This window comes from Salvelinus namaycush, chromosome 8 (genome assembly GCF_016432855.1).
Source record: "Salvelinus namaycush isolate Seneca chromosome 8, SaNama_1.0, whole genome shotgun sequence".
Lineage (NCBI taxonomy): Eukaryota > Metazoa > Chordata > Actinopteri > Salmoniformes > Salmonidae > Salvelinus > Salvelinus namaycush.
The window spans coordinates 43,899,765-44,025,215 of NC_052314.1; the positions used below are offsets into that span (position 1 = coordinate 43,899,765).

Consider the following 125,451-nt stretch of genomic DNA (forward strand, 5'->3'; position numbering starts at 1 on the left):
TACGACGAGGTGAATCTCTTTTAAGAAACCACACTATGGGCTTATAACTGTCAAGTCATACTGGTTTATGATTTGGTATATTTTAGACAACAATGTATGTTGCCATTCCATTTACACTAATACTTTTGGATTTCAATATCTGCCAGTTTGGGAGAAAAAAAAAAAAGTACCGTGGGAAACCTGGTAGCAGGTCTTCCTCGAAGGAGAGTGAAAAGAAGGCGGAACCAGTAAAACCAGAAGAGGAGGAGGAGGAGGATGACGACGAAGAGGAAGGAGACCTTTCAAAATACAAACTAGATGTGAGGACAAGGTCCCTGAGATTGGGAAATAAAATGCAACCTGTGCTCCGCATTAACGGAACAGGTTTGGGGACAATATGGCTCTTTTCCATAGCTTAACGTTCTTGTCCAATATAGGGTATGTAGCACAATGTGGAGAACCCACATTGCATCAGAAAGCTCGCCACACGAGTTGTTAATAGGCCATATTACAGTAAAATATTTTGCAACGTTGAAGGGAAAATTGCTTTTTATTGGTCACTTTCAGAGAGGACCTCAGTTACGAACAGGGATGGAAGTGTCCATAACCTTAAAGTTAAAAATATAATTTGTACCTAATTAGCACCACACCGCTATATTTTGAAACCGTAATTTCTGGTTCCCCAGGACGATGATGACGACGACGATGATGATGCGGATTTGTCAAAGTACGATCTGGATGCCAGTGGTGATGAGGGGGAGAAGGACAAGCCAGTCGCAATAAAGGATAGCACCCCGGGGTCTTCCCAATCCTCCTCGGGCTCCTCCAGCTCTCGGTCCAGGTCCAGGTAAAAGGGTACAGGTCAAGGGTAACTCCAGGCAAAATGTCAGTATCAGCTCAATATTCCTTATAACCTATTGATCCTCATGAATTATGTACTTTTGTGCTACTTTTTTTCTCCTGTTTTGTCTTAAGTGATTCAGTATGTGTGTGGGTTTATCACCTAATCGTAATGTGAAAAAGGGTACCTGTGTTTATTTGTACACTGAACAAAAATCTAAACGCAACAATTTCTAAGATTTCACTGAGTTACAGTTCATATAAGGAAATGTCCATTTAAATAAATTCATTATTCCAAATCTATGGATTTCACATGACTGGGAATACAGATACCTTTAATTAAAAAAATTTTTTTTTTAAAGAATAGGTTGGGCGTTGATCAGAAAACCAGTCAGCATCTAGTGTGACCACCATTTGCCTCATGCAGCGCGATACATCTCCTTCGCATAGAGTTGATCAGGCTGTTGATTGTGGCCTGTGGAATGTTGTCTCACTTCTCTTCAATGGCTGTGCGAAGTTGCTGGATATTGGTGGGAACTGAAACACGCTGTTGATCCAGAACATGCCAAACATGCTCAATGGGCCACATGTCTAGTGAGTATGCAGGCCATGGAAGAACTGGTATGTTTCCAGGAATTGTATACAGATCCTTGCGTCATGGGACTGTGTGTTATCATGCTGAAACATGGGGTGATGGCGGCGGATGAATGGCACGACAATGGGCTTCATGATCTCGTCACGGTATCTCTGTGCATTCAAATTGCCATTGATAAAATGCAATTGTTTGTTGTCCATATCTTATGTCTGCCCATACATGACCCCACCGCCACCATGGGGCATTCTGTTAACGACGTTGAAATCAGCAAACTGCTCAACCTACACCACGCCATACACACTGTTTGCCATCTGCCCGGTACAGTTGAAACTGGGATTCATCCGAGAAGAATACACTTCTCAAATGCATAGCCATCGAATGAGCATTTGCCCACTGAAGTTGGTTACGGCACCGAACTGCAGTCGGGTCAAGACCCTGGTGAGGATGACAAGATGAACTTCTCTGAGTTGGTTTCTGACAGTTTGTGCAGAAATTCTTCGTTATGCAAACTCTTTCTTCAGCCGTCGGCTGACTTGTCTCAGACAATCCCGCAGGTGAAGCCGGAAGTGGAGGTCCTGGGCTGGCCTGGTTATACGTGGTCTGCGGTTGAGGCCGGTTGAACGTACTGCCAAATTCTCTAAAATGGTAGAGAAATTAACAAATTATTTGGCAATAGCTCTGGTGGAAATTCCTGCGGTCAGCATGCCAATTGCACGCTCCCTCAACTTCTGTGGCATGTTGTGACACAACTGCACATTTTAGTGACCTTTTAATGTCCCCAGCACAAGGTGCACCTGTGTAAGATCATGCTGTTTTATTCAGTCTTGATATGCCACACCTGTCAGGTGGATGGACTATCTTGACAAAGGAGAAATGTTCACTAACAGGGATGTTAAAAAAATAAGTGTAAGAAAATTTTAAACTTTTTGTGTGTTTGGAACATTTCTGGAATATTTTTCAGCTCATGAAACATGGGACCAACACTACATGTTGCGTTTATATTTTTTATTAAGTATCTGTTTTTTGTCATTTGTTTCAACTAATGTTTTCAGATATGTTATTGATTTCTGTATTGCTGTCAATTGGTTACAAAGTGAAGGTTACTGCCTTGACTTAAGAGTGGACACAACAATGTAAGATGGCGTATGAGATCAAAATGCAGGGGGGGGGGGGGGGGACTGGGCATATTCACAAGTGTGCATCTTTTCATGGTTAATGCTTGCCAGTTTAATAGCTTGAATCAGATACTTTAAAAAAAAAAAGTTGAATCCCTTGTATTGTCAGTTTTAGATGTTTTTAAGTTGATTTGTCACATTGGTCCAAAGTAGCCAGTGATCATTGGTTTATGTTCACATTAAGGTGTGCAACATTGATCTCTTTTGCCATTGACGGACTGTTACACAATGTATGATAGATGTAACTTGTTTGTTTTCATCCATGTGCATGCCCCTTGTTTTTCACTCGTTAGAAAATATTGTTACATTTCTTGTTTTCTGTTTTTCAGATCCCAATCTAGAAGCTCATCCAGTTCCAGATCTCGCTCCAGTTCCCAAGAGCGAGGCCGGTCTCGCAGGTCCAACTCCAGGTGAATGAGGTGACATGCACTCCCCTTAGGAGAGAGTGTATGTGACTGGGCAGAATGTTCCAGAAACCATATTGCCCTATTTAAAGTGTAGAAGAGGCTGTGCATTGATGACCTCAAATCCTGCAGTTTCTCCATATACGGTTCCTTCCTTGGATGTCCCCAATTTAATTATGGAAAGTGTCACAACATAATGACAAGTTTGTCCCTGTTTCTTAATTTATTGTCATGTTAAATCAACTATTTCTATGTCCGTTGGTCTTTTTCATATCCATTTTAAGGCTGTGTCCGCTTTGTTTCACTTGCTGTGAATTCGGAAAGTATTCAGACCCCTTAACTTTTTCCACAGTTTGTTATGCTACAGCCTTATTCTAAAATGGATTAAATAGTTTTTTCCTCAATCTACACTCAATACCCCATAATGACACAGCAAAGGTTGTTAGAAAATGTACAAAAAATAAACTGAAATATCACATTTACATAAGTATACAGACCCTTTACTAAGTACTTTGTTGAAGCACCTTTTGGCAGCGATTACAGCCTAGAGTCTTCTTGGGTATGACGCTTGGCACACCTGTATTTGGGGAGGTTCTCCCATTCTTCTCTGCTGATCCTCTCAAGCTCTGTCAGGGTGGATGGGGAGTGTCGATGCACAGCTATTTTCAGGTCTCTCCAGAGATGTTAGTTCGGCTTCAAGTCCGGGTTCTGGCTGGACCATTCAAGGACATTGAGACTTGTCCCGAAGCCATTCCTGCGTTGTCTTGGCTGTGTGCTTAGGCTTGTTGTCCTGTTGGAAGGTTAACCTTCCAACACATCCTGATTGCTCTGGAGCAGGTTTTCATCAAGGATGTCTTTATTTGTATTTATTTTTCAATTATACACATTTAACCTTTAACTAGGCAAGTCAGTTAAGAACAAATTCTTATTTACAATGACGGCCTACACTGGCCAATTGTGCGCCGCCCTATGGGAATCACGGTCGGTTGTGTTACCCTGGTTTGAATCCAGGCTGTGTCTGAAGTGACGCCTCTAGCACTGAGATGCAGTGCCTTAGACCGCTGTGCCACTCGGGAGCTCTACTTTGCTTTGTTCATATTTCCCTCCATCCTGACTAGTCTCCCAGTCTCTGCTGCCACCACCATGCTTCACCGTCTTGGTGGTTCAAAACTTATTCCGTTTTAAGAATGATGGAGGCCACTGTGTTCTTGGGGCCCTTCAATGCGGCAGATTTCTTTTTTGTACCCTTCCCCAGATCTGTGCCTCGACACAATCCTGTCTCGGAACTCTACGGACAATTTCTTCGACATCATGGTTTGGTTTTTGCTTTGACATGCACTGTCAACTCTGGGACCTTATACAGACAGGTGTGTGTGCCTTTTCCAAATCATGTCCAATCAATTGAATTTACCACAGGTGGACTCCAGTCAAGTTGTAGAAACGTCTCAAGGATGATCAATGGAAACAGGATGCACCTGAGCTCAATTTAGTCTCATAGCAAAGAGTCTGAATACTTATGTAAATAAGGATATTTCTGTTTTATAAATTTGCAAACATAAAAAAAAACTGTTCGCTTTGTTGTTGTGGGTTATTGAGTATAGATTGATAATTTATTTAATCAATTTTAGAATAAGGATGTAACGTAACAAAATGTGGATAAAGTTAAGGGGTCTGAATACTTTCCATATGCACTGTACCTGGTTCATTATTGTTTTTGCCTCACTGATTGCTTGATTTATCTCTACAAAAGATCCAGCTCCAGGTCTGGAAAGGCCTCTTCTCCCAGGAAGAGGACTCGCTCGCCCTCCTCCTCGCCAGAGAGGGAAAAGAAGCGTAGTCGCTCCAGGTCCTCATCTGGAGAGAGGAAAAAAAGGCGCTCTAGATCACGATCGTCCGAAAGGTTTGGGTTTCTGTGGAATACCGCAAATGGTGTACTGAATATTAGCCTTGCCATCTACTACCCCTTTCACTACGCGAGTCAAGATTTTGATGTGACTTACTACAGTTACAGTACCTTATCTTAATGCTGTAATATCAGGTGCATGTGCTGAATTTAAGCCTTAGAGGGTCATGCCTGTCCACCCTACTCACCTCTCTGGTATTTTGTTTCGTTTCAGGCGCCGTGGCCAGTCCTCTGGATCTTCCCATTCTGGCTCAAGTTCAAAACAGAAATAAGTTTAAAGCAGCCCGTAAAATGGGAAAAATGAATCTTAATGCCAGTGAATGATGTTTAAAAAGAGAGAAAAAAGAAAAGAAACAGGACAGATCCGTTCATTATGCTGTTCATTTTACCAGAGCTTTGCAGTACACAACAAATATTTTCCTTAAAAAAGAAAATGGTGACATGTCTCTTTTTACCATTCATTACATGCTGCCTTTTTAGAGCTCACTAAGCTCCCTGTCTGTATCAAGTGTGTAACTTTAGGTGTTCAATAGGCTTATGGTGTCTGGTCCTTTTTTGTTGTTGAGAAACAGAATAATATTGTGAAGAGGCAACATCCAATTTTAATCCAAACTGCACAATATCATGGCAGGATACATTTTAATCCAGTCATTGTTAGGTTTTGAGAAATGAAAATAGCATAGAATGAACTTTCATTTTTTTACCAAGGATGTTTTACAGATGTTGGTCTTAACCCCTGATTTCCAGTGATTCAGGAACATTCTTGTGTGTGAAATTGTATAAGTGAGGCAAAAATGACCAACTCCGGTCTGTAAAACCATCATCTTGAAATATCTATTGTGTTCACCAATAAGCTTGCTAAACTAATTTGATGTACTGTTAAGTCTTTTCTATGTTTTGAGGTAAAGTGAAGGTAAGTATTTTTCTTTACTTTCTGATATTTCTTGTTTTAAATAAGTGCAAGGTATTCCAATGGTGTTTTAGGCTTAGGAAATAACCCTAAATGATTTGGCGCTGACAGTTGTTAGGCCACCAATGACAGTTGAGGTAAAACTAAGTATATCTTACAGTAATTTATGTTTAGGGCCTATAAAATCACTACTCAACTTTGGTAAGTGTGTATGTGAAACTCATAACAGGTTTTCATGAAATTACTTTTTCTATTGTGAAAGCTAAAATCTTTTTGCTTTGTTTCTCTGCTCTGTTGTATACTCAAACAGTTCATGATTACTGTGCAGTAAGGATTCATTTAAAAACATATATTTTTTCTCTTCAAAATGACAGTATCAATAGAATGTTAAGATCTCGATCTCTAAAAATAAACTGAAATGTAAGCAGCATGAATAAAATCCTGTCAATCATTGCTGTGCTATTTTTAAATGCAAAACTCACGAGGTGTTAATGTCAGGAGACCATTTTTAATTGACAGTGTGCCCGATCTATGCCTGTGTAAACGTAATACGGTGGGAAATGTATCTCTGGTTGGCGCAATAATCACCTACCACAGGTGACACTGAGCGTGCTATGTGATCCATGCCGATGCATCCTCGTGGGGAAAGTATGCAAATTATTGGAGCTTAAGACAACCGGGAACTCGTAAAAAATAGTTCAAATCACGACGTCAGTGATCTTCAGGTCGGAAAGGCAACGCTCTAGAAAGATGCCCGAGTTTCCGAGTTGGATGACTTCAAAAGTCTGAGATGTCCCGGTTTTGAACCCCAACTGTACAGGAATTTCAAATGCTACCTTCTACTGACCTTGAGGTCACTACTAAAATCAAAGCACATCATGTTACGGATTAATCCTATTTTATTGATGTTCAGTCTTGTCTTTAGGTGACACTTAAAATACTAGCAGACTAAATTGTGGAGCCCACTGTTAATTTTCAGACCAAGTAATATCGTCCAGGAGGCTATGTAGAAACGCACTTCAGGGTTAGGAATCTAGGTTTACAGGAAATGTGTTGAATATGGCGATTCTACTTTAAATCCAGGAAGCAGCCTTTCTACTTGCCATTCACCAGCTTTTCATTAATTATATCAAAATAGATTCGGTACTTACCGAAGAGTTTTGCTTAGCAACTATTGTCATTACTGCTGTTACGGCTGGGATGTACTTAGAAAAATTCTAAATAAAAAGTTCCATGCAACTGAAAAAATGCCTTGTCTGGAAAGAATATTGTTTTTGACCAAGTGCGTATGCGCCAAATCCATCTATTCCTCACCTACAATATTAAGAATTGAATTAGAATACACAAAATAAAGCTTATCTGGAAATATACAATCACTGTAAAAACGTACTCTGTATTGTCTACTTAACCTACTTGCATGAAATATTGCATTACGTGTAGCATGGATGAAACAACAGATTGATGTTGCGTTTATATACTGTTGTAGGTGATCAAATCAATTACCTTTCCTACTGCTAAATCAGCTGACCTGTGCGTGGCAGTAATGAGGGATTTTATTGGAGGTGCAGAAGCGGTGAGTTGGCAGAGCACATTTGGTCAAAAACAATACGTCTTTCCCGACAACACTTTTTTTGTTTGCATGCAACTTGTATTTATACCTGTTTTGGAAGTACGTAACGGCAGTAATGATAGTTGCTCAGTGAAACTCCGTTCTTTGATTAATACAGAACATATTTTGACATTAAGCTTGAAAAGCTGTTGAATGGCTCTTTCCTGGGCTTAAAGGAGAATTGCCATATTCAACATCTCCTCTAAACCCAGATTCGGGTTCATTTTCAGGGCAGAAAATGGCATTAAACTGCACTGTGAAGGATATAGGTTGCTTAATTTTCTTAAATGCAACAATTAGGCCTAGGCTTGCCCATGGCTCTGAAGTATGCTAGGTCAGTGATTTTCAACCATTAGACCAAGGGGCCTTGACCTTTAAAAAAAAAAAATATCAGCAGCAAGGCCAAAATGTCTCATTTAATGCAAGAACTGACTGGCATAGTGTAATTTCATATTTTGTGTGAACAATTGGCACACATTTTGCTGAGGTGTCCTGGACTATTTGAAAGCTTTTCAGATAAACCCGGAAGGGATCAGAACACTTAGTCCAGGTGAGATCAATCATGGGCCTATCAAAGCCGTTGATAGCCTATATTATATTTAAGGCATAGCTGCCTACTAGCATATGCAACAATTTTTTTTGTGTCTAATTTCAGCTGAAAAGTGAACATGAATTAAAATAATGTATTCAATGAAATGACCCTTGTCCAGCTGCCAAAATTGTCCTACTGGAGTCATAAGTGTTGAAAGATAGGCTCGCCTCTTGTGCTTTTATGCACAGTCGCTTTGCAGATAAGTCTTGGTGATGCCAGCAGTGTCAGGGAAGCTACTCTGAAAATATAGTTGAACTTCTTCCAGTGTGAAGTAATTGTTAATCTTAAACTACCCTTAAGAAAATAAAGATTATTAAGTGGCTCACTATCTAAATGACTGATAAATTATATCTAAATCTGAAATGTCATACTACCAATTGCAAGAGCAAATCCAATCACTCTGGAGTCAGTTAACCAAATGTGTAATTTAGCATAGTAGGCTCAAACTATATTTCAAGTGAGAATTGGGCAGGTCTGATGTTGAAAATGAAAATAATTCTTACCCACTTCACACATTTTCTTTTCGCAACAAAGGTAGTGCGTTTACAGTAGGCCTATTTACCTACACAACTACATAGACCAATTAATGTTAATCGTTTATTTACAAATTCTCTCCTAGTTTTGGTGCTGGTCCTGCGCTAAAGCAAGACGGATTGTGCAGTATGGCTGTATTCCATCCAAACAATCACTCCATCTGATTTGGCTGTGATTTAAGTTCAGTAGAACCTCCTCCACAGGACACTGCGTTAGACTATATTGTAAATCAAAACCTAAACAAAACGCGTGTCCCTGTCTTTTCCCCCCCAGTAATGATAGTTTCTTGACTCACGTTTAAATTGCCAGAACAATTTTTTTTAATAAATGTTTTCTTTTTTTCTTCTTCTGGGTAATTTGATATGCATCAATCTGTTCCTTTGTACGTAGGCATCGAATTGAGCGTATGCTGAGCAGGTTCACTGGTTTGCAAACCAAATGGATGGGTCTAGCTCATTGATTTGTAGATCTGACGCAGTTGCTACCTCAGATTATGAGCCCAGCTAGTGTTGCAAATGAGGTATGTAGTCCCCCAGATGGCCACGGGGAGGAGCAACAGCCAAAACCCATACAGTTTTTGGCTGAATAAACCCTAAACCTAACCCTAGGTAAAATCAAATCCAATTTTATTGGTCACATACACATTTAGCAAATGTTATTGCGGGTGTAGGAACACAAGCATTTCACTTAATCAAACAGTGCAGTAATATCTAACAATTCACAACAATACACACATCTAAAGTAAAAGAATGGAGGTAAGAAATGTATAAATATTAGGATGAGCAATGTCAGTGGCATTGACTAAAATAGGGTAGAATACAGTACATATGAAATTTACAAGGCATTATTATAAACATTATTAAAGTGACTAGTGTTCCATGTCTATGTATATAGGTCAGCAGCCTCTAAGGTGCAGGGTTGAGTAGTGGGGTGGTAGCTGGCTAGTGATTGCTATTTAACAGTCTAATGGCCTTGAGAGACTGATAAACCGCTTCTCTCGGTCCCAGCTTTGATACATCTGTACTGACCTCGCCTTCTGGATGGTAGCGGGGTGAACAGGCAGTGGCTCGGGTGGTTGAAGTCCTTGATGATTTTCTTGGCCTTCCTGTGACATCTGTTAGTGTCCTGGAAAGCAGGCAGTGTGCCCCCGGTGACGCGTTGGGTAGCCTGCACCACCCTCTGGAGAGCCCTGCTGTTGTGGGCTGTGCAGTTCCTGTACCAGGCGGTGATACAGCTCGACAGGATGCTCTCAATAGTGCATCTGTAAGAGTTTGTGAGGGTCTCAGGGGCCAAGCCAAATTTCTTCAGCCTTCTGAGGTTAAGAGACGCTGTTGCGCCTTCCCCCTACTGTCTGTGTGGGTGGACCATTTGAGATTGTTGGTGATGTGTATGCCGAGGAACTTGAAGCTTTTCACCTTCTCCACTGCCGTCCCATCGATGTGGATAGGGGTGTGCTCTCTCTGCTGTTTCCTGAAGTCCAAGATCAGCTCCTTCGTTTTGTTGACGTTGAGGAAGAGGTTATGTTCCTGGCACCACTCCGCCTGGGCCCTCACCTCCTTGTAGGCTGTCGTTGTCATTGTTGGTAATCAGTTCAGTCGAAAATCAACTGCTGTGTCGTCTGCAAACTTGAAGATTGAGTTGGAGGCATGCATGGCCACACAGTCATTGGTGAACAGGGAATACAGGAAGGGGCTGAGCATGCACCCTTGTGGGGCCCCTGTGTTGAGGATCAGCGAAGTGGTGTTTCCTACCGTCACCACCTGGGGGTGGCCCGTCAGGAAGTCCAGGACCCAGTTGCACAGGGCGGGCTTCAGACCCAGGGCCCTGAGCTTAATAATGTGCTTGGAGGCTGAGCTATAGTCAATTAACAGCATTCTTACATAGGTATTCCTCTTGTCCCGATGGGTAAGGGCAGTGCGATGGAGATTGCATCGTCTGTGGATCTATTGGGGCGGTATTCAAATTGAAGTGGATCTAGGGTGTCAGGTAAGGTACAGGTGATATGATCCTTAACTAGCCTCTCAAAGCACTTCATGATGACAGAAGTGAGTGCTACGGGGCGATAGTCATTTAGTTCAGTTACCTTTGCTTTCTTGAGTACAGGAACAATGCTGGACATTTTGAAGCAAGTGTGGACAGCAGACTGGGATAAGGAGAGATTGAATATGTTTGTAAACACACCAGCCAGCTGGTCTGCGCATGCTCTGAGGACGCGGCTAGGGATGCTGTCTGGGCCTTGAGAGGGTTAACAAGTTTAAATGTCTTACGTTGGCCACGGAGAACGAGAGCCCATAATCCCTGGGAGCAGGCCGCGTCGTGGCTGGTTTTCCCTTTGTAATCCGTGATTGTCTGTAGACTCTGCCACATACGTCTCGTGTCTGAGCCGTTGAATTCTGACTCCACTTTGTCTCTGTACTGACATTTTGCCTATTTGATTGCATTACGGAGGAAATAACTACACTGTTTGTATTCAACCATATTCCATATGTAATTAAACCATATAGTTTAATTGCAGACATTCAGCCAGTGACAAAAAGAAAGCTTTAGCGAATGCTGACAAAATTCAGAGAAAAGGTCTACGCCAACCCAGAACTGCTGGAAGAGTACAGAAGGAAGGAGAGAGAGGTTAGGGGTTGGAAAGGTTACAGCAAGAGTAATTATCATATAGTCTATAGCAGGGGTGTCAAACTCATTCCACGGAGGGCCTAGTGTCTGCAGGTTTTTGGTTTTTCCTTTCAATAAAGCCCTAGACAACCAGGTGTGGGGAGTTCCTAACTAATTAGTGATGTTAATTCATCAATCAAGTACAAGGGAGGAGCGAAAACCCGCAGACACTCGGCCCCCCGTGGAATGAGTTTGACACCTGTGCCCTACAGTGTTAGGAAGTCTACACATGTGCGTGCACACATTCACCACACTCACACAAACACAAGCAGTAAGCCATTTAGTTTATACTATAGGATGCCCACACACAGTCTGTAAGCCATTCAGTCTCTACTGTAGGATGCACGCACACACACACACACACACACAGTCAATAAGCCATTCAGTCTCTACTATAGGATGACATGTCCATAACAGTGACATTTTTTCCATGTTTTGAGACATGCTCATTTCATGTCATGCTTCCTTTCCATTTCCAGATATCAAAAATGAAAGCAAAATTGTAAAATCAAGAAAACTCAAGATCTGACAAAGAAGCAACATGAAGAGAAGAAAAAGTGTCGGGAAAACTCAAAGGTATTACAGGAGAAAGAAACAGCTAAAAGCTGTATTGGACATAACACCATCAAGCGAGGAAGATGATACACTTCAACATGTTCAAGAAGCAAACTGAAGAAGTTATTCGAAATCTTCAAGAAGACACAGCCTCCCCAAGAGAACAGCCATTCTCACCTCAGCAGGTAAATGTCCCTGCCATCAACGCAACTCCTAAAAGAAGAGCGACATCTCTACAGACACCAGGACCAATGAAGACATCTACCCCAAAGGAATCATCCAACAAGAGGAACAGAAGAAAGAAAACACTATCCAAATTGAGGTCAAAGTTGCGCTACACAGAAGAGAAGCTGCTGGAGAGGACCAAAGAGATGGTCAACCTAAAGAAAAGACTGAAAAGACTTGAGATGATGGCCTAGAGGAAGCACGTAATTGTCAACATGGAAGGCAGGGAGGTCCAGAAGAAAACTACAAAGAATGGTCATCAGAGAACAACAGCCAGAGAAGACTAATGGGCAAACTTGTTAGCCACTTCCTTCATCAAGATGAAGTCTCCACTGTAATAAATAGGAAATTATGAGAAATTTGGAAAAAGGGCCAGATATTCCCTAAGAGAGTCTTAACGGACGCAATGGCAAATCTTCATATATTTATGTCTGATAATCCAAGGCACAACCTTTCCAAGGCTCAATTCTTTAAAATTAAGCCATTTTGGATTGGCCAGCGAAGAGTCAGACAGAGAAACAGGTGCTTGCAAAACGCATGAAAACTTTGGCTTGAAGATAAAGCTGCTGCACCAGCTTGGGGTCATAGAAACATCATCCCCAAAGGACAGTGTACAGGCCAGTGTGTGTACTGACAATGACATGTGCTGTTCTAATGTTTTTGTATGTGTTGTTTTTATGTGTTCTCTGTTGTTAGCCTATGTATGTTATGTACTTTTGGCGCACTGCAAAATGAAATTGATTGAACTTGAATCCATGATTGTGCCAATATCTCATTTATTTTCTACATTAAATGTTATGTTTTTAACCATACCTCAGTCTTAGTATACTTATCATTACCGAAATCATCAACCTAATTTCCGAAACCTAAATCATTACCGCAACAGGTGTTCATTTAATGTTCATTTAATGAATGGAAAAATAGTAGTTTACTTTTAAATGCATGTGCATAATCTATACGTTACGTTCTTTCAGGCTTGCCACATCATTTTGAAAATATGTCAGGTTTCAATGAAATATCAAAAATATTCGGTTGTAGATTGCGGAAGGTGTTGTGGTAATGAGAGAAATCAGTCAAAATCAAATCAAATGTATTTATATAGCCCTTCTTACATCAGCTGATATCTCAAAGTGCTGTACAGAAACCCAGCCTAAAACCCCAAACAGCAAGCAATGCAGGTGTAGAAGCACGGTGGCTAGGAAAAACTCCCTAGAAAGGCCAAAACTTAGGAAGAAACCTAGAAAGGAACCAGGCTATGAGGGGTAACAGTCCTCTTCTGGCTGTGCCGGGTGGAGATTATAACAGAACATGGCCAATATATTAAAATGTTAATTTAAAGACCAGCATGGTCAAATAATAATAATCACAGTAGTTGTCGAGGGTGCAACAGGTCAGCATCTCAGGAGTAAATGTCAGTTGGCTTTTCATAGCCGATCATTGAGAGTACTCTACCGCTCCTGCTGTCTCCAGAGAGTTGAAAACAGCAGGTCTGGGACAGACTGGGGTGAAGGTTCGCCTTCCAACAGGACACCGACCCTAAGTACTGTTAAGGGAATTAAATAATTTCTCTATGTACTCATTAAAATCAATCTGTCTATTTCTAAGTATTTGTAAGATACTTATTAACATAAAATAGACAGGGTACAGTCTTATTAAAATTAGATAATAGTATTTATTCTTGGAGCACGCTCCCATTTAACCATGAACAACAGTTTATATACAAGATATGACGTCATTGGTTACAGAATAAATCTCCTCCACTTGACCAAGATAAAACAGGTTCAAAAGTTCATTCCAACTCCCCAGCGCACACACATGACACACAATATCATTTATTCTCCTGATGGCTCACTATAATTTATTACCACTTTAGCAGACAACTCAAGATAATGGAAGACCTAAAAAGTTACTCACTGCCTTATCTAAACATCTCAGGGCTAAGTTGGGTCAGTTCAACCATAGTTTAACGACCCTTTTTGCTTACTTTATAACCCACAGCACAAATCTCTAACTAAGTTGGAATGGTGTTTATTATGTTTTAATTTCTCCTTGTACATACTACATAATCCCTTCCTTATGAATTAACATTATTAATCGGATATAATAATAATAATACCGTGCAGAGTTCAATTAGTTATAGTTTTATCTAAATGTAGACATTGTTTTAGTCATTATTCATAAAATTCCTAACAAGTACACAGCCAAGACAACGCAGGAGTGGCTTCGGGACAAGTGTCTGAGTGGCCCAGCCAGAGCCAGGACTTGAACCCGATCGAACATCTCTGGAGAGACTTGGAAATGCTCCCTATCCAACCTGACGGAGCATGAGAGGATCTGCAGAGAAGATTGGGAGAAACTCCCCAAATACCAGTGGTGTAAAGTACTTAAGTAAAAATCCGTTTTAGTACTACTTAAGTCATTTGTTGGGATATCTACTTACTTTACTATTCATATTTTTGACGTTTACTTTTACTTCACTACATTCCTAAAGAAAACAATGCACTTTTAACTCCATACATTTTACCTGACATCCAAAAATACTTGTTACATTTTAAATGCTTGACAGGAAGAGGAACATGACAGGACAGGAACATGGTCAAATTCACACACTTCTCAAGACAACACATGGTTATCCCTTCTGCCTCTGATCTGGCGGACTCACGAAACACACAAGCATCTTTTGTAAATGATGTCTGAGTGTTGGAGTGTGCCCAGGGCTATCCCATAAAATTTTAAAACAAGAAAATGGTGCCGCCTGCTTCAATAAAGTACAGAGTAAAGTCTCTGAATACTTATGTAAATGTGATTTCTAAGTTTAAATTTTTTATCAATTTGCAAACCTGTTTTTGCTTTGTCATTGTGGGGTATTATGTATAGATTGAGGGGGGGGGGACGGACTATTTAATCATTTTAGAATAAGGCTTTAATGTGACAATGTGGAAAAAGTCAAGGGATCTGAATAATTTCTGAATTATGTTAGAAAAAGGGATTGCCGCTGTAGATTGTGTAAAATGTCATTGAGTACTGGTCAGTGTGAGTAAATGATTAGGCTATAGACAAGTGTGATGGTATTCATTGATTACAGTGGGTGAGGTTGTACTATCAGGTGGATGATTCTCATTAAACCAGTTTTCAAACATGTCTGTAGCAAATTGAGTTACAAAACCAACTATCATTCTGAAGAGTAAGATGTCTAGTTTTTGGCAAACTCTCTTACTAAACATTTCAAGCAGAATTTTTTCCAACATTTTTCACTTCAAATTCTCATTACTGAAATGCATCCAGATTAAAGTCCCGGGTCATTTTATACAATTTTACTTTAGAAAAACCTAACTTATTCGAATAAAATACGATTTAGCTGTAGTTTATCCATAAACAATTGTATACTAGTTCAAGTTGACATTAAATTATGATATTTATTACGTAAAAACAGTGTCTCATTACGTAACACTTTTTCAAACTCCAATCATTAAAAAAAAAAAAAAAGTTTTAGTCACCATGATGCATCACATAGAGGAGTAGTCTTTCAATAACCACAAGTAAATGTACACTGCTCAAAAAAATAAAGGGAACACTTAAACAACACAATGTAACTCCAAGTCAATCACACTTCTGTGAAATCAAACTGTCCACTTAGGAAGCAACACTGATTGACAATAAATTTCACATGCTGTTGTGCAAATGGAATAGACAAAAGGTGGAAATTATAGGCAATTAGCAAGACACCCCCAATAAAGGAGTGATTCTGCAGGTGGTGACCACAGACCACTTCTCAGTTCCTATGCTTCCTGGCTGATGTTTTGGTCACTTTTGAATGCTGGCGGTGCTCTCACTCTAGTGGTAGCATGAGACGGAGTCTACAACCCACACAAGTGGCTCAGGTAGTGCAGCTCATCCAGGATGGCACATCAATGCGAGCTGTGGCAAGAAGGTTTGCTGTGTCTGTCAGCGTAGTGTCCAGAGCATGGAGGCGCTACCAGGAGACATGCCAGTACATCAGGAGACGTGGAGGAGGCCGTAGGAGGGCAACAACCCAGCAGCAGGACCGCTACCTCCGCCTTTGTGCAAGGAGGAGCACTGCCAGAGCCCTGCAAAATGACCTCCAGCAGGCCACAAATGTGCATGTGTCTGCTCAAACGGTCAGAAACAGACTCCATGAGGGTGGTATGAGGGCCCGACGTCCACAGGTGGGGGTTGTGCTTACAGCCCAACACCGTGCAGGACGTTTGGCATTTGCCAGAGAACACCAAGATTGGCAAATTCGCCACTGGCGCCCTGTGCTCTTCACAGATGAAAGCAGGTTCACACTGAGCACATGAGCACATGTGACAGACGTGACAGAGTCTGGAGACGCCGTGGAGAACGTTCTGCTGCCTGCAACATCCTCCAGCATGACCGGTTTGGCGGTGGGTCAGTCATGGTGTGGGGTGGCATTTCTTTGTGGGGCCGCACAGCCCTCCGTGGGCTCGCCAGAGGTAGCCTGACTGCCATTAGGTACCGAGATGAGATCCTCAGACCCCTTGTGAGACCATATGCTGACACATGCACATTTGTGGCCTGCTGGAGGTTATTTTGCAGGGCTCTGGCAGTGCTCCTCCTTGCACAAAGGCGGAGGTAGCGGTCCTGCTGCTGGGTTGTTGCCCTCCTACGGCCTCCTCCACGTCTCCTGATGTACTGGCCTGTCTCCTGGTAGCGCCTCCATGCTCTGGACACTACGCTGACAGACACAGCAAACCTTCTTGCCACAGCTCGCATTGATGTGCCATCCTGGATGAGCTGCACTACCTGAGCCACTTGTGTGGGTTGTAGACTCCGTCTCATGCTACCACTAGAGTGAGAGCACCGCCAGCATTCAAAAGTGACCAAAACATCAGCCAGGAAGCATAGGAACTGAGAAGTGGTCTGTGGTCACCACCTGCAGAATCACTCCTTTATTGGGGGTGTCTTGCTAATTGCCTATAATTTCCACCTTTTGTCTATTCCATTTGCACAACAGCATGTGAAATTTATTGTCAATCAGTGTTGCTTCCTAAGTGGACAGTTTGATTTCACAGAAGTGTGATTGACTTGGAGTTACATTGTGTTGTTTAAGTGTTCCCTTTATTTTTTTGAGCAGTGTATTTGCCAATATGCCTTCAGAATGAGGTAATTATTCTCAAACAACCCCTTTACCCCACTTGGCCTTCTCATGAGAAGAAATTACTAAAAAGCTCAAATGTGAGTGGAAACAGTCAGAGAACCATTTCAGTGATGTGGTCAATTGTTTGCTAACACATAATGTCGGTCTTCTATTATTTGCAGATTGAGCTAAATCAGGTGGGAACATTCTAGCCAATGAGAGGGCAGATGCACGTGTGAACAACCACAACAATCCTTTTTATTCGGAATCCTATTGACGTCCCTACCCCATTTAACTTGACATTTTAAATGGTTCAGGTTAGGGTTAGGTAAGGATTACAGTTAGGGTTTAGGGCTTATGGTATGGAGGTCCCAAGGATCCTGGATAGCAATAACTTATATTTCCGATCAAATAAACCTCACGTAGAAAATAAGCCATTATATTTGACCTCCATGCAAAAACTCCTCTCTTGCTTAAAGAAAAAACACCACCTGCTGGAGAATTTTTTTTGTTGCGCCAAGTTATCCCTCTCAAAGCTCCTCACACTCAAGAGTATTTTTTTCAAAATCGAATGTGAACGACCGGTTCAAATCGATCTTATGTAGCAAAATTTGACCCAGAGACTCTTGACCATTTATTTTGGAACTGTTCTTATGTCAGAACATTTTAGAGTGAGTTAGTAGTTTCTTTTAAAATAAGATCTTCTATTAATGTTAATTTGAAAGACTGATTTATTTTGATCCAAATTATATGGACCCTGATTTAACTTTCATTGTTAATTTGTTTATTTTTCATGGCAGATTCTTTATCCATGAAATAAAGTGGGGGAAGAACAAATCCCTCTCCACATTGTTTAAGACATCATTTAAATATTATTTTGAAATGATCAGTAAGTGTAAAAACAATACTTTCCATAAAACTTTGACAAATTGAAAACATATCTTGATATGTAATACCCCTGTTAGGTGTATGCACTTTTGTTTGTATATTTCTGTTTTTGTATTTATTTTGTTCATATTTTTTAAAGCACTCAAGCACCCAAGGTAACTTTCTAGCTACTCTAGACACAAATGAGAGAACAGCTCACTGAACATTACTTGACCCAGCAGAGCTGGTTAGGCTGTTATTTTCTCCAGAGTGTTTGTGACTGCAACTTTGCTGTCAGATTGTCCGTCTGTAAATTCAGAGTGTTTTGCTCTCGGAGCATTCAGAGCGCACACTGGACGCTCTGGCTAATGAGTAGGGTTGATCCAAACGTTTTAACCGTTTTAACCTCAGTCAAGCACCCAAGCTAACTTGCTAACATTGGCTAGCTTGCTAGTTACTTCCAGACACATGATGAGAGAACACCCCACTCTGACCATTTTACTCGACCTAGGCTGTTTTCATGTTATCCAGAGTGTTGGTGACTGCAACTGTGCTGCTGGCAACAATTTAATTACGCTTTTTTGCCAGCTAACGTTAGCTAGCTAGCTAACAGTACACTAACTTGAAATGAAAAGACTGTCAAAATTAGAAATGTGTAATATCTGTAAATGTAGCTAGCTAGACTATCTTATACATCATGGATGGACGCATCTCCTGTCGGATGTCAGGGTTGCCCTTAGTTTGAAGATGTAATCCAGAGACAGGCGTTTTCTCCATCTCCTTAGCTATCATACTCGAATTCCACTCATTTCAAAACTCGGTCTTCCAGAAAGTGGAGAGCATATACGAAACGTTAGCTAGCGAGCCAGCCAAAAAAAACGTGTTTTGATTAAAAAAATAGTTTAGGTTCAAACGGCTCTCCTGTGAAGTAGTGACCCGCGACATACGCCTAGTTTCCTGAAACAGATCACAAATAACTACTGTTAAAGGGATGAGAAGATAAAGAAAACATTCAGAAGAGGTCATTATGTCTATATTTTAATGCATTTTATTTGTTTTTGACTAACTTGAATAATTCACAAAACTTATGACACACATACTGAAAAAGCTGAATCTTTATTAAAAGTAAATACTTAATAGGACATACCATGTCGTGTGTGTGTACTACCCTCATCCTCCATCTGCTAACAATGAAGAGAGATTTTGATAGAAAACAGAAGTGCAAACTGGTGAGCACTAAGTTAATAAGGTATCTGAGAAACTGTTAAGTAATGTGAGAATGCTCAGTCATTAGGTAAAAATAGAACAGAAGTAAGATTCTCGGTTTAAGATAAGACAGTGAAATGTTTATTGCTAAAAAAAATAGTCAAAATGTAGAATATTTAAGGTCGACTCAGCGATGTGACGTAGATGTAAAAAGCATAGTGGGTCAATTTCAGCAACAACTCAGCTGTTTTGGGCCCGTGGTGAAGCGAACCCGTGCACATGCGCAGATACTGCATGCGACTGTGTGTGAGAGAAAAGTCTTGCATCTCGCTTATCGCAATATCTGTGGTGCTGCTTGTGGCAATGTCATTTCCCAGAGTCTACCTTTAAGTCAATCTTACAAGAAGGAGAAAAGAGATTTAAACACAAAACATTCATTGCTACATGAACAATTTGCATCAGTTGAACAAGTATGTTCTCATTATTATTCTCTTTGCCTGGTAAACAAAGCATACATGGGGGTAAAGATATTGCAGTGCTGTACTCTACTTAAAAAAAAAAAAGGCTCCAGAGTCCCCAGTGACTTTTGCCGATGATGGGCCCTCTGGATTTCGCAGCCTTGTTCATCTCAGGCACTCAAAACAACATGGCACATTTTTGAACAGCCGGTAATACTCCTCTTGGATCTGGTAAAGTCAAATGGAATGGCGAATGTATTACACACATTAGTTAGCCTCAGTGTGTGGATGAGGTAAAATATGACAACATTTTTATAATAAAGAAATGAAATGAAGGAATGCTAAAGTAATTACAAATAGGGCCAGAAGTTGTTTATCTCCTGACCATATGATATGTCCAGGCAAAACTCTGGGCCCTGCGTTTCTCCTGGTCAGGTCATGTGGTCAGGAAAAACTCCTGGCCATAATTATGAACCTATTTTAGTGAAAGGTTTTACCTTTTTGGACAACACACAGAGGAAGATGAAGATGAACATCCCTTGGAAAGCGTTGGCAATGGTGAAGAGATAGGCTGTGAGGGTAGTCTCGTTGAGAATGTGCAACACGCCAAATGTCCAGGTGGCGCCCAGGACGAACAAAAGAGCAAGGGCACCACGAGCACAGGACCTGGAAGGACCATATATGGTTTTGTCATTGTGAGCCATATTCTGACTTGATGTACAGTATGTGTGCTTAACTAAGGCTCATACAATCAGCTTAATGCTAACGTCTGTAGCTCAAGTTCTGCCCTAACGTAAAGTATCTGCTCAATATTCAATACTTCTGTGTGACAATTTTACTAACTGTAGTAATCTTTATTTTATTTTTTACACATGTTGAGTTTTGCTCAACAAACACTGGGTCTTTGGCATAAAGTCAATACATTCTTGGGATGTTTTTATCAAGCTTACCTTATGTTTTGGTAATGGCTAATCTCAGGCTTCTTCACAGCAGTATGTCGGTACACTTTGTAAATGATCACTCCAAAAGCCAGGAGATTGACCTTAGACCGGATAGACACATACAAAACCATGAGAAACAACCTAGGACTACTGCAACATGTTCTTTGGAATTAACAACTTTTTGATGCAATTGTGGAATGTCATAAACTTTATTACCCATTACTGACATGCAAAATGATAACATGTTGTAAATGATTTAATCAGTGTTTCCAGACATTTCTGAAAGAAAGGAAATTCTTGAATGTCCAATAAAATTTGTGAAAATGTATTGAAAATAATATGATGAAATTAAAATGTTGAACCTTACCAGGATAATCAAACACGCAGGCCCAATGAAACTCCAAATAAAGTTATTTTCTGTGCTCAGCCAACACCTTTGAAACATAAAACATTATTTAACCACATGTTGGTGTGTAGTGCTACAACAACACCTAACAAGCACACTCCCTTTTTCTACTTACACTTTATTGGTACCATAATACTTGGAGCCAAGTGTAGCCGAAATGGCCACCACCACTGCAGGGCTTCCATATCCAAAGATGTAAAAGTTGCGATGCAGGAATCCTTTGTTGTAGATGACACCGACCACTATCAGGTACAGATGGATCCCCTCAATGCACATCCAGGCAAACGCCGCTAAGAAGAAATAATGGAGAAGCCCAGCAATGATGGAGCAGAAAAGCTGAGGGCAGACAAAGAGAAACAAAATTGACCTTTATCATATTAGACAGACTTACCATCTATGAAATCGTATAAGACAAGGGTGACTGCACATGTAAACAAATGCAAATGAGATGCAGACGGAGGCACAAATACACACACAGGTTCACTTTATTCAACATACTGTCTGGCTATGTTCAAGAATATACTGTTCAATATTTATTGGAGCCGAAGTGCAGTCAGTGCTCACTTTATGGGTGTTCATATTGATCCCGACCAGAAAGATGAACTCAGCCATGAAGAGGCTGCAGCACAGGTTCTTGTGAATGGTGGTTCTGGTACTCTGTATCTCACTGAAGAACCAGAAGGTGAAGATGCACATGGACAGGCAGATGATGGAGATGATCATTCCCAGCTGAGTGATCCTGGTCAGAATGTTGTAATGGGCCGCCATCTGAAAAGAAGAACCAACACAGTGGAAAGGTGAATCATTTTTACAGCTCCCTGCTTCTCCCCTAGTTTTGTTGTTGTCAGAAAATAGAAAGTGACATATCATTTTAAAGCTTTAGCCCTTGTGGTTTTGGAAATTAAACTCAAATCTTACTGCTGGCAATGTCATAAGAATGCCCTGTGCTTTTCAAATGGGTGTGTTCCTATGGGAATTTGCACATGTTTAGAGCGACACCATTAGGTAAAAAATTAACAATTATTTAAAACCAAGACTTTCATATCTCCTTTTCCTCAAACAAAAAATCTGTAAATTTCAGGGGGTTTTGGCCTGCTGTATCTCGGTACTTTATGAGGGTAGTATACAATTTTATGTGTTGTTTAAAAAAGGCCACCGGAATCTAGTAGGTGTGGTTGAATAGTATAGCCCCCAATGCTATGCCTGTGTGGTTGAATGGTATAGCCCCCAATGCTATGCCTGTGTGGTTGAATGGTATAGCCCCCAATGCTATGCCTGTGTGGTTGAATGGTATAGCCCCCAATACTATGCCTGTGTGGATGAATGGTATAGCCCCCAATACTATGCATAGAGCCCAAAAGGTTGTGGGTTCAATCACCATTCACATTTTCTATTCTCCTGCTCTCTCCCTCTATATTGATGTGCTGTCTGAATAAACAACAAAAAAATATAAAAGAGGGTGCAATTCCACTCTCCTTAAAAAAAAAAATCTAAATACAAGTTAGCTTGTCTTTTCTATTAAAAATCCCTTCCATTTTGCCTTTCATGCAAGATGTTCAGATCACCAACGAGACAGCCACAGGGGATTGGAATACATTCATATGGATGGTATGGACACTTACGTTGGCCCGTCCAGAAGACATAAGAATGGCGAAGTGTGTGAGGTGATTGCAGGAGCATGTGGTGGTGGTGCTGTTGACGTGGGTTTGCTCACAGCCCTGTGTGGCCCAATGGCCCTGCATGCTGGCCGGATCGTACTCCCAAAAGGCACATTTGGTTACATCCTCTTTAGTGTCAATAGGCTTCAAAAGAAAGGGAATGAAATAGGATAGGAATTGGATATGTTATGGCAAAATATGTTTTCGAAAAAGGTACAAAATATATGGGGTGGTTAAAGTAAATTTGATTGTGGAAATACTGAACGACCATATCGTGCCTGCATGCACTTTTAAACTAACATAGGGCCATACACATTAATCACAACTCTACATAACTTAACTTAAATTGTAACACAAATCTCCCATTAACATCAAAACAGGATTTACAGGAGTGTTGTAATTTTGTGTGTGTGTCACAAGTTAGCGGTCTGCCACTGGAGAGCTAATGGATGAGTCTAGGCTGTCTGTGTGACTGCAAACATACCTCTGTGTGTCTGAGAGTGAAGGTCACATGGTCCAGCTGGTACATGTCAGCAGGTTTGATGGCAGCCGCTATCACCCGAGAGTTCACAGTGATTTCCCCTGTTTCTGCGTAGCTCGTGTAGTCTGTAACACCAGGGTCAGTGTTTGGTTTCAGGATGCCACCGACACTGTCATACCGCAGGAAAACTATGGACACACTTCCTGATGTACAGAAAAAAATTATATTGAATTTGAATGTTGTACTATTGAAGTTTATGTCAGGTGTTGATACAGTAAGTGCTAGTGTCTGGTTCTACATTTGACAAATGTAGAGGTTCCCCCAAAAACAATAACATTTGACTTGTTACTTTGATAAGATTCTCCTCACATTTAAATGCATCTTTAGCTGACAATAATGCCTTAATGTTGTCATAGTGAATGTTTTTTCCCTTTTATCTGATCTCTTACCATTTTTGTTTCCCTCTTGCCTTTTAGGATTTAAATTGATACGATCTCCTCCCATGGAGACAGAGAGCTCGGTTTTCTTTGTTTGCTGGACATCAAAAGTGTAGAGTTTAATTTCTGTAAATGAACAGAAATTATTCAGTTGAGTGTAATAATAATTATCTGATTAATACAGCATCTGCGTCAATAGAGAACGGATTTCCAATAAACCAAGATCTTAACACAAACACTTTTCAGCATAAAACTGACTTGAACTATATAGCATCATCCCCTGCAGAAATGTTTTGATACAATCAAAATGGATATGGTCAAAAGTAAGCATTGTGGCCTCCCGAGTGGCGCAGCGGTCTAAGGCACTGCATCGCCGTGCTTGAGGCGTCACCACAGACCCAGGTTTGATCCAAGGCTGTGTCACAGCCGGCCGTGACTAAGAGACCTGTGAGGCGACACACAATTGGCCCAGCGTCATCGGGGTTAGGGGAGTGTTTGGCTGGCCGAGATTTACACGTCTCATCGCGCTCTAGCGACTCCTTGTGGCGGGCCGGGCGCCTGCAAGCTGACTTCGGACACCAACTGGACGGTGTTTCCTCTGACACATTGGTGCGGCTGGCTTCCGGGTTAAGCGAGCAGTGTGTCAAGAAGCTGTGCGGCTTGGCAGTTTTGGAGGACGCATGGTTTTTGACTTTTGCCTCTCCCGAGTCCGTAGGGGAGTTGCAGCGATGGGACAAGACTAAGTACCAATTGGAGAGAAAAAGGGGTAAAAGTAAAAAATAAGTAAAGTAGTCATTGAATAGCTTTTGGTGTTAGAGTTGGATGTAAAGGAGAAAACACATTGCACCAAATGACGGTCTGCTGTTCGTCTGCCGTTTGTTCACCATTCGTTCAGCGCTGTGTGTTTTAGGGACCAAGTTTCAGGTTTCTACATGTAGATTCGGTTTGCAAATTACGGTTGGCACTCTGTTCAGAGGTGCCAAGTACAATCGGCCATTAGGCCAGCATAAGACTTTTCAGTCATTTCAACAGTATATCACTGAATGCACAGAAAAAAATAAGTCAATCTGTAATTTAGTTTAATCTGTAATTGGAAGCCTCCAGTAAAAAATAATCCAACATACTATACTTCTTTACAGTAATATCTTATTCCTACTGTAGATTAAAATGATCGGTTTCAGGTGCCAACCTCATACTGTCAGGTGAGATATAAAGCTAGACTATTTTAGTATAATATCTTCTTGAAGCTGCTGTGAAGTGGAAGAATATTTTCAGCAGCTGCTGGGTAGGTACCTTGACTTGTTTATCTTTATTGCTAACCAATGTTGAATTTCTACATGTTTTCCTATCTAGCTGCTGCCTTATATTTGCTAGCTAGCTATAATAAGCTAGCTCAAGCTGACACAAGCCATTTCGGTCTGCTCTAAATTGCTCATAAATATATTTCTGTGATACCTAGGGGGGGAAAAAATCGCCCAGATAATGATTGTTGTGATGATAGGCGTCGCTGTACCTCAGCCTCTGAGTGCCATAGATAATAAACTGAGTGCAGATTCGTGACCATTATGTTTTCACCATTACTACAGAGAAAATGGCTCGTTTCTAGCAGTTCAAAAGATATTACGGGCACAACATTATTGTTTATTATTACCGGCACAACATTATTGTTTTTCGAATTGAAGGGCCGCATTTTACACATAAACCACAGCTTCAGTGAATGACCAGTGCACCGGTGTTGTATCGAGGTGCTTTCCGATCTAAAGTGATTCCACTGGGGAGCTCTATCACAGTGTCACCATTGGTAGGTAGTAACGTGGCCAATAATTTTTCCTCCCAGGATTATATGTCAAGTAAGATAACAGCCTACAAAAGAAATTACTAATATTGGTAGCCATCTAGATGTCCAGTGATACAGTATGCTAAATGGGGAGAGCATGAACGCAACAACACCGGGACAATGTCCTCCTTACCTGTCACTGTTCACTCGGCTCTCAGCTGTGCAACATTTGTCCATATCCATATATCCTCTCAAACTTTGTTGCATAATGTTACAGTATTAGCCAAACCTGTTCACTTTACCAGCAGTATATAAACATTTGTTGGCAGAGAAAGAAAGGAAAATGTTGTGAGTCTGGTATATCAATGTTTTATTGGATTGAAATAGGTGAATCTAGCTGTCTTATTTGTATTTGTTCAATGCCTCAATTGATTTCATAAACTACACGGAAAATATACAATTTCTAATATTTTAGGAAATGTGTCAATTGAAATAAATAAACTAGGCCCTAATCTATGGATTTCACACATTTTCACTGGGAATACAGATATTCATCTGTTGGTCACAGATACCTTCAAAGAATAGTTTGGGACGTGGATCAGAAAACCAGTCAGTATCTGGTATTACTACCATTTCCCTCATGCAGCAAGACACATCTCCTTCGCATAGAGTTGTTTAGGCTGTTGATTGTGGTCTGTGGAATGCTGTCCCACTCCTCTTCAATGGCTGTGCAAAGTTGCTGGATATTGGCGGGAACTGGAACACGCTGTTGTACACGTCCAGAACATCCCAAACATGTTCAATGGGTGACATGTCGGGTGAGTATGCTGGTCATGGAAGAACTGTGTCCGGTCTGGTCAGCATACATGCATGGAATTCTAAATGTATTTTGCTACGCTCGCGCACGCGACGTGCCCGACGTGTCTGACACGTCGCGTGTGCGAGCATCGCAAAATAAATGTAGAAATCCATGTTATTCAATTATTGCACCCACACTGCTCGTTCGCGCCAACGAGCGTCTGCGTTACCAAGGGCTAAAATAGAAGTCATTCCTATTTCTGACACAGATCGCGCTGAAAGTCCTGCCTCTCCCATCTCCTCATTGGTTTATAGAAGCAGGTACCCACACAGATCGCGACACAGATCGCGCTGAAAGTCCTGCCTCTCCCTACCCTCATTGGTTATACCCACGTGGGTGATTGGAAGACAAACTGTTTTGGCGGTAGTCGTGGTAATACTATGAAAGTTTAGATGCGATCACCATATACGTTCAACGATGAAAAAGCCTGGAAGGAGAAGAGATGACTAGAAACGATTCGGTTGGCCGTTTTATGTGTGGATTAATTGTCGGAGTAGAGGTCCTTGTGCATTTCAGTTAAAATAACAACTCAATGTTTATATCCCAGGACAAATTAGCTAGCAACAGCAGGCTAGCTAAATAGGACAAATTAACGTTAGCTAGCAAGTGCAAGCTAACTAGCTAAATTGCCATACATGTTTAATGCTTTTTTTTTTCTTTCCCAAAATTAATGTCATTGGTTCAGAGTTTGTTTTGATATTTTAACCTGCGTGTCATGATTGCGTTTGGTGTAGGGGGACAAAATAAATGTATGCACAATAGCGCACGATGGCGCACGCGCGCAGCCGGTTTGGGTTCCGTGTCACTCTGACTACACCGCTCATGTTATTCAACTATTGCACCCACACTGCTCACAAGCGTCTGCGTTACCAAGGGCTAAAATAGGAGTCATTCCTATTTCTGATGCAGATCGCTGCAAGTCCTGCCTCTCCCACCTCCTCATTGGTTTATAGAAGCGGTACCCACATGCTATCTCCTCATTGGTTATACCCACGTGGGTGATTGAAAGACAAACTTTGTTGCTGGTCATCCTGGTAATACTATGAACGTTTAGATGCCAATCACCATGTAAGTTCAAAGATGAAAAAGCCTGGAAGGAGGAGAGATGACTAGAAACGATTCGGTTGACCGTTTTATGTGTGGATTAATTGTCGGAGGACCTTGTGAATTTCAGATAAAATTACAACTCAATGTTTATATCCCAGGACAAATTAGCTAGCAACAGCAAGCTAGCTAAATAGGACAAATTAACTAGCAAGTGCAAGCTAGCTAGTTAGCTAAATTGCCATACATGTTTAATGCTTTTCGACCTGTCCCCAAATTAATGTAATTGGTTCAGAGTTTTGATATTTTAACCTGCGTGTCGTGATCACGTTTGGTGTAGGAGGACAAAATACATTTTTGCACTATGGCGCACATGCGCAGCCGGTTTGGGTTCCGTGTTACAGATTGATGGTGGGGGCCAATCTGATGGTAAAACTTTTAAAATAGTGCAGGCTGTGTTAGATACCAAAGCGAGGGGGAGGGGGCGCTTCACCGGGCCGAGGGAGAGTCAGGGAAATCCAGTAGCTACACTACATTACCAAAAGTATGTGGACACCTGCTCGTCAAATATCTCATAAAAAATCATGGGTATTAATATGGAGTTGGTCCCACAATTTTTACACGCCACGAGCCTCAGCACTTGGCAGTCCTTTTCTGTAAGCTTGTGTAGACTACCACTTCGCCGCTGAGCTATGTTGACCGGAGCAGCTCTAGCAGGGCAGAAATTTGACGAACTGCCTTGTTGGAAAGCTGGCATCCTATGAAGGTGCCACGCTGAAAGTCACTGAGCTCTTCATTAAGGCCATTCTACTGCCAATGTTTGTCTATAGATATTGCATGCCCGTGTGCTTCGATTTTATACACCTGTCAGCAACGGGTGTGGCTGATATAGCCAAATCCACTCATTTGAAGGGGTGTCCACATACTTTTGTATATACAGTGTATATAGTGTAACGACCCTGTGTTTATAAGCGCGGAAATCGACTCTGCCGCTCGAGCATGCTTTTGCGGCACAGTTGATAGCGCGCCGGACTTCGGGCTAGAAGGTCGAGGGTTCGAGACCTGCTCCCTGCCTGTTTCATTACATTGGTGTCGGAAGTGATCGGACCTCGCATCCACGACAGTGCGTGTGCTTGGCCGGTGAGCGCGTTCCTGTAAGACGTAGAGTCGCAAGCTAGCGCGAGGGCGCGCTCTTTGAAAGGAGGGAGTAGTGTAACGACCCTGGGTTTATAAGCGCGGAAATCGACTCTGCTGCACGAGCATGCTTTTGCTGCACAGTCGATAGCGCGCCGGACCTCGGGCTAGGAGGTCGAGGGTTCGAGACCTGCTCCCTGCTGTTTCATTACAATAGCAAGAAAAATGTCAGTCAGCTAGCACACTAGCACAAAGCCAAGGTGGTAAAAAGTTGACAAAACAAAAAGGAGAACAGATGAGGTACTACACATCTACATGTATGATTTTCTCTTTTGTTTTGAGCCCACAACATGGCCACAATGTCTGTAAAGAGCATGAGGTGTGGCTAATGTTAGCCAGCCTGAGCTAGCTACCAAGCTAGCATACGAAGGATGGATGGTAACTTCCTGTTGAAGGCTTTTTGGCTTCTTCTGTGGGGTTTAAGAGGTGCTGCCACCTACTGTAACGTAGCGATAAACACTTTTCTTCAAGTGAGTGAGGTGGTTTAGGGAGTGGCATTTATTAAAAGGAGCAGTTTGGATTGCCCCGAAAATATAGTATATTAAATCAATGGAAAAATGTAGGGTATCTTTGGGCATAATCAATATCTTCTCTTTAAACTGTAAATTATTAGGTGTATCCCTTTTTGTGTCATCCTAGATGATTTTAAATTAATTATGTCCACGTGTAGTTGTATTGTGTTTTTAAATTGGCAAATAAATCGAAACAAATTAAAATCACAACAAATGTAAGGTACTTATAGAAACAACAAAAACAGCTTGCAGCCTCTGGTTGGCTAGGGTTAGCTTGAAGGCGGCAGGCCGAATTTGAGATGAGATATTCCTTGCTATTGTCTTTCAAATTAACTCATGGCTGGATGGCTTGCCACAGGTTTATAGCTGTCCTCAGGCTAAATGCCAGAGATGCAACACCAGCCTGGCAAGGGGCGGAAGGTAGCCTAGTGGTTAGAGAGTTGGGTCAGTAACCGAAAGGTTGCTGGATTGAATCCCCGAGCTGACAAGGTACAAATCTGTTGTTCTGTCCCTGAACAAGGAAGTTAACCCACTGTTCCCAGGTAGGCTGTCATTGTAAATAAGAATTTGTTCTTAACTGACTTGCCTAATTAAATAAAGGTTCAATAAAAAAATATATATAATTTGCGGTCCTATGAGTGGGCGCTACCCGCCAGAGATGCAAATTATGTCTTGAACAGCAAACCCGTTTACCCGCTGGTGGTAGGAATTTATAGCCTTGGATGTGGGAATGCAGAAAATAGCAAGCGGGTGGGCATTTTTGGCATACTGGCAAAGGATCTGATTGGCTGACACTGCCATTCCAAAAATGGTTGCTGTGGCTTCTGCCACCTAGCATGAGGACAAAAATAACAGTTTTCCGGAAAAATGAGCTGTCACCTCAGTGTAACAGTTGGGATAATGGGACAATTCGGAGTACAATGCATTTCTCATCCCTGGATTGAGGTATGTTTTCCGAGACTTATCTCGCACCAGCTCCGCTGTGTGTAATCTACACAGGAAGCCTGTCCGATCTGCAACAAGAAGATCTGCTGGCTAGCTGTACTCTAATATGAGTTTCCATAAACCTGCATCACTTGTGGTATAAGTAGAAGAGTAGGCACTGCAAGAAGCACCTGGAATGAAGCACAGCTAGCGGTGCCTGCAGTGATTGGTCGAGATTCCACAACGCAGTGGACCACTCTGGACCCATCAACTCACGTTCATTGACTCATTTTCAGCAGTCCACTTTCTCAAAGGTCATAAACTATCTTTTAAAATATGTGTGCCTGCCTAGTGCAACCTGAATGCCATAGAGATAAAATAAGCACAGCTTCGTGACTGTCATGATTTCCTCAATACTTTACTGAAAACCGTGTGCCCAAGCCGTTCAAAAGATATGGTTCATTTTACCAGAGATAGGCTGTTGTTTTTTTCTATTGCAAATTTGAGGGAAACATTAGATAAATAAACCATGTCGTGGGCTGTTTTAAAACTATGCTACTCACGGACTGTAGCCTATTTGTTTGATAACAAACAAGCTGGTTAAGTCATGTTACCTCATCAGCTAACAACCTGAGGGGTATTCCAGTCAAACAAAAAAAATTGCAATGGTAACGAATACTCTGAAGCAAACCTGCTACCTACTAGGTTAAGTTGATCTTAGCCTTTAATGTTGAATAAAGACAGGGCTTCTCCGCCAATCAGATTCTTGTCCGTCACAATGGCATGTCCCTTTGCGGAAAATACAATTGACATCCGAGCCTGCATTGTTCGCCGTGTATTACAAATGGAAGGAATTATTGGATCTCGAATAGATCCTTTAGGTCATTCAGAAGATTTTCTTTTGGAACGTTATAGTTTTTCCACACAATAATATATCTGGCCAATTTACTCAACCCCTACATAGCCAATGTAACCCAATACAGTTTTGCTTTGACTGCTATAGGCCTACAAACTCTGTGCATTACTTTTTGATTTTTTTCCCCCCCACAAGGTTTCCTGTACAATTTGGGTGATGCAGAACGATTTGGAAAGGCAACTGTGTGTAGAGCAATAAGAAGAGTCTGCTTCGCATTGAATACTTTTTTGGCCATCAACCTGTCCATATAATCAAGGAGGACTTTTACAGAATTGCAGGCACTGTAGGCTGTGGTCAATTGACTGCCAGCGATGCTTCGCTAAACTCAAATTAATAACACTAGGCAACATGATATATTTTTTTGGCCTAATCCCGCAGATTTTCCCAAGGTCACTGGTGTTAAAACTAAACGTAGAAGATATTGTTGCCCGTGTTGTCATGAAAAGCACTCTGAATTCAATCAATTCTTATTCATCATATGGGGCCCACCAATGGAATTGTGACATAGGCTACCACAATTTATATATTAGGCTATAGCCTTCACATGTAATATCACCAACGTTGCAATAAAAGTGCTCTATAAAGTGAAAGCATTATTACTAATCACCCATGTGTGTAAATTAGGCCTATTAGTGAAGCAGCACAATTCCAATATCTATCACATTTATTCTGTTTGCAATTTTCTGTCAGGCTCCCCCTCTGGCTTTTGCGGTGGCGGCTGTATTACTATTTTGGGGTAAATTAGTGAACATATTTGTTGTATGTTGTTACAAGTGTTTCTTGTTGTAGACTTATTGGGCTCTGTCTTTTGACTCCATATCTATATATTTTTATGTCATCGACATGAGGACCTTTTTGAATGTCGTGTGCACACGCCAATTGTCAGATCGACCAATCTGCACTTCGGTTAGTCTAATTACTTCAAGGAGAGGCAACCATTCTGGAACCAAGAAATCACAGACTCCCTCATCTGGTTAAGGTAAGCTGGATATGTTCAGGGAATCCTGAATTTGTTAAACCATCTTTTTGGAATAGCCCCCAGGTAACTGGACAGGCACACATTTGGTTTAAGATGGCACATTGACAAAGAGATTGTGAACCCAGAAGTATATGTTTTATCCTATGGGGGAGTGGGGAAAATAGATAGACAGCCTAATTTGGGTGTAGCCCTGGGTAGATTTATGTTATGCCATGTTGTCTTCAGGAGATTGTCTGTTTCATATATTTATTTCACACTAGTTGATGTAAGTCATTGGAGAAATTCCCATTACTTATGATTGTCTTTCATATTATAGGATATGCTTGTCAGAAAGAACAGTAGTGTTATTCCTTATACTTCTTTTATTATTACATTTCTTCCCAATTTGTCTGGTGTATCTTATTGCCTGAAATCTAATGTCTAAATCCAATATGCCTACTTGTGTTTTTGAAAATAAATTACAAGAGGCTATGCCTTTTTGTAGGCATTCATGTAGGTAGGCTTGGTAAGATCAACTTTAAAACATTCAGGCTATCCTAACTTCAAATTCTTTAAGATCTTTATCAACTATAACTATATAAATGAGCATAAAATAACTCACCAACAGTAACTCTTGAACCGTTCAAGCTAGAGACACCAAACCAACTTTCACATGTTCAGGCTATCCTAACGTTAAATTCAACTATAATTATGTAAATTAACTATAATTCTATACATTTGCATACATTTATATGAAATAATTCCCTAACAGTAACTGTTGAACCGTTCAAGCTAGAGACACCAAAACAACTTTCACATGTTAAGGCTATCCTAACTTACGATTCATAAAAAAACGTATCAACTGAAACTATAATTTGTTTAATTAAATTAGCATAAAATAACTCACCAACAGTAACTCTTGAACTGTTCAAGCTAGAGACACCAAACCAACATTCAGATGTTAAGGCTATCCTGACTTCAAATTCTTAAACACTTTTATAAACTATAACTACATAGATTTGCATAAAATAACCCACCATTAGTAACTCTTGAACTGTTCAAGCTAGAGACCCCAAACCAACATTCAGATGTTAAGGCTATCCTGACTTCAAATTCTTAAACACTTTTATAAACTATAACTACATACATTTGCATAGATTTGCATAAAATAACCCACCATTGGTAACTCTTGAAACGTTCTCTTCAGGAAATGTACTTTTCTAGTTATTATTATAATTTGTTTTTTTGTACAAATTCTTAATATATATCTAATCTCTCAAATTTCATCTCAAAGTGGACCAGCTGTTAAAATTCATTTTTTGTTGTTGACCCTACTAGTGTTCTATCTCTGGCTTTGGGCTAAGCCCCCAATGTCCTTAAATCCTAGAAATGCCCCTGCTCTAGGCCGACAACTGCTACAGGTGTGTCCGTGCTAAGAGACATGATTGTGGTGTTCTTCTTACCTATTTCACTCTCTTTGATCTCAATCTCAGTTGTCGCTTTATATTTCCTGGCCAGTGTCAAAGTACTCTCCTCCACTGTGTGTAAGAGTTTGGTTATGGTGTGGTCCCGGTGCTCCTCTTTGATTCTGTTCCAGGCCACCAACTCATCCTTCTCAACCAAATTGTTCACCACATTTAAAAATGTCTGTGGAATAGAAAGGAAGGCAAACAAAAGCATTTATGAATATCAAGAAACAAGACAAATCATACTGTTTATTTTCATGGATTGAACAACCCCTTCTCTGTTTTAATGTATATGCACCAAGGTTTAAGCAGCCTTACAAATTATGACAGAAACCATATATATTACTTAGGCCAAGAACATTTAGTATCCTACTTCTAAAAAAAGCAATAGCAGAGCTAGTGGAAATAAAGATTACTCTGAGAGTTGCTTTGGTCACGGTTGGTTTGGCGGTTTGATTCTTCTCCCCAGTGCTCATCAGCGAGGCCGATTGAGAGAGGGCCTCCACATAGGAGATCACATCCACCGACGTCAGCTCTCCCGACGTCTGTTTTTCAATCTCCACCAGCAGGCTCTGAAGATCTGTAAGATTTCTGATCTACAAATGGAAGAAACAAGATTAAGTAAGCTCCAATGGATGCCTCCTCTCCAAATAGGAGAAATAGGATGGTCAATGTAATAATGTCTACTAAATCTTAAAGCAAAGCAGACAATTAAACTAAGTTATTCCCACAAAAAGTGTTCAGACCTATGCACATTTCTACACATGGATATTAACATATATTCCTAATAGGAGATCCTGATTGATAAACACATGTACCAATTAAATATCTATATAGTGACCAACAGAGGGCGGTGTCCTATTATATATTATAAGTGGTACTACTTTCCTAGTTCATTTGTTGGAGTACTTACATATTCAAGTGTTCTGTTGACACTTTGTGTTAGGCACACAACGTTGTCATGACAATTTTTCTCGGGATGCTCTGGAATACAACATATGGAAAATCATCATATTAATGTTATTAAACTGCTTGTTTGTTTAAACTATGATATCACCAGGACATACCAAAATTGTTACATATTTAATTTTGAAAAGATAATTAAGATAACACTGCTCACAATTTGTTTATTAACATTTTATATAATATGGTAACCTCACATAATTTGAATAATGTATCCTCCCAATTCCCTCAAAACTTTAGTTTCAAAATTTAGAGGGTGAATTGATAGGCTTACCTTGACATATTATTCCATTCTCTGTATGAAATCGCTTAGTGCCTGAAGTAGAAATGTAATCTCTTTGGCAGGTGCAAAAGAAAGATCCATTTGTGTTTGTGCAATGTGAGAATGGTCCACAGATTTGGTCGTTCTTGCATTCATCAATATCTAATAGTAAAAAGAATAACAGGGTAATTTTTTCTGAATGAAAGACATAAAATAGGCCCTGATGAATGACATTTTCAAACTGTTTTTTTTTTTAGGATATCAGTTTCTTAAATATGTGTTGTAATGTTGAGAAAAAACTGATATATACAGTGCATTCGGAAAGTTTTCAGACCCCTTGACTTTTTCCACATTTTGTTACGTTACAGCCTTATTCTAAAATGGATTTAATCTTTTTTGTACACACAATACCCCATAATGACAAAGCAAAAACAGGTTTTTAGAAATGTTTGCACATTTTCGTACAAATAGAAAACAGAAATACCTTATTCACATAAGTATTCAGACCCTTTGGTATGAAACTCGAAATTGAGCTCAGGTGCATCCTATTTCCATTGATCATTGTTGAGATGTTTCTACAACTTGATTGGAGTCCACCTGTGGTAAATTCAATTGATTGGACATGATTTGGAAAGGCACACACCTGTCTATATAAGGTCCCACAGTTGACAGTGCATGTCAGAGCAAAAACTAAGCCATGAGGTTGAAGGAATTGTCCGTAGAGCGCCGAGACAGGATTGTGTCGAGGCACAGATCTGGGGAAGGGTACCAAAACATGTCTGCAGCTTTGAAGGTCCCCAAGAACACAGTGGCCTCCATCATTCTTAAATGGAAGAAGTTTGGAACCACCAAGGCTCGTCCTAGAGCTTGGCCAAACTACGCAATCGGGGGAGAAGGGCCTTGGTCAGGGAAGTGACCAAGAATCCAATGGTCACTCAGAGTTCCAGAGTGCCTCTGTGGAGATGGGAGAACCTTCCAGAAGGACAACCATCTCTGCAGCACTCTACCAATCAGGCCTTCATGGTAGACTGGCCAGACGGAAGTTCTCCTCATTAAAAGGCACATGATAGCCCACTTGGAGTTTGCCAAAAGGTACCTAAAGACTCTCAGACCATGAGAAACAAGATTCTCTGGTCTGATGAAACCAAGATTAAACTCTTTGGCCTGAATGCCAAGCGTCACGTCTTGAGGAAACCTGGCACCATCCCTACGGTGAAGAATGGTGGTGGCAGCATCATGCTGTGTTGGTGTTTTTCAGTGGCAGGGACTGGGAGACTAGTCAGGAACAAGGGAAAGATGAACGGAGCAAAGTACAGAGAAATCCTTGATGAAAACCTGCTCGAGACTTCAGACTGGGCTGAAGGTTCACCTTCCAACACGACAAGCACACAGCCAAGACAACGCAGGGGTGGCTTCGACACAAGTCTCTGCATGTCCTTGAGTGGCCCAGCCAGAGCCCGAAATTGAACCTGAAAATAGCTGTGCAGCAACGCTCCCCATCCAAGCTAACAGAGCTTGAGAGGATCTGCAGAGAAGAGAATGGGACAAACTCCCCAAATACAGGTGTGCCATACTTGTAGTGTCATACCCAAGAAGACTCAAGGCTGTAATCGCTGCCAAAGGTGCTTCAACAAGGTATTGAGTAAAGGGTCTGAAAACTTATGTAAATGTAATATTTCTGTATTTTTATATTTTTTAAATTGCAAAAACAGTTTTTGCTTTGTTGTTATGGGGTGTTGTGTGTAGATTGATGAGAGGGGAAAAAACAATTTAATCAATTTTAGAATAACGCTGTAGCGTAACAAAATGTGGAAAAAGTCAAGTGGTCTGAGTACTTTCCGAATGCAATGTACCAGTCAAAATTTCGTACTCAGGGTTTTTCTTAATTTTTTTCTATTTTCTACATTGTAGAAATAACACATATGGAATCATGTACTAACCAAAAAAGTGTTAAACAAATCAAAATGTATTTTAGATTTTAGATTCTTCAAATTAGCCACCTTTGCCTTGATGACAGCTTTGCACACACTTGGCATTCTCTCAACCCGCTTCATGAGGTATTCACCTGGAATGCATTTAAATTAACAGGTGTGCATTGTTAAAAGTTAATTTGTGGAATTTCTTTCCTACTTAATGCTTTTGAGCCAATCAGCTGTGTTGTGACAAGATGTGGTTGGTATACAGAACATAGCCCTATTTGGTAAAAGACACAATCACCCAACCTCAACCCATTTTGAGATGGTTTGGGATAAATTGGACCGCAGAGTGAAGGAAAAGCAGCCAACACGTGCTCAGCATATGTGGGAACTCCTTCAAGACTGTTGGAAAAGCATTCCTTATGAAGTTGGTTGAGAGAAGGCCAGGAGTGTGCAAAGCTGTCATCAAGGCAAAGGGTGGCTACTTTGAAGAATCTAAAATCTAAAATATATTTTGATTTATTTCACTTTTTTTGGTTACTACGTGATTCCATGTGTTATTTCATAGTTTTGATGTCCTCACTATTGTTATACTATGTAGAAAATAGTAAAATAAAGAAAAACCCTTGAATGAGTTGGTGTGTCTAAACTTTTGACTGGTACTATATAAATATATATATATATATAATACCAGTGCATTCTGTCCCGTCATTTGGTTGAAAGTGATTCAGCCCGGTTGAAGTGTATCCTGAGGTACAGGTGCAGTAGTAGCCGCCCTCTGTATTGGTACAGTTGCTGTTGTTTCCACAGATATTAGTGACATTTTGGCATTCATTGTCATCTGTTATGATGGAAGAAGGACACAGAAACAAAATAAATAAAAATTGTAGATGCTGCGTACACAGTTTAGCAGGTGTTATGGCGGGTGCAGCGAAATGCTTATGTTCCTAGAACCTATCAATCAATGTAGTAAATGTCAACAAGCACACAATAATACAAAATTAAAATATATATTTTTTACAGCGGTAGGTATAGTAACATGACCAGTGATCATTGACTATGTACATAGTGCAGCAGTCCCTACGGTTCCGGGTAGAATACCCGATCGTAGCTGGCTAGTGATTGTTATTGAGGGGCAGAGTAGGGTACTGGGCAGAGGGAAGGGTGGTGGCTGTTTAACAGTCTGATGGCCTTGGGATAGGAGCTGTTTATCAGTATCAACAAGGGGTTATTATTCAAACATTACTGAGACAAGTCATAGTCAGATTTACAATGAACGTTACTACGACCCCATACAAGTTAACTACGATGATATAGCTTGTTGTGCACACAGTTCATACTGGTTGTGACCGGTTTGTCAATTCTGGCAACCAGCAGATATTCACCATGCCAGTTCACATCAAAACACACCTGCATGAGATATTCACAGTGTTTATTGGAAGTGATCCGATAGGGCTTTCAATTGTTGTGTTCATCTGTCTAGATATGATGAATATACTGGTCTTCCTCCCCACTGTACCTTGTGTACAAAGCCTGTCCGGGAAGGGATATCCTTAGCTCTGAGAAAGGGAGGTGACAATATTCAGGAGGAAATATGACCATAAGATTCCAGACCTCTGAACCGCCATTGTTAACACAAACACTGTGTAGGAAAGGGTTCCATAATGAAAATGACTGGCTTCCATTTTCTCTGAGTAGCCTATGGGTAGCTCAATAGGATTTCACAGTACAATGGCAGCAAAATGAATATGCATTAGGGATATGAACAAAATTACGTACTCAAGTTGACTGTCTTAAAGGGATAGTTCCCCAATCATATCTATTCTCTAGAATAAAATGAATGGGGTCTGATTTAGAGAATCTAAGAACATTTCATTGGTGGAGCAAAAATTATACTGTACCTTAAAATTATGGACTATCTTTAAATATAGAGTAGGAATAATTTATTTAATGGGGCCATCAATTCTGCTCTATATTAATGAAGTGACATATTGTTCAATTTTTTTTTTTTATTCACAAAAAAACATATTTGTACTGTATTTCTGTGTAGAAGCCATTTATTGTATTTTTATATTACCACAGTTTCATTTACATTGGGCTCTTGAATATGTAAACCCCCATGATTATGATCAGATAAGGAAATATGAATACTAAGCAAAAGTGCCCCACAAACCTAAATGCAACAATGTTGGCTGACAGACGAACTTGAGCAATAAAACAATTTGACCACTTTCAACAGGAGCAATACTTTTTCACATTTCGGTCCTTTTGTTATGATAAACACACTTTGAGGTTTACAATTTTAATAGGGTAGATAGGTTGGGGAAAAAACACTAGGAATGATTCATGATTGAATCATGAGGATGGTGATGGTGCCCATAAGGTGCTAATTAACCTCTATGGGATCTGTGTCCACCCCATGGGACGGTTGAGCTAACATAGACTAATGTGATTAGCATGAGGTTGTAAGTAACAATAACTTTTCCCAGGATGTAGACATATCTGATATGGGCAGAACGCTTACATTCTTGTTAATCTAACTGGACTGTCCAATTTACAGTAAAATAATACCATGCTATTGTTTGAAGAGAGTGCAAAATTATGATCTTGAAAATGTATTAATATACCAATTACGCACATTTGGGCAGTCTTGATACAACAGTTTAAACAGATATGCAATGGTTCATTGGTTCAGTCTAAAACTTTGCACATACACTGCTGCCTTCTAGTGGCCAAAATCTAAATTGCGCCTGGGCTGGAATAATACATTATGGCATTTCTCTTGCATTTCAAAGATGTCGGTACAAAAAAAAAATGCTTTTTTTTTTCTTTGTATTATCTTTTACCAGATCTAATGTGTTATATTCTCCTACATTAATTTCACATTTCCACACACTTCAACGTGTTTCCTTTCAAATGGTATCAATAATATGCATATCCTTGCTTCAGGTCCTGAGCTACAGGCAGTTAGATTTGGGTGTCATTTTAGGCGTTTTTTTTTTTTTTTAAAGGGTCCTATCCTTAAAATTAACCTGTCTCCTCCCCTTCATCTACTCTGATTTAAGTGGATTTAACAGGTGACATCAATAAGGGATCATAGGTCAGTCTATGTCATGGAAAGAAGTGGTGTTCCTAATATTTTGTACATTCAGTGTATGTAATAAAGTTAAGTCAATATTGGAGCTAAACAAACTGGCCAACTAGTTTGTTACACTAACAATATGTTAGCTGTCTTACCTTTCTTCAGCATGTCATTAAACCTTAATTTATTCAGGGAAGTCCCATTGAGACCAATGTCCCTTTTACAAGGAAGCCCTGATTCACAAAATGCAGCATAAAAATACTAAGTACATAATAAGGAATTAGTGAGACCGTTATTTTTAGTGACACTGTTAAAAAGCTGTGTTCACTGCTGAGAATATTATTATTTGTTAGCTAACATGTCTAGAATTTTTTTTGCCACAAAAACAGCTAAGTTTGTTGATATACTTTTCTTCTCCCTTCTCAATTCTCAATCTGACCATATCTACCATGGGAATACATGTATGTCTAGTGTTGTTTTAATTTAAAGCTATGCTGTCGAAAAATAAGCCCTTTTTGATTGAATTAATGTCCTAATGTATTTTCACTGGGTGTGTAGCTAAAGAAGGAGTTTTAATCCTTGAGGCAATTGAGACATGGATTGTGTATGTGTGCCGTTGAGTGTGAAATGGCAAGACAAAGATTAAAGTGCCTTTTAAAACCTTTTCTCAATAGGGGGTGCTGTTTTCACTTTGTAAAAATTTCGTTCCCAAATTAAACTGCCTCGTACTCAATTCTTGCTCGTACAATATGCATATTATTATTACTATTGGATAGAAAACACTCTCTAGTTTCTAAAACCGTTTGAATTATATCTGTGAGTAAAACAGAACTCAAGTTGGAGCAAACTTCCTGTGAGGAAGTGAGAAATCTGAAATCAGGCAGGCTGTTCTAGGGTCAGTTTATTAATTTGCATGTCTTCTATTGGTCGACATGCACTGCATACGCCTTCCCCTAGATGTCAGCAAATAGTGAGAATTGGAATGGAGTTGCTAGGCAGATCTGAGGCCATATAAGGGCTCTTGGAACCGGGGGTGCACTCTTTTCAACATTCGCCATGACGCAAGACAGACCTCAGGATGGCGTTCTGGAAAGCTCCCGTTATAGTCCTTAGATATATCCGGCTCTGATTTTATTCGATATAGGTGTTAAGAACGTCATAATGTAGTTATTTTAAACCGAGTTATATCATTTTATATCAGTATATTGCGATTTTCGGAATTTTCTTTGTGCTGCGTTATAGTGAGTTGGGCACGTCTTCGCCACATGGCTAATGTTTACTGCTAATTCCAAAGTTGAAGGCGACAATCTACAACCGAGCAACGATTCTTCTGGACAAAGGACAACTTACCCAAGATTCTGATGAAAGCTCATCAAAAAGTAAGAACTATTTATGATGTTAATTCGTTGTTCTGTTGAAAAATGTAAAACTCCTATTCCGCCATTAATTTCGGTGCAGTCTCGCTTTAACGCACGCTGTATGTCGTAGTAACGTTAATTTTAAAAATCTAACACAGCGGTTGCATTAAGAACTAATGTATCTTTCATTTGCTGTCCAACCTGTATTTTTTAGTCAAGTTTATGATTAGTTAATGATTAGATTAGGTGCCTTTCCCAAGATTTCTCCTGACATTTTCTTTGCAGCTTGGCTACTTTTCTCATTGTATAACCACGATTTGTGCCGCTAAATATGCACATTTTCGAACAAACTCTATATGTATTGTGTAATATGATGTTATAGGACTGTCATCTGAAGAAGTTTGAGAAGGTTAGTGAAAAAATTAATATATTTTGCTGGTTTATTCGTTATCGCTATTGTTGGCTTGAATCAATGCTGTTGTGTGGTTGGCTATTGTAGTAAGCTAATATAATGCTATATTGTGTTTTCGCTGTAAAACACTTAAAAAATCTGAAATATTGGCTGGATTCACAAGATCTTTGTCTTTCATTTGCTGTATGCTGTGTATTTTTCATAAATGTTTTATGATGAGTATTTAGGTAATTCACGTTGGTCTCTGTAGTTATTCTAGTTGCTTTGGTGAAAGTTGTGATGGTGGCTGCAATGTAAAACTATGATTTATACCTGAAATATGCACATTTTTCTAACAAAACATATGCTATACAATAAATATGTTATCAGACTGTCATCTGATGAAGTTGTTTCTTGGTTAGTGACTATTTATATCTTTATTTGGTCGAAATTGTGATAGCTACCTATGCAGGAAAAAAATGGTGGAAAAAAAAGTTGTGTCTTTTGCTATCGTGGTTAGCTAATAGAAATACATATTGTGTCTTCCCTGTAAAACATTTTAAAAATCAGAAATGATGGCTGGATTCACAAGATGTGTATCTTTCATCTGGTGTCTTGGACTTGTGATTTAATGATATTTATATGCTAGTATTTACTTGTGACGCTATGCTAGGCTATGCTAGTCAGCTTTTTTACTGATGGGGGTGCTCCCGGATCCGGGATTGTGTGCAAGTAGAAGTTAATGGGGAATGGTAGTAGGTGCCAGGCACACCAGTTTGAGTGTGTGAAGAACTGCATCACTGCTGGGTATTTCACGCTCAACAGTTTCCTGTGTGTATCAAGAATGGTCTACCACCCAAAGGACATCCAGCCAATTTGACACAACAGTGGGAAGCATTAGTCGCCATGGGCCAGCATCCCTGTGGAACGCTTTCGACACCTTGTAGTCCATGCCCCAACAAATTGAGGCTGTTCTGAGGGCTAAAAGGGGGTACAACTCAATATTAGGAAGGTGTTTCTAATGTTTTGTATACTAAGTGTATATTTCCAATTCGATTTGGGTAACTTCCAGTCCACATGGACAGATGAACCCCGGGTTCAATTCAATTGAACCTGCATTGCTGTACTTACGCAAATTCAATTACAGATTGGTTTTGGCTCATTGGTTTTGGGTAAACGTTGAATTACCACCAAGTGGACTCCTCTCACAGGTACTGTAGATTCTTCAAATTTTAAGAATAGCAAGTGTTCTCAGGCAGTAATTTGTAAACAAAGACAGTGTGTAAATTAAAATCCAGCCTTAACATTGTAAAACAGGACAAAGAGAGTGTTTATTTTTGCAAACTTGCAGACCTGATGATGGTTGTATGCCTGCTATTGAAAGATATAAGACAAATGGGTACCACCGGCTGAATTTTTTCCATACATGTGAAGCAGTACATACATGTATGCAGTAAGGATCCAAGTACAATCAGCTGATTATGATTCAAGTTTACTCCTAGTGTTAAAAGGTAGTCAAATGTTGGAGTGTTTTTCACACTTTACACCAGTGTAGATTGAATGCAACAATAACCAGTGTTGGCCATGAATATTATTCATCTAGAGTTACAAAAACTCTGAGTGTTAAAAGCTAATACTTCTTGTGTTGGTGTTAAACGTGTTGATTTAAAAGTTTCAATGGTTATCTCATTTAATAATATATATGCTTGAATAATATAACTTCTAAATCCCAAATGAGCTTAGTACAACTGTCTTATCCCAATCATAACTCAATATAACTTTTCCATTGTTAAATTAATGGTGTCCATTTGAGTCTTTGTAAATAAAGAATAGCCTCAAAAATACACTATGCAAAATCATGTTGATCGTATGGACTCGCTCAGTCCTTGCATCCAGAGCATCCTCTATGAATTATGGTTAAAATCCTACATCCCCCTCAGCTTTACAGCCAACCAGGTGGCTGTTGTTTGACTAAAACACAAATTAAGGCTTGTGCCTTTAGCCGCAGACATCATCATGCAACTTTACTTTACAGACCAGTAATATACACCCTTTTAACCCTGAATTAATGCAAGGATAATCACCCAATTTAGCCTAAAATAGTGCTTATTTCTTTCATTTATTTGGGGGTTGACGCATTAGACTACCTATCAGGTCTAAACCCGAGTCCCTATAAGTGCTATGTATTCCATAGGCCTACATAACCATGTTCTGTATAGGTTTGTAAAAAATCTAGAACTTATATTTACCATTACAAAAGTTGGTTCCATCGCCAGTATATCCACGGTTGCAGTAACAGGCATTATTGGATCCATTCAGGGCTTTACATGAGGCAAGTCGATGGCATGTACCACAAATGTCATAAAATCTGCATGGGTCTATAACACTGGAAAGCCATGCTATGAGATAAAAATAGAATACATTTGCTTTGTGAATTGAATAAAATATGTGAAAAAAATGTACTACCAGATCATCATTAACTCATCAATATGGAAGGAACAATGGTACCACGAACTATGGTATGTATTGAATGTTGCATACAATCATATTATGCTATTATGACTAAGAATGTTTACGTTTTCAGCAAATGGTAATATAATAACAGAAAGACAAAAATCATATGTAAGCCTACTCAACATCAATAAACTACTCAGAAGTAATGTTAGACTGATATTGAAATGGACTCGCACAACTGCAAAGTTCCTAATTATATCTATGCAACTATGATCACTAAAGGCCAGGAGACCTGGAGTTTGGGATAAAAAATATCCCGCCATGCATCCTGATTATTTTCTCTGGTAAATCCCACATACACATAATGGAAATGGCAAAGAACATATGTGTATTTGTACCATGTTCAAGGGGTCTGCTATGCTACAGTGCATACTATATGACAGAAGAATGGATAGACTCACTTACCTGCTAAAAGTACAAGTTTCATCTGGGACTTGAGCAAAGACTCCATACTTGCGTTGGGACAGAAATACTTTTAGCTGAAACTCTGTGGCTGGTGACGTGGTCCATTTCCTTGCATCAGTTTTCCTGTTTCCCTAAACCTGACCCTTCCTGTCCTGATCTTTAATCAGCTTTCACAAACATTAAACTGAGGACACGCCACCTTCCCATGACAATGGAGTCTAATCAACAGCATAAGAGAATGCTTATAAACCAGTATAGTCTGGCTTCCTAATTAAAGTTATTGTAGCTGTAGTACAGAGTATACATTCTTACAATTTTTGATTTGCAATTTGGTGGCTTTTTCTTTCAACTCCATCTCAATACTGTTTTTTAAGTAGTAATGTTATTGTGCATCTGGGGTGGCCATTTTACAAAACCACAAGGACATTGTTCTCAACAGAAACACACACTGTGTAAACACTAGCTGAACAACATTGACTTCAGCGAAGGACAACACCCTCTCTTTCTAGGACACTGTGCAAAAATGAACACATTCCAGAGATGGCTTCCTACAGATGTAACACTGATTTCAATGCACTCGACTAACTTGCATCAGTATTTACGCATCTTTTCATTAATTTTATTCAGATGATCTCCAGACTAGCACTCAAGAGGATGATAGCCACTAAGCCACTCTGAAGCTGCCAAGTAATTTAATTAAGAAATATGAATATCTTATACTGTAAATGTTTTAATATGGAAAACGAAAGTAATGGTTTCCTGCATGCTATTAATTCACTTTTCATCCCTTTGATAAGATCCCAATGGTGGACCATTTCACTGGCTGAGTTGCATGGAAAGTGAAATTGGCCAAGTTGGACTGATTCATTGTATTATATTCGCCTGTCACATTATCATTTCATTTACATGCATGTAGAATTAAATTAGGACTTTTGGGGTAAAGGGTCTTCCAAACAAATTTTGTGGAAAATGTAAGTAACGTACCCTACACTTTAGCCGGCAAAATTCGTTGTATGTTCATTAAATGATGGGTGATATACCACAAAATTAGTAAAGTAGGTTTTTTCAACCGAGTTTTATCAGATTATTCAACGTTTATTGGGACTTTTGGAGTTTTCCGTTCTTTGCGTCGAGAGAAAATGGGAACGTTATCAACATTGGCTAGCATTGTGGCGCGAATTCGACAGAAGAAAAGGACATTCTAAAACCAAACAACGATTTATTCTGGACCAAGGACTCCTTGTACAAGATTCTAATGGAAGCTCAGCAAAAGTAAGAACAATTTATGATGTTATTTCGTATTTCTGTGGAAAATGTTGATTCCTATTCTCCGCCGTTTTGGCGAGCGCTGTCTCGCAATAACGCAAGCTGTTTGTTATGGTAAAGTTATTTCTAAAAATCTAACACGGCGGTTGCATTAAGAACCAGTGTATCTTTCATTTGCCATACAACAAGTATTTTTATGTAAAGTTTATGATGAGTTCTTTGGTCAGATTAGGTGAGTGTCCAAAATATCTCCGGACATTCTGGGGAATCGATGCTACGTATTCACAATGTATAACCAAGATTTGTAGCTATAAATATGCAAATCTTCGAACAAAACACAAGTGTATTGTATAACCTGATATTATAAGACTGTCATCTGATGAAGTTGTTCAAGGTTAGTGATTAATTTTATATATTTTGCTGGTTTTTGCGAATGCTATCTTTGCGGTGAATAAATGCATTTGTGTGTTTGGCTATTGTGGTAAGCTAATATAATTCTATATTGTGTTTTCACTGTAAAACACTTAAAAAATCGGAAATATTGGCTGGATTCACAAGATGTTTATCTTTCATTTGCTGTACACCATGTATTTTTCATAAATGTTTTATGATGAGTATTTAGGTATTTCACGTTGCTCTTTGTAATTATTCTGGCTGCTTTGGTGATATTTTTGATGGTAGCTGCAATGTAAAACTATGATTTATACCTCAAATATGCACATTTTCGAACAAAACATACATTTATTGTATAACATGTTATAAGACTGTCATCTGATGAAGTTGTTTCTTGGTTAGTGACTAATCCTATCTCTATTTTGTCGGTTTTGTGAAAGCTACCTATGCGGTAGAAACATGGTGAAAATATGCGGTTGTGTGTTTGGCTATTGTGGTTAGCTAATAGAAATACATATTGTGTTTTCGCTGTAAAACATTTTAAAAATCGGAAATGATGGCTCGATTCACAAGCTGTTTATCTTTCATTTGCTGTATTGGACTTGTGATTTCATGAAAATTATATTATATGATATCCCTGTCCCGTTAGGCTAGGCTATGCTAGTCAGCTTTTTTGATGAGGAGGATCCCGGATCCGGGAGAGAGAAGTGGTAGAGGTTTTAAGGTTGGCAAAATTGTTTAGGAAAATGCTCAGAAAGATTGAAAAAACAAACAAAACACACTGCTGCAAGTCCAAAATTACAAGGATTATTGGTACCACTTTATATCTTGGACAAGGTATGACAGAAATCCATGCTTTGGTTTAGTTTCCCAGGCACTGTTTCCAAATGCTAACCTTTTATAATTTGTAGCACAACTCCCATGAAAGTTATGGTACTTATATTAGTATCTCCGCGCATCATGTCCAAATTGTCTATAAGTGACTTTGTTGAGATACACAATCAAATGTAGATACTTCAGGATGATTTGGACATTATGCGCAAAAAATGCTAATAGAATAGGTACCATAGCGAAGGTTACGTATGTAACCACGGTTATGTAAGCTATATGGATCACTCCAATATATTGGTATCACTCCGCGGCGGAGGGATACATCCGAGGTGAGGATTTACAGATATACCCCCTTGTACTCTCCTGCAAGGCCTTGCGGAACTCAGCAGAGATGGGGACAGATGGAGAGTCATCACTGTCCACCAGTTTGATGTCCAATGCAGTGGCTACCTGAGTGAGTAGGCTCCTCATAGCCTCTCAAGCCACTGGGGGCAATGAAGCCCTGTTGCTGGCTTCTGATTGCCTGTCAGCCTGGTAGCCCTGCTCACGGTGGTAAACAGTGCCAGCATCGTCCCCCAGGAACAGCCTATCACTGGCCAACAGGGAATAGCCATCGAAGCTATCAACCTCATGACGCTGGGCAAACGCCCTCCATTCAAGGTTGTCTCAGCGGTCCGACTCCTGCCCCCGTCCAGGACTGGCAGCAGATGGGCTCTGCCTGCGGTGGCTCCGGCCACGCTTCCTGGGAGGGAAACTAGGCCCAGTAGAGGGACTAATAGCTTGCTGTGGCTCAAACCCAGGCAGGGCATACACAAGTCATAAAGGGAAGCCATAAGCTCAGCCAAGCCAACAAGGCCACGGAGCAGGGGTCTGACGCCCTGGGAGAGCTTATGTCGTGACCCGCTTGGAGGAATAGGAACCGGGTGAGGAATAAATGTTTGTTTTTGTTTTACGCCAACTGCAATATTACCTAGTCGGTTTAATATCCAAACAGTGAAAACAGCACCATATGATGTAGTAACTCCGTTAAGATATTACACTTACCAGTGACCTACCAAGTGAACTTTAGAAAAGTTGTACCTCAAACCATATGGACATCCGCTGAGAAAATGAAAGAGAGCATGGGGTCTATATATAGGGGCGGACCCCAGCCGTGACACAGATGTACACCGGAGTAAATCTGTAAATCCTCACCTCGGATGTATGCTTCCGTGATACAGTTGTCGGAAGTTTACATTCACTTAGGTTGGAGTCATTAAAAGTCGTTTTTCGACCGCTCCACAAATTTCTTGTTAACAAACTATAGTTTTGGCAAGTCGGTTAGGACATCTACATTGTGCATGACACAAGTCATTTTTCCAACAATTGTTTACAGACAGATTATTTCACTTATAATTCAATGTATCACAATTCCTTTGGGTCAGAGGTTCACATACACTAAGTTGACTGTGCCTATAAACAGCTTGGAAAATTCTAGAAAATGATGACGATGATGATGACGATGATGTACGAACAATAGTACGCAAGTATAAACACCATGGGACCAGCCGCCATACCGCTCAACGTACTTTGGTGCGAAAAGTGCAAATCAATCCCAGAACAACCGCAAAGGACATTGTGAAGATGCTGGAGGAAACAGGTACAGTAAAACAAGTCCTATATCGACATAACCTGAAAGGCCACTCAGCAAGGAAGAAGCCACTGCTCCAAAACTGCCATAAAAAAGCCTGACTACAGTTTGCAACTGCACATGGGTACAAAGATCGTACTTTTTAGAGAAATTAAACAAAAACGATTAAACAAAAATAGAACTGTTTGGCCTTAATGACCATCGTTATGCTTGGAGGAAAAACAGGGAGACTTGCAAGCCGAAGAACACCATCCCATTCGTGAAGCATGGGGGTGGCAGCATCATGTTGTGGGGGTGCTTTGCTGCAGGAGGGACTGGTGCACTTCACAAAATAGATGGCATCATGAGGGAGGAAAATTATGTGGATATATTGAAGCAACATTTGAAGACATCAGTCCGGAAGTTAAAGCTTGGTTGCAAATGGGTCTTCCAAATGGACAATGACCCCAAGCATACTTCCAAAGTTGTGGCAAAATGGCTTAAGGACAACAAAGGCAAGGTATTGGAGTGGCCATCACAAAGCCCTGACCTCAATCCTATAGAAAATTTGTGGGCAGAACTGAAAAAGCGTGTGTAAGCAAGGAGGCCTACAAACCTGACTCAGTTACACCAGCTCTGTCAGGAGGAATGGGCCACAATTCACCCAACATATTGTGGGAAGCTTGTGGAAGTCTACCCGAAACGTTTGACCCAAGTTAAACAATTTAAAGGCAATGCTACCAAATACGAATTGAGTGTATGTAAACCTCTGACCCACTGGGAATGTGATGAAAGAAATAAAAGCTGAAATAAATCATTCTCTCTCCTATTATTCTGACATTTCACATTCTTAAAATAAAGTGGTGATTCTAACTGACCTAAGACAGGGAATTTTAACTAGGATTAAATGTCTGGAATTGTGAGAAACTTAGTTTGAAAATATTTGACTAAGCTGTATGTAAACCTTCGACTTCAACTGTACCAATATATTGGAGTGATCCATCCAGTGAAACATAACTTGCATGGGATTTGTGCCACAAATGCAAAAACATGAGTATTTGGAAACCGTGGTAGGGGAAACACAGCCAAAGTATGGATTGCTGCAATACCTTGTCCATAGACTGCTTACAGGGTAAGGAAACCAATGTCATTTTGTAAGGGCTGTTCTTATGCACGAAGTGAAGAGGAGTGCCTGGATACAGCCGTTAACTGTGATATATTGTGCATACCACACACCCCCAAAGTGCTTCTGCTCCTACTTTTATAAACTGGTTACCTACATAAAAAATATATATTGCATATTTTCATTAAAACCTTATTTTGACAAATAAAATCATACTTTTAATCCTTCCACCAAAGGATATAGTCCGGACAAAAATCTGGTTGCTAGTTCTTTTTCCATCTCTGCTATGCAAACAAAGAAATGTTTCTATACAGGCTAGCTAACTTTCTTCTCCACTGCTAGCTAGCCATCTACAGCTAACAAAACCATGTCAAACTCTGCAGCTGGAATGACTGCATTTCATTTTGTTTTAGCTGTTTTCTATTGACATTTATTCAGATGTATCCATAATAATAATGCTGATGCATAATTTCACGTCTCAGAAAAATTGCTGTCTCATCAGGACACCATTCACTCTCTATGGTACATGGGAGATCGCGTTTCTAAATTGCAACATTGTTGCAGAGGGTCGCAGCGGCAGACAACAAGGTTCATACAACACCCCGCTGTTGCAAACCAAATGCTAGGTGAAATAATGTGTTAATAAAGGCCTTATTGCTTTTATATCATCAGACAGTACTACAGAGAGCCTTGACTACATGGAACTCTATTCCACATGAAGTAATTGATGCAAGCAGTAAAATTTGATTTTAAAAACAGATAAAAATACACCTTATGGAACATAGCGGACTATGAAGCAACACAAACATAGGCACAGACACATGCATACACACACACGAAAACATACGCACTATACACACACATACACATGGATTTTGTACTTTAGATATGTGGTAGTGGTGGAGTAGGGGCCTGAGGGCACACAGTGTGGTGTGAAATTTCTGATTGTATTGCAATGTTTTTAAAATTGTATAAACTTCCTTTTTCTTTGCTGGACCCCAGGAAGAGTAATGGGGATCCATAATAAATACAAATACGTTCAGCATCAAAATTGTCAAGAAAATAACTGAATTCTTTAACCAGGGGCTGGATCTTCGCCAGGGTTGCAATCTGATCCCTGCACGCTTCAATATTTACAACAACAAATTGGCCACTATTCTAGAGAAATCCTCAGCCCCTGGTGTTAGTCTCCACAATTCAGGTTAAATGCCTGCTCTTCGCAGATGACCTCTGCCTGCTGTCACCCACAGCACAAGGCCTGCTAGAGCAGTACTGACAGACCTAGGCCCTGGCAGTATACCCCAAAAATACACAAATAATAATTTTCCAGAGAAGATCCAGATCTCACGGTATTAGACCAAAGTTCTCAATTGGTAGAAAACATGTACTGGTTTAAAAATAAGCTCAACTGGACACCAACATGAGGCAGTGAATAAACTGAGAGAGAAAGCACGCTGGGCATTCTATGCCATTAAAAAACTAATTATTTTTGCTCGACCCCAGGAAGAGTAGCTGCTGCCTTGGAAGCATAATATAATAAATACAAATAGAAACACAAATATCATAGTGTTACATGCATTGGTTATTCCATTCATGTTTTGAGGTTTGACGTTAGCACGTTTGCCGCACCGGTTGGTGTCACCTCATTAGTCAATATTTGTTACAACTGTGCCGGCACAGATTATATTTAAGACAGACTGACCCTTGAGAGATGTAGAGGGTTAACACCTTTTAGTTTGCTCTCCCTATTTGATAAAAAAAAAACTATCCTTTATTTAGTGGGCACTCATGGTGGGTGTCTTTTAGGTCCCAGTTGTTGTTGGTAGTCAACTTTCAGTGGACACTCCCATGAGTGTGTTTCAGAACCCCTTCTAGAACCCCACCTGTTTCATTTTGGTTGTTAATGACTCCTTGTTAGTTCTCCTTTCTGTTTGAGTCACAAATTTTGGTTTCTTGCTGGGGAACGTAACACTCAGAACAGTAAAGAAGTATATTTGTGTCGTACCCATGGTATATTGTCTGAGATACACACGGCAGGAATGCTGTTTTAGCCAATCAGCATCAGTATCCAAACTACCCAGTTTATAAACACAGGCAAAACACCTTCATACATAATGCTCATAACCATTTCTAAAGCAGACATTGACTAGGATTTTAGCATATATACTTTTGAGTACTCATGAGTAATAACAATATATTTGCTAATTAGCATTGTATAGGCTTAATTCCAAACCAAACAATACAACAGGATAGAGTGGCCGCAACACAAACAAAAGAAACATTATGAGAATTAAATTAGATTAAATGAAATCAAGAAAACAAGGAAGGGCTTTGGGAGAAATGTCTGCTGAGGTTAAACCGTCTAAACCGTCTCCATAACACCACATTTTCTAGTGATACCAAATGTCATTGTATGGAATGGTGTTTCACTGTTTCTTGTCAGACATTACACACATCACAATGCACAGTCATATTGAGTAGTCATGTGCCATGTGTTGAAATATCGGTCAATTTGCCATTGTTCATTTTTTTTTATGCCACCGCTATGCCCTAGAATGATAGCATATTTCTATCAACAGAGTCTAAATACTAGTTGTGTTAAAAAACAGCCATACATGCAAAACGATAAAGCCTTTTGTCTCATGTTTCTATACCTAGTGTGCATTTGAAGATAAGGCATGAAATAACACTCAGTTTGGTGGTTTTATTTATGGTTATTTGACACTGTTAATGTCGAAATTACCCTATTCTTTGTGTGGGAAACAGACATGGGTGGATTTTGGGCGGTGAGGAGAAAGTCTCATGCCAAACATCTGAGTCACACAAAACAAAATGATGAGATAAGGAATATAAACTGGTGACTTAAATGTGGGAACAAATCTATTGTGTTTACCAGAGAAAATGTAATTTAGTGGTGCAACAACTACATTTACGTAGATATGAATCTTAATATAGCATATAGCCGAGTATGAAATAAATTAGGGACATGGAACCACCTCAACATTAGAGTAGACCACTTTTGCAGCTTCAAAATGACTAAGAAATGTATTTTCATAATGAGTAATACAGTAACACTTGACATCACGTTCTTATACATGTGTAGTAAATGTGTGATTATTACAATAGCAACATTGTTGTTACATAGGACTTTGGAAATGGCTTTTTAATTGCATAATAATGGAGTTATTACAATTGGAATAAGGAACAGTCACCATTCCTCTTGTGTGCAGTAGTTACACAAACTCTCAGCTCATTGCTATGCAATTACCAAAGTAGTATGTATGCTAATAAAATGTTGCTCCAGAAGTAATTACAGTTGTATTACACAGGCACAATAACAGTTGAATGTTATGAGTTGTTGAGAATACTAACAGTAACAAAATATGTCTTATGTGTCTAAAGGAAACTAAATATCCCATTCTTCAATCAACTACAGCCAAGTTAGGTGGGCAATCATGTTAGTTTGTATTCTGAATAAACTACCCCTTTTAAAATGATATAGTGTGTGTTTAAAACAAGAACACTTACCCTCAAATGGACAAAGAGGTTCAAAGTTGTTTTTGCTAAGCATCCAACTTGCTATTTGCAATGTTTGCAAATGGCTTTGAATTACTCTGCAGTATTTTCAGGTATCATAAAATGAGTTGCAGCTTTCAACCTTTTCAATGGCATGTTGAAAGAGTCATACAGTAGTTGAGGGTCACAACTTATTTATACTAATGCGTACAACATATCATTGGTTTGATTTGATCATGTACACCTGAGGCAATGGACATTCAGGAAAATTGACATTCACAAAAATAGAAATGTATTGTGTAGTTCAAATATGATGTTCAGATAGATTGGAATAGTGTAGGAGATTGTGTGTGCTCTATTAATTATATTTCTATCTTCAACATGCAGTTCCAGATACAGCTAATCCAATAGTTTCAGAAAAGTTGTCACTTCCTGAGATCTGTATTCAAATAGTTTTCAAAAGTAGTCATTTTTTGGGATCTGTTTTCAAATAGTTGTAGTCACCCCTAAAGTAACTATTTGTTCCCCCAGAAAAATAGTTAATTTCCACAAAGCATAGTTAAAACTATAGTTATCCCAGGTCTGGTTCTGGGTCAAATTTTTGAAGGAAAATACATCTGAATGCCTCACGCTGACACTGTGCTAACGGAGAGGAAGGAAGAGATGTTGTCTAGAACAAACCAATGTTGTTTGCTCCCTTCCTCTTCAGTCCATTGAAGTCAGGAAATCTCTCATTAATTGTAAATGCTAAAACCTCTTGGAGGTGCTTGATACACAATGACATTGTAAAAACTCATTGGGAGATAAAGCTCTGAAATGTTTAGCTTCTTTCCATTTCTCCACATGGATATGATGAAATCATTAAAAAGCATCAAAGTGGTACAATTAACAAAAAGATAGGCTTCACAAGACATTAAACATTGCATTCAATGGGGGTGAGAGTAGCATCACAATATGGATTCCTAGAGAAAGGCATCATGTGCATAATTTACATGCATGAGATTGAGAGATAGAGAGGAGGGAGAAAGGGCGAGATGGAGGGCAGGATGGAGGAAGGAAGTGAGAGAGGGGTTAGAGGTTGGAGGGGTGAAAGAAGGGGGAGGGAGAGAGAAGAGAAGGGTGGGGGATAAAGAGGTAGAGAGACAGAGGGAGGCAAAGGGAGGGAGAGAAAGAAGAAAGAGAGGAGCTTGTGGGATTAGTTTATGTCTGTCTTCCTGCCTGCCCTAGGCATCCACAGTGCAATGATTATTTCCTCCCATTGAACGCAATGTATTCACTTATGCATCATATCCTTGATGCATTTCTCTAGGCATCAATAGTGTGAGGCTAATCTTCCCCCCCCCATTGAATGCAATGTATTCACTGAGGCATCATGTATTGTGAGACATATCTTTTTGCAGAATCGTACCAGATTGATACTCTGCTGCTACCAGGATGCCCCCCACATCTATCATACTGTTACGGGGCTGTTGTTGATTAATTTAGGAGTGGTTTATTTAATTTTAGATGTAGGCCTTACTTGGCCAAATTGTGGTACACAACACATACAAGTAAACCTTTTTTTCTTAAATCGCTTGAAAAGTTAAACAAACAAGCATCAAGTCTCTAGCTTTAAGAGGATGCCTGCGCTTGGGAAAGACATCTACCGGTTTCCTATGGCAGCCGAGTTTGATAGTTGCGGAGTTAGTTGGTAGGGACAGGTTTGATGAGGGTAATGTTGGTGGTGATGGAGTTGGCTCGCTGGACTTGTCCTCAGACTTTGTTCTCATTCCTCAGCTTAGTCTCTTTCACTACGAGGGAGCCCTCGGCCATCTCTGCACTGCAGTCTTCTCACATTTTGGGTGGTGAAACAAGAAGCTGTGTCAAGAAAGCATCTTTTGAAGCAAACATGTACAGTTGAAGTCGGAAGTTTACATACACCTTAGGCAAATACATTTAAACTCCGTTTTTCACATTTCTTGACATTTAATCCTAGTAAAAATTCCCTGTCTTAGGTCAGTCAGGATCACCACTTTATTTTAAGAATGTGAAATGTCAGAATAATAGTAGAGAGTATGATTTATTTCAGCTTTTATTTCTTTCATCACATTCCCACTGGGGCAGAAGTTTACATACACTCAATTAGTATTTGGTAGCTGTAACGGCTCTCGCTTGTAGAATGAAGAGTGGACCAAGGCACAGCGTGGTAGGCGTACATCGTCTTTTTTATTGATGACAACAAAATAACAAAGACAAAAACAAAGAAATAGAAAACATAGACCGAGTCACACCCTGACCTAACCAAACACAGAGAATAATAAGGATCTCTAAGATCAGGGCGTGACAGTACCCCCCCCCCAAAGGTGCGGACTCCGGCCGCAAACCTGAACCTATAGGGGAGGGTCCGGGTGGACATCTACTCTTGGTGGGGGCTCCGGGGCGGGACGCAGACCCCGCTCCACTTGAGGCTCCCCCCACTTCGGTGGCGCCTCTGGTGCAGGGATCGTCGCCGGGACCTCCGGACCGTAGATCGTCGCTGCAGGCTCCGGACCGGGGACCGTCGCTGGAGGCTCTGGACTGGGAACCGTTGCTGCAGGCTCTGGACTGGGAACCGTCGCTGCAGGCTCTGGACTGGGAACCGTCGCTGGAGGCTCCGGACTAGGAACCGTGGCTGGAGGCTCCGGACTAGGGACCGTCGCTGGAGGCTCCGGACTGGGGACCGTCGCTGGAGACTTCGTACGTGGAGCCAGAACAGGTCTCACCGGACTGAGAAGATGTACTGGAAGCCTGGTGCGTGGAGCTGCCACAGGGCTTACCAGGCTGGGGAGACAACCTGGAGGCCTGGTACGTGGAACCGGGAACAGGTCTCACCGGACTGGGGAGATGCACTGGAAGCCTGGTGCGTGGAGCAGGCACTGGATACACTGGACCGTGGAGGTGCACTGGAGGTCTCAAGTGTAGAGCTGTCACAATGCTGGCTGGATGCTTACTTTCGCCCGGCAAATGCGGGGCGCTGGCACAGGACGCACTGGGCTGTGAAGGCGCACCGGAGACACAGTGCGCAGAGCCGGCGCAGGATATCCTGGGCCGAAGAGACGCACCGAAGACCAGGAGCGCTGAGCCGGCACAATCCATCCTGGATGAATGCCCGCTCTAGCACGGCAACTGCGGGGAGCTTGCACAGAGCGCACCGGGCTGTGGCTGCTTACTGGAGACACAGTGCGCATCACCGCATAACACGGTGCCTGACCGGTCACACGCTCCCCACGGTAAGCACGGGTAGTTGGCTCAGGTCTAAACCCTGACTCCGCCAATCTCCCCGTGTTCCCCCCCCCAAATGTTTTTTGGAGCTGCCTCTCGGGCTTCCGTTGTTGATCTAACTCCTCATATCGTCGCCGTTCCGCTCTCGCTGCCTCCATCTGCTCCCTTTGACGGCGATACTCTCCGACCCGCGTCCAGGGCCCTTCTCCATTCAGGATTTCCTCCCATGTCCACTTATCCTGGCCATGCTGCTTGGTCCGTTTTTGGTGGGATCTTCTGTAACGGCTCTCGTTTGTAGAATAAAGAGTGGACCAAGGCGCAGCGTGGTAGGCGTACATCGTCGTTTTTATTGATGACACCAAAACAAAATAACAAAGACCAAAAACGAAAGTGAACAGTTTTGTCAGGTAGACACTAAGCAGAAAACAAGATCCCACAAAACCCAAAAGGAAAATGACAACTTATATATTATCCCCAATCAGAGACAACGATAGACAGCTGACTGGAACCACACTCGGCCAAAAACAAAGAAATAGAAAACATAGACTTTCCCACCCGAGTCACACCCTGACCTAACCAAACATAGAGAATAATAAGGATCTCAAAGGTTAGGGTGTGACAGTAGCATTGCCTTTAAATTGTTTCACTTGGGTCAAAAGTTTTGGGCAGCCTTCCACAAACTTCCAACAATAAGTTGGGTGAATTTTGGCCCATTCCGCCTGACAGAGCTGGTGTAACTGAGTCAGGTTTGTAGGCCTCCTTGCTCGCACACGCTTTTTCAGTTCTGCCCACAAATTATCTATAGGATTGAGGTCAGGGCTTTGTGATGGCCACTCCAATACCTTGACTTTGTTGTCCTTAAGCCATTTTGCCACAACTTTGGAAGTATGTTTGGGGTCATTGTCCATTTGGAAGACCCATTTGCGACCATGCTTTAACTTGCTTCAATTTAATGTTGCTTCAATATATCCACATAATTTTCGTCCCTCATGATGCCATCTATTTTGTGAAGTGCACCAGTTCCTCCTGCAGCAAAGCACCCCCACAACATGATGCTGCCACCCCCGTGCCTCACAGTTGGGATATTGTTCTTCGGGTTGCAAGCCGCCCCCTTTTTCCTCCAAACATAACGATGGTCATTATGGACAAACAGTTCTATTTTTGTTTCATCAGACCAGAGGATATTTCTCCAAAAAGTACTATCTTTGTCACAATGTGCAGTTGCAAACCGTAGTCAGGCTTTTTTATGGCGGTTTTGGAGCAGTGGCTTCTTCCTTGCTGAGCGGCCTTTCAGGTTGTGTTGATATAGGACTCGTTTGGCTGTGGATATAGATACTTTTGTACCTGTTTCCTCCAGCATCTTCGAAGGTCCTTTGCTGTTGTTCTGGGATTGATGTGCACTTTTCGCACCGAAGTACGTTCATCTCTAGAAGTCAGAGCGCGTCTCCTTCCTGAGCGGTATGACGGCTGCGTGGTCCCATGGTGTTTATACTTGCATACTATTGTTTGTACAGATGAAGGTGGTACCTTCAGGCGTTTTGGAAATTGCTCCCAAGGATAAACCAGACTTGTGGAGGTCTACAATTTTTTTCTGAGGTTTTAGCTGATTTCTTTTGATTTCGCCATGATGTCAAGCAAAGAGGCACTGAATTTGAAGGTAGGCCTTGAAATACATCAACAGGTACACCTCCAATTGACTCAAATTATGTCAATTAGCCTATCGGAAGCTTCTAAAGCCATGACATTATTTTCTGGAATTTTCCAAGCTGTTTAAAGGCACAGTCAACTTAGTGTATGTAAACCCTCTGACCCACTGGAATTGGATTACAGTGACTTATAAGTGAAATAATCAGTCTGTAAACAATTGTTGGAAAAATTACTTGTGTCATGCACACAGTAGATGTCCTAACCGACTTGCCAAAACTATAGTTTGTTAACAAGAAATTTGTGGAGTGGTTGAAAAATGAGTTTTAATGACTCCAATCTAAGTGTATGTAAACTTCCGACTTCAGCTATAGTTGGCCCACATTATGTTTCTTTGTTACAAGAAATGGAACACCTTATTTGGTCTGTTCCAATGTTTTACAGAGAAACAAAATGGTGTTGATTTGGTCTGTCCCAATGTTTTACAGAGAAACAAAATGGCGTTGATTTGGTCTGTCCCAATGTTTTACAGAGAAACAGAATGGCCTTGAATGTGTTATGCATGACTCAAATTTTCTGTTGAGAGAAATACAGCATGAGGTCTGACTACAGCAAAATTAGCAAAATGACTCATGAAATATAATTACATTTTGCCAACAGTTTTTCTTCTCCACCCACACTACATTGTCCCTATTGGTTCAGTGGTACTATGGAAAAAGGAAAGATTGGCTCTGTGCTCTGCAGTTGGCTCATCTCATGACCTATTTAAAATGGTCAGGAGTTGGGGCAGGGCCTGCTTCCTTGAGGCTCCAGACAATGGGAGGGGAGCAGTTGGGACATTTACTATCTGGCCTGAAAGAGCCTCACGCTGTGGCCATAAACCAATAACTAGTTCTGTATCAAATCAATGAAATAAAATTGTATTTGTCACATTCACCGAATACAACTGGTGTAGACTTTACAGTGAAATGCTTTCTTACAAGCCCTTCTCAACAATGCAGAGTTTAATAATAAAATAGTAACACAAGAAATATACAAGTATGCACAAGAACGGAGCTATATACAGGGAGACCAGTACCATATCAATATGCAGAGGTACAAGGTATTTGAGGTATGTTCATGGAGGCAGGGTAAAGTGACTAGGCATCAGGACAGATAATAATATGAGTAAATAACAAACTGAGCAGCAAATGATGAGTGGAAAAGTGTGTTTGTGTCAGAATATGTGAGCAGAGCGGAGCGAGGAGCAGAGCGTGCCCAATTTGACTGGAGTGGGGAGCGACATTCCTTCAGCTACTGTCATGGAGTTCGCTAAATATTTTCATAATGAAACGTATAAAACACACAGGTGCTAAATCAAGGTGACTTAGAGCAAGAGAGGGAAGGGAGTCCGGTGATGTAAAAATAATTTTGAAATCTGAAAAGACACGTATCCCAAAAGCATGATGGTATGCTTACAACGTGCACATGCTAAAATAAAGGAACAAGGTGGGTAGATACTGTAACTAAGTGTGTCATTGTAGCAAAGTATTTATAAACAAAAAATCTGATCTCTTAAACGTTTCATTTTCGTTCTCTTATCTATACAATAGGCCATTTTTTGTTTAATTTGTATTTAATTCTAACTAAGTCACATCCTATATGCGCAATTTATAGACTATAATGATTTATAGTGAATAAATATATATATGCTGTTTAATGAGTTGGACAAATTTCCTGTCAAAATGTTTTTTATTTTTTTTATTTCACCTTTATTTAACCAGGTAGGCCAGTTGAGAACAAGTTCTCATTTACAACTGCGACCTGGCCAAGATAAAGCAAGGCAGTGTGACACAAACAACAACATAGAGTTACACATGGAATAAACAAACGTACAGTCCAATAACACAATAGAAGAAGTCTATATACAGTGTGTGCAAAGAAGCGTAACAAGTAATTTTGGGTGTCAGGGAAAACGTATGGAGTATAAAGTACGTTATTTTCTTTCGGAATGTAGTGAAGTAAAAGTAAAAGTTTCCAAAAATGTAAATAGTTAAGTAATGTACATATACTCCCCCCCCAAAAAAACGTACGTAGTACTTTAAAGTATTTTTACTGAAGTACTTTACACCACTACCCAAATGCCTTCACACCAGTACATTAGCATACTTTATATACTGTTACATACGCACGTATCACATAGTAATCCATACATAAGTTAAGGCCATGCAACCTGAGTTGAAACCTGAGTGAGGTGCACATGTACAGTACATAAACAAATGCATGCACCATATATTTATGTGGTGGACACTTGATACGGTCACATGATATTGTTGTGGTATGTCACAAAATTATGTTACGACCACACATATGAATATTAATTTTATGTATAAATATTTAGCTAAGTCTTGCTAAGTGGATGGGTCTCTACGGAAGGTGTAAACGGTACAGCCAAATGGTTACTTGCATAGTAGCAATATCAGAAGTAGATAGTGTCATATAAATAAAATATATAGTATGTATAAGAACAATATCAATATCAATGATAGAGGAGGTAGTTATATGCATACAATCAGGGGTAAAGTGGCTGAGCAGCAGGATACATAAAATAAATTGTAGCAGCAACATATGGCATTTGTGTTAGGAGAGAGTCATTTGAATAGAGGCACTGCAGATAATGCTGATGGGTGGTCTGTCCAAACCACGCATGAACAAGGGAATCTACATTCGGAGAGCCTGTTTCTGTCCTGCCCTTGACTTTGGTGCAGGGCATGTGATGTCTTCATCGTAAAACTCCCTGATCTTCTCAAAAAGATAAGTTTGTCAAGCTGTGTCCAGTCCAGGTGGTGCTTGTACAGGCAGACCATCAATTGGAGGAAGGATGTCAGCAGCCCGAACGCTCCTTGGCGAAAACAACACCAGGCTCCAGAGCATCGCAGCTATAAAACAGAGAATAACAACAACAACAAAAATCAGAAGACATTACAATCTTGCACAACATCAATTCACCTCCCAAGTTTATATAAGAAAAATAACCTTATACAATGCAAGGAAAATTATTTTCACCTGAAGTGCTGGTACTGCTTGATCTGTGGCAGCGACCTGAAATACGGAGTCAGGTGTTGTTGCCAGCCATAGCTTTCACCAGCACCGTATCATCCTCCAGTCCAACCAGCTGTGGGATGTTGACCCCTGTCACAGTGATGTCCTTCGTAACACCAGCAATCTCAGACAAAGTGTTCATTGTTTTTTCGGAAGCGCTGCTTGATGAGGCCGAAGCACCAGTTGGGGGCAAACTTGGTGTGGTCTGTGATCAGGAAGTGAAGATCCAGACTGTGGTGGAGCTTGTGCATGGTCCGCCAGGCTTTAACTTCCTGACTGATGTCTTGAGATTTTGCTTCAATATATTGTGGTATCCCAGGAGGTCTACCCCAGGGGATGGTAATAGAGGGGAGGTACGTGAGGCGACGTTGGCTCCCTCTGCTGGGAATACGGGAGCTGGGCACCCAGACAGCTCTAAGTGGAGGTAATTAGAGGAAAGTACCAACCAGCTGTGGAGGCCAAATAAAAGGAGCACGGTGGCACACCGCGAGAGAGAACGTGGAAAGACTGACACCAAGTGAAAGGAGAGAAGAAGGACCGAGCCAAACAGTGATTTTCTTATGTTTTTTTTCTGTCTTAGCAAACTAAAGCCTCCCTGTCTCTGTGTCAGTTTCTGCACACTCAACCCAACACCCCACGGTTTACCACAATATCCACATCATTTTCCTGCCTCATGATGTCATCTATTTTGTGAAGTGCACTAGTCTCTCCTGCAGCAAAGCACCCCCACAACATGATGCTGCCACCCCCGTGCTTCACGGTTGGGATGGTGTTCTTCGGCTTGCAAGCCTCCCCCTTTTTCCTCCAAGCATAACGATGGTCATTATTGCCAAACAGTTTTTGTTTCATCAGACCAGAGGACATTTCTCCAAAAAGAACTATCTTTGTTACCATGTGCAGTTGCAAACCGTAGTCTTTCTTTTTTATTGGCGGTTTTGGATCAGTGGCTTCTTCCTTGCTGAGCGGCCTTTCAGGTTATGTCGATATAGGACTCATTTTACTGTGGATATAGATACTTTTGTACCTGATTCCTCCAGCATCTTCACAAGGTCCTTTGCTGTTGTTCTGGGATTGATTTGCACTTTTTGCACCAAAGTACGTTCATCTCTAGGAGACAGAACGAGTCTCCTTCCTGACCAGTATGACGGCTGCGTGGTCCCATGGTGTTTATACTTGCGTACTATTGCTCCCAAGGATGAACGAGACTTGTGGAGGTCTAAAAAAACAATTCTGAGATCTTGGCTGATTTCTTTTCATTTTCCCAATGATATCAAAGCAAAGAGGCGCTGAATTTGAAGGTAGGCCTTGAAATACATCCACAGGTACACCTCCAATTGACTCAAATTATGTCAATTAGCCTATCAAAAGCTTCTAAAGCCATGACATAATTTCCTGGAATTTTCTAAGCTGTTTAAAGGCACAGTCAACTTAGTGTATGTAAACTTCTAACTCACTGGAATTGTGATACAGTGAATTATAAGTGAAGTAATCTGTCTGTGTACAATTGTTGGAAAAATTACTTGTGTCATGCACAAAGTAGATGTCCTAACCGACTTGCCAAAACTATAGTTTGTTAACAAGAAATTTGTAGAGTGGTTGAAAAATGAGTTTTAATGACTCCAACCTAAGTGTATGTAAACTTGTGACTTCAACTGTATATTTTTCATCTGGGCTTACATGTTGCCACCCATGTAAGCAGGTAAGCACCACATTCGAAATGCAAAGTTTAATGAAAGAATAATTAAGCAGAGCACTGGCAGGAGTCATCCAGCTTGACCCAGGTCGAGCCTCCATGGGAGTTACTTTAGTTTCGGCCCTGCTTAGCAAAAATGCAAATACTATTATAATACTATTACCTGTATTTTCCTGCTCATCTGAAATGAATTATCATCCTTCAAGAAGTGATTAAGTGGATTTGTATGTTTTATTCAAGGATCTAAGAGATGTTTATCGATTAGTATAGCTACGTCGGAGTGCTGGGAAAACCTTGATAGTGGTGCTCAAATTTGATTTCTGAAAAGGTGTAGGAACCCAGATTTGTGATATTGATAATAATAACAAATAATTAAAAATGTATTCATTCATTCATAATTCACTGTAATTGATTAATTCATTTAATAATTAATTGTGCTTTTAATATACCAGTGACAGCCACTAAGGCAAGCTAGCAATGACTAGCATTAGCATTCAGTGGGGCGAATAAGCATGCACAGCCTTGAAAAAGTGCACAGGCATTAACTGACATGCAAACGTGCTCTGGAATTTCAAGAAGTGTCTTCATACGTGGGTGGACGTGTGTGGTAGTTTCAGGGGATTTACTGCACAATTTCTGCACATATATACACCCATGCACGTCCGCGCACAAAAGTGGTCCGTTATCGGAGATATAAGGGACTTGTGCAGGGCCATACACGGCTGGACACTGGCCCGCAAATTTCCCGAATTGTAAACTGGAGTATTTCGACCCGTAAATGTAACTTTTCATGCAGTGTAGCCTAGTAGCCATGTGCAAATGGGGAATATTGTGGATCTTAATGTTGTGGATCCTCATAATCCCGGACCACCATTTTATTACATTTGCAATCGCAACAAATATTCTGCTCAGACCCCAACCAAGGATCATCAAAAGCCGGGCTATAAATTCTGACAACCCAAAGATTCCTAGATGCCCTTTCAGACTCCCTCCACCTACCCAAGGACGTCAGAGTACAAAAATCAGTTAACCACCTAACTGAGGAACTCAGTTTAACCTTGCGCAATACCCTAGATGCAGTCACACCCCTAAAAACAAAAAACATTTTCTTAAGAAACTAGCTCCCTGGTATGCAGAAAATACAAGCTTCCAGAAAATTTGAACGGAAATGTCGCTACACCAAACTGGAAGTCTTCCGACTAGCTTGGAAAGACAGTACCGTGCAGTATCGAAGAGCCCTCACTGCTGCTCGATCATCCTATTTTTCCAACTTAATTGAGGAAAATAAGAACAATCCAAAATGTATTTTTGATACTGTCGCGAAGCTAACTTAAATGCAGCATTCCCCAAGAGAGGACGGCTTTCACTTCAGCAGTGATAAATTCATGAACTTCTTTGAGGAAAAGATCATGATCATTAGAAAGAAAATTACGGACTCCTCTTTAAATCTGCGTATTCCTCCAAAGCTCAGTTGCTCTGAGTCTGCACAACTCCGCCAGGACCTAGGATCAAGGGAGAGACTCAAGTTTTTTATTTAATACTATATCTCTTGACACATTGATGAAAATAATCATGGCCTCTAAACCTTCAAGCTGCATACTGGACCCTATTCCAACTAAACTACTTGTTTGAAAAAGCTGTTGCTCAGCAACTCAAATCAAATCAAAGTTTATTTGTCACGTGCGCCGAATACAACAGGTAGACCTTACAGTGAAATGCTTACTTACAGGCTCTAACCAATAGTGCAAAAAAGGTATTAGGTGAACAGTAGGGAAGTAAAGAAATAAAAACAACAGTAAAAAGACAGTGAAAAATAACAGTAGCTAGGCTATATACAGTAGCGAGGTTATAAAAGTAGCGAGGCTACATACAGACACCGGTTAGTCGGGCTGATTGAGGTAGTATGTACATGTAGATCTGGTTAAAGTGACTATGCAAATATGATGAACAGAGAGTAGCAGTAGCGTAAAAGAGGGGTTGGCGGGTGGTGGGTGGCAGGACACAATTCAGATAGCCCGGTTAGCCAATGTGCGGGAGCACTGGTTGGTCGGGCCGATTGAGGTAGTTTGTACATTAATGTATAGTTAAAGTGACTATGCATATATGATAAACAGAGAATAACAGCAGCGTAAAAGAGGGGTTGGGGGGGGGCACACAGTGCAAATAGTCCGGGTAGCCATTTTGATTACCTGTTCAGGAGTCTAATGGCTTGGGGGTAAAAACTGTTGAGAAGCTTTGTGGTCCTAGACTTGGTACTCCGGTACCGCTTGCCATGCGGTAGTGGAGAGAACAGTCTATGACTGGGGTGGCTGGGGTCTTTGACAATTTTTAGGGCCTTCCTCTGACACCGCCTGGTGGAGAGGCCCTGGATGGCAAGCAGCTTAGCCCCAGTGATGTACTGGGCCGTACGCACTACCCTCTGTAGTGCCTTGCGGTCGAAGGCCGAGCAATTGCCATATCAGGCAGTGATGCAGTGCTAACTTAGTGTTAGTGCTAACTCACCGCCTTCCTGAAGACAAAAAATGTATACGAAACGCTTCAGACAGGTTTTAGACCCCATCATAGCACTGAGACTGCACTTGTGGTAAATTACCTTTTAATGGAGTCAGACCGAGGCTCTGCATCTGTCCTCGTGCTCCTAGGCCTTAGTGCTGCTTTTGATACCATCGATCACCACATTCTTTTGGAGAGATTGGAAACCCAAATTGGTCTACACGGATAAGTTCTGGCCTGGTTTAGATCTTATCTATCAGAAAGATATCAGTTTGTCTCTGTGGATGGTTTGTCCTCTGAAAAATCAACTGTAAATTTCAGTGTTCCTCAAGGCTCCATTTTAGGACCACTATTGTTTTCACTATATATTTACCTCTTGGTGATGTCATTCGGAAACATAATGTTATCTTTCACTGCTATGCGGACGACACACAGCTGTACATTTCGATGAAACATGGTGAAGCCCCAAAATTGCCCTCCCTGGAAGTCTGTGTTTCAGACATAAGGAAGTGGATGGCGACAAATGTTCTACTTTTAAACTCGGACAGAACAGAGATGCTAGTTCTAGGTCCCAAGAAACAAAGAGATCTTCTGTTGAATCTGACAATTAGTCTTGATGGTTGTACAGTCGTCTCAAATAAAACTATGAAGGACCTCGGCGGTTACTCTGGACCCTGATCTCTCTTTTGACGAACATATCAAGACTGTTTCAAGGACAGCTTTTTATTCCATCTACGTAACATTGCAAAAATCAGAAACTTTCTGTCCAAAAATTATGCAGAAAAATAATCCATGCTTTTGTCACTTCCAGGTTAGACTACTGCAATGCTCTACTTTCCGACTACCCGGATAAAGCACTAAATAAACTTCAGTTAGTGCTAAACATGGCTGCTAGAATCTTGACTAGAACCCCCAAAAAATATCATATTACTCCAGTGCTAGCCTCTCTACACTGGCTTCCTGTTAAAGCAAGGGCTGATTTCAAGGTTTTACTGCTAACCTACAAAGCATTACATGGGCTTGCTCCTACCTATCTTTCTGATTTGGTCCTGCCGTACATACCTACACGTACGCTACGGTCACAAGACGCAGGCCTCCTTACTGTCCCTAGAATTTCTAAGCAAACAGCTGGAGGCAGGGCTTTCTCCTATAGAGCTCCATTTTTATGGAATGGTCTGCCTATCCATGTGAGAGACGCAGACTCGGTCTCAACCTTTAAGTCTTTTTTGAAGACTCATCTCTTCAGTAGGTCCTATGATTGAGTGTAGTCTGGCCCAGGAGTGTGAAGGTGAACGGAAAGGCACTGGAGCAACGAACCTCCCTTGCAGTCTCTGCCTGGCCGGTTCCCCTCTCTCCACTGGGATTATCTGTCTCAAACCCTATTACACGGCCTGAGTCACTAGCTTACTGGTTTTCTTCCATGCCATCCCTAGAAGGGGTGCGTCACTTGAGTGGGTTGAGTCACTGACGTGGTCTTTCTGTCAGGGTAGGCGCCCCCCCTTGGGTTGTGCCGTGGGGGATATCTTTGTGGGCTATACTCGGCCTTGTCTCAGGATGGTAAGTTGGTGGTTGAAGGTATCCCTCTAGTGGTGTGGGGGCTGTGCTTTGGCAAAGTGGGTGGGGTTATATCCTGCCTGTTTGGCCCTGTGCCAGGGGGCTAGGCTCAATCTGTTATATCTGGAGTATTTCTCCTGTCTATCTGGTGTCCTGTGTGAATTTAAGTATGCTCTCTCTAATTCTCTCTCTTTTTCTTTCTTTCTTTCTTTCTTTCTTTCTTTCTTTCTTTCTTTCTTTCTTTCTTGTTGTCTCTCTCTCCATCTCTCTCAGTGGACCTGAGACCTAGGACCATGCCTCAGGACTACCTGGCCTGATGACTCCTTGCTGTCCCCAGTCCACCTGGCCATGCTGCTGCTCCAGTTTCAACTGTTCTGCCTGCGGCTATGGAACCCTGACCTGTTCACTGGACGTGGTACCAGTCCCAGACCTGCTGTTTTCAACTCTCTAAAGACAGCAGGAGCGGTAGAGATACTCTCAATGATCGGCTATGAAAAGCCAATTGACATTTACTCCTGAGGTGCTGACCTGTTGCACCCTCGATAACTACTGTGATTATTATTATTTGACCATGCTGGTCATTTATGAACATTTGAACATCTTGGCCATGTTCTGTTATAATCTCCACCCGGCACAGCCAGAAGAGGACTGGCCACCCCTCATAGCCTGGTTCCTCTCTAGGTTTCTTCCTAGATTCTGGCCTTTCTAGGGAGTTTTTCCTAGACACCGTGCTTCTACACCTGCATTGCTTGCTGTTTGGGGTTTTAGGTTGGATTTCTGTACAGCACTTTGTGACATCAGCTGATGTAAGAAGGGCTTTCTAAATAAATTGGATTGATATATGATGACTTATTCATAACAAAAAAACAGGTGGCTAAATATTATAACAAAATGCAATCATTAGTGAGAAAAGCGAAAATCAATTAATTTTCATCTTCATTCAATCTATTTTCGATTATTTATTTATTTATTTTCCATGATCATTGAGGAATACATTTCTCAACTTTTCTGACTGTGATGGGTTCATACTCACTAAATTGCCTATAGGCCTACAACAAGTTAGGATAGGCTGCCATTTTCACAACTCTCATTGAATTGGACTCACTTCACAGTAGTAAATAGATAAGCTACCGGTATTTAAAGTATTTTGCTCTATGTGATCTGATCCGAAGCTCAGTTTAAATGTAGAACATGCAGTTCACCTTATCCACTGACGTTTGTAGGCTATGCCTGAATTGCCTACTGTCGTCTAATGTCAAATTTCTCGAGTAGCCTAGACAATATTTCATTTATAAACATCATACATACACTACATGATCAAAAGTATGTGGGCACCTGCTCGTCGAACATCTCCTTCCAAAATCATCGGCGTTAATATGGAGTTGGTCCCTCCCTTTGCTGCTATAACAGCCTCCATTCTTCTGGGAATTCTTTCTACTAGATGTTGGAACATTGCTGCGGGGACTACGCGCTTCAGCACTCGGCGGTCCCGTTCTGTGAGCTTGTGTGGCCTACCACTTCGTGGCTGGGCTGTTGTTGCTCATAGACGTTTCCACTTCACAATAACAGCACTTATAGAGCAGAAATTTTACAAACTGACTTGTTGGAAAGGTGACATCCTCTGACGGTGCAACGTTGAAAGTCACTGAGTTCTTCAGTAAAGCCATTCTACTGCCAATGTTTGTCTATGGAGATTGCATGGCGGTGTGCTTGATTTTATACACCTGTCAGCAACGGGTGTCCCTGAAATAGCTGAATGCACTAATTTGAAGGGGTCCCCACATACTTTTGTATTTATAGTGTATCATAACCACCTTTTCTGGCCATGATGAGTAGCCATACAACAAATTGCCATGCACATCTCTTGTTTAATTGGGCCTATTATATAGGCTATTATTATTCACGTTTTTTGCTCTATGCAACGGCTCCCAAGTGGCGCAGCGCTCTAAGGCACTGCATCTTAGTGCAAGAGGTGTCACTACAGTCCCTGGTTTGAAGCCAGGCTGTATCACAACTGGCCATGATTGGGAGTCCCATAGGGCGGCGGACAATTTGCCCAGCGTTGTGCGGGTTTGGCCCGGGGTAGGCCGCCATTTTAAATGAGAATTTGTTCTTGACTGACTTGCCTAGTTAAATAAAAACTTACAGGCTACCACTGTAAGTAGGCATACTGTTTTCATTTTTTCAGAGTAGACAATGTTTCAGAATTCGTGCAGCATATTTAGGTTCGGGAGAAATAAATGTAAAATTGAATTCAAACGATCTGTTTACAGGTCCACAAAAACTTGCAATTGGTTTTGTATTTCAGGAACATCAGATACAGCAAATGTCACTTGAAAAAAAAAAACATTCTGCCAACATCTCCAGACATTTGATCAACTGCTCCATTGATATTTCCTTCAGATATATTGTCTTAGCCTAATTCCAATACTTCCAAACAATATAGCAAATAACGGCGTTATCGTCACCATAAAAGGTGAATGATGGGCGTAATTCAGGCAGAGTTTTAATGCACGTTCACACATGCACAGCTTAGCGAAATATTTTTGTGCGTGTAGTCTTTTCAGAAATTTCGCACGCAGATATTTACTTAAAAATGTACGCAATGGTTATAAATGAGATCCAACTGCCTAAACAGGAAGAGGATATGGCATTACACAGGGAGAAAAGATGGCAGCATCAATTGTGCCCTGTATGTCAAGGGTTTCTCTAGTATAGGCTGGGCTACTGTAAATGCACTTTGTGACAACTCCAGGTGTAAAAAAAGGCCATGTATAATTATGCTTGATGAATTGTCACATTCGCCGAATACAACAAGACAACCTTACCGTGAAATGCTTACTTACAAGCCCTTGAAACCTCTTAAGGATCCGCCCTCAAATTTTTTTTTTGTGCCTAAAATGACATACCCAAATCTAACTGCCTGTAGCTCAGGCACTGAAGCAAGGATATGCATATTCTTGGTACCATTTGAAAGGAAACACTTTGAAGTTTGTGGAAATGTGAAAGGAATGTAGAAGAATATAACACAATAGATCTGGTAAAAGATAATACAAAGAAAAAAAAAACTGTTATTTTGTATTTTTTTGTACCTTCATCTTTGAAATGCAAGAGAAAGGCCATAATGTATTATTCCAGCCCAGGTGCAATTTAGATTTTGTCCACTAGATGGCAGTGGACAGAAATGCAATGGTTCATTGGATCAGTCTAAAACGTTGCCCATATACATAATTATACATGGCAACGTTTTAGACTGATCCAATGAACCATTGCATTTCTGTTCAAAATGTTGTACCAAGACTTCCCAAATGTGCCAATTTTTTTTATTAATAACTTTTCATGTTCAAAATTGTGCACTCTCCTCAAACAATAACATGACATTCTTTTACTGTAATAGCTACCGAAAATTAGACTGTGCAGTTAGATTAGCAAGAATTTAAACTTTCTGACAATATCAGATATGTCTATGTCTTGGGAAATGTTCCTGTTTCTTACAACCTCATTCTAATCGCATTAGCCTACATTAGCTCAACCGTCCTGTGGAAGAGACACCAACGTTTTTAACTTTTACTTGGTACTCATCCCGGATCCGGGAGCACCCTCATCAGTAAAAAAGCTGACTAGCATAGCCTAGCATAGCGCCACAAGTAAATACTAGCATCTAAATATCATGAAATCACAAGTCCAAGACACCAGATGAAAGATACACATCTTGTGAATCCAGCCATCATTTCTGATTTTTAAAATGTTTTACAGGGAAGACACAATATGTATTTCTATTAGCTAACCACGATAGCAAAAGACTCAACTTTTTTTTCCCACCATTTTTTTACTGCATAGGTAGCTATCACAAATTCGACCAAATAAAGATATAAATAGTCACTAACCAAGAAACAACTTCCTCAGATGACAGTCTGATAACATATTTATTGTATAGCATATGTTTTGTTCGAAAAATGTGCATATTTCAGGTATAAATCATAGTTTTACATTGCAGCCACCATCACAAAATCTCACCAAAGCAGCTAGAATAACTACAGAGACCAACGTGAATTACCTAAATACTCATCATAAAACATTTATGAAAAATACACAGTGTACAGCAACTGAAAGACAAAGATCTTGTGAATCCAGCCAATATTTCAGATTTTTTAAGTGTTTTACAGCGAAAACACAATATAGCATTATATTAGCTTACTACAATAGCCAACCACACAACAGCATTGATTCAAGCCAACAGTAGCGATAATGAAAAAAACAGCAAAAGATATAAAATTATTCACTAACCTTCTCAAACTTCTTCAGATGACAGTCCTATAACATCAAATTACACAATACATATATGATTTGTTCGACAATGTGCATATTTAGCGGCACAAACCGTGGTTATACAATATGAATAGTAGCCAAAATGCAAACAAAATGTCGGGAGAAATCTTGGGAGAGGCACCTAATCTAATCAATAACTAATCATAAACTTGACTAAAAAATACAGGTTGGACAGCAAATGAAAGATACATTAGTTCTTAATGCAACCGCTGTGTTAGATTTTTAAAATTAACGTTACTACGACATACAGCGTGCGTTAAAGCGAGACCGCACCGAAATTAATGGCGGAATAATAGTTTAACATTTTTCAACAGAACAACGAATTAACATCATAAATAGTTCTTACTATTTGATGAGCTTCCATCAGAATCTTGTGCAAGTTGTCCTTTGTCCAGAATAATCGTTGCTCGGTTGTAGATTGTCGTCTTCAACTTTGGAATTAGCAGCAAACATTAGCCATGTGGCGAAGACGTGTCCAAGACGTGTCCAACTCACCATAACCATAACGCAAATAAAATACCGAAAATCGCAATATACTGATATAAACTGATACAACTCGGTTTAAAATAACTACATTATGATGTTTTTAACACCTATATCGAATAAAATCAGAGCCGGATATATCTAACGCCTATAACGAGAGCTTTTCAGAATGCAATCCTGAGGTCTGTCTTGCGTCATGACGAACGTTGAAAAGACTGCACACCCGGTTCCAAGAGCTTTTGTACGGCCTCATATCTACCTAGACACCCCATTCCCCCCCCAATTCTCACTGCTTACTGACATCTAGGGGAAGGCGTATGCAGTGCATGTCGACCCATAGATTACATGCAAATTAATAAACTGACCCTGGAACAGAGTGCCCGATTTCAGATTTCTCACTTCCTGACAGGAAGTTTGCTGCAAAATGAGTTCTGTTTTACTCACAGATATAATTCAAACGGTTTTAGAAACTAGAGAGTGTTTTCTATCCAATAGTAATAATAATATGCATATTGTACGAGCAAGAATTGAGTACGAGGCAGTTTAATTTGGGAACGTTTTTTTACAAAGTCGAAATGGCGCCCCCCTATCCCAAAGAAGTTAACTTCTGAGGTTAAAACCATTCTCTATCACCCCTCAGATACTTCTGATGTATCATAGGATAGCAATGTTCCAAGTTTAACCCAGAATCCAACATATGACAAGGATTAAAAAGGATTTGCCAGTAGATTGTCGACTTGATGACAACTGATGATGACTGCTAGCTAAGACTTTGAAAGTAAGACGTTGACATGATCAGTCCAATCAAAGCTACTGTAGATATAACGTGATTTGATGTCATTCTATCTGTGGCCAATGACCTTGAGCCTTCTTGGATGGGCACTTCTAATATAACTCTATGGCAGAACCCAATGGGCTAACATTTTCAAGCTCTCACCTTAGAAGTGACAGAAATCTGAGCCAATCATGACAGGAAACTGAGCCAATCAAGCGCCAAGCACTGTATTTTCTGCTGGCTAACCCCACCACAACAGAAAGCACTGAGCTAGGCTGAGACACCTGCATTTTGGAGCTGCCTTACTCAAGAAAGCAAAAAAGAGACCATGTTTGTATGCTGCTTTACTAACTCAATACATTTTTTTTTACATTGTTTGCAAACTGATATGTTCCAAAATAACAAGCAAAACAGGCTCTGCCCCACCTGCTCTGAATGACAGGTTGGCACTGGTGGGGTACATAGATGAGGTAATGGTAAACACTATTATTGCACACAGAGTGAATCCATACAACTCATTATGTTTACTCCTGAACTCATTTATGCTTGCCGAAACAAAAGGGCTAAATACTTATTGACTCAGGACATTTCAGCTTTTTATTTTTTAATTAATTTCTAAAAAACGTATTAACATTATGGGGTATTGTGTGTAGGCCAGTGACAAAAATACTACATTTAATCCATTTTAAATTCAGGCTGTAACACAACAACATGTGGAAAAAAATCAAAGGGTGTGAATACTTTCTTAAAGCACTGTGTATACAGTATATCAGTTATTGGGAAATATTTCCATTCTAAAATCGGGATCAGTATCAGATCCAGAAGTCCTATATCGGTTGATTTGACCATGTATTAACCATGTTGTGTGGTTAATATGTGGTCTATCTGTGTTCAGAGGGAGCTGGGTTGCAGGTGGCAGACAGCAGAGAGTGGAGGTGGTATTGGCACTGCTACTACCTACCTGACGGGTAAAAGGACATCACTTCTACAAGAAAATACTCATCCAGAAACGGCGCTCCTAGTGGCCGGGGACTTTAATGCAAGCAAACTTAAATCCGTTTTACCTCATTTCTACCAGCATGTCACGTACAACCAGAAGGGGAAAAAACTCTAGACCACCTTTATTCCACACACAGAGATGTATACAAAGCTCTCCCCCACTCTCCAATTGGCAAATCTGATCATAAGTCTATCCTGATCCCTGCTTACAAGCAAACGCTAAAGCAGGAAGTACCTGTGACTCGCTCAATACGGAAGTGGTCAGATGACGCGGATGCTATGCTACAGGACTGTTTTGCTAGCACAGACTGGAATATGTTCCGGGATTCATAATATGGCATTGAGGAGTATACCACCTCAGTCATCGGCTTCATCAATAAGTGCACATTTTCGAACAAAACATATATGTATTGTGTAATATGATGTTATAGGACTGTTATCTGATGAAGTTTGTCAAGGTTAGTGAATAAATGTATATCTTTTGCTGTTTTTTTTGCTATCGCTACCTTTGCGGTGAATAAATGCGGTTGTGTGGTTGGCTATTGTAGTAAGCTAATATAATGATATATTGTGTTTTCGCTGTAAAACACTTAACCCTTTCATGCGTGAGTTCTAAATATTTCTAACGGTCGCCCCAGCGTGAGTTTTTTTATGCACGTGATGTTAGAACGTTCTCTCCATTCAAGAATGTGATTGTTATGTAACAGTACATTTAATCTGCGCTGCCCTCAAACCAAAGCACGCAGCCTGTTTTATTTGTCAATTTTAAATTATTTTCTAACAAGTTTTTTATTTTCTAATAACAGTTTGAAATGAGGTGTGTTCCGCCTCATTCATTCACATAAAAGTAGTCATTTTTACTTTTGCGGACCAATTAATTTTTTTGACATTTCTGACCCGGACAAAATTCCCCAAACACTTCTCAATTGTTTGTGCAGTTCAAGTCTGCAGACATTTACTCATCTGCCGTCCTGCATACACTGTTCATATTTTCCACCTGTCGCCTGCATCGAAATCAAAGTTGTTTTCGTTACCAATAATACCTTTGGAAATGTGTGCGTTTCTATCAAAGTGCCTTAATACGTTATAATAGTTTCTGCATGTCGTGTTATGTCGTTTCTACTGTAACGTCATGTTTTTGTGTATATTCCTTATAACCGCGGACACGCGATGTAACGTTACTCATTTCATAACATTTATGGTGTTATACTCAATGCTTAGGTATCTAGCTACATTCTCCTATTAGCTCTGGAAAACAATGCTAATTGCGTCAGGGAAGTATTAGCATGTGTTGTATTTCGAAGCTACCCTGGCCTTATGACTCCCAAGTGGCACAGCGTCTCAGTGCTAGAAGCGTCACTACAGAGACCCATCTTCAAATCAAGACTGCGTTTCTATCAAAGTAAGTGCCTAATTACGTTATTGTGTCGTGTTATACCGTTTCTACTGTAGCTCACTGTGTGAATGGAGCATAATATATTTGTGTATATTCCTTATAACCGCGGACACGCTAGGTAACGTTACTCATGTTACTCACCTTTTATGGTGTTATATTCAATCGTGCTTATGTAGCTAGTTACATTATTCTATTAGTTCTGTAAAACAATGCTAAATGCGTCAGAAGTATTGGCATGTTGTATTTTGACGCTACCCTGGAAAAATATCTTATACCACTTGGTCGTTTTCTGAGTGCATTCCACAAAGCTGTTTATCATGTCAGCCTTATCCACTGCCCCCATTTTGAGGTAATAGTCAAGCACGCAGTCTGGTTTGATGGTTCTCTGTCTGGTTTGTTTCTCTCTCCCGTCAGGTGGTCCACCTTCCCTGTGGCCGACATGGTTGCTGTATGGACAGTGGAGAGGACATGGACGTTTGTTTCTCTCTCCCGTCAGGTGGTCCACCTTCCCTGTGGCCGACATGGTTGCTGTATTGACAGTGGAGAGGACATGGACGTCTCGTTTGTCATGCCACTTTACTGCCAGCTGTTAACATTTCTTATTTTGTATAACGGGTCATTTAGGATGGTAGTAGCGTTGATGAAATGCAGTCATAGCAGCAGAACTAGAAAGCAGTCTTTACTGTCACCAGGAATGTATACATTTCACTAATTGTGGTTGTCCCCCACTCCTGGCTCTCTCTTATCCTGTAGCTCCAAGGCATAGCGATTGGTCTCTACTATGTCTCCCACCAGCTCCTCTGTCAGAAACAACTTGAAGCACTCTGCCTCAGTTGGAAATGGCAAGGGGCGTTGCACTCCAGACTGGGACTCGTCAAAGCAAACAGCAGGGCCAGGAGGGGTGAAATGACTGGTGGCCTTCCAGCTACCACAGAACTCCTGTACTTCATCCACTGTTGGTATGCCTCCATCACCACCAGCATCTTCAAAGGGACCTGGGACTTCGTCAGTGGACAAGGGAAATTCAGATTCAGGGTTCTCAATGGCTACAAGGTTGGGGGGCAGCTCCTCACTCAGTCAGAATCTGATTCCTGACTTTCATACTCTGACTCATTGTCAGAATTTTTAAAAAATCTCCAGAATTTCCACATTTGTTTGTTGTCTCCTTTTGAAAGACATTGCTAATGCTTCAGCTTAGCTCACTAGCTACATACATAAACAACAACACTGAATGGTTTACAGTGAGAGGGTACGTGGTTGACTGCCGGCACGCGCCACTTGTATCAATAAATCACTATCAGAAAATGTTTTGTGTGGCAATTATTTGTGTATTTACGGTTTTATTCACATGTTTTCAAATCTAGGTGACAAATCATGCATTCCGATTCTTGCACAGATTGTAATGGGCACATATTATGTGTGTAAAATACTTTTTTGAAGGTTGTACTGATTATGATGAGCTAAGCTAATTCCAGCTGTGTAGCCATGTTTGTTGACATTCAATGCATTCTGGGTTCACGTAATCGTCTGTTTGACCAAAGATGTTATAACAAAATGAGGTGAGTAAGAGTTCACTCATTTTTTGAGGACTTCCGGAAATGAATGGTGGGATGTGAACGACGGTAGATGACACACCCCTTCAACATGCATAATATAAACAGACCAAACTCATCTCATCTTCTCTTATTGTCTTCGGTTTCTGTGAGGAAAAAATGCATGGGTGCGAGCTGAAACTAATCGTCGGATTACTTTCGATTTCTAAAAAGTGCTTTACCTAATTATTTCGATCAATGGTGAGCTCACCCGTGATGTGATTAATTATACATAGTAATTGCTATTAGCTAATTCATATTGTAGTTTGTCAGCCGAGAGTTAGAAAATATGACTGCGTGTGTTGGGTCAATCTTTCCTCAGTTAGCGCTAGGACAAATGTAGCCTACATTTTTCCGGTTAGGATGATTGTGTTATGCTATATATTCTTCTGTGAATATCTGAACATTGAATCCAAAAATAAACTGCTCACATTCTGGACATAACTTTGTAAGGACTGTGTTTGTGTAAATAGTTTCTGAAAAAAGTGTGGCCAACTCAAACGCTGATTGTTGCGTCATTCGAAACTGGCCGTTCTAAACAAGCGTTCTAAATGAGTGTTCTAATCACACGGGTGTGATCGTACGCTTCAGGGACCACTGTAGAACGATCACACCCGTGTGATGGTACGTGTGAAAGGGTTAAAAAATCTGAAATATTGGCTGGATTCACAAGATGTTTGTCTTTCATTTGCTGTACACCATGTATTTTTCATAAATGTTTTATGATGAGTATTTAGGTATTTCACGTTGGTCTCTGTAATTGTTCTAGCTGCTTTGGTGATATTTGTGATTGTAGCTGCAATGTAAAACTATGATTTATACCTGAAATATGCACATTTTTCGAACAAAACATAGATTTATTGTATAACATGTTATAAGACTGTCATCTGATGAAGTTGTTTCTTGGTTAGTGACTAATTCTATCTCTATTTGGGGGTTTTGTGCAAGCTACCTGTGCTGTGAAAGAAATGTCTGTGCTTTTTTGTATTTGGTGGTGAGCTAACATAAATATACGTGGTGTTTTCGCTGTAAAACATTTAAAGAATCGGACATGTTGGCTGGATTCACAAGATGTTTATCTTTCATTTGCTGTATTGGACTTGTTAATGTGTGAAAGTTAAATATTTCAAAAAATATTTTTTGAATTTCGCGCGCTGCCTTTTCAGTGGAATGTGGGGGGGTTCTGCTAGCGGAACCCGGGGGCTAGACAGGTTAATGGGTATCTGTAGGAGCTAGATGGCTTCGGAATGTGCTGGGTGGACGGGAGGAAGTCACAGGATTGCTATAGGGGATACGGATGGACATCTGTGGATTAGGTAAATGAGGGGTTGAGGTCAGGTCCGATCCCCTTAACTTCTTTGGGGTAGGGGGCAGTATTTTCACGTCCGGATGAAGAGCATGCCCAGAGTAAACGGCCTGCTACAAAGCCATAAAAGCTAGAATATGCATATTATTAGTATACTTAGTATACTTGGATAGAAAACTGTTCTAAAACTGTTTTAATGATGTCTGTGAGTATAATAGAACTCATATGGCAGGCAAAAACCTGAGAAAAAATCCAACCAGGAATTCTGAGGTTGGTCGATTTTCAACTCAGCTCCTATTGAAGATACAGTGGGATATTGGTAATGTTGCACTTCCTACGGCTTCCACTAGATGTCAACAGTCTTTAGAACCTTGTCTGATGCTTCTACTGGGAAGTGGGGCCGAATGAGAGGGGATTGATTAAGGTCTACCATGACCTGAATATGCGCTGACCATGCGCGTTCATGTGAGAGCGAGCTCTGTTCCATCACACTTCTGAAGACAAAGGAATTCTCCGGTTGGAACATTATTGAAGAATTATGTTAAAAACATCCTAAAGATTGATTCAATACTTTGTTTGTCATGTTTTTACGGACTGTAATATAACTTTAACTTTTCGTCCGTACTTTCCGCTGGACTTGAACGCGCGTTGTGAGTTTGGAAAGTGCACTGAACGCTAGAACAACAAGAAGGAATTTGGACATAAATGATGGACATTATCAAACAAAACAAACATTTATTGTGGAACTGGGATTCCTGGGAGTGCATTCTGATGAAGATCATCAAAGGTAAGTGAATGTTTATAATGTTATTTCTGACTTCTGTTGACTGCACAATATGGCGGATACATTTTTGTCTTGATTGGGTTCTGAGCGCCGACCTCAGATTGTTGCATGGTTTGCTTTTTCCGTAAAGCTTTTTTGAAATCTGACACAGCGGTTGCATTAAGGAGAAGTGCATCTAAAATTCCATGCATAACAGTTGTATCTTTTAGCAATGTTTATTATGAGTATTCCTGTAAATTGATGTGGCTCTCTGCAAATCACCGGATGTTTTGGAACTTCTGAACGTAAGGCGCCAATGTAAACTCAGATTTTTGGATATAAATATGAAATTTACTGAACAAAACATACATGTATTGTGTAACATGAAGTCCTATGAGTGTCATCTGATGAAGATCATCAAAGGTTAGTGATTAATTTTATCTATATTTCAGCTTTTTGTGAATCCTCGTAAAGCCTTTTTGAAATCGGACACTGTGGCTGGATTTACAAGTGTATCTTTAAAATGGTGTAAAATACATGTATGTTTGAGGAATTCTAATTATGGGATTTCTGTTGTTTTGAATTTGGCGCCCTGCAGTTTCACTGGCTGTTGAAGAGGTGGGACGCTACCGTCCCACGTGGGAGAAATGATTGTTTATTACCCTATTACTTTGTCTTCCTGTCAAACCATAAAAGATGTAAGGATTGGAGAGAAGCAGGAGTGCCTACATTGGAGTGTATATACTTGTGGTAGTGTAAACATGTTTTGTCTGAATGCAGCTGTATTGACCATCTCGAAAGAATTAAACTTGGTTCAGCTGTCATCATGTCTAATCAGTGTTTTACTCTGAGAAATAGAACCTAAAACATGTTAAGAGAAATAATGAAGAAAAATTATAGATAAAATGTGCTCGGTGCTCATCGGCCATTGTACGTAAAGATTACACAAGTCGGAAATCACAAATTCAACAATGAGTCGTTTGGAAGGAATCAGTTGCTAACTGCAAGCGTTGCAAAGAAACCACAAACGTTAGCCTGCTATTCAATGGAGTGGCTGTGTTTCTTTTTCAGTTCCCACCATAAATCCAGAGAATGTCAGACTTTGATGACAAAGTTTGATGACAAAATTTGCCTACAAAGGACCGCTGCGCCACCTTCACGAGGTGAGTCCAAAAATGTATTTTATGCTGCTGCATAAATTATGTAATATGCATGGGAGAAATTTATACTGTAGCTAAGAAATTAATACTAAGTGTATGCTGTGTAGTAAGCTGTTAGTAGCCCATGTTCCTCACCCTAATAATTTGGTCTATTTTCACCAATGTGGTATTGTAAACACATAACGTTAGTAGTTGTGGTGCTTGGCTTGCACGTGCAAATTCAGCACACACAACATTCTATAATAGATCTGTGTTTTTGACGTGTCAACTGAAAAGCTTATTTAACGCGTCAAATAGTGTTATATGACGTGTATCTTTTTTGACACGCAAAGACCCAAACGGCGTTCAATCTGCCTCACCCTAATAATTTGGTCTATTTTCACCTCTTTATTTCATCTACTGTTCTAACTTGGTGGTGCACAAATAGCCTATAACTTATTTTAGAGAAATGTAATCATCAAATATTGTAAGAGCTTCATTGTCTGTTTATGTGTCCCATTTATTTATTCTACGGTTCTGACTGGTACAGGGAGTACACTGTAAGAACGACCCATGTTCTGAATTCTGTCGCTGTACATTTCAAAAGTGCTGAACAAATAGTTATATTGACTATGTCTGTCGTCGCTTGCTCATTAATGTCTTAATCGAAATTACGGATTGCCTCTCATCCGTTTGTCGTTCCCTTATGCCATAATTTGTACATCTCAATTGTCAGTAGAAACCACATTTGCTTAAGCAAGTCTACCATATCAGCTATGTTTTTTTAAAGGCATCAAATGAGGCTGAACTGTTTTGCTGCCAGACAGGTTGAGCAGTGGTAAGATGTTGGGACTCTGGTGTTGGGACTCTGCTGTTGGGACAGCTTTATGTAGGCCCTAACAGATTGTGGCACCGTTTGCCACCGTCATAGTGCAACTAATGTATTGTTTAGTGTTGCGTTGTGTGGCTTTGCTGGCATGCATCCCACATCCCACAGATTTACATGCTAAAATCGCCACTGTACCCCACACATACAATTATCTGTAAGGTCCCTCGAACAGGGAATTTTAAACACAGATTCAACCACAAAGACCAGGGAGGTTTTCCATTGCCTCGCAAAGAAGGGCAGCTATTGGTAGATGGGTAAAAATAAAAAAAGCAGACATTGAATATCCCTTTGAGCATGATGAAGTTATTAATTACAGTTTGGATGGTGTATCAATACACACAGTCACTACAAAGATACAAGTGTCCTTCCTAACTCAGTTGACGGACAGGAAGGAAACCACTCAGGGATTTCAACAGGAGGCCAACGGTGACTTTAAAACAGTTACATAGTTTAATGGCTATGATAGGAGAAAACAGATGGATCAACAACATTATAGTTACTCTACAAAACTAACTTAATTGACAGAGTAAATAGAAGGAAGCCTGTACAGAATACAAATATTCCAAAACATGCATCCTGTTTGCAACAAGGCATTAAAGTAATACTACAAAACATTTGAAAATAAATACTATTTTTGCCCTGAATACAAAATGTTATGTTTGGGGCAAATACAATACAACATATTACTGAGTACCACTCTTCGTATTTTCAAGCATAGTGGTGGCTGCATCATATTATGGATATGTGTAACGGCTTTCTTCCTGGGGTGAAGGAGAGGACCAAAATGCAGCGCGGCTAGTGTTCAACATGATTTAATAAAGAAGAGACGATAACGTGAACACTATACAAAATAACAAATGTGAAAACCGAGACAGTCCTATCTGGTGCAGAACACAAAGACAGAAGCCAACCACCCACAATCCCCAACACAAAACAAGCCACCTATATATGATTCTCAATCAGGGACAACGATTGACAGCTGCCTCTGATTGAGAACCATATTAGGCTGAACACAGAAAAAGACAAACTAGACACACAACATAGAATGCCCACCCAGCTCACGTCCTGACCAACACCAAAACAAGCAAAACACATAAGCACTATGGTCAGGACGTGACAATATGCTTGTAATCATTAAGGACTGGGGAGTTTTTCAGGATAACAAATAAACGGAATGGAGGAAAATCTCTTTCAATCTACTTTCCAGGACAATAACCTAAAAGAAGAAGGCCAAATCTACATTGGAGTTGCTTACCAAGTGGACAGGGAATTTTTCTGAGTAGCCGAGTTACAGTTTTGACTTAAATTTAATTGAAAATCTATGGCAAGACCTGAAAACGGTTGTCTAGCAACAACCAATTTGAAAGAGCTTAAAGCATTTTAAAAATAATAATGGGCAAATGTTGCACGATCCAGGTGTGTATAGCTGTTAGAGACTTACCTAGAAAGACTCAAAGCTGTAATCGCTGCCAAAGGTGCTTCTACAAAGTATTGACTTAGGGGTGTGAATACTTATGCAAAGTAGATATTTAATTTTCAATACATTTTCCCAAAATTCTAAAAACATGTTTTTACTTTTTCATTATGGGGTATTGTGTGAGATTTTTTTTTTTTTTTTACATTAATTTTGAATTCAGACAACTAAATGTGGCATAAGTCAAGGGGTATGTGTACTTTCTGAAGGCATTGTATCTGCCGATATTTGTATTATAGCTGGAATTAAAATAAAAACTATATTTTTTAATGGATTGTGCTTAATTTTAAAACAGCCCTCCATAGATACTCAGAAAGCTGATTTCAAATTTGAGGAAAGAACATTCATGTAATGTTGAGGAAAACTTGATTGAGGAATCAGGCAGAACTCCTTTATAAGAGTTTATTCAAGCAATTGCAGGGAAGTTCACACTCAGGATGAAACTGGAGAGGAACTTAAAAAAAATACAGAATCACACAGTCATTTATATACTTCACCTATACAAAGAACTGATTACCCCTCCAAAGGGGCAGGCAAGCTTACATGAGAGATAAGGAAAATTTGGCTCCACTCCCATTATACAAACAAGAACAGGTTCTAACCATTTCTCACAGCTTATGTGTCTAAGATGAGATCTTTAGAGCCCAAACAGACAGAACAAGAATTTAGCCTGGTTGGACCTTTTAGTGTGCTAAAGATAAGGAGCCAATAACAAATAACTAATTTGTGCAGCATATGAAGAGTGTACTAGACAGCAGTGGACAAATAACAGTAAATAGTACATATAGTAATATTCAACTCAAGCATTTACATAGCATGTAACAAAACCATTTTACCCCATCAATTGCCCATTTTATGCTTTGGTGTTCCATAAGCATAACCAACCTTTGTATACCTGATACACTGTCAGATAGAGTTTTAGACATTTAATTGAACATTCTAAATGGAGAGTTACATAGAAAACATTTCTATGGCAATAAGCATTATCACCACCTAATGGGCAGTCTCCTTACTCACTAAAGGGACACACCTCCGCCAAAGCGGAGACATCATGTAGTTCTTCTTGAGTGATTAATACAAACTGTAGTGGAGGAACGATTTTATGCTAAATTACTTAAAGCAAGTGAACAGGAAGAGCACAAACAGTATATCTTGCAAAGTCATAATTCCTATATGTTACATGCTCCCCCTTAGCCACCAAACAAATTCCATCCCCACTCTTCGGGCTGCTTTAGCTTATCAATTTCTTATTTTAATGTGGGAGGTCCAGTCAGTGATGTTGTCAGCATTATCTGGGATAAAAGTGCAACACTGAGCCAAATACTGCACACGTAAGGCAAATAGGGGTAGACAGAGGTCCCACACACCCAATAGGTGTTATTCCATGTTTAAGCTCCTTTAAGGAAGTTGCAAATACCAGGTCTATCAGTTAAATTAGTGACCTGGTTGTTAGGTTTCTTTTAGTATTGCCCAAACAGCATTAGCATGTTCACATTTTATAGCGAAGTCGCACTTACTTGTTCCCACTTCAATAGTTCCTATCTCAGAGGTTAGACAGACACAGGCTAGTTGCCTAGCGACTACCAGCTGTTTCGTTGGGATAGAGAAGTTGAATGAGGGCAGGTAAAAACTTACTATATTCAATACTTCCAAATGTACTTGTTGTACTCATCTTGAAAATTATTGTAGCCTTATGCCAGGCAGTATACGCAGAATCAGATTGGTATTTACTATACCTAGAGTAATGATCAGTGGTTATATACTGAACAAAAATATAAATGCAACAACTTCAAAGATTTTACTGAGTTACATTAGGCCCTAATCTATGGATTTCACATAACTGGGAATACACATATGGATTTGTTAGTCACAGATACCTTAAAAAAAAAATTAGGGGCATGGATGAGAAAACCAGTCAGTATCTGGAGTGACCACCATTTCCCTCATGCAGCGAGACACACCGTCCTTCGCATAGAGTTGATCAGGCTGACCGTGGCCTGTGAAATGTTGTCCCACTCCTCTTCAATGGCTGTGCGAAGTTGCTGAATATTGTCTGGAACTAGAATTCGCTGTCATACACGTCAATCCAGAGCATCCCAAACATGCTCAATGGGTGACATAGTCTGGTGAGTATGCAGGCCATAGAATAACTGGAACATTTTCAGTTTCCAGGAATTGTATACAGACCCTTGCGACATGCTGAAACATGAGGTGATGGCGGCGGATAAATGGCACGACAATGGGCCTCAGGATCTCATCACGGTATCTCTGTGCATTCAAATTGCCATCGACATAATGCATTAGCGGTACAAGATGACGCCGGTAGACATGTTCATGGCTCCTAAGCAACTTTGCATTATTTTGTTTTTTGTGTGTGTTATTTATCACATTATTAGGCCAGAACGTCCTTTGCACTATTACATACAGCCGTAAATAACTTTTGGATAATGAGCGGTGGTAACTCACCAGCATTTCGACAAGAAATACGACTATCCTGAATTAGACCCTTTGTCCCAAGCTCATCATTAAGCTCGGGGCTCTGGGTCTAAAAACCCACCTAATGCAACTGGGTCCTGGACTTCCTGATGGGCCACCCCCAAGTGGTGAAGGTAGGCAACAACACCTCCACTACCCTGCACCTCAACACAAGGGCCCCACAAGTGTACGTGCTCAGCCCGCTCGTGGCCACGCACGTTTCCAACACAATCAGTACATTTGCAGACGACACAGCAGTGGTATGCCTGATTACCAATGACGACAAGAAAGCCTACATGAAGGAGGTGAGGGCCCTGGAGGAGTGGTGCCTGCCCCCTAAGATCCTCACAAAGTTTTACAGATGCACCATTGAGAACATCCTGTGGTGCTGTTTCACCGCCAGGTACGGTAACTGCACCATCCGCAACTGCAGGGCTCTCCAGAGGGTGGTGCAGTTCTATTTCATCTTCTATCTCAAGGCCATCAGACTGTTAAATAGTCACCACTAGCCGGCCTCGGACCTGTACCCTGCCCAGAACTTTAGTCACTGTCACTAGCCAGCTACATCCTGGTTACTTTGCCATGCACCTTAGAGGTTGCTGCCCTATGTACATAGTCATGGAACACTGGTCACTTCAATAATGTTTACATACTGTTTTAAAAAATTCATATGTAAGTTGGAAGTTTACATACACTTAGGTTGGAGTCATTGAAACTCGTTTTTCCACCACTCCACAAATTTCTTGTTAACAATTAACAAACTATAGTTTTGGCAAGTCAGTTAGGACATCTACTTTGTGCATGACACAAGTAATTTTTCCAATAATTGTTTACAGATTGATTATTTCACTTATAATTCACTGCATCACAATACCAGTGGGTCAAAAGCTTACATACACTAAGTTGACTGTGCCTTTAAACAGCTTGGAAAATTCCAGAAAATGATGTCATGGCTTTAGAAGCTTCTGATAGGCTAATTGACATAATTTGAGTCAATTGGAGGTGTACCTGTGGATGTATTTCAAGGCCTACCTTCAAACTAAGTGCCTCTTTGCTTGACATCATGGGAAAATCAAAAGAAATCAGCCAAGACCTCAGAAAAAAAATTGTAGACCTCCACAAGTCTGGTTCATCCTTGGGAGCGATTTCCAAACACCTGAAGGTACCACGTTCATCTGTACAAACAATAGTACGCAAGTATAAACACCATGGGACCACGCGACCACGCGTTCTGTTTCCTAGAGATTAACGTACTTTGGTGCAAAAAGTGCAAATCAATCCCAGAACAACTGTCACGATCGTCAATAGGAGAGAGTGAGGACCAAAATGCAGCGTGTGGAAAGTACATCCTCTTTATTAAAGAAAGAAGACGAAAACGACACGAACACTATAAAACTAAACAAAACAACAAAACAGACGACCGTGAAGCTATACAGACAAATAGTGCTGACACAAACACTACACATAGACAATTACCCACAAATGCATGATGCCCATGGCTGCCTTAAATATGGCTCCCAATCAGAGACAAATGAAAGACATCTGTCTCTGATTGAGAACCACTCAGGCAACCATAGACATACCTAGACACATTCACTCAACCATAGACATACCTAGAAACATTCACTCAACACAAACTCATACACTACACCCAACACCCCCTTTACCATATAACCACCCAAAACGACAAAACACAAACATTCCCCATGTCACACCCTGACCTAACTAAAATAATAAAGAAAACAAAGAATACTAAGGCCAGGGCGTGACATAACCCCCCCCTTAAGGTGCGAACTCCGGGCGCACCAGCATAAAGTCTAGGGGAGGGTCTGGGTGGGCGTCTGTCCACGGTGGCGGCTCTGGCACTGGTCGTGGTCCCCCCCCCACCATAGTCACTACCCGCTTTCGTAGCCTCCTCCAAATGGCCACCCTCCACATTAACCCCACTGGATTAAGGGGCAGCACCGGACTAAGTGGCAGCACCGGACTAAGGGGCAGCACCGGACTAAGGGGCAGCACCGGACTAAGGGGCAGCACCAGGATAAGGGGCAGCACCAGGATAAGGGGCAGCACCAGGATAAGGGGCAGCACCAGGATAAGGGGCAGCACCAGGATAAGGGGCAGCTCCGGACTTAGGGACGGCAGCTCCGGACTGAGGGACGGATCCTGGCTGGATGACGGCTCTGGCGGATCCTGGCTGGACGGCTCTGGCGGATCCTGGCTGGACGGCTCTGGCGGATCCTGGCTGGACGGCTCTGGCGGATCCTGGCTGGACGGCTCTGGCGGATCCTGGCTGGACGGCTCTGGCGGATCCTGGCTGGACGGCTCCTGGCTGCTCGTGGCTGGCTGACGGATCTGGCTGCTCATGGCTGGCTGACGGATCTGGCTGCTCATGGCTGGCTGACGGATCTGGCTGCTCATGGCTGGCTGACGGATCTGGCTGCTCATGGCTGGCTGACGGATCTGGCTGCTCATGGCTGGCTGACGGATCTGGCTGCTCATGGCTGGCTGACGGATCTGGCTGCTCATGGCTGGCTGACGGATCTGGCTGCTCATGGCTGGCTGACGGATCTGGACGCTCATGGCTGGCTGACGGATCTGGACGCTCATGGCTGGCTGACGGCTCTGGCAGATCCTGTCTGGTTGGCGGCTCTGGCAGATCCTGTCTGGTTGGCGGCTCTGGCAGATCCTGTCTGGTTGGCGGCTCTGGCAGATCCTGTCTGGTTGGCGGCTCTGGCAGATCCTGTCTGGTTGGCGGCTCTGGCAGATCCTGTCTGGTTGGCGGCTCTGGCAGATCCTGACTGACGAATGGCTCTAGCGGCTCCTGACTGACTAACGGCTCTGACGGCTCGGGACAGACGGGCGGCTCTAATGGCTCGGGACAGACGGATGGCTCAGACGGCACTGGGCAGACGGATGGCTCAGATGGCGCTGGGGAGACGGATGGCTCAGATGGCGCTGGGGAGACGGATGGCTCAGATGGCGCTGGGGAGACGGATGGCTCAGATGGCGCTGGGGAGACGGATGGCTCAGATGGCGCTGGGGAGACGGATGGCTCTGGCCGGATGAGGCGCACTGTAGGCCTGGTGCGTGGTGCCGGAACTGGAGGCACCGGGCTAAGGACACGCACCTTCAGGCTAGTGCGGGGAGAAGGAACAGGGCATACTGGACCCTGGGGACGCACATTAGGCCTAGTGCGTGGTGCCGGAACTGGTGGTACCGGGCTGGGGACACGCATCTCAGGGCTAGTGCGGGGAGCAGCAACAGGATGCACAGGACTCTGGAGACGCACAGGAGGCTTGGTGCGTGGTGCCGGAATTGGTGGTACCGGGCTGGAGACACGCACCATAGGGCGAGTGCGTGGAGGAGGAACAGGGCTCTGGAGACACACTGGAAGCCTGTTGCGTGGTGTAGGCACTGGTGGAACTGGACTGGGGCGGGGAGGTGGCGCCGGAAATACCGGACCGTGCAGGCGTACTGGCTCCCTTGAGTACCGAGCCTGCCCAACCTTACCTGGTTGAATGCTCCCCGTCGCCCGACCAGTGCGGGGAGGTGGAATAACGCGCACCGGGCTATGTAGGCGAACCGGGGACACCATGCGTAAGGCTGGTGCCATGTATGCCGGCCCGAGGAGACGCACTGGAGACCAGACGCGTTGAGCCGGCTTCATGGCACCTGGCTCAATGCCCAATCTAGCCCTACCAGTGCGGGGAGGTGGAATAACCCGCACCGGGCTATGAACACGTACAGGAGACACCGTGCGCTCTACTGCGTAACACGGTGTTCGCCCGTACTCCCGCTCTCCACGGTTAGCCTGGGAAGTGGGCGCAGGTCTCCTACCTGCCCTCGGCCCACTACCTCTAAGCCCCCCCCCCCAAGAAATTTTTTGGGCTGACTCACAGGCTTCCTACCGCGTCGTCGTGCTGCCTCCATTCGCCGGTATCCCTCCTCGCACTGCGCCAGAGAATCCCAGGCGGGCTCCGGCACTCGCCCTGGGTCGATCGCCCACCTGTCGATCTCCTCCCACGTAGTGTAGTCCAGATTACGCTCACATTGCCATTCCTCCTTGCGCTGCTCCTGTTGCCGCTTATCACGCTGCTTGATCCCGCATTGGTGGGTAATTCTGTCACGATCGTCAATAGGAGAGAGTGAGGACCAAAATGCAGCGTGTGGAAAGTACATCCTCTTTATTAAAGAAAGAAGACGAAAATGACACGAACACTATAAAACTAAACAAAACAACAAAACAGACGACCGTGAAGCTATACAGACAAATAGTGCTGACACAAACACTACACATAGACAATTACCCACAAATGCATGATGCCCATGGCTGCCTTAAATATGGCTCCCAATCAGAGACAAATGAAAGACATCTGTCTCTGATTGAGAACCACTCAGGCAACCATAGACATACCTAGACACATTCACTCAACCATAGACATACCTAGAAACATTCACTCAACACAAACTCATACACTACACCCAACACCCCCTTTACCATATAACCACCCAAAACGACAAAACACAAACATTCCCCATGTCACACCCTGACCTAACTAAAATAATAAAGAAAACAAAGAATACTAAGGCCAGGGCGTGACAACAACAGCAAAGGACCTTGTGAAGATGCTGGAGGAAACAGGTACAAAAGTATCTATATTCACAGTAAAACGAGTCCTATATCGACATAACCTGAAAGGCCGCTCAGCAAGGAAGAAGCCACTGCTCCAAAACTGCCATAAAAAAGCCAGACTACGGTTTGCAACTGCACATGGGGACAAAGATCGTACTTTTTAGAGAAATGTCCTCTGGTCTGATGAAACAAAAATAGAACTGTTTGGCCATAATGACCATCGATATGTTTGGAGGAAAAAGGGGGAGGCTTGCAAGCCGAAGAACACCATCCCAATCTTGAAGCACGGGGGTGGCAGCATCATGTTGTGGGGGTGCTTTGCTGCAGGAGTGACTTGTGCACTTCACAAAATAGATGGCATCATGAGGCAGGAAAATGATGTGGATATATTGAAGCAACATCTCAAGACATCTGTCAGGAAGTTAAAGCTTGGTCGTAAATGGGTCTTCCAAATGGACAATGACCCCAGGCATACTTCCAAAGTTGTGGCAAAATGGCTCTAGAACAACAAAGTCAAGGTATTGGAGTGGCCATCACAAAGCCCTGACCTCAATCCTATAGAAAATTTGTGGGCAGAATTGAAAAAGCGTGTGCGAGCAAGGAGGCCTACAAACCTAACTCAGTTACACCAGCTCTGTCAGGAGGAATGGGCCAAAATTCACCCAATTTATTGTGGAAAGCTTGTGGAAGGCTACTCTAAACATTTGACCCAAGTTAACCAGTTTATGGTAGCGTTGACTTTATACTGATTGAGTGTATCTAAACTTCTGACCCAGTGGGAATGTGATGAAAGAAATAAAAGCTGAACTAAATCATTCTCTCTACTATTATTCTGACATTTCACATTCTTAAAATAAAGTGGTGATCCTAACTGACCTAAGACAGGGAATTTTTATTAGGATTAAATGTCAGGAATTGTGAAAAACTGAGTTTAAACGTATTTGGCTAAGGTGTATGTAAACTTCTGACTTCAACTGTATATTCACTACTGTTCAAAAGTTTGGGGTCACTTAGAAATTTTCTTAAAAAAAAAAAGAAAAGCATATTTCTTGTCCATTACAATAATATCAAATTGATCAGTAATACAGTGTAGACATTGTTAATGTTGTAAATGACTATTGTAGCTGGTTAAACCGCTGATAAAAAATAAAAAAATGAATATCTACATAGGCGTAGATATTCCATGAAAGGCCAGCATCCTGAAGTCGCCTCTTCACTGATGACGTTGAGACTGGTGTTTTGAGACTGGTATTTCTGATCAAGTTGATGTTATTTTAATGGACAAAAAATGTGCTTTTCTTTCAAGAACAAGGACATTTCTAAGTGACCCCAAACTTTTGAACGGTAGTGTATATACATTACCAGTCAAAAGTTTGGACACACCTACTCATTCAAAAGTTTTTCTGTATTTTGACTTTTTTCTACATTGTAGAATAATAGTGAAGACATCAAAACTATTAAATAACACATATGAAATCATGTAGTAACCAAAGAAGTGTTAAACAAATCAAAATATATTACATATTTGAGATTCTTCAAAGTAGCCACCCTTTGCCTTGATGACAGCTTTTCACACTCTTGGCAATATATATATTTGTGTGTATGTATGTGTGTGTGTAAATAAGTCCAGTGGAAGAACGCGTGAGTTTAAACTTATAATCACCATCCATGTGTTCTTATCAAAGTAAACCTCCTGGAGACCATCGCTAGGGGCATAGAGAGACAGGCCCTGAGATTTCTGTCTGATCTGGATGGAACCTACAAGCAAGAAGAGGACAATCATTGTGAGTTTTTGTGAAGTGAATTGAAAAACTTCCAACACTAATTTAATGTGAAAATAGATGGTTTTGATTTTATTAGACATAATAAGAAACCTGTGGCGTGCTGGTATGGGAGGTTGTTGATGGGAACTTCCATTCCATTGACATTCACCAATTCGTCATTGTCCTTGGGGTACATGTCAGTATCACTGGAATAATTGTAATCAATTGTAAAAAGGAATACAATTCCAAATGAAGCTCAGAAAATGTACAATGCATCTCAACTGTCTGCCAAAGATGAGTCAGCGTTTGAAAATGCACTGCTATGGCTTAGCAATTTTTTATGCTCCACAGTATTTCAGGCAATTGTAAACAAAAAGAACACTGTATATTTGCTGTACTCACATGTCAGAGATTTTCACATTGATGTGGTTTTGTTCATGAAGGTTATCCTTCTTCAGCAGAACCATGAATTTCAGCTCTGTGGTGCAATCCTGAGCCAAAACTTGGTAGCAAGAGGGGCATCTCGTTTTTGTACCTCCTGTTGTTGAATGTGGTCAGTGTGTCTCTGACCATGCAGCATTCAGCTGGAGTCAAGAAAATTAAGAATCACAACACCATTCATTACACAGTTTGCACAGTTTTTTTTGTAACAATTATATTTGTCTCTTCTCACCTGCTCTGGCTTTGGAAAACATGTAGTAGATCTGGTCAGTGACATTCAGCTCTTTAGCGGTAGCGCCAATGGGCAGAGCAATGGGGAGAGCCATGGCCTGTTCGCACACTGTCTTCTGCAATAATTGTATATTTATATCAGAGACCGAAGAGAAAAGAATGAACTTCAGTAAAAAAAAAGTAGGCCTAAGACTACTGACCTTCGGTGTTTTCAGAATGACAATCAGAGTTCTCTCGGAGGCAACAGCCACAGTCAATTTGATTTGCTTAACACTGTTCTTGGCGTTTGCCTGGCTCATTCCTGCATAGAGAAGCACTAGGGAGGTACTCAACCAACCTGAAACATTTCAAATGCATTTTCATTTATTGTATTGACTTGCAATATAAATAGTTAGTTGAGCACTATTTCATACAGTTTAGTAAATACCAGCGCAAAGTAAAGCCATGAAATGTGTCTTTATAATGAAGTGAGTAACTGTATTTCTTTGTGTAGTGCTTCAGGCCATGGGTAAGTTTGTCCCATGTCAGCTTCACACGGAATGCAGGGTCTGGTCCCACAAGACCAGTCTCGAATGTGATTTCAGTCTCAAATTCCTTGCACTCTACACCCCAGGCAAACTTAGCCTGAGACAGAAACAAAATGATGTGTTTATTTTATTATGACCTCAAGCAGTATAGACTGAAGCAATGTGACATTACTGTACAGTGGCATTGGAGACATGGCCTTTAGTCTTACCATAACTTTGTGGTTGCTCGGAAGAACACTGTCAGCACAAATTCTCCAGTTGTCATTTGGAGCAAGGTTAGACAGGATGACTTGCAGTCTAAAAGTAGCTTTGTCCAAGTAAGCAGCAATCTGGTATCCCTGCACGTCATTGTCAGCTCTTACTGCACGGATGAGGATGGTCACGGCTGGGGCAACAGCATTGCCAATGTATTTGGCCTGAAAAGACACAGTTCATTATTGTACTCACTCCCATTGTCAGCAATGGAGAGTAATTATACACAGCCCCAGTTGTGATATAGAAGTTTTACCCGTTTGTAGATTCTGCTGGAGGTTCTTACTTCAGAGATTGGATGCTGCAAGCAAAATAAGTATACCAACTCAGGTTTAATATCATCAAGCATCACTAATAGCTGCACATATTGTATGTGCACTATATAAACATTACCTGTTGGATGTGGTTCTTGGCAAACTTCATGTCAATTACTTCCTCCTGTAATAGGAAGAGCAGTGAAAGTAGAGTAATTTAGGTAACTGCTTGAAAGTTCTGCCTCACCCTTCAGATGCGGGAGCTGGAAGAGCTGTACTTGGAGGTACAGGACATAGAGGAGCTGGAGCTCAGTTTGCTTTTGCTGCTGCTGCTCTCGCTACTGCTGCTGCTGCTACGGATTTTCTTAGACCTCTTGCTGATTGGGGCTGCATTCACATCAATGATCTTACTCTTGGCACGAGAAGATGAGGAGATGGATTTGGAGGGAAACGGATGGAATGACAACTGCTGGAGCGAGAGCTGCTAGAACTGGGGGAAGATATGCTACCATTCTTCAGACCAAGTACCAGGATTTTATTGAGCTTCAACAGGACAGTTTTTCCGTCTGAAGCTTCTTTCTCTTCAGTCATGGTGTTGACTTTGATTATCTTTACTGTGGCCTTGGGTCCCAATTTGTACTTCAATCTCCACTCACTCAATGACTGGACCAGAAGCTGCCCGCAAAGAAATATAGATACAATTGCTTCTCTAAGATAATTTAAATTTTTTCTTATTGTATTGATAGTTGTGTATTGGATGTAAATCATGAATATATCTTGCCTGGTGACACATCAACAAGGACTGAGTGTTTCCCAATCCATGCATAGAGAGGACAGTTTCTGATGAAAGCAGCGCTCTGACATGCTGACCAGACCGGACACGTCGCGTGCACGAGCGTCGCAAAATAAATGTAGAAATCCATGTTATTCAATTATTGCACCCACACTGCTTGCGCGCCAACGAGCGTCTGCGATGCCAAGGAACTCCTTTCTATTTCTGACGCAGATCGCGCTGGAAGTCCTGCCTCTCCCATCTCCTCATTGGTTTATAGAAGCAGGTACCCACGCGCCATCTCCTCATTGGTTATACCCACGTGGGTGATTGAAAGACAAAATGTTTTGCCGGTTGTCGTGGTAAAAGTGTAGATACCAATCACCATATAATTTCAAAGATGAAAAAGCCTGGAAGGAGGAGATGACTAGAAATTATTCGGTTGGCCGTTTTATGTGTGGATTAATTGTCGGAGTAGAAGACCTTGTGCATTTCAGGTAAAATAACAACTCAATGTTTATATCCCAGGATAAATAAGCTAGCCACAGCAAGCTAGCTAAATAGGACAAATTAGCTAGCAAGTGCAAGCTAACTTGTTAAATTGCCATACATGTTTAATGCTTTTCGACCTGTCCCCAAATTAATGTCATTGGTTCAGAGTTTGTTTTGATATTTTAACCTGCGTGTCGTGATCGTGTTTGGTGTAGGGGGACAAAATAAATGTATGCACAATAGCGCACGATGGCACACGCGTGCAGCCGGTTTGGGTTCCGTGTGAGATTCAATCTCAGCACATGCCTTGATTCCGAAGAATTTGGATTTATTCTTGGGCATGAAGTTGGAAGGTATATCATTGTAAGTGATTTCAGATGACCTTGACTGAAAATGACAAAATGGGAAAGAGATTAGAGGTCATAACTACAAGAAGAAATGGCTGCTGAAAAGTAGTGTCAAAATAGAATATTCATCTTCCCAAACTACCAATCATAGAAGATGCAATTTTAGATGTGAATATCTCCTTTGACAGCTGTGATACATATTTGGTGATTTTTACAGCTTAAATGTATGCATTCAATAGAACCATGGAATATGTAATGCTAGTAAATCCATTTTACTACCTGTTCTAGAAAAAGCTACATACCGCACAGATGCAATGAGATCGATGGTCTGAACAGAAATGAAATGTTCCTTATTGACTGACCTTCATGTCTTAAAGTAATGATGGACAGTCGTTTCTCTTTGCTTATTTGAGCTGTTCTTGCCATAATATGGACTTGGTCTTTTACCAAATAGGGCTATCTTCATTATACCAACCGTACCTTGTCACAACACAACTGATTGGCTCAAATGCATTAAGAAGGAAAGAAATTCCACAAATTAACAAGGCACACCTGTTAATTGACATGCATTCCAGGTGACTACCTATTGGAGCTTGTTGAGAGAATATCAAGATTGTGCAAAGCTGTCATCAAGGCACAGGGTTGCTACTTTGAAGAATCTCAAATATAAAATATATTTTGATTTGTTTAACACTTTTTGGGTGATTCCATATGTGTTATTTCATAGTTTTTATGTCTTCACTATTATTCTACAGTGTAGAAAATAGTAAAAATAAAGAAAAACCCTTGAATGAGTAAGTGTGCCCAAACTTTTCACTGGTATTGTATGCACCTTGGTGTAAACTTGGCCTGCAGTTGAATGTTTGTCTTTTAAAAATATATATTTAACCTTTATTTAACTAGGCGAGTCAGTTAAGAACAAATTCCTATTTACAAATACGGCCTACCCCGGACAAACCCGGTGGACGCTGGGCCAATTGTATGCCGCCCTATGGGACTCCCAATCACGGCCGGATGTGATGCAGCCTGGTCTTCATGAGCTGGGAGACATGGTGGCTTGGACTGTGAAAATGGGAATGGAGAAACATAGCCAATGTGACTATGAAACCCAAGATGAATTAAAACAACAACAGCATTACCGCTTCATTACATTCTTGTTGGTGAGCACATACCATTGACAGTTGCAACGGCTTCTGCAGCAGTATAGAAGCTGAGCTCCATGGGCACACCAACAGCGGTGGGGAAGATGCAACGCACCTCGGCAGCCGGCAGGGGCTTAATATAATAAAAAGCAGCTCCAGACAGCAGTGCTCTCATGGACAACTGTTCCTCTGCCTGAACAGCAGGTCCAGTTGCAAGCTGTAGAGAAACAAACATTGGCCATCTACCTAGCTGTGATGACATAAGACCACTGTGAAAGTCAACTGTGGAAGAGGTTTAAGAATTTACAGCTTTCCTGATCATAAAGTAGTATAAAGGAGTATAATACATACATGAATTACCTGTTCGATGATGGCCTTGTCGATGTTGCCTAAGGCAATTTCCTGTCTAAAGAACTTCACGTACACGGAGACCAAGGGCTCGGTTGAAGGCATGGACCTCCAGTCAGACAGCTGTGGATAGATTAGTAGAGCAAAGCTGACTGATAAACTTCATCAACTTCATTTAAAAAACCTAATCATTGATTCTTTGGAGATACATTTGGGAGATTAAGTGATCTTTGGTACTTACATCCTTAATGACACGCTTCATCTTGGTGATCCTGTCAAGACTTTTTAGGAGCCTTGGGAATTTTCATAAGAGCCTCTCGGTTCTCACTCCAATCTGAGAAAGATCGTTAAAAGAGGGTTTTGGAACCTCTGAATTGTAATCATTTTAAATGGTTTTGAATAACAGTTTTTACCTCCAGAACATCAGCAGCTGCTCCAGCAAAGTAGGTGTGGGCTTTAGCCACAATGGCTCTCGGAAAAACGGTGGCAGCATCATTGATGTAGAAATCACTGGGAGCAGCACCCATCATCAGGGGAGCTTAAAACTTCTTATGGCTGCAATCCCGGTAACGGGATCGATATGACAACAGCCAGTGAAAGTGCAGGGCGCCAAATTCAAACAACAGAAATCTCATAATTAAAATTCCTCAAACATACATGTGTCTTATACCATTTTAAAGGTAATCTTGTTGTTAATCCCACCAAAGTGTCCGATTTCAAATAGGATTTTCAGCGAAAGCACCACAAACGATTATGTTAGGTCACCGCCAAATCACAGACAAACACAGTAATTTTTCCAGCCAAAGATAGGAGTCACAAAAAGCACAAATAGAGATAAAATGAATCACTAACCTTTGATGATCTTCATCAGATGACACTCATAGGACTTCATGTTACACAATACATGTATGTTTTGTTTGATAAAGTTCATATTTATATAAAAAAATCTGAGTTTACATTGGCGTGTTACGTTCACTAGTTCCAAAAACATCCAGTGATTTTGCATATACACATGGAATTATAGATATACCTCTCCTAAATGCAACCGCTGTGTCAGATTTCAAAAAAACTTTACGGAAAAAGCAAACCATGCAATAATCTGAGACGGCGCTCAAAACAATAGTCAAATTAGCCGCCATGTTGGAGTCAACAGAAACCAGAAATTACATGATAAATATTCCCTTACCTTTGATGACCTTCATCAGAATGCACTCCCAGGAATCCTAGTTCCACAATAAATGCTTGATTTGTTCGATAATGTCCGTTATTTATGTCCAGTTAGCTACTTTTGATAGCGCGTTTGGTAAACAATTCCAAAGTCACGAAGCGCGTTCCCTAAAAGCTGACGAAATGTCCAAAAGTTCCGTAACAGTCAGTAGAAACATGTCAAACGATGTATTGAATCAATCTTTAGAACGTTGTTAACATAAATCTTGAATTAACGTTCCAACCGGAGAATTACATTGACTTCAGATGAGCGATGGAACAGAGCTCCCTCTCATGTGAACGCGCATGGTCAAAGAATGGTCAGGTCATGGCAGACCTGACTAATTCTCCTCTCATTCGGCCCCCCATCACAGTATAGGTATCAGACAAAGTTCTACAGACTGTTGACATCTAGTGGAAGCCGTAGGAAGTTCAAACTCATTCATATCTCGCTGTGATTTCAATGGGATCTTGGTTGAAAATCGACCAGCCTCAGAATTTCCACTTCATGTTTGGATTTTGTCTCAGGTTTTTGCCTGCCATATGAGTTCTGTTATACTCACAGACATAATTCAAACAGTTTTAGAAACTTCAGAGTGTTTTCTATACTAATAATAATATTAATATATTAGCAACTATGACTGAGGAGCAGGCCGTTTGCTCTGGGCACCTCCGTGCACCTTTCATCCAAGCTACTCAATACTGCCCCTGCAGCCACAAGAAGTTTACTTTTTAGGGATAGGGGGCAGCATTTTCACTTTTGGATGAATTGGTGCCCAAATTGAACGGCCTCCTACTCTGTCCCAGATGATAATATATGCATATTATTATTACTATTGGATAGAAAACTCTGAAGTTTCTAAAACTGTTTGAATTATGTCTGTGAGTATAACAGAACTCATATGGCAGGCAAACTTCCAAACAGGAAGTGAAAATTCTGAAAAGGGTCGATGTGAAAGTCATCGCCTATTCAAATCCCTGTAATTTATGGATCTGTTTGCACTTCATATGCCTTCCACTAGATGTCAACCGTCAGTAGAACGTGGAATGAAGCCTCTAGTGTGATGTGGGACCGGATGGAAGCTATTTGAGTCACTGGTCTGGCAGATAGCCAGTTCCTGGTCACGCAAGCTAGACATGGGATGTCAATGTGTGCCATTACTTTTACAGACATGAAGAAATGCTCCAGTTGGGATGTTATTGGATATATATGATAACAACATCCTGAAGATTGATTCTCAACTAAGTTTGACCAGTTTATTCGACTTGTAATATAACTTTTTGAAGTTTTCGTCCGACGTTTGCGTTCACTTGCGCAAGTGTTTGGAAACGTTAACTACACATGCTAGCTAAAGTTGCTAATTCGACATAAGTAATGGACATTATCAAACAAAACAACGATTTATTGTGGAACTAGGATTCCTGGCACTGCATTCTGATGAAAGATCATCAAAGGTAAGGGAATATTTATGATGTAATTTCGTATTTCTGACTCCAACATGGCGGAGAAATGAGCGCCGTCTCAGATTATTGCATGGTGTGCTTTTTACTAAAGTTTTTTTTTTAAATCTGACAGCGGTTGCATTAAGAACCAGTGTATCTTTAATTGTATGTAAAACATGTATCTTTCATCAAAGTTTATGATGAGTATTTCTGTTATTTGACATAGCTCTCTGTAATTACTCCGGATATTTTGGAGGCATTTCTGAACATGGCGGCAATGTAAACCGAGATTTGTGGATATAAATATGCACATTATCGAACAAAACATAAATGTATTGTGTAACATGATGTCATATGAGTGTCATCTGATGAAGATGTTCAAAGGTTAGTGATTCATTTTATCTCTATTTCTGGGTTTTGTGAAAGCTATCTTTGCTGGGAAAAATGGCTGTGTGTTTTTTGGATATGGTGGTGAGCTAACAAAAATATATGTTGTGTTTTCGCTGTAAAACATTTAAAAAAATGGACACGATGGGTAGATTAACAAGATGTTTATCTTTCATTTGCTGTATTGGACTTGTTAATGTGTGAAAGTTAAATATTTCAAAAAAATATATTTGAATTTCACGCGCTGCCTTTTCAGAGGAATGTTGGGGGGGGTTCCGCTAGCGGAACGCATGTCCTAGAAAGGTTTTAAGAAAGAAAACAATCATTATGCCAACATATGAGGGAGAAACCATTAAGATTGTAGGAGTTCAGTTCATGAGGCCTTTACAATGATAATAATCCAGGTGGGTGCCTTTGCTGAAACAGAAGCTCAGTCAAATTCTGGGTTTAGGATCTTGAATGCAACAGTGCGAGCAGCAGCACAAAATGGGAAAATAGAATGCAATTAGATTCAAATGCAGATGCAAATCTAGACTACATGTTTTGAGAAAGTGAAGAGTGCTCTTACACTGAGGTAAAGCCAGGGGCGGTGCACTTGGTCATGGCCTTCATGAGAGAGTCGACAAAGCTAGCGACCTGCAGATTGGCATGCTTTGCTACTGCATCAGCAAGAGTAGTTGCCAGACCCATGGGAAGCTTTGTTTCGAAAAGCACAAAGGTGGCGATCATACGGAGCTCTGGGTGAAGAGCCTTGTCCATGAACTGCACAGCGACATCCTGGATCTAAAACACCGGATGATAAAAAGGTAAGTGGATTGTTCAAATGTCATAAGATGTGATGGTGTTAACTGAGAGAGAGGAGCAATACTCACCATTCCAGGGCTCCTTCTTGGTAATGTTCCTCAGAGCCAAGATGGCATCACCCTGAATTCTCAGTGGCAGAGTAGCAGCAGCAGCAGTTCCAAATCTGGGCAGGAGCTTCATGGTGGGCTTAAGGCTAGTAGGATGTCCAGCATTGTCAAGAACTTTCAGAAACATTGCGATTTCCTCAAAGTTACCCTTAGCGATAGCCTCAACAGAAAGATCATGGATGAGCTGTAGAGGTTCATTCTCATCCAGTAAGTAATAACTGAATGTGATTATGAAAAACATATTTTACTTTCACAAAGTCACCATGGCAGGTAGGATATTGTCAGAGCTGCTAGGAGTACTGGGTGGAGGAGTCAAGCGCAGAGAGCAGGGTTTCAAGAAAGTGGATTTATTTTCCAATTGACAGGGAAAACGATCATGCCCTAAACACACGGGCGCATGAAAAGACGAGTCCAAAAACACCGGACTAAACTGTCCCGAGAAAATAATAAAATCCACATCACATCACAATCCAACACCAAATAACAGAATACAAGCCCGCACAAAAGCCAGCGGGCTACTTGCCCTTAAATAGCCTACCCACCAAACTAAACTCAAAACAGGTGCACCCAATCAGCCCAAACTAACAGAAACAAAAGGAAAAGAATCGATGGCAGCTAGTAGGCCGGTGACGACGACCGCCGAGCGCCGCCCGAACAGGAAGAGGCACCATCCTCGGCGGGATTCGTGACAGATATGTAGCACAGTACTTGGAAATCATGGTACCATAAACAAGCATGGCGACCTCACGCATAAGTGGGTTTGCCTGAATCTTGTGGTTCAAAACCAGGGTCTGGTGGTGCAAAAAAAGATTGTTTTCAGTCATATTAACCAGGATTCAAAAAATGTAGTTTAAACCTAATCGTAAGGTGTACCTACTTCAAAAAGCTTGATGGCCTCCACATCAGCTGTAACCATGTGCACAGTGGCCACCAGAGCTGGAGCAGCTTCAGCATTAGTAATTTGACCCCCCCACTAACTTCTCCTTGATGAATTTCAGAGTAACTGGAGTTCCAATTGCAGAGATAGCATCCAGGATCCAGTATATGAAAAAGTGGAAGGTTCACTTTAGTACTGTGCCTGTCTTTTTTGATGATATTTGTTTCCCAAAGATGATTTGAAAAGTACCTGAAAGCTGGCTTGGCCTTGAACTGATGCCAGATGGCCCGAATGGTTTCAAAGCTGGCCATACGCATGAGCTGGACAAGCTGAATAAACTTCAGTGGGGCATCGTCATGGACCTCAGCCACATTGTTTTCAACCAGATGGTTCAGAATCTCCATAATCTGACGAGAGAAGGAATTCATATTTTGAAAAGTTATCAGGAGCATAATTCAAGAAAACACTACGGACAATGTCCTGTGACTCAAGAGGAAGGTACTACTTGTCACTGTACCTGATAATGTGTGTTGCTGAGCCTAAGGAGCGGAATCAGTGTCTGTAGAATCTCAGTGGCAAACTCATACTGAATGGATCCATTGTGAAGATATTCTGCTTTGAAGGGCTTAACTGGGATCTTCTCAATCTTAACAAAAACCAAGGTTTGTCTGTAAATGGGCAATTTAAGCTCATTAGCAATTTTAGATGCATTACACCTTAAAATGTACTTTTCAAATCAGTCAACATACTTTGCTTCCATCTGGGCAGCGCCATTCATTTCATTAAAAGTGAGAACTGATGGAGCTCTGTAACAGTGGCTTCCAGGATCATAGCACCAGTGGCATAGTTGTAGATGGCAGCTCCCCTCTGGTTCTTTCCTCTCTGGGTAGATAAAACATATTGTTAGTGATATTGCCTAGGCTAGAATATCTGTTGTTTAGTGATGTCCACCAAAGCCAATAACAAGTTACATTTGCTCCTATCTGCTGGATCTCAACACACTACTCAGTGTAAGCCAGACCAAACTCTTCATGATTCTCTCCTGGCAGTGATTCAGATCTTTGGTCTTAGTCAAATGGATGCACTGTGCCTTGGCATCTTCACTGATCACATAGTGGGTCTTGCACACTCCCTGAGCTCCAGCATAGGTAATACAAAGGAGAGTGAGAAGTACTGTATGTGTGAATATGAAAATATACAAGTCTTACCTCCTGCATCTCATAGACGTTCTGTGTTTTCTTGATGCAGGATGTTCAGGATACCTCTATGGATATCCAGTACTGTTTCAGACACACCAGTGGGGGCAAATACCTCACCCACAACACCATTGGCATACACAAACTTGATTGAGCTGAGCAGCCAGGGCTGAAGTGAGCTTTGCAGCTGGGATGAAAGGATCTTTGGGCCAAATGCCACTGTACTCAAAGATCTCAGGGTTCACGAGCTACAAGGATATATCAATATATTAGTCAATGTAATGGAGAATGCATTTAGATATTTTGTTGGTAAACTTGATGTGTAGCCAGAGACAATAAAGTAGACGGCACACGTCAAACGTTTGCTTTATGACCCTATGTCCGGATGACATGTGCATGCCCATATTTGGGCATCCGGTCAGGAAATCCTGGCGGGAAGTTATCACGTGCTCTAGGGAGTGCCAATATAGGGGCATCCTGTCAGGACATCCTGTTCCTGTTCTCACGCCTTAGAGTGAGTGTTAATTTATGTATATAATGCATCTATTCCTTTGAAGTTGTCGCGATGATTAATGTCTAGGGACCTCATTGAACTGGGGGGATGTGTTTGAACATTTCAAAGAGTATGGCCCCACACCCACCCTATTTTATTGCCCTTAGGGTTGTTGTCTATGAAGCAGGTGTGTGTGTGTGTGTGTGTGTGTGTGTGTGTGTGTGTGTGTGTGTGTGTGTGTGTGTGTGTGTGTGTGTGTGTGTGTGTGTGTGTGTGTGTGTGTGTGTGTATATGTCTCTACAGGGGTGTTAGAAACAAGGTCCCTTCTCATTGTGTACATTTCAAGCTTTCAACAACAATAAAACAACCATCTAAATAATGTTTCTCGGCCTAACACACTGTTGAGTTTCCTATTTAGTTCTCTTTAGTTGTACATGCACCGAGCTTCCAGGTGGCTCCAGCCTATGGATGTTCGGTGCATGTACACCGGGGGGATTTTGAAAGAGGTAGATTAGAACCCCAATGTAATAGGGGTAAGAAAATATCATAAAGTTAATTTCAGATTCAGGTTTAGGGGTTAATAACTTTAGGGAAACCGCATTTCACACTATGTACAGACATAGAGAGCCAACACATCAAGGTGTAACAGGGATGAATGGATATTCAATGTACAACAGTAGTCTTCTGTAACAAGCAATACGTGTTAAATATGTGTCACAGTCAATCATGACAGCCTCTTTTTGAAAGGCCTTTACTTATCACTTAAACAGATTCATTTTCTACCCATCTTATTAATTAATGCTGTGGGATAAATCAGGTGTTTTTTGGTGGGCTTAAACAAATCTACTGTAAAACAAAAGTGTACACTTTACACAAATGTTTATTGACTTTAAAAAAAGACCACAGTAACATGACCGATATAGTAGAGATGCTACAAAAATCTGTTAGTTCGTATGTATTTTCCAAAGCCTGTCTGGATGTGAACTACTTTATGCCTGGAAAACTTACGGAGCTGGGGCTTGGGTGGAATTGGAAACGGACGGGTGTCAAAACCTATAACCAGGCCCTTTATCTGTAAGAAAGGAATAGTACATTTTTTAAATTATAACATGTTTTAAAAGGTCTGTACTAAAGATTTACAATTTTAAAACTATTTATTTAATTCTATCTCACCCTTTAACGAACGGGAATCTCTCGTTTTCTCTCTCGCCCCGGTCTGTCGCGGAGAGAGGCTTTTCTGGGAAAATGGGCATGTGCGTTTCAAAACAATGTCTTATTTTATACGAATACAGGCTTTCCTACAACAGATAGTTATAAACATTTAAAGGTTATTAAAAGTGTAGTACTGTGTCTGGTAATGATGTATAACTGTTGTACAACAATGTTTATACATAAAAACATTATTGCATGTTTCAATATTGGGCAGTAAAATTGGTTAATTAATTACAGCGTGTTTTAAAAGGTCTGTACTAAATATTTTGAATTAAATAAATGGTTTTAAAGAGGTATCTCACCTTTAATGAAGGGGCTCTTTGTCACGCCCTGATCTTAGAGATCCTTTTTATGTCTCTATTTTGGTTGGTCAGGGCGTGAGTTGGGGTGGGCATTCTATGTCTGGTGTTCTATGTTGTCTATGTTTTGTATTTCTGTGTTTGGCCTGGTATGGTTCCCAATCAGAGGCAGCTGTCAATCGTTGTCTCTGATTGAGAACCATACTTAGGTAGCCTGTTCCCACCTGTGGGTGTGGGTAGTTATTTTCTGTTTAGTGTGTGTCGTCACCTTACCGAACTGTTCGTTTGTCGTCTTTTGTTGTTTTGTTCAGTGTTCAGTTTAGTGATAAAAATTATGAACACTTACCACGCTGCACCTTGGTCCTCTTCTCCTTCTCCCGACGACGTTCGTTACAGAACTACCCAACACCAAAGGACCAAGCAGCGTGGGAAAATGGACTCCTGGACATGGGGGGAAATTTTGGACGGCAAGGGACCCTGGGCTCAGCCGGGGGAGTATCGCCGTCCGAAAGAGGAGCTGGAGGCAGCTAGAGCGGAGCGGCGACACTACGAGGAATTGGCTCGAGGTAACGGGCACAAGAGGCAGCCCCAGATTTTTTTGGGGGGGTGGGGCACACGAGGAGATTGGCGGACTCAGGTAGGAGACCTGAGCCAACTCCTCGCGCTTACCGTGGCGAGCGTTGTACTGGTCAGGCACCGTGTTATGGGGTGGAGCGCACAGTGTCTCCAGTACGTGTTCATAGCCCGGTGCGCTACATCGCAGCTCCTCGCATCTGCCGGGCTAGAGTGGGCATCGAGCCAGGAGGGATGATGCCGGCTCAGCGCATCTGGTCTCCAGTGCGTCTCCTCGGCCCGTGTTATCCTGCGCCAGCTTTGCGCACTGTCTCCAGTGCGTCTGCACAGCCCAGTGCGTCCTGTGCCTGCGCCCCGCACGTGCAGGGCCAAAGTCACCATACAGCCAGGACGGGTTGTGCAGGCTTTTTGCTCGAGACCTCCAGTGCGCCTCCACGGTCCAGTGTATCCAGTGCCTCGGCCAAGGACAAGGCCTCCTGCATGTCTCCCCAGCCTGGTGAGTCCTGTGCCTGTGCTAAGCTCTAACCCTCCTGTCCAGAGCAGCCAGAGTCTCCCTCCTGTCCGGAGCAGCCAGAGTCTCCCTCCTGTCCGGGGCCCGCTGCGAGGGTCCCCGGTCCGGGGTCGGCGGTAAGGGTCCCCGCTCCAGAGGCGCCAAGACTAAGGTGGAGCGGGGTCCACGTCCCGCACCAGAGCCGCCACCGCGGTGAAATTCCCACCCAGACCCTCCCCTATAGGTTCAGGTTTTGCGGTCGGATTCCGCACCTTTTGGGGGGGGTACTGTCACGCCCTGACCTTAGAGATCCTTTTTATGTCTATATTTTGGTTGGTCAGGGCGTGAGTTGGGGTGGGAATTCTATGTCTGGTGTTCTATGTTGTCTATGTTTTGTATTTCTGTGTTTGGCCTGGTATGGTTCCCAATCAGAGGCAGCTGTCAATCGTTGTCTCTGATTGAGAACCATACTTAGGTAGCCTGTTCCCACCTGTGGGTGTGGGTAGTTATTTTCTGTTTAGTGTGTGTCGTCACCTTACAGAACTGTTCGTTTGTCGTCTTTTGTTGTTTTGTTCAGTGTTCAGTTTAGTGATTAAAATTATGAACACTTACCACGCTGCACCTTGGTCCTCTTCTCCTTCTCCCGACGACGTTCGTTACACTCTGTCTTTTCGCTCTATCATCATGCATGTCTCGGAGAAAAATAATTTCTGAAAAGACGTGTGCGTGCGCGGGTGTGCGTGTGCCGGGCCAGGAGGTGTGTGTGTTTCAAAAACAAAGGGGGTGGGGGTGTGTGTCTCTGCATGGTTCGTTTGAAACCAAGGTTTGCACTATCATGCAAACTGTATGTACAGATATCTGCCTACCCCCCATCAAAAAGTGTGTCGGCGTCTCTTCAATTGCTCTTGGCACCTTCACTTAATTAACACACAAGCCTTTAAAATGCGAACTTATTTCCCCCTGAGGGTGTGTGGGCTAAAAAGTCAAAACCAACAGCCGGAATATAACATGTCTAGACCGAACCCTGGGGTTAAAACATTGTTATTTCTAATCAGCGCATATACTAACGGTCCCCCCACCCCGGTCTATAAATTTACATTGGACACCCCCCCCAAATTGCTACCCCTGAGGTGCTATGAAGCATAAATGCAATACCGGCAGACAGAATATGTCTCGACACCCACCTGTTGCTTTAAAACACTGCCTTTGTAATCTAAACCAAATATACAGGGTGTTTCATACAGGATATCGCCCGAAAAAAAACGTCACCCCTGCTCTGTAAACTCATTTCAGAATATCTCTCCTTTGAGCCAAGACCGAGGAGCGAGTGACAACCGATCCACTCTGTACGAAAGGCATTAGGGCAACTCCAAACACCAGGCCAACAGCCCAGAAGAGTTATCAGACCGAACAGTTAAAAGATAATCTGTGAAGCCATCCTAATGGAGCTTTCTGAAGGTGAGTTAGTGAAAATAATATATTAGATTTGGAGTCGGGGAATTGTTTGAATATTATTGATATTATTGTAATATTAAACCGGTGTGATATGGTTTTTTAAACGGGGGGGGCAATGATTTTTTAGGCAATATGTCAAATGCCCATATTCTTATAAGTTAAAATGTATCTATATCGTATAACATGTTAATATTATCTAACGCCCGCAGAATATGCAACATTAAGCCAACTGCACCCGGGGATAAATGCTATGGAACAGCCTTCGTTAGAATGGAATTATCTATATGTCAACTGTATGTATTTTTTATGATAAAATGTATAACTGACATCGAACCCCCTACACCCCTGGAGGACATGGTCGAAACGGAAGGGGTGCCCCGGAACATGGAGAGTAAAACAATGAATTCGGACGATTTCACCGCTTTAAATGACATTTCGGAGGTCGTTGATTTGCGGTTGTTTGAAATGGGCAGAAAACAGGTTAAGGACAACTCCGAGACAGAAACAATATTCAGTCATGATATTCTAAAACAGGAAGACGACGATTCTCTCTCTCTCTCTCTCTCAAAATTCGCTTTATTGGCATGACGCAACAATGTACATATTGCCAAAGCTTATTTACAATATAAAAATGAGAATCATGTGCTTGTGTTTCCCAATAAGCAATGTAGTTTTGTTTTGACTGTGTTGTAATTTGGTTTATTACATTTACATTTAAGTCATTTAGCAGACGCTCTTATCCAGAGCGACTTACAAGTACATACATTCATACTTTTTTGTACTGGTCCCCCGTGGGAATCGAACCCACAACCCTGGCGTTGCAAGCGCCATGCTCTACCAACTGAGCCACACAGAGTTTATCCTGATTGATTGGATGTTCTGGTCCTGAGGCTTCAGTGTGTTAGTAGAACAGGTTTGTGAACTCAGCCCCAGGACCAGCTGGATGAGGGGACTCTTTTCTTTGCTCAGCTCTTGGCATTGCAGGGCTTGGTAGTGATATGAGAGGGGGTGACTGTATTTTAGATGTTTCCAAAACTTAATTGCTCTTTTTTGAGTTTTTATTATTAGTGGATATTTGCCTAATTCTGCCCTGCATGCATTGTTTGTAGTTTTCCTCTGGACATGTAGGAGAATCTTACAGAGCTCTGCATGCAGGGTTTCAATGGGGTGTTTGTCCCATTTGGTGAAATCTTGTTTTGCAAGTGGACCCCACACCTCGCTGCCATAAAGTGCAATTGGTTCAATGACATATTCAATTAGTTTTAGCCAAATTTGAATAGGTATTTCAATTTGAATTAGCTTTTTAATGGTGTAGAATGCCCTGTGTGCTTTCTCTCTCAGTTCATTCACTGCCTCATTAAGGTGTCCAGTTGAGCTTATTTTTAAACCTAAGTATAGTGTGTGCAGTACTCTATATATTTTGTACCAATTGAGAACTTTGGTCTAATTCCCTGAGATCTGGATCTTCTCTGGAAAATCATTATTTTAGTATTTTTGGGGTTTACTGCCAGGGCCCAGGTCTGGCAGTACTGCTCTAGCAGGTCCAGGCTCTGCTGTAGGCCATGTGCTGTGGGTGACAGCAGGCATAGGTCATCTGCGAAGAGTAGGCATTTAACCTCTGAATTATGGAGACTAACACCAGGGGCTGAGGATTTTTCTAGAATAGTGGCCAATTCGTTGATGTAAATATTGAAGAGTGCAGGGCTCTCGCGCTCTCTCTCTCTCTCTCTCTGGCTATGAAAAAGATAGGACATTGACTCCTGAGTGTTGAACTTATGCCCACGCTACAGCCACCCTGGTTGTTATATGACCCTGAGGGTCATCTACGAACGTTGGGACATCTTGAAAAACAATAAGGGGCACACGTACTCTTAAATGTCCACTCAGAGCAGGGTCCCTCTATAATTTTGTTCCTAGGTTTATGACTTCTAGGGAGTGTTTCCAAAAGGCGGTGCTGAGGCATATGCATTGATAGGTCTTAGATTTTATAGACAGGGTATCTGCAAAACACATTGTGTGTCACGACTCCGATCGAGGCAGGCTCTCCTTCCCGTTCGGGTGGCGCTCGGCGGTCGTCGTCACCGGCCTATTAGCTGCCACTGATCTTTTTCTCCCCCTCCTTATGTGTTTATTGGTTACACCTGTTTTGTATTTGTTTGTAATTAGTTGGGCTTATCAGTCAGCCGGCCCGCCCGTTTCTTTGTGCGGGATTGTTAGTTTGTAAGCGTGGTGTTTGTTTCGGACTATACGTGTTTGTGTATGTTCGAGTTTGTTACTGGACTGTTTTCGTTCCCCGTGTCTGGGGCAGTTTACGGAGAGCACCCAGTATAGTAGGGTGGCCGAAGTTCTCCGTGTTTCATTAAAGGAACATTTGTTATTGCATCCTCTGTTTCCTGCGCCTGACTTCGCACTCCGACACCCAGTCCTTACATTGTGACAACTATTGAAGATGCAAAAAAGGGGTTTTAAGAAATACATTTGTTTGACAGATTTGTATTATTATAAAAAGTAATATAAAAATTATCAGAATCTTTAGTATTATTATGTTGCATGCGAGACATACCCAGAAATGTCAACGTAGACAACTTACAAGAATGTGTTTACCAGGATGTGTTCCTTTTTCTCGAACTAACACACTGTAGAGTTTCCTATTTACTAAAGAACAATCACTAAGACAAAACACAAAAAGTTGTAATATAATATGTATACATGTCATTCTATACTGAAAACAGGTACATTCTGAAAGATTTTTGGAGGTTGATGTGGTAACACTTGTTTTTATTCATCTCACAATTTAAGATAATACTGTTTATTTATACTTTACTTAAATTGTATTATTTATCGTGTCTCATACCAGACTAATACACTACCGAGCAATGTAAACAGATGTGGAATTAATCCCATAACAGGTGTTTTTGGGATCAATAATTGATCAAGAATACCAATAGGCTTGAGCTGATCCTCAACCCTATTACGACATCATATAATGCACAGTCATATGCAAAACCATAAAACTCCGACAAGAAAACAATGAAAACCTTAACATGACTACATGCATTGTCATTATTTTAGTTACCATCCACCAATGGTTGAATTGGGTACTTTTTATTTGTACATGCACCGAGCCTCCAAGTGGCTGGAGCCAAACAAAAGGCTAAATTAAAAAGACCCATATAAAAAGTATGTGAAAAGATGGGGTCAAATGTAATTTTTATGTTTTGTTTTTGTTACAACCAACAGGTCTTCCTAACATTTGACATAACTAGTAAGCCTTACATCCTGAATGTATAAGGGCTCCCAAATATGGACCTGGGAACACACGGGAGGGGTGGGACCACAAGCCCTTCCAAGTAATTGACCCGAGAACATAATTGCTATATTGTAATTAAAAGCAATGACCCATAAGAGAACACGGGACCAAGGCAAAGCATGACCCATATAGAATTAAAACAACAGTATTCTTAATAAGAAATATAATCTAATAAACAAATGTCTGCATAATGAAAGACATGAAAACTGTCTCCAACAATGTATTTCGATCTGTATAAAACGTTGATATTGTCAGTAAGGTCACTGGGACTAACAATAGACAATAGTTATTGTGGGAGGTTTAGAGTTAAAATACATGGGAAGGATCGGGAATGTTAGAGATTTGGTCACAGTGGGGATTTTGAAAGAGGGAGATTAGAACCCCAAAGATCCTAAAGGTAATTTCATATTTCGGTTTAGGGGGTTAATAACTTTATGGAAACCACTATTCACACTATGTGGATTATAAACATGTACAGAAATAGAGAGCCATCACATCAAGATGTAACAGGGATGAATGGCTATTCAATGTACAACTGTAGTCTTCTGTAACATGCAATACGTGTTAAATATGTTTTACATACATCCATGACTAAATGGTTTCACAAACTCCTGTTAAAGGTTTTGTAAGCAAGTTGTAACAGGCCTCATTCAACAGTCTAGAGATTAACCTAGAGACACCAAAACATCAACGTTTAGAGAAGCTTGGTGATTATGCCACATGTAAGGGGCAAAGAGCTGATTTACCTAACTCTGTACAGACCAAAGGAATTTCCAGAGTTAGCAAACCCTGCCACTGGGTATGATAACTCTGACTCGTACGTCTAATGATTATTGTAGATGTTAACAACCGAGGGAGTTTACAGTAGGTCAAAGAGATGTTTCAAGGCAAAGAGAGCACCAAATTGACCTACATGACCTCAAAGCAAAGAGTCACTGACGTTTTTTATATACAGTACTACACATATCCAGAAGACAGGTACGTACTGTAGTACTACACTATTACAGTGTACATTTATTTTCAAACATTCGGTCTTGTACTTATAATAAGTACAAATTCCTAATGTAGCATAACTTACCAAAGTTAAAATGTTGACTCGCTATACGATGGAAAGAAAAAGAAAGACATTATTCAGTTTGCATTGGCTACATACTATTTCAAATGAATCAGAATGGCAAAATTACATTTCTTTCAAAATTATATGATCTAAAAAGCAATGTACTCTCACACAAGGGCTAGAGTCAGTGCAAGGACAACCACTCTCATGGCCGGTGGAATATTAGGAACAACAGTCCGACACTTTTAAAACAAAACTTTTGCTAACCATGCCTGTTTCATAAGTATATCATTAACAAAAATGGACAGCATGACCAAGTTGATTTGTTGTTATTTGGCTCGGATTGTAGAAATTTGATTAGATGTCAATCTGCCTTTCAGATGTCACCCTGCCTTTCGTGTTGCAAAGATCAATGTCCAACCTACAAAAAATGTGTCGTTCACCTTTCCATTTCCATTCTATTTTAATAAATTGTTGACAATAACTATTTTTATGTCCTCACTTATTTTCTTTTAATTGTTAGTTACAATACTAACATAGGAGCCATTTTCAGCATATTTGCATGAATCTAAAATACTTATAATTCTATCATTGTCAGAATGCTTACTCTTAACAGCATTACCCACATCTAAATGTATAACCTTACAAATGTATATTCTTTATTCCTAATGCTGTTATGTCAGGAACAATTCTCAAGCAAAACTACAGTGCCTTCTGAAAGTATTCACACGCCTTGAGTTTTTCTATGTTACAGACTGAATTTAAAATTGATTCAATTGTGATTTTTTGGGGGGTCATTGGTCTACACCCAATACCCCATAATATCGAAGTGTAATAATATATTTTTTGAAATGTACACAAATGAATAAAAAATGAAAAGCTGAAATGTCTTGAGTCAATAAGTGTTCAACCCCTTTGTTATGGCAAGCCTAAATAAATTCATGAGTAAAAATATGCTTAACAAGTTGCATGGACTTACTAATTTGTGTGTTAAACATAATTTTTGAATGACTACCTCATCTCTGTACCCCACATATACAATTATCTGTAAGGTCCCTCAGTTGAGCGGTGAATTTCAGAAACAGATTCAACCACAAAGACTAGGGAGGTTTTTCAATGCCTCGCTAAGAAGGGCACTTTTTGGAAGATGGTTAAAAAATATATATATAGCAGACATTGAATATCCCTTTGAGCACGGTGAAGTTATTAATTTCACTTTGGATGGTGTATCAATATACTAAGTCACTACAAAGATACAGGTGTCCTTCCTAATTCAGTTGCCGGAGAGGAAGAAAACCACTCGGGGATTTCACCATGATGCCAATGGTGACTTTAAAACAGTTACAGAGTTTAATGGCTGTGATAGGAGAAAACTGAGAATGGATCAACAACATTGTAGTTATTCCACAATACTAACCTAATTGATAGAGGAAGCCTGTTGTCACGCCCTGACCATAGTTTGCGTTGTATGTTTCTATGTTTTGTTTGGTCAGGGTGTGATATGAGTGGGCATTCTATATTGTATGTCTAGTTTGTCTGTTTCTATGTGTTTGGCCTGATATGGTTCTCAATCAGAGGCAGGTGTTAGTCGTTGTCTCTGATTGGGAGCCATATTTAGGTAGCCTGTTTTTCTTTGTGGGTTGTGGGTGATTGTTCCTGTTCCTGTGTTTATGTTCACTCTACGGGACTGTTTCGTCGTAGTTCGTTTGTTGGTTTATTGTTTTTGTTCTTTATTGTAAGTATTCTTATTAAAATGAATACTCACCACGCTGCATCTTGGTCCTCCTCTCTTTCGCCCGACGAAGAACGTTACACCTGTAAAGAATAAAAATATTTGAAAACATCCACCCAGTTTACAACAATACACTAAAGTAATACTGCAAAAACTGTTGCAAAGTGTTATGTTCGGGGCAAATCCAATACAACACGTGTCATGTTATGGGTATACTTGTAATTGGACTTGGGAGTTTTTCAGGATAATAAAAAGTAATGAAATGGAGCTAAGCACAGGTAAAATCCTAGAGGAAAACCTTGTTGCTAGATGCTGGGGGAATAATTCACCACTCAGCAGGACAATAACCTAAAACAGAAGGACTAATCTACACTGGAGTTGTTACCAAGAAGACAGTGAATGTTCCTGAGTTTCACATACAAACAACATTTTGTATGATTACTTTATAATACAGACTATCGTTGAAGTATGTTTTCTTCATAATTCAACTTCAAATTGCAACATTTTGAGTAAACACCCACACTGTCTCCTCTCATGTGAATAAACAGGATGTCTCAACCTGTCACTAATATGTCACTTTGTTCTGACCTGACCACACATTTTTGTCAACTCGCCCTTGTAATTTAAATGTATCCAAGGTTTTCAATGGTCAGATTGACTGTTCATTCTTGTAAAGTTCACATGAGGGACCAGTGTGGTTTGTTCTGTATTTTAATTGTGAATGTACAATTCCAATGGATTATATTATGTAAATTAGTTTGGTTCACATGTTCAATCACATGAATGGATTTCATCCAAAGTGGACAATATCATGCAAAATTATAAGAAACTCTAAAATAGCAATAATAGTTTGTATTAACGGTGAATACTCTTTGTATTGTAATAATAATCTAAATTAGGATACTTTGTAAGTGTACTTTGTATATGGATCCATCATATAACAATATTATTAACATGTTATTTATAAACAACATCACATTTTGGCAAAACAGTCACACATGTTAGGGATATTTCAAGATAAAGAAATAGTCAAAATATAGCTTTTAACAGAAAACTTTAATGGAAATCCGTAAACCCATACCAGATACAACTGAACCAAACTCAAGCAGTACATTGGTCAGCTGGCCAGAAACACTCAGTATGAGCTGATCACAGATTCCACCAAGTCCGGCATTTTCCCAGGGAAATGGACATGTTGTTCTCTTCTGACTGGACTCCCTGCAAAACACAACCAAAACCATTTTGACTGAACCACTGGTCCATACTAGTGTCTCCAGTAGGGAGAGGCATAACCCTAACTTAAGCTACAGGTGTGAGAGACTGCCATGAGTTACTGAAATGCAAGGGAAGCTTCCTAGGTTTTTTAATGTCAATTCAATGCTAAGAGTTGTCCCTGAAGAAGCAGCAACTACAGTAGTATAGATGCCCTTCTCCAATGGACGTCCAACTGAAGATAGGACAATCACCCTCGGCAGTGAGGGGGCGTAGAACTCAATCAGGCTTTCAACTTACTCATGAAAGTTGTAATAGTAGAATGCAAAATGTCCAATTTCGAAGTTTGGTAGTGCATCATCAGTTTTTCTCTTGTCATGTCAGTCATTGCAGACCTTAGAGCTCTTTAGAACTTGTCAGAAATGTCCATCAACTAGAAATGTCCATCAACTAGCCCATGACATCTAACATTTTTTGTTTTGTTGTAATGTTTGAGTAACTCAGATTTATCACGTGAACACACATAAGACATGGTAAAATTACAGGAAATTAGCAAAAAATATTCACTCCAGCTCTAATGGGCCCACCAGAAAAATAGCATAGGCCTATAATCATACTTACAATCATACTTATGTAACAGTATAACTTTAGACCGTCCCCTCATTCATTTTTGCAAATGTATTAAAAATAAAAAACATAAATCCCTTATTTACATAGGTATTCAGACCCAAAATTGAGCTCAGGTGCATCTTTTTTCCATTAATCATCCTTGAGATGTTTCAACAACTTGATTGGAGTCCACCTGTGGTAAATTCAATTGATTGGACAAGATTTTGAAAGGTACACACCTGTCCATATAAGGTCAGAGCAAAAACCAAACCATGAAGTCGAAGGAATTGTCTGTAGAGCTCCGAAACAGGATTGTGTCGAGGCACAGATCTGGGGAAGGTTACCAAAACATTTATGCAGCATTTAAGGGCCCCAAGAACAGTGGCCTCCATCATTCTTAAATGGAAGAAGTTTGGAACCACCAAGACTCTTCCTAGAGCTGGCCGCCCGGCCAAACTGAGCAAAAGGAGGACAAGGGCCTTGGTCAGAGAGGTGACCAAGAACCCAATGGTCACTCTGACAGAGCTCTAGAGTTATTCTGTGGAGATGGGAGAATCTTTCAGAAGGTCAACCATCTCTGCAGCACTCCACCAATCAGGCCTTTATGGTAGACTGGCCAGACAGAAGCCACTCCTCAGTTAAAGGCACTTGTCTGCTTGGAGTTTGCCAAAAGGCACCTAAAGACTCTCAGACCATGAGAAACAAGATTCCCTGGTCTGATGAAACCAAGATTGAACTCTTTGGCCTGAATGCCAAGCGTTACATCTGGAGGAAACCTGGCACCATCCCTACGGTGAAGCATGGTGGTGGCAGCATCATGGTGGTGGCAGCATCATGCTGTGTGCTTATGTAAATGTGATATTTCAGTTTTAAATACTTAATTTTTAGCAAAAATAAAAAGTAAACAGGTTTTGCTTTGTCATTATGAGCTATTGTGTGTAGATTGATGAGGGGGGGAACAATTTAATACATTTAAAAATAAGCCTGTAACGTAAAAGAATGTGGAAAAAGTCAAGGTGTCTGAAGACTTTCCGAATGCAACATATCTATTCATGTTGCCATACCAGAACTTATTGATTATGTTAGATGTATAAGGAATGTATATGTTGGGGTCAATGGAGGGTGGATAGAACTACGTGTGTGGAAAGTTACTGAGTGAAACAAGGGGGAGTGCAGAAAGTTAACATTCTGTCAAAACATGTTATTGTTAAATATCATGGATCCTAAGGAGGGAGGCAAAGGGCAACAGTTTGGTTTCAGTCACTGATATGGTAGGATAGTCGCTGATTTGGGAGGAGCGAGGAATTTGGTCCGAGGTCAGGTCAGATGAAGAGAGAAGAAACCGTCCTATTTTACACACATATACTTCCAAGCACACACAGGTTCTAGCGTCAGGCAGGGCCATGACTACACCAGTGAGAGGAATCAATTAAGTTCCTGACTAGCAACAGAGCTGTATTGGCTGTCTAGATGTGCAAGGAGTTGACTCCGCCTAGTAGGAGTATATAAATATATGTGCTTGTGTAATCATGCGTTGTCTTTGCAGCTGTATGACCCAGTGGGTGAATAAACTTGCTTTGAGCTTTTTCTAGTTGTCTGTGAGGTTTTACTCTGTGTGTTCAGAACCTAACACCTGTTTCAGCATAGCAATGCCCCCTTGCACAAAGCGAGGTCCGTACAGAAATGGTTTGTCGAGATCGGTGTGGAAGAACTTGACTGGCCTGCACAGAGCCCTGACCTCAACCCCATCAAACACCTTTGAGATGAATTGGAACGCTGACTGCGAGCCAGAACTAATCGCCCACAATCAGTGCCCAACCTCACTAATGCTCTTGAGGCTAAATGGAAGCAAGTCCCCGCAGCAATGTTCCAACATCTAGTGGAAAGCCTTCCCAGAAGAGTGGGGGCTGTTATAGCACCAAAGGGGACCAACTCCATATTAATGCCCATGATTTTGGAATGAGATGTTCGACTAGCAGTTGTGCACATACTTTTGGTCATCAAATCAAATCCAATTTATTTATAAAGCCCTTCTTACATCAGCTGATGTATAAAAAAAAAAAACAGCAAACAATGCAGGTGTAGAAGCACGGTGACTAGGAAAAACTCCCTAGAAAGTCCAAAACCTAAGAAGAAACCTAGAGAGGAACTAGGCTATGAGGGGTGGCCAGTCCTCTTCTGGCTGTGCCGGGTGGAGATTATAACAGAATATGGCCAAGATGTTCAAATGTTCATAGATGACCAGCATGGTCAAATAATAATAACCACGGTGGTTGTCGAGGGTGCAACAGGTCAGCACCTCAGGAGTAAATGTCAGTTGGCTTTTCATAGCCGATCATTCAGAGTATCTCTACCGCTCCTGCTGTCTTTAGAGAGTTGAAAACAGCAGGTCTGGGACAGGTAGCACATCCGGTGAACAGGTCAGGGTTCCATAGCCGCAGGCAGAACAGTTGAAACTGGAGCAGCAGCACGAGAGAGAGAGAGAGAGAGAGAGAGAGAGAGAGAGAGAGAGAGAGAGAGAGAGAGAGAGAGAGAGAGAGAGAGAGAGAGAGAGAGAGAGAGAGAGAGAGAGAGAGAGAGAGAGAGAGAGAGAGAGAGAGAGAGAGAGAGAGAGAGAGAGAGAGAGAGAGAGAGAGAGAGAGAGAGAGAGAGAGAGAGAGAGAGAGAGAGAGAGAGAGAGAGAGAGAGAGAGAGAGAGAGAGAGAGAGAGAGAGAGAGAAAAAGTGAGAGAGAATTAGAGAGAGCATACTTAAATTCAGACAGAACACCGGATAAGACAGGAGAAATACTCCAGATAACAGACTGACCCTAGCCCCCCGACACATAAACTACTGCATCATAAATACTGGAGACTGAGACAGGAGAGGTCGGGAGACACTATGGCCCCATCCGACGTTACCCCCGGACAGGGCCGAACAGGCAGGATATAACCAGGATATATCATGTAGTGTATTTGGATGAGACGTTGATCAATAAGATTTCAAACTATATTCACCGACTCAAAAAGACAGACAAAAGTTAGCTGAATTTCCAATGTGTATCACTATGCTTTCAAACATCTATGCTTTCAACCATCTAAAGCACAACAAAATTCCAATGAAAAAACAATGTCAGATTATTGGTTTAGTTGTCAACCAAATGTCTATCACTGCATTTTCAGCCATTTAAAAGCACAGTAAAGTTCAAATGGGAATACAATGTAAGATATTTTGTTTATTTATAAAACAGATCATGTGTTACTTATCCCTGTCCTTCATCTAATAGTAGAACCAAATGACCTGGATTGCAGTTGAAAGTGCATGTTGTAAGTGATCAATGCCCTTCGAGATTCTGCGCAGATTATCACAGCAATTGTGAAGATCCCAACAGACCTGCGACTACCTACGCATGCTATCTTGAACATGCACGTTTTATGTGATTACATAAGAAGACCTTTATAGTTTCAGTGACCTCAATGTGGCCATAGATGCGTTACTCATTTTATGGATCAATATTACATTAGTTTGTTAGATTTAGAACTTTAGGCTATTTACTGCACTACAAAAGAAACATTGAATTGTGTTTGGATGACAACGCAACTAAATATGAATATTTAAAGGAGATGTATCTACTTCTTGAATAGTTCCATCTGAGCCACTGGCTTAATTACATTCTTTAACTGTTATTTTTGGTTGAATTGGAAATGTGAATCCAACATTCAATTTAATAGGCTATTTATTTCATTTCAAAAGTGATACTGAATTGTATTTGGTTGCATCCAAATATCAACATTTGAAGGAGATTAATCTAATGCTTGGATACTTCCACCTGTGCCTCTGTCTGGATTTACTTCCAGTTTGTCTACAAATTAATAATTGTTATTTTGAATTCATGTCTCCATCTCAACCAAACATGTAGTTATGACTAAATCAAATCAAATTGAAATGAATTGAAACAATAGCTGTTGATGACTGCCTATACTACATAGCCCTAAATAGCATTAATGATATATGAATGAAAGAGAGTATGGTCACATTTTCTGTGCTCTGTTAAACCTACCCTTTGGAATGACTTTGATAGCAACACTAAGTCTATTTCGTTTTAAGTGGCTATAACTCAACAGTCATTCTCACGATAGCTCATTGATAATAGTCAGGCTGTGCTTGTCTGGTAGGATTTCCTTATCCAAGCTAAACAATATATATAAGGTATATCAACACCCCGGGCACAAAAGAAAATGTCATTCATAGTGCACGTTAAAGCGGTTTTATCATAATTCTTTTTCAAATCACTGACTTGAGCAATTGTTGTTTCCAGGACAACTATCCACCAGTTATGTAAAGGGCTATGCCAACCACGAAGTGGAGATAAGCTTCCTGCTCTGTTTTGACTCACAACGTCTGAGACCACACAGTCATTTTAGTTTAGGGAATGAACCATTCAATTCTACTTTATTTCTCAGATCAATTATGTTGTTAAACAGGCTGCATATACCGTGTATTGCATGGGACATATCAAATTTACCAAACAAAATCAAACTAACCACACAATATGACTTGAGAGATAGCATATGAACAACAACAACAAAAGCAATCATCTGATGTGTCACAACATGCTGTTTACACGTGTTTTCCATTTGGTAGCAAAGGAATACAATATCCAGGGGAGGGGGAGGGGGGGGGGGGCTTACCAGGCTAATTGCCAGCCAGACAGGTGTCCAGGGGATTTGCCCTTCTATAACTGTGGTCAGTCTCATTTGACAAATTACAAGTGTGAGCAATGTTTTATGACCTCTACCTACATCTAACTTCAAAGACAGGAGCTGTTTTATGTTAACCCTTTGACGCGTACGAACACATGGGTGTGATCAATCTACAGTAGTCCCTGCAGTTTAGGCTGAAACCAGTGTGATTAAAACACTTCCACAGGGCAGCTCTCTAGGCCCTCTACTCATTTCTATTTTTACCAATGACCTGCCACTGGCATTAAATAAAGCATGTGTGTCCATGTATGCTGATGATTCAACCATAAACGCATCAGCAACCACAGCTAAGGAAGTCACTGAAACCCTTAACAAAAGTTGCAGTCTGTTGTTTTGGAATGGGTGGCCCGTAATAAACTGGTCCTGAACATTGTATTTGGTACAAATCATTCCTGAAGTTCTAGACGTAAGCTGAATCTGGTAATGAATGGTGTGGCTGTTGAGCAAGTTGAGGAGACTAAATTACTTGGTGTTACCTTAGATTGTAAACTGTCATAGTCAAAACATAGATTCAATGGTTGTAAAGATGGGGAGAGGTCTGTCCATAATAAAGAGATGCTCTGCTTTTTTGACATTTCACTCCAAAAAGCAAGTCCTGCAGGCTCTAGTTCTGTCTTATCTTATTGATTATTGTCCAGTCGTGTGGTCGAGTGCTGCAAAGAAAGACCTAGTTAAGCTGCAGCTGGCCCAGAACAGAGTGGCACGTCTTGCTCTTCATCGTAATCAGAGGGCTGATAAAAATACTATGCATGCTAGTATTATATAGAGCCATTATTGCATGTTGTATTGATATGTAGGCTAAGTGTGCCTTTAAAAAGAAAGATGTAGTTCTGTCTTTGAGCTGTTCTTGTCTATTAATGTTCTGTATTATGTCATGTTTCATGTTTTGTGTGGACCTCAGGAAGAGTAGCTGCTGCTTTTTGCAACAGCTAATGGGGATCCTATTAAAGTACCAAAATACCAAATTAGAATGTCTAATTATGATTGACGCAACAGTCAGCGTTTGAGCTGGCCACACTTTTTTTCACATCATTTTTTTTCTCATAAACATAATCTTTACAACGTTATGTCCTCAATCTGAGCAGTTCATTTTTGGATGCAAAGTTCAGACATTCACAGAATTAGCAACAGCATAACACAATTCTCATCCAAATCCTAGCACTAGGTGAGGAAAGAGTGAGCTAACACAAGCGGTCATATTTAGCTAATCCTCAGCTGATAGAAACCATAATATGATTTAGCTAATAGCAATTACTATTTACAATTAATCACATCACGGTTGAGCTCACCAGTGATCAAAGTAATTGAGTAAAACACTTTCTAAAAGTTGAAAGTAATATGATGGGGGGGGGGGTAGAGTTTTGACATCGATAAAATGCAATTATGTTCATTGTCCGTAGCTTACCCTGCCCATACCATAACCCAACCGCCACAATGGGGCACTCTGCTCACAACGTTGACATCAGCAAACTGCTCTCCAACACAACGCCAAACACGTGGTCTGCAGTTGTGAGGCTGGATGGACGTACTGCCAAATTCTGTAAAATGATGTTGGAGACAGCTTATGGTCGAGAAATCAACATGACATTTTCTGTTAACAGCTCTGGTTGGACAATCTTGCAGTCAGCATGCCAATTGCACGCTCCCTCAAAACTTGAGACATCTGTGGCATTGTGTTGTGTTGACAAAACTGCACATTTTAGAGTGGCCTTTTATTGTTCCCAGCACAAGGTGCACCTGTGTAATGATCATGCTGTTTAATCAGATTTTTATATGCCACACCTGTCAGGTTGATGTATTATCTTGGCAAAGGAGAAATGCTGACTAACAGGGATGTAAACAAATTTGTGCACAACATTTGAGAGAAATACATTTTTTGTGCTAATGGAACATTCCTGGGATATTTACTTTCAGCTCATGAAACATGGGACAAACACTTTACATATTGCATTTTGTTCAGTGTATAATATATTATACTTATAAATATTATTTACATGAAATCTGACCATAGGACAATATTCAGAAAGCATTTCAAAACCCAAACAAGGTAGGCTATTTGATTGACAATGATTCTTACTTCTGTAACAATATAAAAATGCAAACAACTATTCAGAGACAAATAAAAAATGTAGATAACCTCTCTCAATAAGATTTAGTACAGACCAGGCCTGAGACAAAATATACAGTTGAAGTCGGAAGTTTACAAACTCCGTTTTTCACAATTCCTGACATTTAATCTTAGTAATAATTCTGTGTCTAAGATCAGTTTGGATCACCACTTTATTTTAAGAATGTGAAATGTCAGAATAATAGGAGAATTCTTTATTTCAGCTTTTATTTCTTACATCACATTCCCAGAGTGTCAGAAGTTCACATACACTCAATTAGTATTTGGTAGCATTGACCTTTAAATTGTTTAACTTGGGTCAAACGTTTCGGGTAGCCTTCCACAAGCTTCCCACAATAAGTTGGGTGAATTTTGGCCCATTCCTCCTGACAGAGCTGGTGTAACTGAGTTAGGTTTGTAGGTCTCCTTGCTCGCACACGCTTTTTCAGTTCTGCCCACAAATTTTCTATAGGATTGAGGTCAGGGCTTTGTGATGGCCACTCTAATACCTTGACTTTGTTGTCCTTAAGCCATTTTGCCACAACTTTGGAAGTATACTTGGGGTCATTGTCCATTTGGAAGACCCATTTGCGACCAAGCTTCAACTTCCTGACTGATGTCTTGAGATGTTGTTTCAATATATCCACATCATTTTTCTACCTCATAAAAAATTAGGCTATCTATTTTGTGAATTGCACCAGTCCCTCCTGCAGCAATGCACCCCTACAACATGATGCTGCCACCCCCGTGCTTAACGGTTGGGATGGTGTTCTTCGGGTTGCAAGTCTCCCCCTTTTTCCTCCAAACATAACGATGGTCATTATGGCCAAACAGTTCTATTTTTGTTTCATCAGACCAGAGGACATTTCTCCAAACAGTCAACTTAGTGTATGTAAACTTCTGACCCACTGGAATTGTGATACAGTGAATTATAAGTGAAATAATCTGTCTGTCAACAATTGTTGGAAAAATGACTTGTGTCATGCACAAAGTAGATGTCCTAACCAACAAAACTATAGTTTGATAAGAAGAAATGTGTGGAGTGGTTGAAAAACAAGTTTTAATGACTCCAACCTAAGTGTATATGTAAACTTCCGACTTCAACTGTAGAATGTAGCCTACTTTGGCAACAATTCAGTCAATGCAACACGTATTAGATATAGACAGATAGAGAAGATACAGAACAACTGCTGAAAGATTATTTTTAAAAGTACACCATTTCCCTAAAAGATTTGTAGGACAAATTCATATTTCACTCTGTCACTTTAGTATTTGCATTTGGCCTACAACATGTCATGGAACTTCTGGAAGCACAGCCCCATCCTGCAAAGTGGCACAGAACACATAGAACACCCAAAGGAGGTTCCTACACATATCCTACTCCTTGCCCTGTGTTCACTCCAGATACACACCACACACCCTTTCTTGTGCCTTTCAAACTTCACCTGCTTTCAAATTATGAGTTACAACTTGGTCCACATGCCCGGGTGCCAAACTCTTGGTCCACTTTTCATGCCACTACAGCCATATCACAAAGTGAATGGACAAGCTGCAATTTGAATGCCTTCAGGGTCCAGCGCGTGCAGGGTCCCGTACGCATTTGTAGTAGAGTTAAAATGGTTATTCCATCAAACTTCAAATTATTAGAATAGTACACGACGCAGAACAGAACAACCAGGTTGAGGGTCAGTGGCCAAAGCCCGCGAACAGGAATATTCCAAGTTCAGACAGAAGGGGGGAGTCAGATCGCTATGATCGCCAGGAACTTTACTTTTGTCTATTTTTAATTGTTGCGCTACTGGTGCTGCCTGTTGATGTTAGGTAGGCAGCTACAGTAGCTAAATTGTTAACATCTTCGGGTTTTGTTTCATAAAATTTATTTTATTTCAAATGGGTGCTTCTGTCACCTACTAACACCCTGGTACTACCCGTAGCTCCCGTTCTCCTCAGCCCGAGAAAACACTGAGAGAAAGGTATGTGTTGCAGATTACTCCTTTGTAGAAGTCCATAACGTGAAATAAATAAAACATCCCAAGGTTAATGCTGTAGATATTGTTATAGGGGAGTGTGAGACTATTGAAACATGTAACTCTCAGTTTTATTGTTGTTATTAATATAGTTTACAGAGTGCTAAAAGTGCTGCTGCTGCTAGCTAGCATGCCTTTCTGTGATGCAGACGGTTAGCTGAGCTGACGACTGGTGCTGGCGTTGCATTATGGGAGATGTAGTTTGGGCCTCTACTGTATGAATGGAATAGAGGCGATTTCACGTTGTAACTTGTTTATGTTTGTCACGACTTCCGCCGAATTCGGCAGGGATGCCACCATTACCTTTGACCAACTGGTGGATTTGTCCATCTGGTTGGATAACCTGCTGGTTACCCGCGGAAGTCCAGAGGGGGATCTGTTGGTTCCATCATCCAGCAACCCCGCTCCGGTGCCCATGGAGTTAGGAGGTGCGGCGCATAGGGAGACAGGAGAAGGAGCCATCACGTGCGCCATCTGTGGCCGCAGAGGACACACTGCCGGTCGGTGCCGTGTTGGTTCCTCTGGGAGTCGGTGCAACAGGCAGGGCACTCTGGCATCACCCCAGGTGAGTTTGCACCACACTCATCCAGAGTCCTCTGTTGATCAACTGTTTGTGCCTGTTTGTTTCCCTGAGTTTTCCTCATATTCCCTGCATAAGGCGCTTGTCGATTCAGGCGCAGCTGGGAATTTTATCGACAGAGCATTAGAGCATTAGCCATTCGGTTAGGATCTCCATTTTTCCTATAGTTAGACCCGTCCCGGTACACGCTCTAGATAGTCACCATTAGGGTCCGGGCTAATCTTGGAGGCCACCATCTCCTTGGCCATGGTTATGCAGGGGAATCATGAGGAGAGAATCAGTCTCTTTCTCATTGACTCACCTGCATTTCCTGTGGTACTAGGCCTTCTCTGGTTGGCACTGCATAACCCCACTATTTCCTGGCAACAGAGGGCTCTCACAGGGTGGTTGCGAGAGTGCTCAGGGAGGTGTGTAGGGGTTTCTGTTGGTGCTACTATGGTGGAAAGTCCAGAGCAGGTCTCCACCGTGCACATCCCCCCCAGAATATGCCGATTTGGCTCTCGCCTTCTGTAAAAAGAAGGCGACTCAATTACCACCTCATCGACGCTGCGCTTCACAGGAGTCACGTGTATCCCCTGTCGCAAGCAGAGACGGTGGCTATGGATACATATGTCTCTGAATCCCTGCATCAGGGGTACATTCGGCCCTCTACTTCACCTGCCTCCTCGAGTTTCTTTTTTGTGAAGAAGGATGGAGGTTTACGACCGTGCATTGACTATCGAGGTCTCAATAAAATCCCGGTGGGGTACAGTTACCCGCTACCTCTTAAAGCTACGGCGATTGAGTCAATGCATGGGGCGTGCTTCTTCACGAAACTGGATCTCAGGAGTGCGTATAACCTGGTGCGTATCCGGGAGGGAGACGAGTGGAAGACAACGTTCAGTACCACCACAGGGCATTATGAGTACCTTGTCATACCGTACGGGTTGAAGAATGCTCCATCAGTTTTCCAATCCTTTGTAGACGAGATTTTCCGGGACCTGCACGGGCAGGGTGTAGTTGTGTATATCGATGACATTCTGATTTACTCCGCTACACGCGCCGAGCATGTGTCCTTGGTGCGCAAGGTACTTGGACGACAGTTGGAGCATGACCTGTATGTCAAGGCTGAGAAATGCCTGTTCTTTCAGCAGGCCGTCTCCTTCCTAGGGTATCGCATTTCCACATCGTGGTTAGATAAATAGAGAAAAATAACTAATGTAGTATTTGAAGAGAAATGAAGGTCGTAGTATACATAAGTTGTTGGATAAAACAAGATGTGATTCTCCAGATAATTTTCATTAAAAAACTGACTTAGATGGACATTGATCTGTAAAGGGCTAAATGGTAGTGGGGCAGGTTAACCTAACCTATGGGTGTATGTGGCCACCTCAGAACTCGTGATAACCCACTCAACAGGCTTTATTATGAGCACATACTGACCTCAACTTATGTAACGTTAGTTAATTATATATTTTATTACGATTGTTTTGTCAACAGAAAATTTCTTTAAAAGGCGGTCTGGGACTGTTGTTCCTCACATCACACTGGCCATGAGAGCAGTAGTACTTGCACTGACTCTAGCCCTTGTGGGTAAGTACAGTTTTTCTGTCTTATTCTAGTGCGGATATTATAACTAACTTCATGTAAATATAACTAAGTTATGTAAATATTGAAATGTACAATTCTGTATCTATGACATCTTTTGAAAAACATTCAGTAACATATTGTGACAATAATTTTTGTTTTATCTTGTAGCGAGTCAATCTGTTAACTTTGGTAAGTACATATTATTTTTATGGATTTTTACTTATGTTTATTTGGTAGTTTCACTTCTGCATTTTTTTTCTAGTTGAATAAATTAAGTAAAACCAGTTCTCAGATCACAAGATCATCAAATATGTTTTGATTGTTATTACAGCCCCTGATTTTGCTGCCAGTAAGACCTATGTGTACAAGTATGAGGCACTGCTCCTGGGTGGTCTGCCTGAGGAGGGTCTGGCTAGAGCTGGAGTAAAAGTAATCAGCAAAGTTCTTATCAGTGCAGTTGCAGAGAATACCTACTTGCTGAAGGTATTTGTTATACATGAAGTTCACACACAAACAATATCTTAATGTGATGTCCATTACATTGACTAATACATCAATTGATATCTCCTTGTAGCTTGTGAACCCTGAGATCTTTGAG

At 41.0% G+C, this 125,451-nt stretch overlaps 3 protein-coding genes and 1 pseudogene across 5 annotated transcripts in view; 2 read left to right on the forward strand and 2 right to left on the reverse strand.

Moving 5' to 3' along the window:
* The window catches only part of zranb2 (zinc finger, RAN-binding domain containing 2), a 16,959-nt gene extending 10,700 nt beyond the window's left edge, over nucleotides 1-6,259 (forward strand). Inside the window, exons 5-10 of one of the 2 annotated variants that reach the window (XM_038999752.1) lie at nucleotides 1-9; nucleotides 147-299; nucleotides 666-826; nucleotides 2,919-2,999; nucleotides 4,744-4,893; nucleotides 5,111-6,259. The exon at nucleotides 1-9 is cut by the window's left edge and continues 68 nt beyond it. In XM_038999752.1, the coding sequence (XP_038855680.1) occupies nucleotides 1-9; nucleotides 147-299; nucleotides 666-826; nucleotides 2,919-2,999; nucleotides 4,744-4,893; nucleotides 5,111-5,168 (612 nt within the window). In that variant the 3' untranslated portion in view covers nucleotides 5,169-6,259. Of the gene's footprint in view, nucleotides 10-146; nucleotides 300-665; nucleotides 827-2,918; nucleotides 3,000-4,743 lie in introns of both variants that reach the window. The other variant, XM_038999751.1, reaches the window with a different exon arrangement.
* Nucleotides 6,260-19,001: 12,742 nt separating this feature from the next.
* On the reverse strand, nucleotides 19,002-44,168 carry adgrl4 (adhesion G protein-coupled receptor L4). The gene is made up of 16 exons (XM_038999753.1): nucleotides 44,100-44,168; nucleotides 43,430-43,579; nucleotides 37,041-37,190; nucleotides 34,446-34,595; nucleotides 34,122-34,192; nucleotides 33,625-33,804; nucleotides 33,206-33,389; nucleotides 23,571-23,684; nucleotides 23,125-23,324; nucleotides 22,605-22,784; nucleotides 21,547-21,750; nucleotides 21,098-21,318; nucleotides 20,944-21,010; nucleotides 20,586-20,677; nucleotides 20,133-20,301; nucleotides 19,002-19,863 (listed from the first exon to the last, which is right to left on the reverse strand). The coding sequence occupies exons 1-16, from the start codon at nucleotides 44,143-44,145 to the stop codon at nucleotides 19,801-19,803; spliced, it is 2,241 nt and encodes a 746-aa protein (XP_038855681.1). The 5' UTR covers nucleotides 44,146-44,168; the 3' UTR covers nucleotides 19,002-19,800.
* Nucleotides 44,169-54,589: 10,421 nt separating this feature from the next.
* On the reverse strand, nucleotides 54,590-110,546 carry LOC120052138 (annotated as a pseudogene).
* A 14,270-nt stretch (nucleotides 110,547-124,816) lies between these two features.
* LOC120052694 (vitellogenin) overlaps nucleotides 124,817-125,451 on the forward strand; it is a 10,354-nt gene continuing 9,719 nt past the window's right edge. For both annotated transcript variants that reach the window (XM_038999754.1, XM_038999755.1), the window contains exons 1-4: nucleotides 124,817-124,856; nucleotides 125,022-125,042; nucleotides 125,185-125,336; nucleotides 125,428-125,451. The exon at nucleotides 125,428-125,451 is cut by the window's right edge and continues 228 nt beyond it. In XM_038999754.1, the coding sequence (XP_038855682.1) occupies nucleotides 124,817-124,856; nucleotides 125,022-125,042; nucleotides 125,185-125,336; nucleotides 125,428-125,451 (237 nt within the window). The remainder of the gene's footprint in view (nucleotides 124,857-125,021; nucleotides 125,043-125,184; nucleotides 125,337-125,427) is intronic.

What these genes read in the sequence shown, in the direction of transcription:
- adgrl4 (XM_038999753.1), bottom strand. Translation starts at nt 44,145, where the DNA reads ATGGAGTCTTTGCTCAAGTCCCAGATGAAACTTGTACTTTTAGCAG. An exon ending in GCAAGAGGGAAACAAAAATG is followed by an intron (nt 23,325 to 23,570) that starts GTAAGAGATCAG and finishes TCTGTACATCAG; the next exon opens with GAAGTGTGTCCATAGTTTTC. An exon ending in TCACTCTCAGACACACAGAG is followed by an intron (nt 22,785 to 23,124) that starts GTATGTTTGCAG and finishes TTTCTTTTGAAG; the next exon opens with CCTATTGACACTAAAGAGGA.